General features: G+C 37.4%; 3 protein-coding genes across 4 annotated transcripts; all 3 read left to right on the top strand.

The window, feature by feature from the left end:
- The first annotated feature begins 20133 nt into the window (after positions 1-20133).
- Tlr3 (toll like receptor 3) lies at positions 20134-38506 on the top strand. Its single transcript, XM_077792593.1, has 8 exons — positions 20134-20221; positions 21787-21866; positions 21983-22048; positions 29785-29918; positions 30130-30577; positions 32298-32489; positions 34907-36759; positions 36984-38506. The coding sequence occupies exons 5-8, from the start codon at positions 30134-30136 to the stop codon at positions 37210-37212; spliced, it is 2718 nt and encodes a 905-aa protein (XP_077648719.1). The 5' UTR covers positions 20134-20221; positions 21787-21866; positions 21983-22048; positions 29785-29918; positions 30130-30133; the 3' UTR covers positions 37213-38506.
- A 17270-nt stretch (positions 38507-55776) lies between these two features.
- On the top strand, positions 55777-113319 carry Fam149a (family with sequence similarity 149 member A). Of its 2 annotated transcripts, XM_077792563.1 has the most exons (15): positions 55777-56681; positions 56718-56867; positions 84494-84604; positions 84825-84936; positions 89181-89323; positions 90971-91096; positions 92067-92237; positions 93976-94166; positions 94987-95141; positions 97149-97252; positions 97745-97954; positions 100784-100904; positions 102199-102327; positions 102441-102519; positions 110194-113319. In XM_077792563.1, exons 1-15 carry the CDS (start codon positions 56221-56223, stop codon positions 110265-110267), a joined length of 2337 nt encoding a protein of 778 aa, XP_077648689.1. In that variant the 5' UTR covers positions 55777-56220; the 3' UTR covers positions 110268-113319. The 2 variants fall into 2 exon arrangements, with proteins under 2 accessions (XP_077648689.1, XP_077648688.1); XM_077792562.1 differs by having other exon boundaries at positions 55777-56867; positions 84798-84936.
- Positions 113320-119598: 6279 nt separating this feature from the next.
- Positions 119599-139569, top strand: Cyp4v2 (cytochrome P450 family 4 subfamily V member 2). The gene is made up of 11 exons (XM_026389462.2): positions 119599-120160; positions 124132-124244; positions 124649-124734; positions 125568-125758; positions 126135-126204; positions 127578-127704; positions 129741-129914; positions 134310-134412; positions 136702-136836; positions 136933-137112; positions 138697-139569. Exons 1-11 carry the CDS (start codon positions 119947-119949, stop codon positions 138867-138869), a joined length of 1566 nt encoding a protein of 521 aa, XP_026245247.1. The 5' UTR covers positions 119599-119946; the 3' UTR covers positions 138870-139569.
- The last annotated feature ends 4610 nt before the right edge of the window (positions 139570-144179 follow it).

Below are 144179 nucleotides of genomic sequence, written 5' to 3'. Positions count from 1 at the left end.
TTTCTAGAAATTTTATAAGAATCTGAAAGAGGGACCAGAAGATGGCAGAGCAGAGGGAAGATGTATTCCAAGTTACACCAAGACTCAGGACCAAAGCAGTGAGTGTCCAACTCTCAGTAAGGTGGGTGAAAGAGGGATTTCACTAACATGCAATATTGAACATTCAAAGTGATTTAGGGACTCAGAATTTGGGGTACAATAAACAAAGAAGAAAGAATACATTGGAGCCCACCTGGTTGCCACATTGGTGCCTAAAGTGGGGGCAGTTTGGGTGCTGATTCACCATGGAGGGAGGAAAACATGGATATGGTATAGAAAAAACTGAAATTAAAAAAGGTACCTGAACTTGGCTGATCTGGAGTGTGCCATGTGCATTGGTGCTTGAAAAGCGCACACTGCTTCTCAGCTGGCTGGGGAGAGCTGAGGTGGGAGCCATCTTTGAACAGTCACACTCCAGCTGAGGCTACGAAATAGGGGAGATCAGAGCAAACACCCCCACGATGTCTTTGCAGGTGCCTATTGTGTGGCCTAGGGTGTACCTGGCAGAACATGAGTGAACCAGGTGCAGACAGAGCTGTATCCAGGGGGATTCCTCTCTGAAGGGTGAAGAGGAAGCTCACTCCATTCTCCTTTGCATCTGGTGACTCACGTGATCCACTGAAGCCAGTCTGGAGTCTGAGTAGGCAGGAGTGACTGCACTTGGGGACAGAGCCCAAGAAGGTTGTGTTTCTGGGCAGCAGAGGGTGTGGAGGAGAGGCTCCAATTAGAATTCTTAGGAAGCTTTTGAGATCCAGACTCCCATCAGAGATCAGCTACTACCCAGCTAATCTCTCCAAAGCAGACACCACCCAACAAAGCCCCGGAGGCCTGATTAGACCTAAACCCCACCCACCAGAACTCCCTTCAGAGAACTCTGCAGAAGCTTTACCCTGGTAGTGCACCAACTGGTCTGTTTGAACAAAACTCCAATTAATAGTACTTTCTAACCCATCTGACCTCATGCTGGTGAGAAGGGAAGCTGCATCTGCTATCAAAGAGTTTCAATCTTAGCCCACTCCATCTGGCAGTTCAGTGAACAACACAAAAACAGGAAGGGATTAACAACCCCCACCCCTTGCTCTCTATCAGTACATAGCTCAAGAAGAAATGGTAAAATAGACGGTTGGACCTAGATAGTGCCTACCCATTTTGGTTAACTATTTTGACCACCTCACTGGCAATATTTCTTTCATTTTTCATTAGGAATTTTTTTTCCGTGTGTGTGTGTGTGTGTGTGTGTGTGTGTAAATTCTTGCTGTGCTGATTGGTTCAGGGACATATACACATAAACTAGTTTCTTTTTCTCGCATTTTAAGGATTTTTTAAATGTAGTTTTTTTTTTCCCCTTGCACTGTCTTCTAAGGGTTAGTTTTCTTGGTTTGTATATTTTCATTGTATTTTGTATTATTTTCATGTGTTTAATTTACTTGTTTCTCTTTCTCTCTTCTCCTGCCAAATTCTATTATCTCACTTCCTATCTTCCATGACATTGCTTCTCCTATCCCCCCCTTCTCTATAAACATCACCTGCTCTACCTGTTCTGTCTTCTCTCTGTTTACTTTTTTGAAATTGTAAACTATTTTCTATCTTCCTAGCACATTGTCTTTTCTCTTAATTAGCTCCATTCTACCATCTTTTAGCCCTAAACGGATTATATAACTTCTGCCACCACCATTAATGCTGACATGATCATTACTACTGTGGATAATATGGTTGACACCTACTGTTTGTTTTAAAGCCAGATCTTGTTCATGGTTGTTGTTTTTATGGTTGACAATTGCTGATCCTACTATTCCTTGTTTTGTGTTGAAGATGTCATAGTAGGAACTGGGTATTTACTTTAATGCTGTGTGTTGTTTGCAATGGCTGTTGCTGTTGTTTACTTCATCCTGTTCTGTAAGGTGCTGGAAACATAGAGGGACACTATTAGTTTACAGGTTAGAGACTGCTGCTGAACTCAACTCAACGAAAAGACAGTGCAACTTGCTCCACACATAAATTAATGATACTCAATCTTCAGCTACACTTTAATACAAAGAATACAAGAGACAAAAACAAAAATTAGCAAATAGGCTATTTCATTCCCATCCCATTTAAGTTGGGTCACCCATTAATATGCTAGACAACATGGTAGAGACCTGCTGTCCAATTCCTGATCTGTCTAGTTTATGCTTATTTTTTTATTGTTAGTACTGTTTTCAAGGCTGACCCCACCATGCTTATATAGGTGGCAAATAGTGTTATAGACATCAAAGTAGTCATTGGACATTTATCATAAAGCTATGTATCTGAAGCGAACTTTAGTGCCACTCCTGGTCCTCTTCCTTGTAAGAGTGGCCAGAAAGAGATTGGGACATTCTAAGATCACAGATTAAAGATCCTACAGCTGAGAAATACATCTCAACAAAGCAACAGTGAATCTCACTTCACACACAATCTACTCCACCTAAGCCCTGCATTCCTCCAAGTCAAAGAAGTGAGGGGACAAAAGCCCCCAAATCAAAAACAAGGGCCCAAGAAGGAATAGTCAGAGAGGGACCTCAAGCCCAACCCCTTGGGATCTACTCACATATCAAAAACAGAAAAAGTCCCAGAATAAATAAGATAATTACACACAAAAGGTCATGTGTGGGGGGAAAAATGGGTAGGGGAACCCACCTCAATTGATGCACAAGTCCAAGACTTCTGAAAACAAAAGGAAACAGGCAAGCAAATCTCCCCCCAAAATCCACAATCCCCCAACAAAGTATCCCACTTATAGTGATGTGGAAAAATCCCAGAGAAAAATTATAAAAAGCTGATTGTTAAAACCTTCAATGAACTAAAACAAACCTAAGGAAAGAATTAACAGAGCAAAAATAGGAGATGAAATACCACTTTAATAAAGAAATAGAAACAGGGAAAAGATACCAAACAGAACACTTAGAAATGAAAGACACTATTAATCAAGTTAAAAATTCACTTGAAAGCCTCCCTAACAAATTGGACCATGTAGAAAATCAAACCTCAGCCCATGAAGATAAAATTTAAAAATGCTCAACATCTCTAGCAATTAGAGAAATGCAAATCAAAACTACTCTAATATTTCATCTCACTCCAGTCAAAATAACAGTTATTAAGAATACAAACAACAATAAGTGTAGGCGAGGATGTGGGGGGAAAGGCATACATTGCTAGTGGGACTGCAAATTGGTGCAGCCAATATGGAAAGCAGTATGGAGATTCCTTGGAAAACTGGGAATGGAACCACCTTTTGATCCAGCTATCCCACTCCTCAGTCTATACCCAAAAGACTTTAAAACAGCATACTACAGTGTCACAGTCCCATCAATGTTTATACCAGCACAATTCACAATAACTAAACTGTGGTACCAACCTAGATGCCTTTCAGTAGGTGAATGGATAAAGAAAATACGGTATATATACACAATGGAATATTGCTCAGCAATAAAACAAAAAAATCATGGCATTTGCAGGTAAATGGATAAAGCTGGAGAATATAATGCTAAGTGAAGTTAGCCAATCCCCCAAAAAACAAATGCCAAATGTTTTCTCTGATATAAGGAAACTGATAGTGGGGTTGGGAGGGGGAGCATGGGAAGATTAGACAAAATCTAGATAGGGCAAAGGAGAGGGAGCGGGAGGGATAGGGCAAAGGGATAAAAAAAGATGATAGAATGAGTTGGACATCACTTCCCTAACTACAGGTATGAAGAAGACACAAATGATATAAATATACTTTGTATACAAGCAAAGATATGAAAAATTGTGCTCTATATATGTAATATGAATTATAATGCATTCTGCTGTCATATATAACAAATTAGGATAAAAGTTTAAAAATAAAACTTCAGGCACTGAAGATAAGCTGTATGATCTTGTGCTATTTATTTATTTATTTTTATGTGGTGCTAAGGATCAAACCCAGTGCCTCACATGTGCTAGGCAAGTATTCTATCACATAGTTACCACCCCAGCCCCAGGCAATATGATCTTGAGTACACAAAATACAATAAAGAAAAAAATTATAAAACATGACTATAATATTCAAAAACTCTGGGACAATATTAAAAGACCAAACCTAAGAATCACTGGAATAAAAGAGAACATGGAGATATGAGCTAAAGACATAAAGAATATTTCAATAAGATAGTTACACAAACCTTTTTCCATACCAGAAATGAAATAGACATCCACATATAGGAGGTTTACAGAACCCCAAATAGACCTATTCAAGTTAGAAGCTCTCAAAGACGTATCATAGTCAAAATGTCTAACATAGAAAATAAGGAAAGAATAGTAAAAGCTGCACATGTCACATTTAGGGGCAAACCGATGAGGATCACTTCTGCTTTCTCAGTTCAGACCTTAAATCAGGAAGGACCTGGAATGAGTTATTTCAAGCCCTAAAAGTGACAACTGCCAGACAGGTTTATTATGCCCATCACAGCTCAGTGTCAAATTTGAGAGAGAAATAAAAACTTTTCATGACAAGAATAACCTAAGAGAATTCATGAGAACCAAGCCAGCACTACAAAGAATACTCAAAGAGAGCCTACATACGGAAGAACTAAAAGACAATTCTCAAAGCTCACAAACAGAGGAAGGTCCATAGAAGAATACCCCATCAAATGAGAATCAAGACCAGAATGAAATATAGCAAAAAATCAAAACATCAGGAAAGCACAAACACATATCCATACTAACACTGAATGTTACTGGCCTCAACTCGCCAGTTAAAAGACACAGGTTAGCAGAATAGATCAAAAACCAAGATCCAACTATATGTTATTTACAAGAGAGTCATCTTATAGGTGAAGATATTTACAGGCTGAAGGTAAATGGATAGGAAAAAAAAAAGTATTTCATGCATATGAACTCCAAAAACAAGTAGCAGTAGCTATTCTCATATCTGACAAAGTAGAAGTCAAACAAAAATTAATCAGAAGAAAAAAATGAAGGAAAGTGCATCCTATTAAAGGACTAATTCAAGAAGAAAATATGATGATAATAAATATTTATGCCCCAAGTGTCAATGCACTCAAATACATTAAAAAAAATCCTCCATAACCCTAAATCCCAGATAGATCCCAATAAATAATATTGGATGATTTCAACACACCATTATCATCAACAGACAGGTCATCAAAGCATAAAATCAATAACAATATCTCCAACATAAATAACAATATAAAACAAATGAAACTAACAGATATCCCCAGAATATTTCACTCCAAAGCAGCTGGATTTAACTTTTTCCCAGCAATTCATGGATATTTTTCCAAAATAGATCATATTCTAGGCCACAAAGTAAATCTTAGAAAATACAAAAAAAAGAAAGAAAATTATATAATCCAATGTATCCTATCAGACCATAATGCAATGAAACTAGAAATTAAAAAGGAAAAAAAGAAACAATATAAACATATGTAAACATATGGAGATTGAGCAATATTCTCTTTTTCTTAACTTGTTATAATTAGTTATACATGATGGTAGAATGCATTTTAACACATCATACACAAATGGAGCATAACTTCTCATTCTTCTCATTGTACATGTTGAAGAATCACACCAGTTGTGTAATCATATATGTACATAGGGGAATAATATCTGATTCATTCTACTATTCTTCCTACCCCCATACCCCTCCCTCCTTTACTTCCCTCTGCCTAATACAAAGTACCTCTGTTTTTCCTTAGTCACCCCGCCCCACCACACTGTGAATTATCCTCTGCATATCACAGAAAACAATCAGGCTTTGGTATTTTGGGATTGGCTTATTTTGCTTATCATGATATTCTTCAGCTCCATCCATTTACCTGCAAATGCCATAATTTAATTCTTCTTTATGGCTAAGTAATATTTCATTGTGTATATATACCACATTTTATTTATCCATTCATCTATTGAAGGGCACCTAGATTGGTTCCATAGTTTGGTTATTGTGAATTGAGATGCTATAAACATTGATGTGTCTATGTCACTATAATATGCTTATTTTTAGTCCTTTGGGTATAAATTGAGGAGTGGGATAGCTGAGTCCAGTGGTGGTTCCAGTCCAAGTTTTCTGAGGGATCTCCGTACTAATTTCCAAAATAGCTGCGCTAATTTGCTGTCCCACCAACAATGTATGAGCATACCTTATTCCCCACATCATTGTCAACAATTTTTGTTGCTTATATTGTTCATAATTGCCATTTTGACTAGAGTGAGATGAAATCTTAGTTTTGATTTGCATTTCTCTAATTGCTAAAGATGTTGAACATTTTTTCATGTATTTGTTGATTGACTGTATTTCTTCTTCTGTGAAGTGTCTGTTCAGTTCCTTAGCCCATTTATTGATTGGGTTATTTGGTTTTGGGTGTTGAGTTTTTTGAGCTCTTCATATGTCCTGAAGATTAATGCTCTATCTGAGGTGAATGTGGTAAAAATTTTCTCCAGTTCTGTAGGGCTCTCTCTTCACATTATTGTTTCCTTTGCTGATAAGAAGCTTTTTAATTTGATGCCATCCCATTTATTGATTCTTGATTTTACTTCTTATGCTTTAGGAGTCATGTTAAGAAAGTCAGTTCCTAAACAGACATAGTGAAGATCTGGACCTACTTTTTCTTCTATTTTGTGCAGGGTCTCCTCTCTAGTGTCTAAGTCTTTGATCCACTTTGAGTTGAGATTTGTGCATGGTTAAAAATAGGAATTTAATTTCATTTTGTTACATATGGATTTCCACTTTTCCCAGAATCATTTGTTGAAGTGGCTATCTTTTCTCCCATGAATGTTTTTGGCACCCTTGTCAAGTATGAGATAACTGCATTTATGTGGGTTTATCTCTGTTTCTTCTCTTCTGTACCATTGGTCTTTGTTTCTAGTTTGGTGCCAGTAACATGCCATTTTTGTTACTGTTGCTCTGTAGGATAGTTTAAAGTCTGATATTGGGTTGTTTCCTGCTTCACTTTTCTTGCTAAGGATTGCTTTGGCTATTTTGGGTCTCCTTTTTTTTTTTCCAAATGAATTTCATGATTGCTTTTTCTATTTCTATGAAGAATGCCATTGGGATTTTAATAAGAATTGCATTAAGTCTGTATAATGCTTTTGGTAGTATGGCCATTTTGACCATGGTATTTCTGCCTATCCAAAGAGCACCGGCGATCTTTCCACCCTCTAAGGTCTTCTTCAATTTCTTTCTTTCATGTTCTGTAATTTTCATTTTAGAGGTTTCTCACCTCTTTTGTTAGACTGATTTCCAAGTATTTTGATTTTGTGAGGCTATTGTGAATAAGGTAGTTTTCCTGACTGTTCTTTCAGTGGTTTCATCACTGATGTATAGGAATACATTCAACGTATGGATATTGGTTATATATCCTGCTACTTTGCTGAATTCATTTATAATAATACTCTCTTAAACAAAGAATGGAGCAAAGAAGAAATGAGAACAAATATCAAGAAATTCTTAGAGACAAATGGGAACAGATATACAGCATATCAAAATCTCTGGGACAGTATGAAAGCAGTTCTAAAAGAGAAATTTATAGCACTGGGTACTTACATTAAAATATTAGATGGATGCCAAATAAATAAGCTTATGCTCCACCTCAAGGCCTTAGAAAAAGAAGAACAAACTGACTCCCCAATCAGTAGAAGACAGGAAAAATTAAGATCAGAGCCAAATCAATGAAATTGAGCATAAGAAAACAATACACAGGATCAATGCAGTAAAGAGTGGTTCTTTAGAAAGATAAATAAGTTCGACGAACTTAGCCAAACTCACGAAAAGATAGGATGAGAAGACCCAAGTCAACAAAGTCAGAGATGAAAATGTAGATATCACTATAGACCCTTCTGAAACCCAGAGTATTATCAGAACTCTAATAAGCTGGAAAATTTGGAAGATGCTGACAAATTTCTAGATGTATATGACCTGCCCAAATTGAATCAGGAAGATGTAGAAAACTAAAAAGACCCATATCGAGTAAAGAAATTGAAACAGCAATTAAGCACCATCCAAAAAAAGAAAAACCCAAGACCAGATGGATTCTCAGCTGTGTTCTGTCAGACATTTACAGAAGAAATAGCACCTTTTTTTTCTCAAATTATTCCATGAAATTGAAAGGGAGGAGACACTCCCAAATAGATTCTAATAGAAGCCATCATAACACTGATACCAAAACCAGTCAAAGACTGGTAAGTCAAAGACTCACCAAGAAAGAAAACTACAGACTAATATTCCTGATTAACATAGATGCAAAATTCTTTAATTAATATATTAGCAAATGGCATTCAGAAATACATCAAAAAGATAACACACCATGATCAAGTGAGTTTCATTCCAGGAATGCAAATTTGGTTCAATATATACAAATCAATAAGTGGATTCACCTCTTAAACAGAATTAAGAACAAGAATTATATGATCATGGACTGGGGATGTGGCTCAAGCGGTGGCGCGCTCACCTGGCATGCATGTGGCCCGTGTTCGATCCTCAGCACCACATACCAACAAAGATGTTGTGTCCGCCAAGAACTAAAAAATAAATATTAAAAAAAAAAGAATTATATGATCATCTCAATAGATGCAAAAAAGGCCTTTGATTAAATCCAGCACCCATAATATGCTAAAAATGCTGGAGAAACTAGGGATCAAATTTTTTCTAATTCTTCACAGAATTAGAAAAAAATAATTTTTTTTGGAAGACTAAGAGACCTATAATAGCCAAAACAATACTAAGTAAGAAAAGTGAGTTTACTTCAACATCGTAAAGGACATTTGTGACAAACCAAATCCAACATCATACTGAATGGAGAGAAACTAAAAGCATTTTTTTTTTAAATCAGGAACAAGACAAAGCTGTCTACACTCTTCACTCCTATTCAATATACTTCTCAAAACAGAGTGTTCAGGCAAGAAAAGGAAATCAAAAGGATACAAATAGAAAAAGAAGAAGTCAAAATATCTATTTGCTGATGATATGGTACCCTTTATAGAAGACCCAAAAAAACTCCACCAGAAGACTTCTAGATCTTACAAATGAGTTCAACTAAGTAGCAGGATACAAGATCAACAACCATATATCAATATTTTCCAACAGTGACATTTGATGAAGAAATTAGGAAAACCATCCCATTTACAATAAACTAAAAAAAAATAATACTTGGGAATTATTCTAACCAAATAAGTAAAAGAGCTCTATAATGAAAATTATAGACCACTGAACAAAGAAATTGAAGAAGACCTTAGAAGATGGAAAGACAACCCATATTCTTGGATAGACAGAATTAATATTGTCAAAATGACCACACTACCAAAGGCAATATACAAATTCAGCACAATCGCCATCAAAAATACCAATGACATTCTTCACAGAATTAGAAAAAAATAATTCTTAAATTCATTTGGAAGAATAAGAGACCTATAATAGCCAAAGCAATACTAAGTTAGAAAAGTGAAGCAGGAGGCATCATAATACCTGATCTGAAATTGTACTTCAGAACTGTAGCAACAAAAACAGCATGGTATTGGCATCAAAGAAGGCATGAAGACTAATGGAACAGAATAGAAGACACAGAGACAAATCCATATACCCATAGCAATCTGATATTTGACAAAGATGCCAAAAATATATTTTGGAGAAAAGACAGCCTTCTTTCACAAATGGTGCTGGGAAAACTGGATAGCTACATGTAGAAAAATGAAACTAAACCCCTCTCTCTCACCCTGCACAAAACTCAAACTGAAATGAATCAAAGACTTAAGGATTACATCAGAAACCTTATAAGAGCTAGAAGAAAACACAAGGTCAACACTCCATCATATATGTATAGGCACTGACTTCCTTAACAAAATGCCTAAAGTGCAAAAAATAAAATCAAGAAGCAAGAAGTGGGACACCATCAAACTAAACAGCTTCTGCACAGTGAAGGAAACCTTAAGAGCATGAAGAGACAGACTACAGAATAGGAGAAAATCTTGGCCAGCTACTCCTCTGATATGGGATTAATACCCATAATAATACAAAACAACTCAAGAAACTTAAAACACACAAAAAAAACCCTAAAAAATAAACAAAGAAAACCCTCGAATAACCCAATTAATAAATGGACAAAATAATTAAACAGAAACTTCTCAAAAGAAGAAACACTAATGGCAACAAATATATGAAAAAATGCTCAACATCTCTAGCAATTAGGGAAATGCAAATCAAAACTACACTAAAATTCCATCTTACTCCAGTCAGAATGGAAGTGATCAAGAATAAAAACAATAATAATGACTGAGTCATGACTTATATTTAGGTTTGTTTAGCTCTGAAGTTCATGCTATTTCTATTACTTCATCTGCCTTTCTCAACAGTTAGAAATCATATTTTAGGACTTACATGTAGAAAGATTTCTACTTTTATCATTAGGACATAACAACTTTATTGTAATAAATATTGTTGAAGAAAGTTCTTCATATATTTTGGATGTGAATCTCTTATTGGATGTTTTGAAAATACTTTCCCCATACTTTGGGATGTCTTTTCTCTCTCTAGATAGAATCCTTTGATGCACCAAATCTTTAATTTTGGTGAAATCCAATATATCTATTTTTTTGGTCACTTGTGCTTTTGGTGTCATATTTAAGAAATGATTGCCAAATCCAATATCATGCAGGCTTTCTCTTGTTTTAATAGGTTTACAGTTTTACTTTTTGATGTTTAGGAGTTTGAATCACATTTTGCATATGACATAAGGTAAGTATTTGATTTTATTATTTTGCATGTGAATATCTGTTTTTTTCAACTTCATTTGCAGAAAAACTGTCCTTTCTTCATTCTATGGTCTGGACACCCGTGTCAAAACCATCTCGAAAATGTGGTAGTGATTATTTCTGGGCTTTCTATTCTATCACACATATGTCTATATGTCCATCTTGATGCCAGTCACTGTGTTCTGGTGATAGTAGCTTTGTAGTAAGCTTTGAAATTAAGAAGTGTGGATCCTTTGACTTTAATCTTTTTTGAGATCGATTGACTATTGGGATCCCTTGAAATTCCATATGAATTTTAGGATGGATTTTTCTATATGATATTTCAAAAAATGTCATTGGGATTTTGGTAGAAATTGCACTGAATCTGTAAATCACTTTGAGCAGTGTTGAGTCATCTTGACATTACTAGGTCTTCCAATCCACCAACACAGGATGTCTTTCCATTTAGTTATACCTTCTTTAATTTCAAGTAAAGTTTTCCACTTTTCAGTATGCAAGTTTTTCACCTTCTAGTTTAGGTTCATTCCTAAGTATTTTATTCTTTTGAATGTTATTGTAATGGAATTATTTGCTGAATTTTCTTTTCAGGCTGTTCATTGTTAATGTACAGAAACACAACTGGCTTTTGTGTACTGATTTATTATTTTGTAACCTTACTGAATCTGCTTATTAGCCTTACAGAGTGTTTTGGTAGATTCTGTGGGGCTTTCTACATTTAAGATTATGTCATATGCAGACAGAAATCATTTTACTTCTTCCTTTCCATTTTGGATGCTTTTAATATATTTTTCTTGCCTAATTATGCTGGCTAAAATTTCCAACATGATACTGAAGAGAAGTGGCAAAAGTGGACATAATTGTCTTGTTCCTGATTTTAGGAGAAAAGCATTCAGTCTTTCACCATTTAGTATGATGAGCTGTGGGTTTTTCATAATAATCTTCATGACATTGAGAAAACTTCCTGTGTTCCTAGTTTGTGGATATAGTACAATTTTTATTTTAATGCTTTAAATGTTTCAGTGTGGTTTTCATTTAATTTTTTATTTTTTAGTTGTAGATGGACACATACCTTTTATTTTATTTATTTATTTTTCGGTGGTGGTGAGGATCAAACCCAGGGTCTCACACATGCTAGGCGAGTGCTCTACCACTGAGCTATGACCACCAGTGAGCTACAACACCAGCCCTAGTAGATCTAGGCACTGGTGGGAGATCAGTCAGGCCCCGTTCTGGGCAGTCGATTACATCCACACCCTAATCACTTCTCTTACTGGACTTTCGCACTTCGGGCCAGTATACATCTTCCCCGATTGCCTCAGAAATAGCTACCAGACCTCTAGGGAAAGCCCCTATGCTCCACTGTATGGTGAAATAATTCAAATTAGGCAATCCATTGACTGAAACAAAATAAGTAAGTGGTAATTTCACCCACCTCTTTTCTTAATATGGATCTAAATCATTGTGAGAGCAACTTAAGACAGAACTCAGACAGTTGGCAAGCCTGCACTTCAGACTTGCTGCTCTGTTTCCCAGCAAAGGACACCCTTTCCTTATCCATGTTCCTAGATGTTAGTCCAGGTGAGGGCCACCTTAGTGCAATGGGAAATGATAGGCCACTTGAGTCACACTTTCCCACATTGGGTGTTCCCTCGTGTTTCTGGTCACAGCCTGTGTTTCCTAGAGGCCTATTCCAAGAGCCTGTCATTTCATTGACAACTGCATTTCTTTGTTATGAATTAGGGAAAGGCCTTGGTTTGCCTGTATGTTTCACACAATCCCCATAAAAGAAGCTGTTGGTTGACCTTCCTACAGTAGAAAAATGGCACCAGGTCTTATTGATGTTGTTCAGGTGGACCATGGACCCAACCTGTCCATTGCTCCTGAATAACATGTGCTCTTGACAGCAAACCTTGTATTCCCCAGGTTCTCAAGGGTAACATGAATTGCATCCTTGGAGACCAGTGGCCCAATATTTAATTCAAAAGGCACCTCTCCTGGCACCCTTCCTCCCACCCCAGAAAAGGACTCCAGAGCTATGATAAACCCTGGGCCTATGACCCTTGAGAACCTACTGCCATTGTGCCTTGGTTTGTGGAAGCAGCCCTCTAAAACCTCAGTTTGGCTACCATCTTTCTATAGGGTGGAGCCAAACCTTGTGCTCTTGGTATATGCCTTTTGAAGGAGGGGGTAGCCATACCCTGCCCTTAGTCCTTTGCCAAATGCCATGGTGATAACGAAGGTCACCCCTCTCCTAAGCTCTTTGTCTTCCTGGGGAGCTCCTTGAGATTAAATGATAAAACAACAATGAGATTCTGCAGATCTATGAAAAAGAACTGTCACTGTCACATGTGATGGGGCTCTGTGGAATGTTGCTGCTTCTCCTCTCTTAACTAGGATGACCTTGATAATGGACAAGACTCAGAGGTCACACAAATAGCTAAACTTCTCTCATGAGAACTAATCCAGTCACAGGAGACCTACCCCACTCCTACAAGAAAATGGGTTGCTGCAAAGCAAGGCCACTGGACATACTGTACCCCTCTGCATAGGGCCATTTGACTTTCCATTCCCTGTCATGTTGCAGTACAGCCATAGAGGCCCTCACCAGGACAGCAGCACCATGCTGTTGGGATCCTTCAGCCACCAGAATCAAGAGATAAATAACCTATAAATTCCCCAGCCTTGGGTATTTTGTCAGAGCAACACAAAATAGACTAAGCCATCTGAGATACAAATTAGGTGAGAGAGACACAAATCCTTTGGGCAACTCCCAGATAGTATAGGATATTGCAAATAAGGTCTGTACTACCACCTCCAGTTCAAAGTATATAATGAGGAGTTAGGCTACTGCCTCCTCTAAATGGAGACTATGCTAAGACAAGATAGAAAGCAACGGTGAATGAAAGTTCCCTACACAACATCTTTATTTTATGTGGTGCTGAGGATCGAACCCAGCCAGGCGAGTGCTTTACTGCTTGAGCCACACCCCAGCCCTAATTTGCTATCATTTTTAAGGTCAATTTTTTTTTCTTAATTAGACATTCATTTGGTTGCTGTGGACCTTTGGAAGTTTTCCAGAACAACTTCCAGGTTAATTGACAATTTTGTTTTGTTTGTTTGTGGTTTTTGTTTTGTTTTTAATGGTTTTAGGGGAGAACAAGGGCTTAAGGCCATTTTGCTGATATTCATCCTTTGAGAAACTTTTGTGTAGTTAATACACTCATTTTTTTTTTTAAAAAGCAAACAACATATTAAGAAAAATTCACAACACACTTATATAAAACTGATTTCTATACTATCCCCAAAGATGCTACAAATCCACAACAATACAAAAACCAAGTAGGAAATTGGATAAATGACAAAAATAAATGTTGTCATTACTTTTGGTGGTGTTAACTCTTGTGTGGGCATATTTCTAAATAAAGTAACAAAGTTATCATTTAATAAATGTTACATCTTATACCCTACATCAGAGTTTTATGAGTTTTGTTGAGTTTACCAATTTTATCTCCAAATCTTTGTGACAGCCAGCAACCTTCCCCTCCCCTTCTTTCTACTTTTACTTCTCACTTTTTAAAAACCAGTTCTCATATTCTTATTACAAGATCATGATGTGATACAGAAAACAGTTCCTCTTAGGTGAAAAGCAAGAGGTGTGTTCAAAAGTAACTATCCATTCCTTCCAACTCTGAGCTTTCTGTTCATTTCTCATGATGAGTCAGCACTTAACATTATAAACGGAAATCAATTTGCATAATTAACCCTCACCAATGATCAGTTCAATCTGATTATAAGTAGCTAATGATTTTATTAGACATTTATAGCTCCATTCATCAGATGCTTAGTGAATATTAGTTTATTTCAATTTAATCTGGATTTTTTAAAATGGGTGTTAAGAGTAAAATTGTGTTTAGAATTTTACGCTGATTTTAATAAATGAATACCAAATTCAGGGTATAGAATTTGCAAAGATGCTAACCATCCCTTGGAACTGTCAATAAAAGAGAGATTTCACTTATACTAACCCATTTCACAGATCTATGAAAGACAGTGAGATATAACCATTTATCTATTTTTGCCAATATTCCTGGGCTTTTGGAGTTATATCTGAGGAATTATTGCCAAGGTTAAGGTCAAGACACTTTTTCTGTTTTCTTATAAGTATTTATGGCTTTAAGTCCTATGTTTAAGTGTTTAATCCATTTTGAGATAATTTTTATGCATAGCACAAGTGTCCATTTTCTTTTTTTTGCTTGTGGCTATCTATTTTTCCAAATATCGTTTATTAAAGAAACCTTGTCCTCACTGAGTTTTCTAGATACCCTTGTCAAAAAACATTTGATCAAATATCCATGGGTTATCTCTAGGCTGTCTTCTGTTCTATTAGTCTGTGTTTAAATTACAACCTTCTGTCTTAAATCAATGTAGTTTTGGAATATATCTTGAAATCTGAAAATATGATAACTTCATCTTTGCTCTTGCTCAAGTTTTCTTGGGCTGTTTGGGATCTTTTTTGGTTCTATGTGAATTTTAGGACTTTTTTTCTATTTCTGTAAAAAAAAATGCCATTGAAATTTTGATTAGGATTGCATTGAATTGGGTAGCATGGCATTTTAAGTGTTTTAGTTCTTTCAATCTATGACCACAGGATATCTTTTTATTTATTTGTATCTGTTGTAATTTCTTCCATCAGTATTTTATAGCTTTCTATATGTAAAATTTTTGCTTTTTTCATGAAGTTTATTCCGAAGTATTTTTTTTCTTCTTTGATGCTCTTTCCTTCACAATAGCCAAGGCACGAAAGTAACCTAAATGTTCATCAATGAATGAATGGATAAAGAAAATTTAGCATACACCTATAAAGGAATATTATTCAGATTTACAAAAGAAGAAAATTCTACCACTTACAGCAACATGAAGGGAATGATGATGAGTGAAGTAAACCATTTATGGGAGTGCTAATGCAACATGACACCATCTATATGCTGATCTAGAATAGTCGCAACTCATCAAAGCAGATGGTGGAATGGTGGTTGCCAGGAACTGAAAGGAGATACACAAGTAAGTTAATTAGTCAAAGGATACAAAGTTCATGTTGTACAAGATGACTGAGCCCTATAGATCTACTGGAGAGTAAAATCCCTGTAGTTAACAATATTATAGTGTGTATTTAAAGATTTGTTGAGAGGGTCAATCTTATGATAATTGTTCTTACCACAAAAATAATAATAATAGGAGGTAGAGACAACTCTTGGAGGTGATGGGTAAGTTTATATAGATTGTGATGATGGTTTCCTTATCAAGTTGTATAAATAGGTACAGATTTGGGGATGTCAATCATATCTCAATGAAGTGCTTTAAGAAAGAAAAAAATGAAGCTGGGTATATGCCCATGAAAGAAAAAAAAAAGATGCTATCTCTTTTCAAATTGTACATAAAATTACAAAAAAAAATAAATAAAAATAAAAAAGTTCAACCATAAGCTGTGTGGCAAACATTGGTTTCTCAGAGGGGAAGTTCAAGTTCAATTGTGCTTAGTAGACATGAGTGAGAGTAGGGAAAGGGAACATAAGTCTTATTTCCTCTCTTCTTGAAACTTTTGACATTTTTTTTCTCTGGTTCAGCTTATTTAAACTAGTTGAAGTTCAATGAGCAGAAATGGAAGTGACACTGGAAAGAGGAACTACATGTGTCTTTTAGAGAAAGGGTTCAAAGAGAAAAGAAATGCCTTCCAGAATTTCAGACAATACAGAGCAAAACTACATCCTTTCTGAATGATGACTACAAAGACAGACCAGTGAGTTCACAATGACTATCTAATTCTCAGAGGGAAAAATTTTTGTGTTTAGGTTCATAATTTCTCAATCACATGAAGTGGCCGTGAGAAGTTGTAATGATGAAATGTGTAGCCTCCCTGTGGCTAACACAGAGATTAGTTAGTCCCATCTTTTTGTTTCCATTAGTAAAGGCTTGCTCCTGAGGTTCTTCAAGAACCATTCTAAATTAAACCAATGCCTGAAATGGACTCTTAAATACCCACTAGTTCTCTAGCCATTGAATTAGATATTCAGTCTGAGACAAGTTAAAGTATTCCTCAGTGATTAGTTCTCACAGAGTTGGACAAAGTGTAATTACTACTCAATATTAACGTGACTTTACAAATAGATGCATTGAGAGAAAAGTCTCCTATTTGCCCCACAATTTCAATTCTCTATACATGTGGTCAAAAGCTGAAATGATATAATTTTTTTTAATTGATGCTTTTTTTTTTTTTAAGTACTGGGGATTAAACTCAGGGGTACTTAACCACTGAACCACATCCCTAGCTCTATTTTGTATTTTATTTAGAGACAAGTACTCACTGAGTTGCTGAGCACCTCACTTTTGCTGTCGGCTTTGAAGTCGAAATCCTCCTGCCTCAACCTCCCAAGCAGCTGGGATTAGAGGCATGCACCACTGCACTTGGCTGCAATGATATAATTTTGATGTCTAATTTAATCCATATGGAAGATTGTAAAGATTGTTCCATAGAGTCTTCTGCAATGAAGTATTGCAGATGTTAATAATGACAATAATGAAAAGGGCAATCAAGTCCTCCTTTATAAAGCTCATAATTAAGAGGTTCCCACTAGATATATATTACCCTTAATTATAAAAAATTATTTGCCTATAATTAAACTGTTTTAAAATGGTATTTAAAAATAGTTACTGTTTTATAATTATTATTTAATAATTATTGTTAGTAGCAGGCAGAAGATACCAATGTCCTTGTAGTTTAACAAATATATAAATGGTAAATTATTATTTATCACTTCCTGTATCTATAAATTTCTATTTTCTCAAGCTATTTTTCCAAACTCTATGTACACATTATCTTATAAAATTCTCATATAAAAAGAATCCCATCAGTTAAAGAATGGAATTTATTGTATATTTAAAGGAATTTGGCTTCTAGAATTCAGTAGATCTGCTGCAAATACTGTAGCTTCATAATCACTTTGAGACTGGCTGATGTATAATGCTGTAAAGTGACAGTAAACACTGGATTTGTTATTTTATACTCGTGAGCATATAGCACATTTTTTATTTAATTCTCTTATAAAGGGAGAAATAAAAATTTTTACTGCAACACTTACTGCCATATTCCTAAATGAGTTAGTGCATTATTAAGAAATGTGCATTGGATAGAAAGTGACCTGTGCTGTATTTAGAAAAGAGCAAGAATTGAGTACTAAGAACACCTGGATTTTAACTAGCATTAAGTCTAAACCTGAGGTGGGGTTGTGACTCAGCAATAGCAGGCTCGCTGGCCTAGCATATGAGAGGCCCTGGGTTCGAACCTCAGCACCACATAAAAATAAATAAATAAAATAAAGGCATTATGTCCAACCACAACTAGAAAATTTTTAAAAAGTCTAAATCAATTATTGCATTATGAAACCATTAATAAAAATTATTTATTGAAAGACATTTGCTAGGCAACCAACTTTATGAAAAATCTAACCCATATAAGGAAACATAAGACATAAGAGATAGGTGTGAAAGGTTACGGAGGAAATGTGTTGGATTTATCTAATGAAACATTCTATACCAGTCCAAATTATTTTTGAGTTAAAGCAACACGATCATTCATTTGCTTTTCTGAAATTTTGGTAGGACTTATTGAGGAGTCCTGTTTCTGTTCCATTTGACATTACTGGGGTAACTCAATTGGCATCAGAAGTTCTGTTCTCAATTTGACTTGCTCATATTTCTAGCAAGCTGAAGCTAGTTGTCTTCTGGGAACTCAGTTGCAACTGTAGCTAGAGCCTCCATTCTTCCCCACATATCCTTTGCACAGGCTGAGTTCCCAAAAGGAAGCATATTAGAGAAGGTGTTCCAAGAAGATGAATTCCAATATGTAAGTGTTTATCAGGCATTGCTAATCACGGTTGGCAGTCTTACCTTCCTACTTTCTAATCCCCTATTGGCCCGAACTAGTCACATGACAAGCCCAGAGTCAGTGTAGGAGAAGACCTTATAATGGTTGAATACTGAAAAGGAGCATGGCTCATTGGAGGTGAAAGCAACAATCTACCATAGAAGGATGGCTAGAGCGTTATAATACAAAGAATGTACATGATTCTGCCTTAAAAGTCCTCACAGAGATGAAATCTTTTAAAGACTATTGGTTTTATTGAATATCCCAGTGGGTAGATGTGGGTGACAATCGTTTACTCTGGATAGCTGCTTGTGATATTATTTTATAGATGTTATAACTGAAAAATCAGAAAAGTGTGATCAAGAGCCCAGTAACTGCAGAGTGGTTGAGTGAAGACTGAGTCAGAAGAGAATAATTTACCAAGGTGAAACTTATTTCGTTTTTATCAATTCTGCAATCAATTCAGGTTATCTACATATTTCAAATTTCTGAGACTGTTTTATAAGTTGTTTGCATAAAGAACCATTGTGGTAACATGCGTTAGGTCCTTAGGCAAATCACTCACCTCTTTAGGTTTCATTTTCCTCATTTCTCATAGAAGAATGTTAAATTAGATGTCCTCTACAGTTCCTTCTGCTTGTTATATTTTACTGTATAACAACCTGGTCATAAACATCATTGTACAACAGTAATAAAAGAGTGTGAGTTCATTCCTTGGAAGCACATTCCTTTCACTAATTGGAGTCACCAAAGCTAATTGAGAATGAAAGAGTGCATCTAAACTTTCTCTGGACACACCTATTTGATCTCTAATAAGTATCAACTAGAAAAGTGGACTGGAATGAGTGAGGACTGGCTCTTGGCTTTGTGACAGCCAGCTCTTTCTCTGTTGGGAAACTTGGTTTCCTCTTTGATCAAGAGGTTAAAGTCTGCCTTGCTTATTTCACAGGTCTGCAAAAAAAGATAAAGCACGATAAGCGAAGGGAAAGTGCTTTAGATTCCCTCAGGGACTGAAGTTTCTTTTTCCATCCCTCTCACCCCACACTACTCAAATCGGACAGCGGTTGCCACAGTCTGCAAAAAGTAGAAGGATTCACTGCCAGTTTAAGACTTTATTCCTTAACTTCTGCAGTTCCAGCCCCGCCCAGAGTAAGCCCGGGTTCCCACCCTTTCAACTTTCTCCATCGTTAAGTTCGTGATCATTTCAATGAAATCCAGGAGAGGATACCAAAATATTCTCAGATGAGACGTTTTTAAGAAGCAATTTACATTGCATCGAGATTGTCCTGGTTGTCCCCGCCGCCCCCCTCCAGCCCTCCACTACCTTTGCCCTCTTTTGAATGCACCAAATACAAATGCCTTGTTGTTCTTTTTTTTTTTTTTTTTTTTTTTTTTTTTAACTTCAGTTTCACTTTCGAGATGGCAGTAAGCTCACCACGCACTTTTCCCCGATGAAAAACGTCTGGATGGGAACTCATGAAAAACAAGGAACCGGCAGCCGTCATCAAAGGGAAGGTATATATTTTAAATTCTTTTGGGGGGTCAGGATTTCTCTTGCTGAGTAAAGTCAGAACTCACTTTGATTTTAACATCCATCAGTCTTTGTTTGGTGCTGCAAATCGTGTCAGAACCATTCAACAAGGAAAATGGAAGAAATGGGATGAGACAGGTATGGACAGAACTGTGTCATAAATCAGAATACAAATAATAGCAAAAAAAATCTAAGATAATATAACATTTTATGCAGCAATTTAAAAGAATTGTTTTTAATTTCTTTCTCTGTAGAACTCTGTACCTGGAAATACACATTAAGGAAGCTATGGAAGTCATTTTGCAATAGCTTTTTTTTTTTTTAAGTCACACTTTAAAAAAAAAAATCACATTCTAGGAATTTAGAAAACTTTGTCCGTTTCTCAGTTTTGTTGACTGGAAAGGAGACAGGAGCTGGTCCTTTTCAATAATGAGCTTGAAAAAGAAAAAAAACTCTTCAGGTGTTTCTAGGAGTACATAGATGGATTTTATTTAATAATGGAAAATGAGATTTGGAAAGATGTTCAGATGTGTAGAAAGATCAGAAATTAGCATCAGCAATTGTGGGGTACATAGGTGGAAATAGAGGCAGCCTTCAGTGGTATTAAAGTTCTGGCAATTCCAACTTTACAGTTGTGACTATGTGCTAGTATGTGTCTGCATATAGGTACCTGTGTATCAACTTAGAAAAAAATATTGTAAAGTTTACAAACCAAACCATACAAACTCACCTGTAAATAGTAGTTAACTCCACATATCCTGGCTCCAGACTCCAGATCCTAACCATAATGCAATACTATCATCTATCAAAATGAAAAGTAATTTTATGCACCTTAAAAAAACTTCCCAAAATTGCAAGTCACCTTGAAATTTTTTTCTTTCTTTCCTTCATTTTTTTGTTTCTCTTGATCTCATTCAATAGCAACTAGTTATTCACTCTCATCTCATCCTTAAGCTGTTTTTTTGTCTGATTTATTAAAGTGTGTCTAGCAATAATTTTTCCTTCAGGTTGAATGGTTATAGTTCTATTTTGTTTTCTGGATGATTTTGTTTTTGTTTTTGTTTTGTTTTTTGGTACTGAGGAGTAAACTTAAGAGTATTTAACCCCTGAGGAACATCCCCAGCCCTTTTTTGAATTTTATTTAGAGACAGGGTCTCAGTTGCTTAGGGCCTCGCTAAATTGCTGAGACAGGCTTTGAATTCTTGATCCTCCTGCCTCAAGCACCCTAGCGACTGCTGGGATTACAGGCATGTGCCACCGTGCCCAGCAGGTTCATGGCAAATGTCTGTCTGTGCCCAGCAAGTTCATGGCCACTGTGCCCGGCAGATTACATGGTTATAAGCTTAGTGAATCTTTGCCAATATCAAAATACCACTTCCTTTTCTTTCATTGTTCAGCTGGTCATGAAATTTAGATTCAAGATAATTTCCCCTAACATTTTAAAAGTTTATTTGTATTGTTTTCTAGTGGTTTGTGTGACTGATGAAGAGTTTTATACCAATCAGGATCTCTTTCCTTTGGAAGTAATCTATTCTCTCTCTCCTTACAGGACTTTTTGGTGAATGGTCACAATTCTGAAATTTTGCAAGATCCTTTCCATGTATTTTCATGTATCCTGCTTATCACTTGGTAAGTGTTTCCCTTCAGATGAAGTGTGTTTTCAGATCTGGGAAGGTCTTTATCATTTAGAGACATACTTTGTAAATGCAATAGTCCTTCTAGGTAATTCTGATCTCTATCTACAGCTGGTCCAGAGGAATAAATGTCTCCTGGACAAGAAGAATACATTGCAGGACTGTACCTCTGAGTAGGTAGGTAGAAGTAGTAAGTCCTTATGGTACTAGGAGAGGAGATGTTGTGGAGAATCTCAGACAGGTGAGCTGGGGGGAGTCGGTCCCTCATTTCCAGAATGTATCCTTTCAGCCCCACATTCTTCATGCCCCTGAACAAATTGGTAACATGCATCCTTTGTACCCAAGGTCATGATGTTCTTCAAAACCTTTGGATATAAAAATTATGTGCAGCTTCAAATATTTAATGCCAGTATTATAAAGGCTTGAAAGGCTGGAATATTCATTTATAAAAGCTATTTATTTCCCCTGAGAACTATAATAAAATATCAGTAAAACTTTTTAGTGTAATTCCTAAATACTCAGACTAGTTCTATTTTTCTAGAATTAGTCACTGATTAGTATTTTATTCTCTGAAATTTACCTGGATTTATTCTTGTTTCATGAATTAGATCTTTTGGGAAATCAATTTAAATATTGTTACCATTGATTCATTTCACACTCTGAAGATGCATTCCATTTTTTAAAAAATATTCCAAAGTGAAAGTAGGTTGCTGATCATATCAGACAGTACTATGTTGGGTATACATCCCACCAAAATAAGATAAGAGTGGTTTTCTTGAGCTGATTAAATCCCCATTGGAAAGCTATTTATTTAACAGGTATTTGTTTATATATGAAACAACTATGTTCCAGGCATTCTTGTAGGAACAGGCAATACTATATGGAATAAAAGCAACCATAGCCTCTACTATATCTTTACATTCTAGTGAGGAGGAATGATTAACAAGTAAATAATATTAGATAATTCTCATCAGCCACAGGATGGAAGAAGCGATTTGATAAAAGAAGAACAAAATGAGAGGATTGAAACTTCAGATTTCAAGACTTACTATAAAATTATATGAGCCATGCACTGTGTACCCTTGTAATCCCAGCGGCTCTGAGGCTGAGGCAGGAGGATCACGAGTTCAAAGCCAGCCTCTGCAACTTAGTCACGCTAAGCAACTCAGTGAGAACCTGTCTCTAAAGTCTCTAAATAAAATACAAAAAAAGGGCTGGGACATGGCTCAGTGCTTAAGTGCCCCTGGGTTCAATTCCCAATACCAAAAAAAAAAAAAAAAAAAAGATTTTAGTCATCGAAACAGTGTGGTGCTGACATAAAAACTGACAAAGTGAAAGAGAGCCGAGAGCCCAGGAATAGACCCACACTGAGGTGTTTGGTTTTTAAGAAAGGCACAGAAGCAATGCAGGAGCAAGAAGGAAACGTCTTTTTAAAACTATCGTCTAACTGGATATACACTTGAAAAAAAATGAACCTGACATCTGCTTCACTCCATACATGAAAATTAATTTATCAGAAATCACAAATTTCACATGAAAGCTAAAATGGTAATTTTCTTTTTTTTTGGGGGGGGTGGTATCAGGGATTGAACTTAGGGACACTCAACCATTGAGCCACATCCCCAGCCCTATTTTGTATTTTATTTAGAGACAGGGTCTCACTGAGTTGCTTAGTATCTTGTTTTGCTGAGGTTGGCTTTGAACTGGAGATCCTCCTGCTTCAGCTTTCTGAGCTGCTGTAGTTATAGGCGAGTGCCACCATGCCTGGATAAAAATCATAATTTTTTAAAGAAGAATATCTTAAAAATTTGGGAGTAAGCAAAGTTGCTTAAGACCCAGAAAGCAATAAAAATAGAAGAAAAAATGTTAAATTCAACTTCATCATAATTGAGAAGACATTCACAAAATAAGGAAGCAAGCCACAAACTGGAAGAAAATGTCATGAAAATATGAATCTGACAAAGGACTGATACCCAGATATATAAAAAAGTTGATAACAATACTAAACTCAAAACAACCTAATTAATAAATGAACATAATCTTTGTGTGTACAATAGTATATATGGACAATAAGCACAAGGGGATTTTTAGATGTGATTAGTCAGCAGGAAAATGCAAATTAAAAATTATTTACCTATGGATACATACTCACAAGGAAGATAAAATGAAAGGAGTAATAGTATCAAATGTTCATACCAATTGGCCCAAACATCCAATTCTAAGTACTTATACAAAAGATACAGAACACATATGTCTATGAAGAGGTGTACAAGAATGTTTGTGACAAATTTTATTCACAATGGTGAGAAATTTCAAGCAATCCAGGCATCTTATTATATAAGCATGGATAAAGTATGCTACTCAATTAAAAAAGCGAAAGAAAAAAAATGTAGTACTTCCTCTTTATCTGCGATTTCTCTCTCTGTAGTTACCATTATCCATGGCCAACTGTAGACTGAAAACATTAAATGGAGAATTCTAGAAATAAATAATTTGAAAGTTTTAAATTCTTACCAAGTAGCATAATGAGTAGCATAATGAAATTTCATGCTATCTCACTCAGTACCATCGGGGACATGAATCATTACTTTGTCTCATGTATCCATGGTGTATAGGCTACTCACCCATTAGTCACTTAATACTTGCCTTGGTTATCAGATTTTCTGTCACAGTATCACAATGCTTATTTTTCAAGTAAACTTGATTTTACTTAATGATATCAAAATGCAAGAATAGTAATGCTGGCAATTTTATTTAAAATTTATTAAATGTCCCCAGCTTAAAGCATTTTTTACTTTATGAAGGTATGAAAGCAATGCACATTCAGTAGAAACTAATTTGCTGCAGTCCAGCTGCAGCAAAATAACTGGGGGGTGATGAAGAACTTGTGTACATTGATATAGCAGGAGTGGGGGCCGTTTATTGTAGGACAACAGAGGTATTTATACATTCCACACAGCTTATCTTAATTAACATAAACTAGATACAGTAGTCAACCAATAAGGAATCTCCACACTTAATGGCTCGCTGGTGTTACTTCACAAACCACTCCCTCTGGCATTTTGCCAGGCGACATCCTGACTTGTTTACAGACTCTAACACTAATTAATTTTGAATTTGATCTCATCTGGGTTAACATTATATAATACAATAATCTATTGAAATGCTGAGCAGTAGCAGCAAGCTGCAGCTCCCAGTCAGCCACATAATCATGTTAATAATCAATATTCTATGGTGTACTGTGTTGCTAAGCTATGATGTTCAGTAAGGTACGTGTATTTAAAAGTGCTTTTTACTTTTAGTATTTTCAACTTACAATGGGTTTATTGCAATATAATCTCATTGTAAGTTAAGGAGCATCTGTATATTGTTATAATTGTTCTATTTTATTGTTAGTTATTGTTGTTCGTCTCTCACAGTGCCTACTTTGTAAACTATGCTTTATTATAGGTTTGTATGTGTAGGAAAAAATGTGACATCCAGAGAGTTTGATATTATCTGTGGTATCAGATGACCACTGGGGTTTTTGGAATATGTTCATAGATAAAGGAAGACGACTTACAGAAATAATAAATGTGGATAAATTTGAAAACTAATATGCTGAGTGAAAGAAAATATACAAAAGAGAATGAATATGATGTGTGTAAGACGCAGAAAACGAATGGATAGTGGGAAAAAGAACAGTGCCTACCTCTAGGAAGTAAGAGTGGGAACAAAAATAAAATAAAAGGGATGAGGAAACTGTAGGGTTTGCACTGCACAGATGTATGCATTCCTCAGAACTCAGAGGATGTACACTGAATATTTGTGTATTTCATTAAATGTGAACCCTACATCTAAAGAACAACTCTATAAACAAGAAACACTGTAGTTAAGAATGTACATGTTTGTGAAGTGATGATGGATGAATGAGTAGATATATGATAACACAAGCATGGTCCCTATAATGTTATTGAATGGTGCTGTATATTTTTATTTTAAAATGTCAATATCAATACCATGGACAAAAAAATTAAACTGTGATATATCTATAGCAATGAGAATGAACAAATGCTATTATTATGGGACCTTTGTGTTCTTTTAAGAATTAATGCTGCCCATAAATATGACAAGAGTGTAGCAGAGCTTGGTAAGCTGAATGAAAAAGATGTCACCCTGTGCTCTCAGCAAGTGACTATGGAATGATCAAGGCAACGTGCTATGAGACATATGTGTGTGTGTGTGTGTGTGTGTGTGTGTGTATGTATTTCCCCCCCACTTGTAATTAATGACTTCTTCAGAATGATGTCTATATACTATAGTTTTTTCTATACATACATACCTATGATAAAATTTAATACATAACTTAGGCACAATAAGAGACTAATAAAAATAACTAATAACAAAATAGAACAATTATAACACCACTCTGTAATAAAAGTTATGTTAGTGTGCTCAATCTCTAAAATGTCTTAATTCCTCATTCCTCATTTTGATATTTTTATATCATGGTTTGCCACAAGTAACTGAAACTTCAGAGGGTGAAACTGTGGCTAAGGAAAGATGAGTATAATGCATTAAGCTCATTAACATGTACTACACAGCAGCTGAACTTTTGTATAGGAAATAACAAAGTTCTTGCTTTGGGGAAGGAGGAGGTGATGACTGGAGAGGATCATGAGGCTTCTTGGGTGTCATAATCCTTTTTTTCTTGATCCAAGTGTTGATTACATGGACATGCTTATTTTGTGAATATTCATCAGCTTTTACTTTTGTGATTTGTGAGCTGTTCTGTATATATTTAAAATACAATTGCTAAAATCTAAACAAACAAACAAACAAAAAACCCACAGTGTTAGTCTTGGTGTGCAAAAGCTGAGCTCAGGTCTAGGCACATAGAACAAAAGACAAAAAGAAAGGAAATATAAAATTTATGTATGCAGAGGATACACAGGAGGGTCATTGTCTAAGTAAATGTAGTTCCTAAGAAGAGAATATAGGAAAGTAGGAAAGGAAATGATTCAAGTAATAATAGAAAAAAGAAATTATAGAAGTTTAAGGAAAACATGAAACTTCACATTGAAATACTGTAGAGCTTATAAGCTATATTTTAAAGAAAAGACAGTTTGAAATTTTACATTACTGAAGATAAAGACAATAAAAAAAATTTTATAGTGAAAAACAGAAATGCAATAAAGATGTCCTTTATGTTAAGGAAGAAAAATCAGATGGGCATCATCAGACTTCTTACCATCCTAGACACTGGAAGGCAGTGAAATAATGCCTTTATAATTGTGCATCAAAACTTCATATAGCCTATACATCAAAATCACTGAAGACAAAAGGAACAAAAGCAAGACAGGGGTGTCAGTAGAAGAACTTCTCAAGGAGGTACTCCAGTCAGAAAAAAATATTTCAAGAGAAAATATACTTAAATCCATAAGAGAATGACATCAACCCAAGAGTGCAGTGCAATAGAGTTTGTGATGACAGCCATGAAGCAAGCTATATGTATCCATCCATCCATCAGTCCACCTCTCCACCCATCCATCCACCCACCCACCCACCCTTCCCTCCACCCATCCATCCACCCAACCAACCACCCCTCCACCCATCCATCCACCCTCCCACTCTCCCCTCCACCCATCCATCCACCCACCCAACCACCCCTCCACCCATCCATCCACACACCCATTTACCCCTCCACCCATCCACCCACCCACCCATCCATCCACCTACCCATCTACCCATCCATCCATCCATCCATTTACCCATTTATTCAAACTGGTGATTCAGCATGTGATTAAGAGGGTAGATGAGTGCTTACTTTAACAAGACTTAAACAGGGGTAATGATAGACTTTAAGGAAGTCAAGTTTCAAACAGTGAACTAAAGAAGACATTATTCTGAAGAATTGGTTAGTTAAAACGGGGAATAATCCATGTTGCCTTCATCATTATAGGGTCATCTGCTAAGAGGCATAAGGTGACATCTTTTGCACTCACTGTACACTTCTGCATTTCTGTTTTATTTATGGGCAGTATTTATTCTTTAAAAACTGTATTGAGTGCAAAGATCCCATAAATTAAAATCTTACTTCCTTTCATCTCTATGTGTAAAGCTGTGATTGGTAATTTAGGCTCCTTAAAGCACCCATTTAAAACGTCAAATGGGATTTATTCATTTATAAGAATCACCAGTAAAAATATTAAAGTAGTTATGTAATTTTTCATGAGAAATATTATTTATTCACTATATAAATGATATCATTAAAACTTCCAAAGCCCTTTGGATTTTGTTGATGTTATACTAGCAAATACCAAGTGACCCATGGATGCCTCACAATCCAGGATGTTTTTTTCATTCTTTAAAATGAAATTGAAAGCAGACCAGTTTGAAAGACATGGATCTCCTTGTAGGAAGAGTGATTGAAATTGTTCAGGGAGAACGCTGGTTGCTGCTCAACCTATGAAGGCAGCCAATGGTGTACTCTTCCCCTAATCCAAGGTCCAGTTAATAAGAAGCTTTTGGAATCCTTTTCACCATTCTTGAAGTTCTTTGAATTTCAGTGAGTTGACCATATTGGTGCTCTCTACTATTGCCTTCTTGTTTAGTGGTTAGTTGTGAAAATCTCATGTTACATATTGTCTTTTTTGTAAGCTTTCTCTATAAAGTGACAATTTTATCAAATAGAACATAGTTGTAAAGTCGTAATTATCTATATAGAGATCATGAGATTATCACACTGATGTAATAGTATTAGAAATTACTATAATTTCTGCTTTATGCCAAGTACTCTTAGGCTATACTACTTCCTTTAATCCTCATAACACCCTATGAAGGAGAAAACTAAGACCTGAGAAATGAACTAATTTACCAAAGGCTACAATAAATATATACTTATATAGTTGTAAATTACATTTGTTAACTTTAGGCTATTCAAATTAATCTAGACTAAGTATTGCATGCTTAGTCATACTTTCAGGATGAATGCTAACATTTCTTATCATGACAATATCAAGCAATGTTATAGCTGACAGTTTTAGGAAATGTAAGGATGGAAGAAATGTGGAGAAAACACAAGAGTGTGCATTTCTTGTACCACAAAATGATGTCCCAGGAGATTTTTGTATAAAGCTGGTTGCACAAGAAATATAATTCTAGGTATACTCTTTAAGATTATAAATATAACATTAAAATTTAAAACTAAAGAAAAGTTGGGAAGAGAATGGGGAAATAGTGTAATTAAATTTCTTAGTGGAAAAAAAAAGTGCATAATTAAAGTCAGTAAAACCATGGATGCCCATTATGTTCCATGAGCCTGGAGGACATTACGTTAAGTGAAATAAGTCGGACACAGAAAAACAAATGCCTTATGTTCTCACTTACACGTCAAAGTGAAAACAGTTGATTTCATGGAATTATAGACCATTGGTTGTCAGAGGCTGGAAAGGGTAGGGAGTGGAGTAGGGAGAGAGGGTGGTTAGCAAGTCCAAGGGTGGAGCTGGACAGCAGAAGTAATTTCAGACTTTCTATGTAGCTCAATAGGATAATGGTGATTGACAATAAAGTAGTTGCATATTTCAAAATGGCTTGTAAAAAGGATTTTGAATATGTTCCACACAAAGAAATAATAAATGTTTGAGGTAATGGGTATGCCAGTTACTCTGATCTGAGTATTGAAATGTCACAGTTTTACCCTATAGATAGGTACAATTATTTTGTGTCAATAAAATAATTTTTATTTCACTAAAATAAAAATTTTGACTAAAATAAAAATTTTGACTAAAGTTGGCTGATTTATCATTTTAGATATAGTCTTCAAAATTATAAATGACACAATAGATTAAATAAAGTAAACAATCTCACTGAGGATAAATGGTGAACAGAATAAGGAAGGAGTGTGATTATGTTCTCTGTTTTTATGGTGGAAGGAAAGGCTCAACGTCATCGAAGATAAAAGGATAAGTTTATGAGGGGATCATGAGAATTTAAAATAGAAACTGTCAAGAGAGCTTACTTTTGAAGATTGCAACTGGCGTGGAGGTACAGGACAAGAAAGGAGTTGGTATGTTTCTCTTTTTCATCTTTCTGTGCTATTTGAATTATTTCCGTGTGGTATACTACTTGTATAATATATAGCATAAAAGTCGTGGGTAAATAACATCATACATAGTCATGTTTTGGTTATGTATTTTACAAGGAATATACCAATGCATGTGAAAGCATGTATTAATAATGTTGTCCATTGTTTTTTTCATATTTCTTCCATTGGGCAGAATCATGAGGCTGCATTTACCTTATCATATCTACTTCTTCTGGGGACTGTGGCCCCATTGGATTCTGTGCACATCTTCCACCAACAAATGCACTGTGAGACATGAGGAAGCTGACTGCAGTCATCTAAAGTTGACTGAAATACCCAATGACCTCCCAGTAAACATAACCACATTGAACCTTTCCCATAACCAACTCAGAAGATTGCCACCTGCCAACTTTACAAGATATAGCCAACTTACCATCTTGGATGGAGGATTTAATAGCATTTCAAAATTCGAGCCAGAATTGTGCCAAAATCTCCCGTTGCTGAAAATTTTGAACCTCCAACACAATGAGCTATCTCACGTTTCTGATACAACATTTGCCTTCTGCTTGAACTTGACGGAGCTCCATCTAAGGTCCAACTCAATCCAGAAAATTCAAAACAACCCTTTTAAAAACCAGAAGGTAAAGTGGGAATGACCATTTCTATCTCAGAAATATGAAGTTACGCTGTCCAGTGTTAAATTTTCATTTATTCATGGCCTTACACTTCATGTCTAAGTATCAAGATAAGAGTAAGGAATATGGTTTACCCAGTTGGGACTGGGGGGATTCATACGCAGATTTTGCCATTGGTTTTAAAGCCGTTTTCAAAATTATAATCTTAAATCAGTTTCAACCTGAATTTTAAAGAAATCTACCTCTTTTGCTTACTCCCAAAATATGGACTGAGACAGAAAAAGTAGGAGTCATCTAATAGGAAAGAAACATCGGATAGTTTCATGAGGATCCCGGAAAATAAATTCACAAAGCTGATGATTTAGTATCTAAGGTAGTGAAAAAAAAAATGTTGGGTCCAAATTCTGACTTTAAAAAAGCTAGTGAGTTGATATAATGATAAACACAATGTTCACTAAAAATTATCTACTTGTTATTGAAGGACTCTCCTCAAAGGATCAATGTTTCCAATAGCTACTACTTCTTTCTTTTCAGCACCTTGCTTGAATTTGAAATCTGTGAACTAATGTGTGTTTTTATCTATACTTCTGAAGAATTTTTAAGTGTCTTCTTAAAACAAAGTCATTTTCTAGTCTTTTTGTTTTCTTCATATGCCTTATTAAAAAAAATGGAGCATACTACCTCCTTAGAGGCCAAGAGCAACATACAAATTTAAATATGCCGAGAAACCTTAATAAGGTGATTTGTTGACTAGCTATTCTAAATATTTTTTTGTGCCTTCTTAAATTTTCTTGTGGATGAAATGTCTTTGGAAACAAATACTTCAAAATCTGACTTAAGAAATTATTGACAAAAATGTTATTTTTCTTTTAAAAAACATAAATAAGGGCTGGGGATGTGGCTCAAGTGGTGGAGCGCTCGCCTGGCATGCGTGCGGCCCGGGTTCGATCCTCAGCACCACATACCAACAAAGATGTTGTGTCCGCCGAGAACTAAAAAATAAATATTAAAAAAAAAAATTCTCTCTCTCTCTCTCTCTCCCCTCTCTCTCTCTCTTTAAAAAAAAATAAAAAAAAATAAAAAATAAAAAACATAAATAAAAGCCTTATTCTCTTTAATGGGGATTACATTAGATTTCTTTCCCTAATGGATACTATGTATTTCTTTACCTTTTACCTGAGTTTGAAGTTAACATGTTCAAAAGTAAGACAGAATGATAAATACTCCCAATACTTAAAAAACAAATTTAATATTTCTGTGTTAGTTATGACCCCAAATTTATATAACTTCAAATATTTCTCAGCACAAAAATCTTTCTAGAATTTTATGGATGGCAAAGCTTTACACATGTTTATTAAAGTAAATGTTATTCTTTTTCTTTTATTTATTTTCAAGGTTAATGCATAAGAATGCATGTTAGATAAGCCACATGGATATTCCTTGTATCATAAATACTTATTTAAATAAATTATGATTTTTTCTATAATAAATAAATAAGCTTTTATTTTGGTAAGATAAATAAAGTGACTTTAAAGGAAGAAACAAATCCTTGCAACAATGGTGTTTTTAATCACCACCAATGTGATTTATACTCCTATTACTGGTTCTCTATAAAACAATAGGTGACATTTTGATATTGAGATATTTCTGAGATTGATTTAAATTTAGAGGAGCTATTTTTAAAAGTGAGACTCTAACATATGTATTATTTTTCTTTTGTGCTCAGAATTTGATCATATTAGACCTGTCTCATAATGGTTTATCATCTACAAAATTAGGAACTCAACTCCAACTGGAAAATCTCCAAGAGCTTATATTATCAAATAATAAAATTCGTGCTCTAAGAAGTGAAGAATTTGATTTCCTTGGCAATTCTTCTTTACAAAAATTAGAGTTGTCATCAAATCAAATTAAAGAGGTAAGAAGTAAAGTAAAGTTATTTTGTATTCTATCTTTTAATCAGTATCATCTCTCCTGTGTCACACTAGGACGCTAAAGAATTTTGGAGGAAAAAAAATTTGTAACCTTCACAATATCTTCCAGAAATGCTGCACACTTATTGCTTAGGGATGTTGGTACCATTGTCAAGACAGAGTTTTGGTAGTGGTTAGGAGATGAGGCTCTGCCACCAAACAGCACTGTGTTAAAATCCTTATGCCATTTTATTCTTTGACCTTGAGAAAATTACTGATCTTATTTTCCTTACCTTTAAAGTGGAAATAATATTCTCTATCTCACAAAATCTCTGAAAGAAATACAATAGTATAATGGCTAAGAGCACAGGTCTTAGAATTGAGCCAGCTGTTCCTCTGTGTGTACTTTAATCTTTTAGTGATGTAATGGAAGCAAGTTATTCAATTTCTCTCTGCTTCAATCTCCCAGCTTTCAAACTGGTATAAAAATAACTGTACTTCATAGAACCACATAGTAAAGAATTTAGTACAGTGCCTGTTGTATAGTAAGAGCTCAAGAAATGATAGCTTGTACTGTGTTTATAATATCCTTTAATGTAGTATTCTAGTTAACTATTTAAGTTGAACTATTTTCATACACAGCTGTGTCTGTATTTTACACATGTCTTATACTTTTACAGGCTAAGAAAGATTGGAAGTTCTTAGCTAGAACAGCTTCTCAAAAGCTATATTATTTTTCAAATGAAAAGACTGTTCAAAATTATCCTGAGATGACAAGGAAATATTTTGGAGCAAGCTACTCATTTTATTCTTTAAACAGCATTTTTTTTAAATTGAAATTTATTGTCATCATCACATAAAATATGTAAATAATAAGGGGTAAGAAAAATGAAGGCTAATAAAAATCACTCAGAAATCTATAATCAGAAACAAGCACTTAGCATTTGGGTATATTCATAATTATTATCCAAATAATTGTGAGAAAAAAAACAGCAACAACTAAAATTTACACAGTACCTAACAGAGTGCCAAGCATGTGACAAATTATTTTAAATAATTTATGTATATAATTGTTTTAATCAACTTACTCTGATGGTCGTTTTGCATAAGAGTAAACTGAGATGAAGAAAGGAAAAGTGACATATCCAGGGTCCTTCAGAACCCAGCTGATTATAGAGCTGGGTTCCTGGCAGTGTGACCAGAGCCCATGTTCTCACCAGCTGTGCTACATTGCCTCCTGAGGGTAAGAATGCTTCCTGCTCTTTAAAGTTAGTGTCATGTCATGCACATCTCCCATGCAATTAAGAATTATTCAAAAATTTAATGTTAATGGTGACAAAATAATGCTACCACGTAGATGTATCATATTGAATTTAACAATAATTTATTTAATTTAATCATTCCTGCTTTGTATTCTAATTTCTGTTATTTTCGAGGAAGCATGCTTTCTTTCACGTTTTTCTCTATCACCCAAACCTCTCACAAGTAACACATGAGCAATCAGATCGCTCTGGCTCCCCTGGTGGGTTTAACTGCCAGGGACTCCTCATACAGTCCTCTCTGGATTCCTTGTCTCCCTCCATCTCATCTCATGGCCCAGCATTGAGTCCCCAAACAGACAAGGTTTCTGATAGGGAAGTGGGAGCAGGCAGAAGGGAGTCGGAAACAGTATAGTAAAATAAAGTCAGGAGAAAACCTGGGTAGAAAACCTGAAAGGTAGCTGGAACCCAGCGGTCAGAAGGGAAAGTGTGTGTCGCTGTTTCATGATAAAAAGCTGTCCGTTATTTCCCTCCATAACGTTCACTGACAGGCTGTCACCAAGATAAAGCCAGGATCTGCCCCAGGGGTGACTTCACAGAGAATTCATTAGTTACAGTTGTATCAGTGGGATAAAGTAAAAAAAAAAAAGTACCATGAGTCTCGAATAGGAGATCTGGGACAACCCCCTGAAGAAGTGGCATCTAAACTGAGCTCTGAACACTGAAGAGAAGTGGCCAGTGGCCTGGGGAGGTGGGAGGCTGGAGCAAGTGGATGGTACAGGGACAGAGTCAGGAAAAAGTTCTGAGGAATGGAGAGAGATGCCTTGCCCAAGGGAATGTAGTGGAAGGGGAAGGGAGACCCAATAAAGAACCACATTTAAGTTTTCCAAGGGTCACACAGAGCCTTTTTTTTTTTTTTAGGGGATTGAACTCAGGGGCAATCAACCACTGAGCCACATCCTCAGCCCTATTTTGTATTTTATTTAGAGACAGAGTCTCGCTGAGTTGTTTAGTGCCTCGCTTTTGCTGAGGCTGGTTTTGAACGCATAATCCTCCTGCCTCAGCCTCCTGATCTGGGATTACAGGCGTTCACCACCTTGCCCAGCTTAGAGCCTGTTTATAGGTTGTGGTGGTTATTAACCTTTTCCCCTCTCCATCTTTAGTTCTCTCCAGGATGTTTTCATGCAATTGGAAAACTGTTTGGCCTCTACTTGAACAATGTCCAACTGGGCCCCAGTCTCACAGAGAAGCTGTGTTTGGAATTATCAAGCACGAGCATCCAGAATCTCTCTCTGAGTAACATCCAGTTGTGTAGAACCAGCAACATGACGTTCTTTGGACTCCAACAGACAAATCTCACCATGCTCAATCTTTCCCACAACAACTTAAATGTGATGGGTAACAATTCCTTTGTTTGGCTTTCGAATCTGAAATATTTCTTCCTGGAGTACAATAATATACAGCATTTGTCTTCTCACTCCTTTTATGGACTTTCCAATGTGAGATACCTGAATTTGAAGCGATCTTTTACTAAACAAGGGATTTCCCTTGCTTCGCTTCCCCAGATTGATGACTTTTCCTTTCAGTGGCTAAAATGTTTGGAGTACCTTAATATGGAAGATAATAATCTTCCTGGCATCAAAAGCAATATGTTCACTGGATTGGTAAATCTGAGATACTTAATTCTATCCAACTCTTTCACAAGTTTGCAAACTTTAACCAATGAAACATTTTCATCACTTGCTCATTCTCCTTTACTCTTGTTCAACTTAACCAAAAACAAAATCTCAAAAATAGAGAGTGGTGCTTTCTCTTGGTTGGGCCACCTAAAGGTGCTTGACCTTGGCCTTAATGAAATCGGGCAAGAACTCACAGGCCAGGAATGGAGAGGTCTAGAAAATATTTATGAAATCTACCTTTCCTACAACAAATACCTACAACTGACTAGCAACTCCTTTGCTCTTGTTCCGAGCCTTCAACGACTTATGCTCCGGAGGGTGGCCCTGAGAAATCTGGAGATCTCCCCTTCACCTTTCAGCCCTCTTCATAACTTGACCATTCTGGATCTAAGCAACAACAACATAGCCAATATAAATGATGAACTACTGAAGGGTCTTGAGAAGCTAGAAATTCTGGATTTGCAGCATAACAATTTAGCACGGCTGTGGAAACATGCAAACCCTGGTGGTCCTGTTCATTTTCTGAAGGGTCTTTCTCACCTCCACATCCTGAATTTAGAGTCTAATGGCTTTGATGAAATCCCAGTCAAGGTGTTCAAGGACTTATTTGAACTCAAAAGCATCAATTTGGGACTGAATAATTTAAATGTACTTCCACCGTCTGTCTTTGATGACCAGGTGTCTCTAAAGTTCCTGAACTTTCAGAAGAACCTCATAACATCAGTTGAAAAGAATGTGTTTGGGCCAGTTTTTAAGAACCTGAGTGATTTAGATATGAGCTTTAACCCATTTGATTGTACCTGTGAAAGTATTGCCTGGTTTGTTAACTGGATTAATCAGACCCATACTAACATCTCTGAGCTATCAAGGCATTACCTTTGCAACACTCCACCTCAATATCATGGATTCCCAGTGATGCTTTTTGATACATCATCCTGCAAAGACAGTGCCCCCTTTGAACTCCTGTTCATGATCAGTACCAGCATGATATTGATTTTTATCATTGTTGTACTACTTATCCACCTGGAGGGTTGGAGGATATCGTTTTATTGGAATGTTTCAGTACACCGAGTTCTTGGTTTCAAGGAAATAGATGGACAATCAGAGAAGTTTGAATATACAGCGTATATAATTCATGCCCATAAAGATAGAGATTGGGTCTGGGAACACTTCTCCTCAATGGAAGAAAAAGACCAGTCTCTCAAATTTTGTCTGGAAGAAAGGGACTTTGAGGCAGGTGTCCTTGGACTTGAAGCAATTGTTAATAGCATTAAAAGGAGCAGAAAAATTATTTTTGTTATTACACAGCATCTATTAAAAGATCCATTATGCAAAAGGTAGGTAAACATTGTGAAATTTTAAATAGGCACTTGTTTTTCAATTAAACTTTCTAGTATTACTACTTAACAGCTCAAAGAATTTTGAAAATAAAACTTTTAAGAATCCTGATTTTTAGTGGCAGATGGAAGCAGATTCCAGAAACAATCTCCAATTGTTGAACTTTTGGCTGTTCGAAACTGTATATTGATTATTTAACTTATTTGTTTATTATTTTGCTTAGATTCAAGGTACACCATGCAGTTCAGCAAGCAATTGAACAAAATCTGGATTCCATTATTTTGATTTTTCTTGAGGAGATTCCGGATTATAAACTAAACCACGCACTCTGTTTGCGAAGAGGAATGTTTAAATCTCACTGCATCTTGAACTGGCCAGTTCAGAGAGAACGGATAAATGCCTTTCATCATAAATTGCAAGTAGCGCTTGGATCCCGAAATTTAGTGCATTAAGTTTATTTAGAGATTAAATTATCTAAAGGGTAGTTTTTCAATTTAAAAAGTCCCATGGTAAATTTAAGTTTTACTAGAAAGTAATCTGGTACAGGTGATGGTGTTACATCACAGTTCTAGCTCTTCCATGGAAATGTATTTCCCTGTTTCAGGCCTCATGTGGAGAGCTACTTGATCTAACCCAAATAAACCCCTAATAAGCACCTTCCCTACAAATGAAGGCACAGTCGGTCATTGAGACCCATCACAATTTGAAATCATTTAAAAATAGTCCTCACTTTTAAGAAAGTTAAAGTTTTGTGTGGTTTTGAAATAGTTAATGTTGGATACACTTTGAAAGATATTTGTTTTAATGAGCTTAAGGCTATTTCAATTGCAAAAGAGTAAAAGTTTAGAAAAGCTTAGTTACATTAATTTTTCAGTTGAAAAACTTTGTATTTGAGTATACCACTATTAATTTTATTCAATGTGAAAAACCCCTTTAAATTTGCATAGCCAAGGGGAAGAAATCTCTTACAATTGAGTTTGGGAAAATTCATGAAATAAATATTGCAAGAAATAGTTACTTGTATTTTTCCAATGCATGGGTTTCTGCTCCAGGAGAGTAGAAACAATACTATTACTTAAAAATAGCATAGAAAGGCTTACTCCCTGTTAGTCAGTAAGTAGATGGGCTTTGTGGAAACAAAGAATTTTCTTCCCTAGTTACTGGGATTCTTTGATTCCCAATCTTGAAAATGATGATGACAAATAAGAAGTTACTGATGATGAGTATGGTATATATATTTACATGGAATGTACTATTGCACCATAAGATAATATGCTGTATGTGAGTTAGTCCCTAACTATCTAGAAAGAGTATTATTTTAAGTTTTATTTTTGTTTTACAATAAAACAAAAAAAAGCCTAATCTTGTTTTATAATGAAAGAGTCTAGTTATTAGAAATAGGTGTGACAAGCTTTTTGGAATATTCATAGTTCTGGTATTCAAATGTAGGAAAGAATCAAAGTTATAATGCTAATTTCTGCACTTGAAATGCTCTTTTGTCTGTGGAAGTTAGGAAGCATCTAAGCTGTCCCATTTTGATTTAAATACATTAGTATTCTCAGGACTAAATTCACATGAACTTGGAATAAATAACACAGCACTGCTGGTTCTGAGAGTGTAGAATTTAAGTGTATGAAGGAATGGTTTTACTTTCACATTATTTGCCAGCCTAACACCTCAGACACTTGTTTTATAGCATTTTAGATAAGATTTGTTTTTAACCGATATAATCCTGTTTTATTTTTACATCATAAGATTAAAAATCACAAATCCTTGTTTTCTTAATACACTTTGTATGTTTTGTATCAAAATTCATAGTTCTTCATTAAAATATTTCTAAATAAATTATTTTTATAAATTATTTGTTGATTTGTGAAAAGCAGGGGAGGAAATAATTTTGCTCTGATCAAATGGCACAATTTAAATTGACTTCAAATGCAATTTTTTTTATCAAGTTGCTTTAATATTTAAGAGGTTAAGATACCCAAAGAATAACTTGTTTAAATGGATACAGAGGAAACAAAAGGTGTAAACCTAACTTGTATTTGACCCACACAGGAAGCAACATTCTCAACTTCTGTAGGACGCCTTTAATTGTTCTCAGGGGGAGTCCTTGTCCCTTGGGTTCAAGAAAAGGGAATTGCAGAAAAGGATGTTTGTCTGACCTCCTGTTTACTTGCCACAGTGACTTGCCTTGTTTGAATAGTCTCTGGTGCCACCATGTAATCTGATCACTCCAAGGCCTTCCTGTTTTTCATTTTGCAAAAGGAAACCCAATCTGAGTCAACCTGGAGTTTAAAATAAATCTCAGTATCCAAGTTTTACCTGAAAATTATACCTTTCAGATTGTGATAGATTGTTTGTAAAGGGGACACCCTAATAAATGATAGTGACCATTAGAATATAAAGATACTTCAAACCAAGGTGTATTTCTTGCAATCTATAGAAACAAAACACATTGATGATTGAGTGGGCCTAGGGACAGGTTGATGAGTTACTGTAACAGGCTCAAGAGATCTTTTTAGGGTAATGAAAATGTTCTAAAATTGGAATGACTGTGCAACTATGTAAGTTTCCTGAAAATCATTGAATTGTATAGTGCAAATAGGTGGCTGATGCCTTGTGAATTATGTATTTATAAAGAAACTTTAAGAAAGTTTTAACTTTAAGAACACTAACTTAGAAATAGTGTTCACTGAGAAGCTGCATATGCCTATCCCTTTTGTACAAAAGGATGAGATAAGTTACAGAAAATGGGACAGAGGAGTGAGGGTAGGAAGTGATCCTCCTTGGTGAATGTAGACAGCACAATGTTCCATAGAATAGAGTCAGATACTTCAAAGGTGGGTGGGATTTTGAGGAAAGAGAAAGAGGGCACAATGAGTAGTAAGAGGGACAGTAGGCAGGGAGATGTGAACTGGTTATTGGGAGTTACAAGGAATGCTGAAGAGGATGGAGCCATGCTATGGAAGGAATGGCAGAGGCATTTAAATTGAATGAATTGAGGTGTTCTGGAGTTGTGAGTTGCAATTGGTAAAACCAGGCATTATAATCATATTCTCTCCTGGAACTTATGACTTAGATTTAGCTAAGTGATAACGAGTTGTATAGAGGAATATAGCTTATCATTTCATATCCAACCCACCAGGTTGACTCTCATATAACAAAGAGGTTTTGAAGCACTTGACTTTTTTCAATAAACATAGACACTCCTGACCCACACAACATTTTAGTCGATGATGAACTATGTATATACAACAATAGTTCCATCATATTATATTGCCTAGTGATGTCATAGCCATCTCAGCTTGCATAAATATACTCTATGAGGTTTATAAGACAATATTTCCTGAGGACAGATTTCTGAGAACAACCCCATGACACTGTATCCATGGCTGTACATCTATGCTAAGGTAATAAAGCATGCCAATCAACTGATCATTAGCTACTGGGTACAGTAGGTCGTATATAAGCCACTCTCAGCTCTTATAATTCCTCTAACCTTGATCCATCTTCCTGTTTAAGGAAGACACTGGTTCTGTTTTCTGACTTCTCCCTACCAGTGTAGCAAACCATCCTATGTGTGCATTGGACAGAAATCTTCAAACTTTTCTTTCTTTCTTTCTTTCTTTCTTTCTTTCTTTCTTTCTTTCAACCAGGGATTAAACCCAGGGGCACTTAACCACTGAACCATATCCCCAGCCCTTTCTTGTATTTTATTTTGAGACAGGGTCTCCCTAAATTGCTGCCTTTGGCTTTGAACTTGTGATCCTCCTGCCTCAGCCTTGCAAGTTGCTGGGATTACAGGCATGCGATATTGCACCCATCTCAAGCTTTTCAATAAGGGACCTTTTCCAGTTTTGAATGAGAATTTCTGGAGAGTCAATGTCAACTGTCTTTGGTCCCAACACAGGACTAAACCAGTCGGGGTCACTCCAGGTGAACTGGGCTGGCACAAAATCATCACACAGAGACAGAGAAATATCTTTTTCTTTGGGTTCTGTGGTGGTTTCTCTGACCCAAGCCAGGCAAGAAAGTGAAAGGAGCACATGCTGAACCCTTTTACTGGGGAGAAGCCATTCAAAGGAGGCAAGGGGTCAGGTTTCAGGGGACTGAGTCTAGCTTCCTGATGTCTTGCGGTCAGCAGATTGACTGACATTTTGGAAGGCCACGCCCATCCCAGGTGTTGTGTGGGGATCAGAGGCAGAGCCAGCAAAAAGGACACATAATATCACCAGCCCAAACAGAGGGGCCATGTCAGTCCAGTCCACTTTTGTGCTCATAGTGCATACACACCCAGCCCATGGCTGGCTTGCCACATACACAGCTCCTGTCCAGAGCAGCTCCTGACCTGCTTTTATCTTAGGTAAGTGCCCCAGAAAATAGACTCTGGGATGGAGATTTGCCTACAGCAGATTTGAGAGAAATGATCTAATTTATAGGGAGTAAAATAAACTGTGTCATGATAAGGATGAACCGTGTGCAAGTGCAGTTTGCAGGGGAGGCCTCAGCCCACCCTTTAGGGAGCGCAGGACCTGGAGGAGCCCAGAGTTGGTGCAAGCCTAGGCAAAAGAGCTGGACTGCTCTCTCTCCCATCACTGATGCAGGTGGCCCCAGAGAGGAAGTGTGACTGTGTGTGACCAAGACTGTGGTCAGAAGAAATTCTGAAGGAGGAACCCAGCTGTGAACCCTCAGATGCTAACACTATGAGAAACAGGTGCCTGGATCCTGAGATCCTGAGGGGGGGATGTCCATGTTTCTCTCCAAACCACTACACCTTCTAAGTCATTTAAGAATTAAAATATGCAGCACTCAGATGGCTTCTTTTGGCACTTCTGCAAGCTTCCAACCTTTTGAATATTTTTTTTAAGTGAAGTCTTTTCCGGAATTTTGGGGGAAGAAATGACTTCACAAGAGCATGAACACTCTCTCTCTCTCTCTCTCTCTCTCTCAGGTTATTCTAACAGAGTTAATGGCCCTTAGACATAGACAACTAAGGAGCACACCTGTAATTCAACCAATTTTGATTTCACTCATTGTACTGAGCAGGGAGACACATTATGGGGTATCTTAGTAAGAAGTTTCTTGAAAAAACCTAGTTGGGCTACAGATGGGTAATTGCAGGGAGAGAAATTAGAACATGGATAAAGTTGTAATTTCTTGAGAAATTACAATCTCTTAGCCAAGAGAAGAGCACTTATGGTTTTGGAAGGTGGTACAGTGACCTTCAAAATCATGAAGTGATCATGCTTTAATTTTACATGATAGGGTAATCTTGTCTGGGATTGGTATTCTGTGAGGTTGTTTATGCCCAGTAGAATAACATAACCTACCCACAGGCTAGCTTCTGATGGTCAAGGTGTTTCTTATAGAAATATCTTTTTGATCTAGTGAATATTTGATTTCAAGTGACAGAAACATAAGATCATTTAGGCAAAAAGGGAGAATATTTGTTATATAACCTCACTGGGAAAAGATCAGGGGTTTATTCAGCTCTCAGGAGGAGCTAGAATAAGGGGCTTAAATATTACCACTCCTCTGTATGTGTTGGCATCTATAGTTTGTACTGCTGGAAACATGGTTGCCCATGGTTATAGTACATTTTATGTTGCTATCACAAAATACCAGATGCTGGGTAATTTTAAGGAAAAGAGGTTATTTATCTTTCAATTCGAGTTGTTGAGAAGTTCAAACAGTATGGCACCAGTACCTGACCAGAGCTCCCCTGTGTCACAACATGGTGGAAGAGTGAAAGGGGAGCTAAAAGCATGCATAATGAGCTAAGCATCTGGAGTGGCCTTGCTTTACAACAACCCAGTTTCAAGAGAATCAATTCAGTTACACAAAAACTGATTCACTCCCATGAGAAGGCATGAACCCATTCATGGTGGTGGAGCTCCCATGACCTTCACTGGGCCTCATCTTTTAAAGGTCTGCCGTCTTCACACCATTACCTTGGGGACCAAGCTTCTAATACATGAAGCTTTGGGAAACTAAACCACATTGAAACCATAGTACACAGGATCTATGAGGCTACCACCTTACATCAACAAGGGACTCTCTCTCTTTCCTCGTCCCAATTTCTAGAACCTCAAGAAAGGCCTCTGATTGGCTCAGCCTTGGATATGTGTCCATGTTTGTCTCCTGTGGTTGGTAGTACTCACTAGAACCCCATGGCTAGAATGACAGAAGGAACAGACCTCCTAAGAGAATTAGTCCTATGTCTCAAGGGGTGGGGGGCAACCACGAAAGCACAAAGCAATTTACATATACCACATGAGACGCAGCATACGACTGGTTTGCTGGATAACCTGGACTTGGCAAGGTATTAACATAAGAAACCTGACTGATGGTATTCTTTCTTTTTTCTCTCAATGCTCTTTTTTCCTTTTTAAAATCCTACCATTTGGATGAAACTTTATATTCATGACAGAGCTTTCCAGACACTTTTAGTACAAAGAGTGGCCTGGCTTCATGGTCACAGAACTCCAGTTTGGTATTTGTCACAAGCCCTAACTCTCGCCAGGCAAAGTTCGCCACCTCCCCAGCTGGGGCCCCATCAGCCTCTGGAAACTCTCCTGATGGAGGCAGCTGTGTTGGCTCTTTTCCTGGAGCCTCACTCCACCTGTGCTTCCACATGCCACCTGATGCTCTGAGCACCTCCAGGATCTCGAGGGTTCAGAGCACAACAGGAAAGAGATACCAAGCACAGAGAAGGCTTTTCTTGGACGGCACAGGTATGAACTGGTGTCAGGGCTTCAGCAGCACCATGTTGAGTTGCTGGCTCACCTTCTCCTGAGACCTTCCATCACTTCTTCAGAAACCCAGGACCTTCTTTCACAGTCTGGTTCATAGGCTGGATAAACTTCTAGTCAGCCACTCCCAATACAGATGCTACCAGGATCTGGCTAGAATAAAACGTGTTCAAAGCTTTCCATCACCCTGTCTCAATCCAGTTTTCCAAACTGGTCTCCCACCGTTGTTCTATACATCTCAGACATCAAGTCCTGTTCCTCAGGAGTCTTGCAACACCAGTCTTATAAACTAGCATCCTGCAAAAGGGCTCCCTGCCAAATAAGATGGGAAATACTGTATACTATCCTCCACTCTCAGAAATACACAATACATATCTGGATATTGGAAAGCTAAGATGCCTGGCAATAAAGAAATTTACTTAGCTTTTTCTTATTGAGACATTTCCTATACCAATTTGATTATAGAATCCTTCTAATCATATAACTACTAACATTCTGCAGGTTTTGCATAACACACTTTTGAAAAAAATCTAAATAAACTAAATTATTCTAGTTCTCTTTACACTCCTTAAGAAACCTCTCTCCTTCATACCTTTGCCCACCTTAGGCTCCATATCTTATTCCTCACTGTCTTCTCTTCTACCTTTACACATATTTCTTAAAGTTCCAACTAAACACCATTCCTATTGGTAAATTGCTCTAGCCAGCATTGCAGCCTCTCCCTTCAGGCACTAGATACAGATGCCCTTTTCTTTAGAATGGATGAAAGCATGTGGTTGGAAAGCCTAAATATATCACCAAAGAAATTAGTCAGTGGGGCAGGCACAGTGGCACATGCCTGTAATCCCAGCAGCTCAGGAGGCTAAGGGAGAAGGATTGTGAGTTCAAAACCAGCCTCAGCAAAAACGAGGCACTAAGCTACTCAGTGAGACCCTTTCTCTAAATAAAATACAAAAAAGGGGTGGGGATGTGGCTCACTGGAGTGCAAAATAGGGCTGGGGATGTGGCCAAGTCCCCTAAATTTAATCCCCGGTACCCTGGCCCACCCCCAAAAAAGAAATGAGTCAGTGGGAAAATGAGGAGTTAGAAAGAACTTTTTTAAAATAGTAGAGGCATATAATCAAAGATGGGTTTTAATAAGGGCAAGGGGGTGAAACTATAGACCAAAGATTGAGGTTCTGGAGATGCCCCTATTAGAAGGAAGTTCAAATTAACATGACTTTCAGAATGCGTCGCAACTAGGTGAAGTTTCTCTCTGTAGCTTGATTTTTTACCACTTCTCCCATGCTTCATACTAGCCTGCTGAGCCACTCGGTGCCCAAGCACTGTCACTCTCACAACTTTGTGCATTGGCTTATGAGCCTCCTTCTGCACGCACAGTGCCCTTTCCTCACCTCTCCACGTGGGAGTCCTCTTTACCCTACAGAATGAATCGTGTCATTATTTATGGACCATTAGGACTTGACTCACCCTCAGTCTCACAGAACACCGTTCTCAGGACACTGCTTATATCTGACTATCCTGAAACCTCAGAATCTGATCACATGAGGGAGCCCCACCACATTCATCTTGGAATTTTCCGTGTCCAGAAGAATGACTGGATTATATGAATTTTCAAACAAGAAGCTGTTGAAAAAGTAAATAAAGAGATGGAGTTGTACATACAGAATAGAAAGGAAATCGGCACCTTGGATTTTGTGGGAAAATATTTTTACTATCAGCAAATTTCACTCCAGAAGTTTTGTTTCTGGGAGAGAAGACAAACAAATAAATGAGAATCAAGATGCTTCAGAATTCCCTAGAACCTCCTACAACCCTGCCATTCCCACTCCAAAGATATTCCAGGTGTCTGAGTAGCAATGGTCCAGAGTTCCAGGCCCCCACTAAAATTTTTGATTAAATTCCAATCTCACTCTCTTTTTTTCTCTTGCTTCATATCCATTCATTCTCTCATACTTCTCTAGTGCCTAACACTCAGTAAGCATTCACAAAATATTTGCAGATTAAATGGTTAAAAGATTAACTGAATGAATACAGCCATCCAGAATTACTTGCAGTTTCCCAAATTGTCCTTGCCCTTTCAAATTTTTAATCCATGTGTTCATCCAGCATGGTTCTATTTTCACTGCTATCCTATCTCCCTCTTCTCTTGGTCCAATTTTGCAGTTGCAAGGGTTAGTGCAGGTGTCAGCTTCTCTAAGCCTACTGAAGCACAGATGCTCCTTAGGACGATGGGTTAATTAGAGTCTAACCCTGAGCCAAGTACTCTTGAATAGGAAGGACTCAGAAGGAGTATAAAGAGCCTAACCTTGAGATCTCCTGTGACTGGTGAAAGAATCTGCACAGACCCTGGGTGGGGAGGGACTTTATATTGGGCATATAACTTTGGATGAGATCCTCAGGTCCAAGCCTTTCCTGCACTCCACTTCTTTGCTGAAGATAACACTTCTTGAGTGCAAAGCAGGGGATGGGGTGTTGGCAATCAAAGAGCCATTCTCCTACTCAGATGGATTTGGAGGGAGCAGTCTCAACTGGGACAAGCACTGGGTTAAAGGAGATCCACCCTCCTTGGAGATTCCTTGTTACCTAGGCAGTCACTGGATACAGAGTCTCTCTAGACTTCTTTGATAACGGTTCAACCTCCTGACCTGGCAGCTTAGTGACTCTGCAGAATCTTCTGTTGTCATCCATCTCTGGTGACTCCTGAGGCACTGTCTGACCTTAAAATGTGTGTTCTGAATATCCCGTTCCAGCCCAGAAAAAAGTGAGGCAGCAGACCTGCCCCTTGCCACACCTTCACTGCTAAGGGAGCCCCTGGTGACTTCTGAACTTAATAGTGGAATACATAAAAGGGGAGAAGGAGTTTAAGGGGTGCTCTAGGATAGGGCCAAGAAACTGGATTTCCTGTTAATCTTGGCACAGCAGATTTTGAGTGAATTTTATTGCACCTACAAATAAATTTCCAGAAGTGTCACAGGAGAACTTTCAAACTTTTAGAATCACTAATTCCATACTATATTGTCGATCTTCCTTCTATCTGCTTTCTTTCTCTTTTATGTATCTTCTTTCTTTCCTCTTCTGTTCTCCCTGAATTATATTCCAGACTAGAGGCATGCTGCTATGGCTTGGATATTGTTTGGGTGTCCCCCAAGTGTCCTTGTGATTGAAGACTTGGTCCCCAGGAGATGCTGTGGAACCCTTCAGGGGCCTAATAGGAGGTCCTGAGGTCATTGGAAATGTGCTCTCAAATGTGCTCTCAAAGGGATTAAATTAGTTCTCATGTGACCCATTGGTAGTTCTCTTATAACCAGGGAGGTGGTTATAAGAGAAGCAAGGCTGACCCCTCACACTCTGCTTCCTGGCTGGAGATGTGATTCTTACTCCACATATTGTTATAGTTAACGTTTTGTCGCTGTGATTAAAATACCTGACAAGAACAAATTAGAGGAGGGAAAGTTTATTTGGGGCTCATGTGGTCAGAGGTCTCAGTCCATAGGTGGCCACACCATTACTCTGGGCCCAAAGTAAGGGAGAATATCCTGGGGGAAGGACCCAGTGGAAGGAAGGTGCTCAGCTCTTGGCATGGTCAGGAAGCAGAAAGAGATTGGGAGAGAAATGGGTCACAGGGAATATGCACCCTCCCAAGGCATATCCCCAGTGACCCACCTTCTCCAGCCACACCCCCAACTGCCTATGATTACCACTCAGTCAGTCCATTCAAACTAGGGTGCACTGAGTTCAAAGCTCTCATCATTTACCACTGAATATTCTTGCATTAATAGGAGTTTTGGGGGGACACCTCATATACAAACCATAACAACCATCTACAATCTTCCATGGAATCAGAGCCTGTACCATTACCATTTGGATCTTGAGCCTCCAGCACTGTGAGCTAAATAAATAACTTTCTTTAAAAATCAACCCATCTCAGGTATTTTATTATGGTAACAAAAAGCTGACTCATGTATGTGCTTAGAAGAAAAGCACAAACACTGAGGAGTAAACCCCTACTATAGGTGGTTGTTACTATTTTGTTTTATAAGCCTGTTGCCAAAATTCTGTATGATATGACATGGACAGTGTCATCCATACATATGGTGATTGAGTTTGAGGTGGTCTATCACTACTTTGCCAATGAAAGCATTTGAAATGGTAAAGGAAGTCTTTCTTCGGTTATATTTACAGAGCATGATGAGAACTATAAGTGGGTCATTGCCCTTTTAACATGATAATAATGGATAATCAAACTATCCATTGTTGCTCTCTACTACAGCAGATGCTGCCAATTACCTACCCAACAAACACACCACCTCTCACTCTTTTTTTTTTTTTTGGATGCCTGATTTTGTTCAAGTAACAACAGAACCAGAAGGGAAGCCCTTCTCTAACACTGGAGTAAGAATAATAATTATGAGGCATGACAGTACTATTTCCCTTTGCTGATGATTACTGTGTTTACTCTCATTATATTGTTCTTGAAATAATGATAGGAGCAAAGATGGACTTTTGGATCTATCTCTGGAAGTCAGTTTGAGAAGCTTTTGGAAAGAATTTTGTTCTTTAATAAGAAGAGAGAGTGAACTGAAATTTCTTCTTGCCCTTCAATGTAGTAAGAAAAGATGGCTGGTGCCCCAACACCCCAAAAAAGTGTGTGAGCAAAAAAAGAAAAGATCTTGAGTCTCTGACAACATTGGTAACTTGTTGAACAAATTCTAGAACCAGTGAATTGCAAGCTTCCTGCTCCATGAGCTACAGAAGCATCTTTCCTGCTAGAGCTTGAGTTAGTGAAGAGTTTCTCTGTTACATGCAGCTGAATGCACCTTGGCCGCTCATTGTTGGGATCTTCTGCCCTTTCTTTCCTCTGCACTGAATCTTCTATGACACCCAGTGGATATAATCATAGTCTATTAATAATCTCTGTGATCCATACTGCTTTGTGATGAGCTTCAAATTGTTCTTCTTGTTATTAATATTTTAATACTTTTCCTCTAATAGAATCCAGAGCCTTTAATCAAACATCAAGCAAATTTATCTAAGTCCTTATAGAGGTTTTCGATTTTTTTTTCCTGTTTCTCATGGAAAAGAAGTAGTAAGATACACTTATTGAAAACATTCAAACTATATAAAAATTATTTATTTATTTGGTGTTTTATTTATAAATAAAAAATTATTTCTAAATTATTGAACCCAGGGGCGTTCAAACCCTGAGCCATATCCCCAGCCCATTTTATTTTCTATTTTGAGCCAAGTCTCCCAAAGTTTCTTAGGGCCTCATGAGGTTGCTGAGGCTAGCTTTGAAATTGTCATCCTCCTGCCTCAGTCTTAGGAGCTGCTGGGCGTGTACCATTGCACCCTACATAAAGTGAATAAATTTAGAAGTAAGTGTAGTTATAATTTCTTTCCTTCGAGATCCTTCTCTGGTTAGTTAATGTAATTTGGTGTCACATAAAATAAAAATTAACTTATATTATGAGCTACTATGTTCTAGGTGCTAGGCTCCTGTGCTAAGCTCTGCTCCAGGGAGCTCACATGTTTAAGTAACATAATTCTTACATGGTGTCATTATTTGTGTTAGGTCCCATTATTATCCCCGAATTAAGTAGAGAAAACTAAAGAACATAGAGAAGTGTTGGGAGCTGCCACATAGGAACCAAGCACCCCTTAGCCTTGAGCCATGAGAATGTGGAGGAGTGGCAAGCCAGCCATGGGCTGTGTGTGTGTGAACTATGAGCATTGAGCTCAGAGGGTGGACAGAACCTATGCTACCCCTCCGTTTGGGAGAGCAACATAAGGGTCATTTTTAAAATTTATTCTAATTTGTTATACATGATGGCAGAATGCAATTCATTTCATATTACACATATAGAGCATAATTTTTCAAGACACTGATTGTACAGCAAAATACTTTCACACCATTCATTTCTTATACATGGATTTAGGGTAATGATGTCTAACTCATTCCACTCCATACTCCCTTACCCCCTCCTTTGCCTATCTAAAGTTCTTCCATTCCTCCCATGAGCTCCCCCACCCCGCCCCCTGCATTGCCATTGTGTGTCAGCATCCTCATGTCAAAGAAAACATTTGGCCTTTAGTTTTTTGAGATTGGCTTGCTTCACTTAGCATTATATTCTCCAACTTCGTCTATTTACCTGCATATGCCATGATTTTTTCTTTCTTTCTTTTTTTTTTGTGAGAGAGAGAGAGAGAGAGAATTTTTTTAATATTTATTTTTTAGTTTTCAGCGGACACAACATCTTTGTTGGTATGTGGTGCTGAGGATCAAACCCGGGCCGCACTCATGCCAGGCAAGCACGCTACCGCTTGAGCCACAACCCCAGCGCAATTTTATTCTCTTTTAATGCTGAGTAATATTTTATTGTGTATATTACTAAACTTTCCCTATCCACTCATCTACTGAAGGGCATCTAGGTTGGTCCAACAGTTTAGCTATTGTGAATTGTGCTGCTATAAAAATTGATGTGGCTATGTCCCTGTAGTATGCTATTTTTAAGTCCTTGAGAGGGACAGCTGGGTCAAATGGTGGTTCCATCCAAGTTTCCCAAGGAATTTCCATACTGCTTTCCATATTGGGTGCACCAATTTGCAGTCCCACTAGCAATGTACAAGTGTGCCTTTTCCCCCACATCCTCACCAACACTTATTATTGTTTGTCTTCATCATAGCTGCCACTCTGACTGGAGAGAGATGAAATCTTAGAGTAGTTTTGATTTGCATTTCTCTAATTCCTAGAGATGTTGAAAATTTTTTCATATGTTTGTTGATTGATTGTATATCCTCTTCTGAGTAGTGTCTATTCACTTCATTAGCCCATTTATTGATTGGGTTATTTGGTTATTTTTTTTTTTTTGGTATTAAGGTTTTTGAGTGTTTTATATATCCTAGGGATTAGTGCTCTATCTGATGTGCTTGTGGTAAAGATTTGCTCCCATTCTGTAGGCTCTCTATTCACCTCACTGATTGTTTCTTTTGCTGAGAAGGAGCTTTTTTTAGTTTGAATCCATCCCACTTATTGATTATTGGCTTTAATTATTGTGCTATTAAGAAAGTTGGAGCCTAAACCGACATGATAGAGATTGGGGCCTACTTTTTCTTCCATTAGGTGTTGGTCTTTGGTTTAATTCCTAGGTCCTTGGTCCATTTTGAGTTGAGTTTTGTGTATGGTGAGAGATAGAGGTTTAATTTCATTTTGTTACATGTGGATTTCAAGTTTTCCCAGCACTATTTGTTGAAAAGGCTATCTTATCTCCAATGTACGTTTTTGGCATCTTTGTCTAATATAAGATAACTGAGGTTATGTGGGTTAGATTCTGTGTCCTCTATTCTGTACCATTGGTCTACAGGTCTATTTTGGTGCCAATACCATGCTGTTTATGTTACTATTGCCCATAGTATAGTTTTAGGTCTGAAATAGTGATGCCACCAGCTTCACTCTTCTTGCTAAGGATTGCTTTGGCTATTCTGGGTCTCTTATTTTTCCAGATGAGTTTCATAATTGCTTTTTCTATTTCTATAAGGAATGCTATTGGGATTTGGATTGGGATTGCATTGAATCTGTATAGTGCTTTTGGTAGTAAGGTCATTTTGACAATTAATTCTGTCTATCCAAGAAGATCTCTAGATCTCTCCATATTCTAAGGTCTTCTTTAATTTCTTTCTTTAGCGTGTAGTAGTTTTCATTGTAGAGGTCTTTCACCTCTTTTGTTAAATTTATTCCCAAGTATTTTATTTTATTTATTAATTTTTTTAGGCTATTGTAAATGGGGTGGTTTTTCTAGTTTCACTTTCAGTGGATTTGTCACTGATGTACAGAAATGCCTTTGATTTATGGGTGTTGATTTTATATCAACGTAAAGATCTTTTTGCTCATTCTGCCTATGATCTCCACACAGCACATGAGATGGGTGTGGCCTTCCTAGATGTCAGTCAAACTGCTGACAACAAGACTTCAGGAAGCTAGATTCAACCCCCTGAAACCTGACCCCTTGCCTCCTTTGAATGGCTTCTCCCCCAAAAAAGGGTTCATCATGTGCTCCTCTCTCTTTCTTACCTGCCTTGCCTCTTTTGTGGGAGCTGGGTCAGAGGAGCTGTCACAGAACCCAAAGAAAAAGGCATTTCTCTGTTTCTGTGTGATTATTTCGTGCCAGCACAGCTCACCTGGAGTGACCCTGACTAGTTTAGTCATGTGTCACAACAGAGAAGCTTTATTGTTGGTAAATGGCAGAGACAGAATATGAACTTAGACATTCTAGCCCCAGAGTCTATCATACTGTGATGCCTCTCTGTGGTGCTTAGTAAATATTTATAAAATCAAAAAATATCTCTTATTGTTCAGAAATTTTGAAAGTTTTATCATCAAATTTGACAGTATTTTTCTTTAAAGTTTCTGGTCTTAGTGTCATACTAAGTAAGGCAATTTCACTTCATAAAAATTCAATTAATTATTCTGGTTATCTGTTTTAACTTTCATGTTTCCAAAATACAACATTTCTTCATAGCAGTATGGTCATAGCTCCTAATACTTTCTCAATCATATAGTGAAGCATTGTCATGCACATCAGAAAAATAATCAAATTCTTAACTAACCAAGATAAGCAGAAGAATTTTATCACATAAAACATTACTTTGACATTTCTAATTGTCTAAAATAAACACTGTTATAGGTAGATATAATGATTTATTGTATTTTGGTTCATTTTCTTATTCTTGAAATAATGACTTGAGCCAGACCATTATGTCACATCACTTAAGACTCACCACTAATAGAATGGCATGCTGTGGTAATTAATGGAGAAGCCCGGAGCATCTAATGTCTGGCTGAAAGACTGTTGATGGATGAACAATGGTCATGAAAGACCTAGCATCTTGCTAAGAATCATTTAGCATGTTTGCAATTGTAGGTCGTTTTCAAAGGAAGGACCTTCAAGCAAAAGGATCAATCATTCCTTCATGTCCCTTTTCACCAGCTGGCTGTTCAGAAGGCTACAACCACTACCTTACCCAACAATGGCACTCCCGCCCCCTCCCCTGCCAACTCCTGTTTACAATTTCTGTCATTCTCCCTATAGATTTGACCTGTAAAATTATGACTATCATTTTAATTTGTAGCCAACTTTTTAGAGCAAATACACCCACTGAAGACTTTCATAGAAATATCAGAAAAATACTATGATTCTAAAGTGCCCTCCAAATTAACTAAATATTCACTAGTCTGGTTCCTAGGGTTGTCATAACAAATTTCCACAAACTGGACCCTCCTAACAACCTCAACTTAACTTGATTACACTAGCCACCCTCAATCCAGCTTTATTTTCTAGATTTCAATTGCCTGGTGTTGACCACAATCCAAAAATATTAGTATAGTGCAATTAGGAATTAAGATATTTCTAGAAGGCTGGACACAGTGGCATATGCCTGTAATTTCAGCAGCTTGGATGGCTCAGGCAGGAGGATCTCACGTTCAAAGCCAGCCTCAGCAAAAGCAAGGTGCTATGCAACTCAATGAGACCCTGTCTCTAAATAAAATACAAAAAATAGGGCTGGGGATGTGGCTCAGTGGTTGAGTGTCTCTGAGTTCAATCCCCAGTACCAAAAAATTCAATTAAATAAAAAATATATTTCTAGAGAGAAAACAAAAAATCAATCATTCACATAACACTTATTATAGTATATTGTTATAATTACTCTAGTCTATTACCAACTATTGTTTCTACTCTCTTTCTGTGCCTGTTACAATTTTCATTGGTATGTCTGTATGTAGAAACATATATTGATATGTACATGTAAGGGTTGGTACTATGCTCAGTTTTATACATTCACTGGAGGTATTGGAATGTATTCCCCACGAATAAGGGAAATCTACTGTGCATCTATACAGACTCCAAATAAGGTCACATTTACATGAATTGGGAGTGAGGACTTCAACATATCCCTTTGGAGGATACAATTCAACTCATAACATATACGTGCAAACATCCCTTAGAGGATACTTTCAAGGATGGAATCTGGAAGAGCTAATAGCTTTTTGTGTTGCTTTATTAATAGTATTCATATCCGCAGAAGGGAAGTGATTAGTAATAAAGGATAGAAATATCTACCATCAGACAGGTGGTTAATGTACCACTTTTCAGGTACAGTTGCTCTTCCTTTTGGACGGAGCATGATTGGCTCTTAAGGCTAATGCCCCTCACGTGTAAACCATATGACATCCTCTGCCCGTCCTTGCATGGATCCCAGGCTCACCTAAAATTACTCCAACTAATTTGGTCTTAACAGGAATTCCCCTACTAGAGAAAGAGCAGAAGATGCGACACTCTGAATCAGTGTTTTATGAATCAGGTTAGTGGAGCTTCATTTATCCTAAGAAGCTCGTCAGCTATGCTCAGGAGGGGCCAGATTGCTGAGCCTGAAAAATCGAGAATCCTGAGATGTCCCAGTAAACAGTGCTGCCTCCAAGACAAATGGAATGAGTTTAATCAGGCTTTACTCACTATGGCCCTCCCTCGCTGCCTATTCCTTCAAATTACATTACATATGTTCAGAATCAATCAGGCTAAGATTAGTAGATTAGACTCTGAAAACCCTACTTCAGAAATGATCTCCACTTGCATAAAGAGTGACCTAATACTAAGGATTTAACTGCCCTATGAATCAGAATCAAAATTAGAAACTACTTTTCAATACTGAAGTGGTGTTTGAAAAAGGTCCAATGGTCCGATGGACATTCCACACTTTGGACACTCCTTGGTGAGTTGCTACAGAAGAACTGTGAGAACATGGAAAATGGTGGTGGGTCAGCCTGGCATTGTCACTCACAGAGGTGGCACAGCTCCCTGACACTTCTATCTCTGGTTTCTGTTGCTGCTCTTGGATGTGTCTGTGTTTCTCTTTCTCTCATTTTGATTCTTTATCGTGTGCCTTACATGCTGACAACTGCATACCCTTGCCTTGTCCAATTCTAATTATGATCTGACCTCCTTGCTACATCTCTTATTACTCTCTTACACACAAACTCTCTGCTTTCTCCAAGTTAATGGTGACTGTGGTGATTGCCACCAACTGTATTTGTTTTCTGGGATGCTCCCCTGACACCTAGCATATGACATGAAGCTGATTATCCCATGCTCTGGGAAGAGCACAGATTCTTTGCCTCTCAGAGCTGAATGCAATCTCAAAGAAGAAAAGTGCCTAGAACGTGTTTGTTGTGGATGGTTGGATGCAAAAAAGTGATTACAACAGGTTGTCAGTGTCATAAGCGGGAAGTAGCTAGCTGTCTACAAAAGAACGCAAAGCTTGACATTGCCATGGAAATGTACCATGGCTCAGAATCCAGTTTGATAACTTTTTTAAAGATTAAAGCATATAGTTGCAAATGCCAGTTTATTTTATTCACTATAAAATTTACTCTCTTTTCCTTGCCTCAGGCCAGAAAATACATCTTCTGAGATAAAAACAGAAACCCCTGAAATCAATGGATAAACCCTGTCAATATCTTTTTTAAACCTTGCTCAGTACTATCCCTGCCGTGCTGTTGATGTTCACACTCATATACCATGCTACTGTTCACAAACTTTCCCTCAAATTAAGCAAAATGCAGTTTATTCCCTTTAAGAGCCCACCCCTTTCCTCTTTGAATCTGTAGTTTGTATTTAGTCAGCATGATTAGTTACAGTTCTGAAACATCTAAGCTATACACTTTCTTGGTCTACTCTAATAGGTGTTTGAACATAGGCACTATCTATGGATTTTACTAATTCAACTCTTTTATGTCCGATTTTATCTCCAAGTTCTTGGATAAAGCACCTCACTGTTGTTCCCATGTATCATCAACCCACTATGAAAGGGATGGGGACCGTGGGCACTGCCATTTCAAGTGTACTCCCCTGAATACATATTTTTACCCACCTTCCCCACATCAGAGACCTGACTGACTCTGACCATATCACCTTTGGCCTGGTCAAACTGAATGAATTCCAGAACCTTTTGGAACCAGGATTGTGTTTCCCAGGGCTGTGTGCAGCTTTCTCTCTCTCACCCTGAGCCTGCTGAATCTGGTGAAGCCAAGAGTGATGGAGAAATTTGAGACTGTTTCTTTAAGGCATGAACCAAGGAGGGAAGCCAGTGTTTCCGTTGCAGACACAGCCCAGCTACAATCCTGGGGCCCAATTAGCGGTGAGCTAAGCCAGGTTCTGTTTAGCTTAGCAACCGCCTGCCGGTCCCTGGGGCCTGTCGTGGTATCTCCAAGCAAGTCAAAGCCCCATCTACACCCTAAGCCCTCGGTGCTGCTGGCAGCAGCAACAGTAGGTCCGGACTCCTTGGGTTCCCGGACCCCTGACCCTCAGAGGTGTCCCGGCACAGGGACACAGAACGACGCATTGCTCCTCGCGGAGGGTGGCCGACTTCCCACTGCCGATCCCCACAGCTCAGCCCCCTGTGGGTGGGTCAGTCTGTACTCCGAAGGTCTATCCCAACTCCAACCATGCGGAGCTGAGCCTCCGAAGAAGGTTTCTTAGGGGTGGAGAGAGAGCCAGAGGCCACCAGGACTGCACCGTGTCCCAGATCCTCGCTGGCACCCGGGATCGCCTCGTCCAGATCCCTGCGGGCGGCCGTGGATGGAGCCCTGCCGCACGGCTCCTGGTGTTCTTGGGCTTCTGGCAGCAGCGAGGACCTTTCCAAGGTCAAGTCATGAAGGTGGCTGTGTTGGACCTTGGGTCTCTCTTTGCCAAAATCTTCAAGACTTCGACGACGGCGTCCCCCGAGGTTCCCTCTCTGGTCGCCTCCTCCGGACACTCGGGAGGTGCTGCTGCCTCGGGATCAGCGGGCTCTGGCGGGGGCACTTCGCTTAGCACGACCCCGACCCTGACCCTCTTACCCTCGCTAGCTCCGGACTCCTCCTCCGCCTCCCGTGGCCCCGCCACGTCGTGGCACCCGCTGCTCACCGCCTCCTACCCCAGGGTCTCTGCCGCTAGTCGCACGGCAGAAGCCTTAAGGTCCCCCTTTTCATTACCGGGTAGCCCAAGAACACCGAAAGTCCAGCCTCTGCCCCTGCCTCCCCCCTGCGGCGGCTACAGGGCCACCAGCTCCCCCGCCCACCTGGGGGCCCTGGCACGGCCACCCCCTGGCCTTGGAGGAGTCTGGGCTGCTCTGCCCTCTGTTGCGGGGGACAACAGTATAGTCGCGAGCCCTCGGAACCCTCGCCAGCCTGGCCCTGGAGAGCGAGAGCCCAGTTCCTGGATCCCTTCTGAGCCTGGCCCCAAAACACTGGTCTTCACCTTGCCGGACATCGGTGAGGAGTGGGCCTCAGACAGCGACTCGGAGGACAGCGGAGAAGGGTGAGTAGCTTCAAAATGCAGGCGTGCCTTTCTTTGGTTGAGACCACTCCTCCCCACCCCCCACCCCCACCCCCACCTGCCAGACCTACCATCCTAGGTGCACTCCAGAAAATGCGCTTTTTGCGATAACTTCCGCGAACTCCCCTGGGTGTCCTCCTTGCTATTGAGCAACTTTCTTAAGAGTGAATCCTCTGCTGTTTACCAATGGAGAGGAAGACTGAAGGAAAGGACAAAAATTTGTTTCTTTTCTGCCCAAAGCGTGGAAGCGTGCAGAATTCAATTATTTGATTTACCCAAGAGCTTTCAAGGAGCCTTAAAGTCTCTTTCTTTGCCACAGAATATAGCAGATATGCAAATAGCTCAATGAAACCCTGGCAACAAGGATTTGATTTCAAGAAACAGTGAAACACTCTCTGCGCCTCTACTTTCTAAGGATCAGCCCCAACCCTAATCCCTGGTGGGACGGGTTTCCTTCTTGTGACATCTAGTTAATTAACATATGTATCATAGCATCTGACATAAGCAGGATATTTCCCCTAAAGGTCTTTAGTTCTTGCCATTGTGTTAAGTTACTGCAAAAAGTTGACTACCTCTATGGGAAAGGTTTCGCTGTGAAAACACACACACACACACACACACACACACACACACACACCCCTTTCCCTACCAAGATCAGTCATGAATATGTTACTCTAACATCATGTGTGTTCAGAATGAAGGCGAATTTTAATTTTTAATGAGCAGAACATGTAGCTAGCTATCCTTAAATGCGTACACATTTTTCATCCTTTTGAACGCTACAAAATAATAGTGAAATAGTCCTAAGAAAGATCAGAGGAGCCCATTCACAGTTGGAGGTTTCTGCATTGTAATCTCCTGAGGGAAGAAAGGCAATTTTATATCAGGCTATTTCCTAACTTACCTGCTGCACCCCCACCCCCCACCCCACCCCTCACCAAAACTCAAAATAACCCCAAACCAAAAAAACATGTTCTGACTGGAGGACTTTCGTTTTAAGACTGACTCTTATTTTATTCACAATGTAAATAATTACAATTTTACAAAACAACATGACATTCCTTACAAAGCTAAAACAGGCAGCTAAATATTATGAAGTTATCTCCTTTCATTTAAAATGTTGTATTATGAAATGTGTTTATCAACTTCTGTTTTCCCTGAGGAAAATTAATTGCACTTGGAAGTGGCTAGGGTACTACGCCTTTGTTATCAGCAGCTGGTCCTTAACATTTATGCAATTAATGATTCATAAGTAAACAGATCTACACCCTGACCTTATACTCTGGTCTCAGTGCTTTTAACAAATAGGCCCAGGAATATGCAGCCTGCTTAGCACAAGAAGTGGAAATGGTTTCAATTCTTGAGCATATTAGCCCACATTTATATTGTCCAATACTTTATAATAGATACATCCTGAACAGAACTGTATTTGGCATTATTTACAGAAGGACAATTCTGTATAAACAAACCCATCCACTTTCACTAAAAGTTAATAAATTGAATTTTGGATAATTGCCTTGAGAAACACGCACATGTATTTTCAAGACTCTTCTTGATGAAGCATGTTTTCATGTAGTATTGTCTGTAATAGCAGATGAAGGCATGAAGGCATGGACAGAGCAGAAGAGCAGACAAAACTCCCACATGCACACACAGTTTTCTTTTTAAAAACATAGCTGCTCCATATATTTATATGTATGTCTTGTGCATGGTAGGCAAGGGCTCTACCACTGAGCTACATCTCCAGCCCACACTGCATTTTTTTTTCTTAATCACTAAAATGCAGAAAGGGATAGAAGGAAAGGAAAAAAAGTATTGAGGCAATTGTTCCTTATTATAGACCTTTTAAATTTGAGAGATTATTGTTCCCTCTTGGATTTGTTTGTTGTTGTTTTTTTTTGTAACAATGAATAAGTTAACATCATAAGACAACAAATATAAATTCTCTCCCTGCCAGCTCATATGTCAATTAGCAGATAAGTGCTGCTGTTAGCCTGCTTTGTTAATATTAAATTCAGTATTTGATGTTCAAAACCCTGAAGACATGAAAAAAGAAAGATGGTTAATGTAGAAGTAAGAAGGAAAAAAAGGATAGCTTGACCAGAGAAGATGTGAATACACATAAAAGCAATGGAAACATATCCACCAGGAATACAGATCTAATTTTAAAATGATTGCACTGTTATTAAATAAAATCCTAATTCACAGTTTTATATATATATAAAACTAAACATAGCAAAAGTAATTTAAGTACAAACATAAACAAACTCTCTTGCACTTCAGAGCCCCCACCCTCACCCCCACCACCGTGATGTTGATTAGCAGCTTGGGCTTTGAACTTTGACCCAGAAATTCAACAAATGAATGGTCTGTGGAATAGATGCTTACCTTGTTCCTTCACAGACATACTGACTGCTATTATGAACCAGGGGAGAGACTACTGAGTTCTCTTTCTTTACCCCAATGTCTTGCACCCCTAGATAGGTTATCCACTTCTTTCTATCCTGACCGTTTTTGCCTCCAAATACATTTCATTTATACATTATTCTGCATTTACCCTGCTTTTCAGTGTTCCTCATTCCCTCTTCACTGCCTCAGTTTTGTACTTCTGGTTTGAACCACACAATTGCCACCTTGTAAAGCTCTTATTCATTTGTTTTGCAAATAAAAGAATCCTAGCAGTTGATAAGAAAGTAGATGTATTGAGGTATGGAAGTAGGTGGGCAGTAGGAAAGGAGGTGGGCAGATCAATAATTGACATATATGAATGTTGGTAGGTTGTAAACTTCATGTAGTCACAAAGTATTTCTGTCATTTGTAAGTCATTGTCACTAGCATGTACTAATTTCTGAATGATTTGTCGTCTATTGTTGAAGTCATGTTAGTGTGGAAATATTGCAGTAGCTGTAAGAAAGGTTTATCAAATTAGCTGGCAATAAAATCACCAGAGTGACTCATACCTCAATCATCCATCACTGAAGCAGGCTAACAACTGAATTAAGCCTACAAACCTAGAAATTGGTCAAATTGGATTCCAATATCAAATCATTTACTATCTAGTAATTCTGGACCAGTTATGCATTCCAAGCGGTAGTTTTGCTTCCTTGATAAAATGGCAGTGATAATAATACTTGCTGCAAAGTATTCAATTGAAGTAATATATTATTATTAATTGAAGCACTAATTGAAATAATATATTAATTGCCTAACACATGGAGAAGTATTTTTTTTCAAAAAAAACTTATCTACGATGACTATCTGCTTTTTGGTACCAAAATTAACTTTGAACACATTTTATTAAATAAAATGATTCAGGTAAAAAGAAGAATAAGATATAATATGATTTATTTATATTATCATGTGAATATAATAAATGACATCTTTTAGTTCAATAATTTTGGAGAACAAATTACATGATAATTTTTCTTTGTTATTTTCTCTGCAAGTCTTGTAAAAGATAAAGGTTAATTTCATTAACATGTTACCACTGATTCTTGTGCTGTGTAATACCAAGAAGAAAATGTATTTACTACATGGGGATCAAAATTTTAATTTTTAGGGACAATGCAGAATAATTAGTAGCATCATAAGTTACACATGGCTGATTCTTTGTATATCAGTTGTTCATTCTTACCTGTAATCTGTGATTTACATTTATATCTCATGTCCTTCATTACACTATAATCACTTTGTCTTATGATGCTTATAGCAATATAAGCCCACAACATTTTCTTCCTCATATAATCCTCTTTCATAAATTCCTAGTCTCAAACATCTAAAAGCAATTTAAATATTCTTCTTTTAGAATAATTATTGTCTTGGGTTGTTTTGTTTTGCTGTCCTGGAGTTTTCCCAGAGATAGTGATGCTTTCTGTTGGGACTTTGCATTTCCACAGACATGAATGGTGAGCTCAGTGTATGATTGTCATGTGACTATTACTTTCTATAATAGTCACATGACCATGACTTTCATTAAAAATAGTAATGAACTTGATATGGTCTTCCACATCTAGCATTTGCTTAAACCCAAGAAAACAATTTTGCTCTGTTATGTATTTCAAGAACAGGTTTTTAGTTTTTTCTAATATAAAAATTAACATGTATAACATTTGATGTCCCAAGTTCATAAAAACAATAATTATGATATGCAATGAGAACCATTTAGACTTGTATAATAGTAACAATTCTTTTAAATTAATATAATTTTTAGAGCATGGATTGAAGTCATATTGAGGTTGATTTAAATTCCACTTTTTTATTTTTCTTAGACTCCTAATTAAGTATTCAAATTAAGCACCTTACTTAACCTCTTTAAATCTCACTTCCTCATCTGTAAAATGGAAATTAACAGTACCTATTCAAATAGATATTGTAAAGACTAAAAGAGATTATATATATATATATATCATTCTCTGTGGTGGCTAGTACATAAGCACTCACTAAAAATTTATTGCTATTATTTTATAATGTTCATTGTTATAAATATATTTTTATCTATCACCCACTTTGTACAAAGTACAGTTTATGCTATGATCTGCAGTTGTTAATGTGTTATTTTTCAAATACTAATGGTCAACTTGTATTTAACAGTTATCTCATCCATCTAATATTCATACAGAGCTTTACTTTTTGAGTAACCACAGAAAAACTGGAAATGCATCTTACTATCAAAAGGTAGGAAAGAGTTGATGAGTGAACCAGGAGAGGTTTCAGAACACAGAGCTAGGAGAGAAGATGCTCACAGTTTGAGCTATAGGAAAAGGAAAGTTGTCAGAGACTGGAGTTCTAAAGAATGGGTAGCACTGGGGAACCTACATTTGGGGTTCGGGAGGACATTCTAGGAGACTAGAACTGTGAAAGAAAGCAAGGAGGTATAAAACTAATTTGTTAGGATATAACTTTTAGAACGCCACGGAAGGCTTGGATACCAGGCTCTGTTTAGTTGACACTGGAATAGCTAGCTACTGCATATGTTTAGGCAGGAAGTGGCCTCAGCAAGTCTGAGCTTTGAAAGGATTAAGTTCATGCATAGGGAGATACTAGAGTCTCTCTCAATAAACTGTGTGAGAGGTGAGAGTGAGACATAGAGGTGCTTGGGGATGAAGTAATCAAAAGAAAGATACTAGGATGACAAGTATTGTACCTTAGCAACACATTGGAAAGGATGAAGAAAGCAAGGCAAAGAGCTTTTGTGTGTCTGGGAGGAAACTGTCATCAAGGTGAGAATCCCAGAAGTGGGTTTGTCAGGTAGATGAGGAATTCACTCTGGTGTATTCCTGAGTTGCAGTCTTAGGAAAACATCTAAGATAGACATAGAAAACATCTTAGGACAGAAATGGACAAGCATGATGGATCTTAGAGAAAGGTGAGGACTGCAAATATCCATAGCTCTCCCTCTGTGAGTAGTGAATGCACACAGCAAGTTTAAATTATTTAACAAATTACATCATATACTGTGCAAGGTACTTAGTGTTCCCTATTTTTGTCGCTAAATATTTTAAGACCTTTTCAAATAAGAGATGTATCCCCTCTCGATCGACCAGTTTTTCTCCAGGTGGGCTCCATTAAGTTACCTGTGAACAATTACCTGTTGTTACCGTCTCCCTTTCCATGAAAAGGACAGCAAGTAAGGATAAGCATTTAGAAACTTCTACAGAGTAATTTTATGTCTATTCGACTCTAATAATGAAATGTTGATTTTTCTATTTTTGCATCTTTTTAAATCTTATTCATTAATTATTAATTTATTTATCAATGGTAAATTTATTTACTATTAATTTATTTTTATTATGTTTCTCTGATGGCCAGAATGAATTGGAAATTTAAAAAAAATGGTTGGATACTGCAGATGATTTGAAAAGCACTGAGTAGATTTTCCTAGATACTTTTTGATCAAATTGATCAAGAGATTTCTATAAGTGAGAATTAAAAAAAACCCACATTATTGTTATATTTTATTCTCCTTATAATGTAGGGCTAAATATCATTAAAATAGTCTCCTATGATGAAAGATGAGATTTTTCTAAGTTGTTCTGTTATGCCAGATTTGTGGGACCCCAGTAGACCTCCAGGAGCCGAATCCGATGCAATCACACAAGAGTCTTTATTGCAAGCTCGAGCCTGGACTCAAAACCGTTCCCACCGCAGAGGTCCCAGGGAGTGAGTCCTGGTCCTTTGTTCAGTGAGATTTTATCGGTTTTGGGGGGATACTCTATGCTTCACAACATCACACAGCAAATCATTCCACACCGAGGGAAAACCAAACAACAACTCTTAACATTGATGAGCACATTCAAGTTGGGCAGGGGTGATTGGTTAGTACAAGAGGGGGATTCGTTTGAACTGATTGGTTTAGGCCACGAGGGGTGTACGTGCTAAACTACATGGTTTCCCAACATGTTATCAACCACCATAAACTACTGGGGGGTCATCTGGCATCCCAGGTATTTTCCCTGTCTCATGCTGATTGGAGGTTGCTGGGGGGGTTGCTATGGGTCCTCACCTAGCCTAACTGAGTCAGGGACACCTGGCGCCACAGACCTCTCCTGTTATTTACAAACAACTCAGCAGGGTGGGTATGAGCTTAGGAGTGCTCTGAGGTAGAGCACTTTGCTCTGAGGTAGATAGAGGCTGGTTTCTCAAAAATGAAGTCACATTAGTTTCTCAGTTCAAATGATGCAGAGTTGATGCTCAGTTCACAATGGCTTTGAGAACTAGGGCTGTGGGAATACAGCCTGTGGTCAAGGATCCACTGTTAGGAAGGAGGGACTTTCTGATACTTATTATTGCTTTTATCAAAGTTGACATGGTAAGTCAGCAGCAGTGGCTGTGTCATGTCCTGTCACAATTGCCTCAATTCATTATCAGTCTCAATGACAGTTTTTCTCAGAAATTGTAACCTATAGACAGAGGACCTTTGACAAGGAAATTTATACGTATGGCAAGCTCTCTTCTGTGGTTGTCAATCTATAGTCCATTATTGAGAAGAGTTCCTTGCTTAAAGCTAACAGATGGTTGCCATTTATTAATCCCTTTGCATTCTATGGGAACAATCATGTTACAGTGAGGTCAGTGATCTCATGCCACATGGGGGATTTTCCCATAGTTTAATTTCTATTTGAAGATTAGATTCTGCCAAAGTAGCAGGAATTAAACTCAGTTAACATAGGTTTGAGCCTCCTTCTGATGGTTATGTGTATCTATAACATTCAGTGAGAGTGAAGAAGCCCACTTGTTCTCTGATGGCCTGTCCTTTCTGGTCTTTCTTCTTTTTGGCCCAGGTCTCCTGCACACACCTATGAATGCCCTTCATGTTAGTGACCTCTATCCCTTACTTCTGTGATATTCCTGGGAGCGCCTGGAGTCAGCCTGCTGCTGTCTCTATTTTCTGAAGCAAACATTACAAAAAGAAAATGAAAACGCTAGAGAAAAAATTATATCAGTTTTCCTGATTCATGAATGGTTTACCACATATCCTTCACATACAGAGAACACTGAATTCCCTCCTGGGTGCAGTGCAAATATTTGCTTCATTTAACAACAGCCCAACCACATAGACATTTGTGAGTATGCATAATTTTACAATCCATAGGCAATAGCTTTTATTCGTTATCTGAACATTTTATGATCTTACAAATAGTATTATAGATCACATATATAATAGCACATGATTCATTAAATAGTATGTACTATTCATGAAGTAAAAGAATAAACACTATTCATTAAAGGAACAATGAAAATGCCATCTTTTATGAAGCACAGAAAGTATATAAAGGCTTTGCAATGATTAAATATCTCTGAACTTGGAAAAAAAGTTGATGATCTTTGGAAATGATAAAAAAAACTCATAAAAACTATTTTTTGTTTAGTAAATTGATTATTGCAGCTACATTGAACTAAATAAAATGTTCTTTTCATATGTACATTCCTTCTTAGAATAATTGTCTTCTTACATTTATAACCATCAATTTCGAAATTATATTTAAATAGTGTAGCTTTACGTAGTGTCAAGAATAAAAATGAGGACAGACTCCACCTTGGTTACTCATGACTTCCATCAGGCTTTTAATACGAATGATTATACTTCAGAGAATGTCACTTGTCATAAAATGGTAAAAGAATGATTTTTTAGGATGAAATATTTAATTTCATTTAAATTCCTAATATCAAATAGTGCAAAGTCTTAGAAATTATCTATGTATCTGCACGACTCTTCATAATCTAGGTGAAGTAAGAGTCTATACTGAATAAAAATCTCTCACTGTGAACAAACACAAGAATTTCATTGCTAGATTAATGAATGTAAAATAAATCCTAGTAAATTTTAATTTTAATATATGAAGTAATATTTTAGAGAAGCAAGTGATATGTTCTCAAGAAAAGCTCTACTTCAGTTAGAACTTTATTTATGTATTAGTGTTAACATTTTTGTAAGCCTGTTAACTAATATGAACATTGCTCAAATAAGTACTATTCTACAAGCATTTGAAATACATAGTTTATTTTCTAATAAAGTACCAAACACTGCACACATGTTTTATAGACATTATAACAAATTTCTAAAACATATGCACAGGATAGGAACTTTATTTTCCATTTTACAGGTGAAGAAGCTGAGGCTCAGAAAAGATAATAAATTATCTGATTCTACATAGTTACTAATGAAAAACATAAGATATTAATTCCAGACAGTCACTCTATATTATTTGCACATATGTGATCTCAAGGGTTTTTCATGGATTATCTAAGATAATAACTAGGATTAAAATCTGCTTCTAAACTAATGTGCAATATTTTTCCTGAAAAAGATAAAAACAAACTGACTCTAAGGAATTCTACTCTTTCCAATTGAAAAATTTTGAAAAATAAAAAAAATCATGTTATTAAGTAATCTAAAAATATCTTCCTCAAAATAATGTTCCTATTAGTACTAATAAGGAAACAGATGCCTATTAAAAAGTCATTTTAAAAATGACATTTTAAGAATAAAACATTCATTTTGTCAATTCACTTTAATTCATTGTGTAATCATGCTTGTTATTAATTGTTGTGTGTGTATTTAATGCCAAATCAAATATTTTATTCATTCTAGTAAAACAGATAATGAGAAACATTGTCTTACTCGGGGAAAAAAAATGGAGAAGCAATTAGATATGGCACTTGCTAGGGAAGGCTGTCTCTGTGCATTAGCATTTTCTTAATTAGAGGTTTCACTTAAAGATTTAGAAAAAGCCTTATAATTAAATATTGACAACTATAATCCTTGCCAGGCCCTAATACTCATGTTTACTAATGAGTGTTTCTTCCACATAATATTTATCATTTTAGATCTTGTTTGACTGCTGATTTCTAAACTCAATGATGTATTTTTGAAGATCTGGAAAATAAGTTTTTTTAATTTTAAAATTTATTGCAGTGATGATTTTAAAATTAGCCATTAACTAAAAAAAAAAAAATCACAGGACTCTACAAAGATGTAAAAGAAGTATTGATTGCCTTTGTCTTATTTTTGAAAGGATACACAAGGCTTATTTTTGGCAAAACATGGTTGTTGGTTTGCACAGTTTGCTCTCATACTTGCAAATCTTGCCTGTATCTTTACGAGATGGATTAATGAAAAGAGACAAATGCTAATTAATGTTGGGACACCAGTTATCCACAGACTTTTTTCATTCCTGCACATTCTTGGGGATATGCCCCAAATGCCAGGCTCTTGATGGCTCTTTATTGGGACTATTTCTCACGGTTGCATTTAAAATGATCACCCTTCACAGATGAGGGACATATTGCAGGCTGGCCACTAGTTGCTGCAAAAGAATTATTGCCATGGTCAGTGTTGTAACATAGTCAGCTGTTCATGCTGGTGTTTTCTAGAACCAAATGGTCACCCCTGTAGGAACAGGATTTAGAGAATGAACACAAATTCTGACACTCTGGCTACTGCTTTCCCTCTAAGTAATAAAAGTCTTTTATCTCTGATTCAGGACTCTACTGCTTCTCAAGCCATCTACAAAATCATGACACAGCATTTTAGTCAGCTTTTATGTTTGTGACCAAAATATCACACAAGATGAACCTAGAGGAGAGAAAGTTTATTTGGGACTCATGGTTTCAGAGGTCTTAGTTTATTGATGGTCAACTCCATTGCTCTGGGCCTCAGGTGAGGCAGCACATGGTGGAAGAAGGGCCCAGTACAGGCAAGCTGCTCTCCCCCCATGGCAGCAAGGAAGAAGAGAAAGGGGAAGGGGAGAGAAAGAGAAGAAAAGGAAGAACAACCCTTCCAGAGCACACACCCAGGGATCCATCTCCTCTAGCAATGCCCCACCTGCCTAAGGTTACCACCAGTCGGTCCGTTTAAACTGGGGTGGACTGATTAGTTCACAGCTCTCATAATCCAATCATTTGCTTCCGAATATCCCTGCACTGACAGATACTTTTAGGGAACATCTCCTATCCAGTTGATAACATTCACCCTTGACCCACCAAAGCAAATGTCCCTCTTATAATGAAAAATGCAGTTAGTCCATCTGCAAGAATTCCATAGTCTTAACAGTCTCAGCATTACCCAAAAATCCAAGTTCAAAGTCTCCCCTGACACTCCAGCAAACTCTTAGCTGTGAGCCCCTGCAAAAAATCAAAAGCAAGTTACATATATCGAGTATATAGTGGCTCACAGCAACTATTCCCATTCCAAAAGGGAAGTTTACGGGCAAAAAAAGAAGGAATGAGACCAAACAAGATTGAAACCCAGTTGAGCAAAAGATCCCCTAACTCCACATGACTAGCATATCTACGACATATGATTGTGATATGTTCTCACTGAAGGGCTTGGGAAGCCCCCGAGCCTTTGGCAGTATTGGTTGAAGTGCACTTGAGCTTTCTGTTAACCTGGCTCTCTCCACAGCCAACGGCTTTTCTCAGAAGACTATCCATATTAGTAGCATCTGCTAACTCCTAGGGTCTCCATTCCAGCTTTGGCTTCCCCTTCACAGCTTCCCACATTATCTTCTCTGGGGCAGCCTGCAGGGATACCAACCTGGCTTGCTACACTGTGCCTGGCCTCCCAGGCCTTCCTTTGGAATTTCAGTGGAAGACTCCATGACCCTTTAACTCCAGTATCCTGCATTCCTGCAGAACCAGCACCACAAGGATGGTGTCAAGATCTGCCACCAGCTTAAGCAGAACCTGGGGCCCCTGGAATCATGGCTGCAGTGGCCTCTGAGTGCCTGTGTGGGCTCAACATGGTAAAACAACTTTCTAGACCTCCCTGTGTGAGCAGAGCACCCCAGTGATCTCAAAAGAATTTTCCCTTCTATATCCTTGAGACTGCAATGGGTGTGGTCTTGCAAATTCTCAACATGCTCTCAAGCCATCTCTCCTGTTGTAATGTACAAAGTACTTAGCATCTTTTAAGGGCTATAATTTCTTTAACAAGCACAACTTTCTTGGCTACAAACTGCAAGTTTTAAAAACTCCTTTAGCTCTGTTTTCTGCTCCCAGTTCTCGAGGTAAACCTGGCTAAAAGCTGATAGCAATATCCATGCCATTGACTGACTGAATGCTGTGCTGTCTTGATATTTCCTCTGCCAGATTAATGCATCCATCACTTTTAAATTCAGCCTCACATGAAGTCTCAGGACTGTGGGCAAAATATATACAAGTTCTTTGCCTTATTTCCCCTTGAGCACAATCCACATTCCTATCATCACTCTGGTCTTCTGAGCTTCTACCAGAATCACTGTTTAAGCTCCACTACAACATTCTAAGGCTTTTCCAACTTGTATTCCCAAACTTTTCCAAAAGCTTCTGAACCACATAGTCAGGTTAGACATAGCAGTGACCCTACTTCTTGGTACCAATTTCTTATTTAGTTAGTTTTTGCATCACTGTGACCAAAATACCAGACAAAAGCAACTTAGAGGAGGCAAAAAAAATGTTTTGGGGGGTGTTGGGGGCAGCTCATGATCTTAGTCCATAGAAGGGAATACTCTGCATCCAAACCGTAACACACACTAAAATGCTAGTTGAGACTCAGTTTAATGAAATCTCAGATCCTTCACATTTCCTTGACAGCCAACATTATGGTTTTATGTAATTTTGTGATAGCAAATTTAACTGGTATACTATTTTATTTATAAAACCATCTTTTTATGCTACAACTGCAAGACAGAAATTCTACTCTTAAAATCTGCAATCTTCTACACTCCATAAAATTTGAACTATCCAAAATTTTGTGGCATATAGGAGAAGGAGATACACACTGACACAGTGAGAAATTTGGTAGTGGCTAGTCACTTTGTTATCTGCATCCTCCACCCCCAAACATGTACATCCATAGTCGGAAAAGGACAGAATTATGATAAAATTCCTAGATGCATTTAAATCATGATTTTGTGAGTAGGAAATTTAACTATCATATATTCGTCCATACTAGAGACAAAGGGTGTTTAGTTTTCAACATTTTAGCATTTCCATAGAACACAGAACAGTGATGGGTTCATGACAACAATTATCAGTCTCTGTGGTAGCATCTCACTATCTTTCAGTACTTTTTTCTGTAAATAACAATGGCATTTTGGACTTGCTGCTTTGTGACATGAGTCTGTCACTCCCATTTTGGACCAATCTCTCTCTCTGAAAGAGTACAATGCTAAGTAAAATACCTGCATCCACATGTGAGGCTGTCTTGACCGTGACCCTTGCAGAGAGAAGGAGCCTAAGCAGTTTCTCAAACACAGAGCAATGATGCTCCTTTTCTATAGCTGATCAGAGCCAGCTTGGAAACCTGAGGAAGACACTCAATTCATCAGCTGGCCAGCAAGTAGAAAGCTCTGCCCAAGAAAGAATATAAGTGTAATGATATATGTTTCTATGAGGATTTCGCATGGGAGGTGAAAGGCCATCAGTGGGGTGAGATGTTGTCCTGTTGCCTGGAAGGCTGAATGACTGTCATGCTATAAAAATTCCCGGTCCTCAGGGGTCTGTCATTGATGTTTTTGTCTTATATTTCTATTTGGGTGGCTTTTCCTTGTGGATCTGGACTCTTGTTTTTAATATTCCCATTTTAATAATTCCCATGAAACAAAATCTTTCCATTATTATCACCTCACTTTCCTAGTTTATATTATTCATTATGAAGGGTAAAGTGAGAAGGCTCAGTTCTTGTAATCAAAAAGGATAAATTAATCCACTTTCCCTTCAAAACTTTTATCTTCACAAGTTCCCCTTCCCTTGCTGGATGGGTAGAATCTATCCACTCTCCAAGGTTCTCTGCCATATAGGAGCATTATGGTTAATTTTACGTGTTAACTTGACTGGGCTAAGGAATACCCAGATAGCCAGTGAAACATTATTTTGGGGTGTGCCTGTAAGACTCTTTGCAGAAGATATTAGTACTTGAATCAGTGAACTGAGTAAGAAGATCTGCCCTCACCAGTCTATGAAGGCATCATTCAGTCCATTGAGGTCCTGAACAGAAGATAAAGGCAGAAGGGACAATTCTCTTACTTCTGAGGCTCAGCTGTTGTTCTCTCCTGCCCCGAGACTGTGGAACTCCTGGTTCTTTGTCTTCAGCTTCTGGGACTTAACATCAGCAGCACTCTGCACTTCACTTCTGAATTCTCAGGCTTTTGACTTTGGACTGGGATTTACACCATAAACTCCCCTACTTCTGGGTCCTAAAAACTCAAACTGAATTACACCATGGCTTTCCTGGTGTAATTCAGTTTGAGTTATTTTGTTTTTTGTTTTTTGTTTTTTTTTTCTTTTTTTGGCAAACAGTTTATCCATACATTGATTTTTAAAACCTGGTTTCTCAGCTTGCAGACGGCAGATCGTGGGGCTTCTCAGCCTCCATAACCACATGAGTGGATTCCCCTGATAGATGTCTTCTTATTTATATCTGTGTATCTCCTATGGGTTCCATTTCTCAGAGGAACCTCAATTAATGCCAAAGGGATTGAGAGAGGCTTGCTCTTTACAAAGGTGCAATAGATCTCACAATTCTGTAGTGATTTTGAGCTAACTTTCCACTTTAGAACCACCGAAGAGGCTTACTGAGGAATAGAGTGGAATTTTATTATGGCAAAGTTGTTAGATATGTCAACTACAAAAGCTGATTACAATTGTTACTGTAATTGTTAGGACAGTTATTTCAGAGGCAAAACTTGTAGTCTGAGAATCTTCCTTTCCTAAGGCAGAAGTGTATTGCTGTTGATTGTACTATCCGACAGGAGCCAATGCTACGGTCTCTTTCCAGTCTGCACTTATTGGCATCTCTTGGGTAGGTTGAAATCAGCCATGGAGGGAGTACTGACACCCTGTAAGTCCGCAAACACCTTAAGTCAGGGCTTTTCTTTTTTTTTTTCCAGTGAATTGGTTTACCAGCTCACTGTTGCTAATGAGTTTTATAAAACATGTTTACTTTCAAAGTCATCCTGGATATGACGGGTAGATTGAAATTAAGAGATTGTTTTTACAAAAGCCTTTGAGGTTACTGAAAATGATTCCGTTGTATGAACATTCAAAAGAGAAGTTTGAGAGTTTGCACCCAGAAGTCTCACAGCTGGAGCATAGGTACCAAGTGACTTTTAATGTTTGTTTGTTTGTTTGTTACTCTCTCCTACAACATCTATCAGAAAATGGCATTTGCATTCAGTGTAAGGTTTCACGAGCAATTGTTTGCTGCAGTTATATCACTGAATCTCAATGCGGACAAGAATAAGCAACTGTATATGAAAAGGATAGTCTGAAAATAGTCAATTTCCTAATGCAAATCATTGACAAACTTACTGCTACTTTTTTTTATGCTGGTGAGTGTCACACCTTACAATTAATGTGAAAGTTAAGAACCATGATTTTAGATAATATAGGCATGAGAAGAAATTGTGCTCTGCAGAAGGAATCATTGCAATTTTTAAACCTTCTCAATTCATGATAAAAGAGCTGATTTTTATAGCCAAATGCTGTAAAAAAAAGTAAACCAAACAAAATAACAGAAGCTTCTGTAAAATACCTTAGTGTGCAATATGTTTTTTCCTTCTTATAATCAGGAACTCATATTTTTATCTTTATTAAGATCAAGGACTTAGCTGTACATGTACAAACCGTTTACTCATACATTGATTTTTAAAACCTTTGTATATTTCAACATGGTCCTTGGTAAATACTAGATAATCATTCATTACAGATTAAATTCAGAAAGGATTACATTTATTTCCTATGGCAGACTGTGTTAAGGACCCTAGCAATCTCAGGTCATCTTAATCCAATCAAGTATTGAGAAGATTTAAAATTGGGTTTCAGGTCCTGTGAGGTTGGTCTATTTCCAATTCACCTGAACTCCTGGGTGTGTTTCTAAATTTATTGTTTAGCTTTTCTAGTTGCCCTCAGCTTGTGATTGGTCTGAAACAATCTATTCTATCTTTGCTGAAAGTAGAATTGAGGGAATTTTTATACTGAGATAATGCACAGTGTGGGATGGAAATCACCATTCATCTTCCAAGGAAATCTTCTTGAAACAGTTTTTCCTAACGATTTAATGTCAGAATATATATATATATTTTATGTAGAGTTTCATCCTGCTTATGGTCCATGTGGGGCAAAAATACGGGCTTCCAACAGGGACAGTAATTATGTAAATTAGAAGTGTATTTGGAACACACACACACACACACAGAACTAAGCTCAACATGTATTAACCAAATGAGCAATTGAAGCACATTAAATAATGATACATTAAATAATATATCCTTCAAGAATTAAAAGAAACATGAAAAGATCACCTGTTTTACATCACACAAATACATAAATTTCAAGTGGATTATATTTCTAAATAGTAAAGGTAAAACAATGAAACTTCAAGAAGAAAACTTAGGTAGATGATGATGACTTGGATAGGTAACAAGACATTACAATCAGTAACCCCCAAATGAAAGATTTTTAAATTACACTATATTAAAATTAAGAACTTCTGCTTATCAAAATAGACAAATGACAGAAAGTATTTAATTATCCCCAGTAAGATTTGCAAGCCTGGCTGGCCGTGTAATTATAATTCATGGCTGGAAATAAAATTCTTTAGAATTTGATTTTGAGTTGAATTTAGCTTCGGTTCTGGCTTTATTTAGTTTATCTGTGAAAGGTTGGAAGACAAAAACAGTGGCAGATTAAGACTTAGAAAACCAGAAAAATTCTTCATCTATCAGAATCTTATTAACCTTAATTATTTGAAAAATACCTTGATACAATAGTATATTCCAATTTATGCTGTTTTTAATACAAGGTAAATCTTTAAAGATGTATCATCTATTTTTACAAATGAAGCCATCTGTGTTGAAAAACACTTGTTCAAATTAGAAATTCCTGAATTTCATTGAATTGAAGCTGCTATTGAATAAAAGACTCACTATTATTTTACATTCCACTGCAAAAGAAATGTGCAAATTATTATAAAATACTTTCATCGTTACGAATTTTAATTTTATTCATATTATGAACGCTCTTTTAAGACTTAAAAGACTTTTACAAATCATAAATTATTCTTATGCCAATGTAAAGGAGAAACTATAGGCTAGATAAATTCAAAGACTCCTGCATGACGTTGTTGAGGCCTTTGTCTTTCCAGACAATACTTTCCAAGCTATGAAGACACAGGTGAGGCAGCATTTTCATAAGAACAAAGAGCTCTTGATGCTGTGCTCCTAAGTTGGCTTTGCAGTTATGTGGAGCCCAGCTATATTTGACAGAGCCTGGGGAATGTGAATGAAGACATCTGCTTTGACATCTCCTACCCTCCCTAGAGCAGAATGGGTAAAGGCTAGACAAGTGCTCAGGTGGTGTCCCTACACTTCCTTCTGAGCAACTGATACTCACCTGCAAGCTGGGAGGTAAATTTCTGAAGTTGCAATACATACACATAAAATTTACCCTTTAGCCACTGATAAGCACATAATTCAGTGGCATTAGGCATATTCACAATGTGGTGAAATCATCACTACTCTATAGCTCCAGAACTTTTTTGTCATCCCAAACAGAAACTCTATACCCATTCCCAATAACTTCCCATTCCCCCCTCTCCCCAGTGCCTGGCATTCACTATTCTGCTCTCTGTGTCTGAGTTTTACTTCTGTAAGTATCTCAGATAAGTGGAATCATAGAATACTTGTCGGTTTGTGTCTGGCTTATTTCACTTAGCTATGTTTTTAAGGGTCATTCTATTTTAGCATAAGTAGGATTTTCATTCTTCCTAAAATCTGAACAATATCCTATTGCATATAGTTATTTCATGTTGTCTATTCGTTCATCTGTTGATGGACATTTAGATTATTTCTCTTTTTTAGCTGTTGTGAATAATGCTGCTTTGAATACTGGTATACAACCATCTCTTTAAGTCCCTGCTTTCAATATTTTTGAATATATAGTCAGAAAAGATACTGCTGGATCATACAGTAATCCTATGTTTCAGTATTTGAGGAGCTGCCAAACTGTTTTTTTCCATAATCGCTGCATCATTTGACATTCACACCAGGAACGTACAAGTGTTCAATTTCTCTACAATCTTGCCCACACTTGTTATTTTCTTTCTTTTGGAATAGTCACTCTAATGAGTGGGAAGCAGGGGGATGATCTTTATGGTTTCATACAAATACTCCATGATTGCTGCTTAGCTGACCCCTGCTGTTAGCAGCTAGGCAGGTACTTTGGAGGACAACCACCTATGCTTGCTGGGGGGTTGGGAGCAATTGCTGCCTCTTTATGGTTGGGTTTTTATTGTTGTTTAAGATAAGGGCCTGTAAGATAAGAAACTTAAAAGGACCCAAACTATAAAATCATGGAGTCACTCTGACTCACTTATTTTAGGTGATCTGAAGTCAACTTTACTCATTATAACACTAAATTCTCCACCCAGAACCATTCGTGTCCACCATTTTTTTGTTTTTGAACATGTGATATATGAACTGTTTAAGAATGTGCTGGTCTCTTACATGTATTGATAAGTTTTTCCTATATGAATATGCAGAGGTTTCCTTGATGAAAGTCCCTTGCTTTCTCTGTTCAGGGCAACACTGATCTGAGAATTATCCCTAATGCCCTCCTAACTTGCTTCAAGTAATAAAGCTTTCCTCCCTATTTTATGTCTTGGTAGTGCTTATGGGCTTTGCATTCAACAAGAGGCAATCCCATAGTCCCATGTTATGTTGTGAGATTCTGTTGATGATAGACACGTCTCAAACTCAAAGATCAGGATGTAAAAACTCATGGTCTTTATTTTCTATTTTTGTAAGTTCTTAGGCTGACATCTCCCTGAACCTAAAATAGTAATCAAGTTGTATGTAAAGCATCTTCATGCGTGGCCCTGTGCTAAGTAGAGGAAGAATAGACTCTCGCTTTCATGGCGGGCATGAGCCAAACAGCTAGAATGTAGTCATCCTGAGACTGTTTGGCAATCTGAGTTCTTCTTTCAGCTTTGGTCAGCTGAGCCTCCTGGAGCATGAAGAAGAGGAACCCTGGGATCTCCTGAGTCTCTCCTTTTCCTTGGTCCCATGTTTTTTCCTAGGTACCCAGCATTGCTGCAGAATTGGACAATCTTTTGTGTTTGGAAAGAATGTTCTTTGGCTGGTGTTCCCACCCAAAAGATAGACTGGATTTTACTCATGAGGACTGTAGCACATTGTAAGAGAAAGCCTGCCTGATAGCTTCATGTGCTGGCAATTTGGGGGAGTTCTGGGGTTCTTGCCCCTGGTATGCATTGAATTAGCTGAGGGCCTCCCTTTCCTCCTCTGTCTGATGAAGGCTTTGATCTCTACTCCTTCGCATTGATTAAAGGTTCACCAGGTGCTGAGGCTGGAGTACAAGGCTCCATATGACACAATACCTGAGCTCAAGTGCTTTGGGGGTTGGGAACAAGGTGTGAGTGGGAGCAGGGTATAAAGAATGGTAAAGCAAATAAATTCAAACTGTGGTTCCCAGGGTTCCATCCTGGGCCAGCAATAGCAGCAGCCCTTGGGACTGTGAGAAATTCAAATTCTCACCCCAGACTTGCAGAAAAAGAAACTCTGGGGTTAGACTCAGCAATTTATATTTTAATGAGCACACAGCAAGTTGGGGTGCATGTTAAAATTTGAGAATCGCTGAATTCAATTGTGATACAACAAGCAAAATGCAGAGTGAACAGAAGACAGTGATCACTGGCCCTTCTCTTTCTGAACATAGATTTCTTTTTTTTTTAAACTCTAGACTTAGCGCTAATTATAAAACTTCCATCACCTAGTTCTTGTATTCTGAAATTGTTTGTGTGTTCGTGATATCCTAATAAGGTTTTGAAGTTAAATAATTAAAATTTATGAAGACATTGTAAAGCAGTGTTTCATAAATGTGAACAGGTAACACAGTTGATTTTCATTATTCTCAATAGTCGGGTTTTTATAAAGTAGCTGCAAACACAGAAATGGTGAGTTACTGTACCATTGCTACCAGTCAAAATACAGAGTTACATTCCTGTGAGCCTCTAGTATCAACATTTTTGTCAACTAAACAATACATAATCTTGTCTACTGTGTGTTTGTGTCTAAAGATATATTATTTAATGTATATGGTTGATTTACTGCAATATTTAATAGCACTATAGTTCATGACTGAATGAAACCCATCTGACATGTATGTTTCCTCAAACAAGACACATCATGGTCTTCCTCAGGAACACTAGACCGCACTTAAGCACAGCTAGTAGGGACCAACTTAAGCAATGATTTCTCCAACAAAATATCTCATTGAATAGACCCCTCGGAGTGCCTACTTATTTGCAGAATGAGAGCTGAAACAAGAATGCAGGGTCACTTTCTTCCACCTCAGCTGGGAGCACATGTTTCAGGTAATTCAAACTTTTCATCATTCTGCACATATCTGCGAATGAGCATGAAAGCACTCAAGTACTGATTTGGTGGTTACAAGTAAATTTTAGCAAGCAGGAAAATTCACAAATAGTGAAGCAGAGGATAATAAGATGAACTATATTTTAATATTTCAATTACACAAAAGGAAACTGTAATTTGCAATAGTGTTCCAGCAATTACCACAAAGTCTTTGTTTTCTATTCTACTATTTAAAAGAAGAAATTAAACAACAAAAAAACATTTTAGTAAAATATGTCCATATTGATGCTATAGTTTGGGAAATTGAATTCTTTACAGAATATATGTGGATAGTTGTTTTCATTTTGAAACATGGATGAATCCTTTATAAAAATATAAATTGATTTTGTATTCTTTCTTTTTTACTTTTAATTGATAAAAGTATAGCAAAATAAATTCTGAAAAGTAAGAAAAAAATATTGGATATTAAGGAATGTTATCAAACCCATTTAGTCAATGTATTATGTTGAAGCAGGAAATTTCTGTTTCTTTAGTCCAAAACAGTATAACACTGACAATTGCATATGGTTCTGCCTAATTATTATTGTCCTTATTTCAGCATTCATTTTTAAAACCTGGGGTTCCAAAAGTTAGGCATGTTATATTAAATAATAATTCTCTTTCCATGATTTTAGATAAGCTTGTAAACCTCATGGGTTACTCAAGACTATGTTCTATGTTTTTTCTATATTCTTCATAATAAAAAAGTCTTTCAATTTTTCATGTGCTGTCTCTTTTCAAAGACAACTTTCTTATCAATTTAAAAACCTTATATTCATTGCTAAATATAGTGCATGTTAAAATTTAGTGAGTCCATTTCAGTTATAGAAGACTTTTGAGATATGTCTCACAAAGACTGAGGTATGTGTTGAATAAATTATGTTATCAACAGCTTAATTTAGAGCATAGGCCCTGCCTGTCTGGTATCTTCTCTATACCTCAGTTTTCTAATCTGCAGAATAGCACTAACAGTAGTGCCTCCTGTGAGCAACTGTCAAATTAATATACTAATTTTTCTCAAGTGCGTCAAATAGAGCCTAGCATGTGGCACGTATCAAGAAAATATTAGTAAATATTATAATAGAATATTTTATAGATTTAAAATACAAAGAAAATATAATGAAAGGAGGTTTAACAGAAATCAGTGAATTAGATTTGAGATTGGATTTCATAAGGTAAACTTTTGAAGTCAGACGGGATCCATCTGAATAAAACTGCTTGTCTTTGGTAATTTACCTGATGTTTTGGACCTGATTTTCTGTACAGAAAAGTGATCACCTTTCAGGATAGCTGACTTAGAAGAAAGGTATGAGACCTCTAGTTTTTTGTCTGCCAAAGCAAAAGCACTCTATCACCTATGGTAGACTCTATTATCATGACACTTTCCATGAGCTGCTCCTGCAAGATCTCTCCACTGCAATAGTGATTTATGATCTAAATAAGATTCTCCATCTATTCTGGGCTGAAAATTCAGGGAATCCTATCTTGCCAAAAAGATACATGCATGATATTAAAATCTGGGCACAGTTCTTAAAGGGACAAAAGAAGGAAAATTGTGACATCTAGTGGCTTTTGGGCAATACTGCAGCAAACATTTCAATCCCAAAGTCAATATACATGCATCTTGTGTTACATAAACTATTCCTAGAAACATTTCATTTAAAAAAACCTATTTAGTATCAGATATAAATTTTTGCAATTTCCTGGATTCATTTTAAAATAATGTCCTTATAAATTTCAGCACTGAGGTTAACTTTTTTTTTTTTTTTTTTTAAGTTTCTCTGTACCTGATGAAACATAGATGACCTTGGATCTTACAGGGAAACAGGACAGGTTAGGGCTGGGAAACATACTAACATCCACTTTATTCATCGTAATTATTAAAAATTCTATAGTGGAACCAGACATAGGTAGTACTTAGACTTGAATACTTGGCCTTGAAAATGTATTTTACCCCAGTTAATTCACTCCATTTCCTATAGCTTATGAAAATGAGCTAGAGGAATTTCATTTCTAAGGCTAGAGTGTAGTAACTGGTCCTGATATAGTTGTGTCCCTCCAAAATTTTGAAACAAGTACATATTAATAAACTAAACTGCAAGAATGGAGCCTGATTTGTAGAAAACTTACTGGGTTATGTGACATAGAGCATCTATCTGCAGATGGAGAGGCAGGACTTAAAACGACATAAATCTTTAGTGAGGATTATCAGGCCTAGAGTTCCTGTAATAAATCTTGCATTTACCAGCTATAGGGCTTCATTCTTTTAAACCTGACTTGCCCACCCACCTCAACCTATACTTCCTCTGGTGGGGAGGCAGAGTAGGTGAAATCTTTCTATAGTTCTCTTTCTCTTGTGAGTTAAAATTCTATTTCGAAGAAGCAAGGCTGGAAACACCCATCTGGACAGACCTTCAGGCTGAGAAAGACCCCGGGAAGGGATGGTAGGGCCAGAAACCTGCGCGCTGGAGGTCCGGAGAGGGCGAAGTGGCGGGTTTCCAAAGGTCAAAGCGCTGATCGGTGGGTCATGAAATCCGGCCTGTGTCGGGGAGAAGGGGCTTTTCCTGAGGTCCCTGGGAAAGCCACAGGCCGGCAGAGGGCCGGATTCGGCGACTGGGGACAGGGAGTGCCGACCAGGATTAGGAAGAGGGGGAGAAGTGGACCCCAGTCCAGCCTGGCCCGGCCCCACCCAGCGAGAGCGCAGCTGCAGAGGAGAGAGGAGGACTTGCGCGGAGAGCTCCGGAGGCGTCTCCCCGCCGCAGCGGAATCTGGCCGGCGCAGGTCCCAGGGATCTGGAGAGGGCAGGAGTGCTCGGCGCCCGCCCCCCAGCAGCCGCGCCCATGGGCCGCGCAGATTGGGTCTCAAACGCCGGGAACTGCGCTGCTGAAGGCCGGCGCTCCGCGAGTGTGGCCCGGCTGCACGTGCAGGGCTAAGTCGGCCGAGGGGGCGCAGGGCTGGGCCGGCGGGGAGCCGAGGCCCCGCGGGTGCGGGGGCGCGCGGCCGCCTTCTGGCAGCCCGGGGCGCGAGGAGGGAGCCAAGGCGCAGGGACGCGCAGGCCTCAGGGCGCAGGGCCCGGCCGGGGGGACACGAGCCAAGGTCTTGGGCTGATTGTAATTGGGTAAGTGTTCGTGGGCGAGAGGAGGTGTAAGGAATTCTTTCTGGTGTCCTCTTTTTATGCGAAGGGCCGTGATTTTTTTTTTTTTCCCTGCCTGCAAAACCGGAGTCTATCCTGGTCTGTATTTTCCTGCATCCATTCGTGAAAGCTTGACGCTCTGACATCATCAGGCCTTCCCAAGTGAAGTTGCTCACTTGGTCTGAGAAGCCTTCCTCGCGTCTGATGGGACTTCTCCATCAGGTCCCCAGAGCCCTGAACTTGTCTTAGGACGTATGAGAGTGCGTGATGCAGGAGCAGCTTCGTGATAATAACCCTGAGTGACCTCATCTGTGTTTGCCAGAAATAGACCAGAAAAGCAGCCTGCGGTTTAACCCAGCAACAATGCTTATTTCGGATAATCCTTTCACATGGAAGCGCGACTTTCCGAAAACTGAGATTGATCCTGCGGGTCTACTGTGAGGAGTTGTGCTCTCTCACAGGTCCGAGGATAACATTAGAGAAGCACGCGGAGGCAAGCAGGGTTTATTTAAAAAGGGGTGGGATAGACTTCTCCTGGCAGGGTGAAGGGGGCTATGGCTGGTATCCTGGTATCCCAAGAAGCAGCGGTGTTCTTTTTTATTAGCCATAGGCTTCCTTTGTTCTCCTGGCCCCTTTCGCTAATCTCTCTCCTTCCTGCATACTTCTGTGACTAGGCCCAGGGGATCCTCAGTGGGTTGGCCAAAAGGAGAAAAGCAGACATGCTGGAGGGGCCAAGTTGGAAAGATCTGGACGGGAAGGGGGCTTAATTAACAACTCTCTGGTAGGGAGGGACAATCCCTGGGACAGGTTACCTTAGCAACTGGTTGGAGCCAGGGCAGGTTATCTTCATAAGGGTGGAGGAAGGGCTCTGGGGGCATTAGCATCTCCAACTTCCAGGACTCACTCAAATTGGCTTCCTTGATCTGATCTGACTTGATTTACTTATCTATACCGACTGCCTGTCTAATTCTGGCTTCAAGATCACTGCCTAACATTTTAATTTCTACAGGACAATGTGGCAGAGGTTTGTGGGCCATCGAGAAGCAAACTAAAAAGTAAAAATAGATGATTAATCATTTACCTGATAGCTGGAATGGAGTGACTCCTGGAGATTGGTTCTCAGTCTTCACTTTGCAATACAGTTCAGTGACTGCACTTCAGTCTACACTGAGGGAACTTAGGTCTTGCACCCAAATAAATGCACTGACAAGCAATAGTTCATTATCTCTAAAATTTAAGCAATAGAGAAAGGAACTAGCATAAAATTGTCACATTTCTATGCACAATGTAATATAAATTTATTAGATATTCCACATTTAAGTTTTAAAAATATTTACCAGTTAGAATGCATCCTGTAAGTTTGTATACTTTCTAAGACTGTATAGAATGTAGAGGTTGAAATTGCAAGGGATTAAAAAAGTGTTGAATGTTATGCATGGAGTAGCAGTTCAATGCTTGGTTAGCGCATAGAGAAACCTCATGGCCAAAACAGAACCCAAAAGAGGCAAGAAATATTATGAGTTCGTTTTGAATTCACAATATTAGTAATTTGTGGTTCCTGGAGAGATATATGCATGTCAGTATCCTTATCCTTGTCCCAACTGCTTTCCTGTCTTCTTGGTGACCTTTGGCAGTCCTTGAGTTGTGGGCTCAAATAAATTCCTCAAATAACATCCAGTTTCTTCCGCAATTTGTGGTCAAAATGTGTAGGTTATCACCCTCAACCCTGAAGTTCAAGAATTTGCACAGAAAGACATGAGGAGGGGAAGAGGAAGAAAAGGTTGCAGAAATGGAGTGGAATTAGTGTTTTAAAGTATCCATTGGATAGAAACCCCTGTGCTCACTGCAGAGCTTCCCATTCCTGCCCTGCTTGCTCCACACCTCAGACCCTCAGCTACTTTCATATGAGCAGGACTGATGGTTTTAGAAAGGATTTGCTGTCACATGCAGTGAGACATTAACATGTCCATTTTGAAATCAATTTTCTTCTTAGTTTGAAAAGACTCCCCCCCACCCACAAAAAAGAATGAATTTTATAGAGGAAGAAATTATTCTTCATTGAAAACAAAACAAACTGGGCATGCTTCCAATAAGTGAATTTTTGCTTCCAGTTTGCACAAAAGGCAGATGTGCTATGAGCAAGAAGAATGGTGATAAAGAAGACTAATGGAGCAGAGGCTTCATTTAGTCATGAAAGTCATTTGGGAGGTAGATAGAAGCTATTCAGAGAAGAGCTGTGACTTTCTATCCTCTCTAGAAAACTTTAAAATTCTCTAGAAATGTCCTGAATTTGGAGAATGGTTTTTATTTATTTATTTATTTATTGTTTTTTTTTTTAAATGTGTGGTCCCAACATGATCTTTTGTGGTAAATAAGAACATTCAGAGTAATTATAGAGTAAAAGGTGTTCTGTGTTTGAGTGACTCATTGAATCTTTGCTTATTGATTCTTTCAATAAATGTAGAAAGTATTTCTTGTGTGACAAGCATTATTTAAGATGCTACAGACAAAAAGATTAATAATGTGTCAAGTTCAAAATTTTAAAATGCCCAAAGAGATCTATTTAATCAGAATGCTAAGGAAGGTACAAGGAAACAACAAGAACTATTATAGGTGCATGTGTAGTGTAGCAAAGAATATGGTATCAATAGGGGTAAGTGCTATCCACAGTTTCAGACAACCACAAGGAGTCTTGGCCCTTTATCCTAGAATGAGGGAAGAACTTCTGTATTATTTTATAGATGTGGATAGTATCCAGGAGAAGGCAAGTGTCTTGCTTAAAGTATCAGGAGAGAACAAATTCTAATCCATTGTTATAAAGATATCATGAAGGAACAGTATTTTAGTTAATTAATCACACTGGATTTTAAAATTATTTCTCAGTAACATATTAGCTCATATATGAATGCATACTTCTTAAGTTCAAAACATGTCTATTTGATGTATGTTAGTTAGTTGATTTTTGGTCAGCTATTTTGTAGGATGTTTTATGTTTAACTAAAAAAGTTATTGAGTCACAATGTAAATGATAAGTAACTGATGGTTTAAAAACAACTGAACAGAGCTAAAGGAAAAGCAGTTTATTAAAGCATGAAAGTTATATTTTTTCTCTGGTATCCTTATTTTAACATCTTTTTTTTTTTTTTTTTTTTTTTTTTTTTTTTGTACCGGGCATTGAACTCAGGGGCACTTGACAACTCGGCCACATCCTCAGCCCTATTTTGCATTTTATTTAGAGACAGGGTCTTACAGAGTTGCTTAGCACCTCTCTGGGTTGCTGGCTTTGAACTCCTGAGCCACTGGGATTACAGGCATGTGCCACCTATCTTCATACTGTATTTACAATATGTAAGTAGTAGGGAGAAAGGAAAAAAATCATATAATTTTGTTCTTTTGTATAAAACACATTTATGAAAGGTAGGGGTTCTTGCTAATCTCTATAGTTTTAATATAGTTTTACAATTCCCTTTTGTGTAGATTATGATAGATACATAAGTAAGTGTAATATTTATTCCAAGTATTTAAAATAAAAATATTGAAAATTAGTACCATTTTATTTGTTTGTTTATTTGTTTGTTTATTTTATGGTGCCAGAGATCAAACCTAGAGCCTTGTGCATGTTAGACCCCTGAATTACCTCCAGCCCCTAAATTAGGTACCATTTAAATTGAAAACAAAAACAAACTTAAAAAAAAAAAGTACACATTGAGTGGTATTTTTGTTGAGAATGTTGAAAGTGGAAGTTATTCTTCTAATTTATTATCACATCTTAAGTTAATGTACGTTTTATTCGTATGAGAGGATATGATATCTACTTTAAGAATAAAAGTAGTTTACTATTAAACATCAGGAAGATATTTTGACTAGAGGCAAGTAAATGTTTTAAGAGGTTCATTGAAAGGACATTTTAATGATTAACACAAACTGTGCTACAGTTAGGTTTAACAGCTTACTTGAAATTTAGATTTTCTTTTGTTACAGTTCTCCATTAAATTTTAATATTTTCAAACTCTGTAAAACTCAGAATATACACCAAGAAACAATGCTAAAGTAAAATAGGTTAGATGTTTGTGTGGCTTCTAGTGATTCAAAAGAATCTGATCTATTTCAGAATATATGGGATTCATGATTTTTACTGGAGTCCCAGTTGGGGTTTTCAAGGATAAGGGAACCTGGTCAAGGGCAACTTGAAATCCAGCCCATGTTTTACCTCTTGCCAAGTCTTACACCTTGGAGTAAAGCCATGTCTAAAATATTGACCTGTTTGGGGTAACTTACTTCTCTGGCTACGTCTCCAAAAGTTGTTATTATTATCTCACTTCACATAAAGATGCATGCAGATTATTGGCCACCTTGATTCTAAGAAACATTAAAAAGACAAGGTCTGAGGCTTTAGTTTCTTAAGGGGGTGTGTTACGTGTATACACACACACCTGTGTTTGGGGGACACAGAAGGAGAAGAGGAGCAACCTTATACAAAAGGAATTTTACAAGTTTTAACAAATATTATTTAATGAATATAGCATGACATTGTTGGGGCTTTTCATGTTTCTTTTGTTTTTCAGAAGAGGACTTTCCGAAGGTTCTAGAAAGCACAGTGTTGCTGTGAAAAGCAAAGATCCTTTACCAACACATTTTACAAGAAATGTTCAGAAAGCCATTGATAAATATACCTGGTAAGAATTCACCTGTTAAATGCTGCTGCTTACAAAAATCAAAAAAAAAAAATTCCAATAACAAATCAGTGATGGTCCATCACGAACCTTTTAAATTAAAAGGCAGTTTTATTTTTAACCTAATGCAAAAATATTCTTAAATTAGTGCACTCTGTGTAAATGTTATGTCTGTTGCTTATGTTCATTCCAGTAGTGAATCCCCATCATCGTTTTCATCTAGTGGAAGCTGCACACCCACGAGAGCCCACGATTCATGGTCAAGGTCTTCAACACAGAGTTCTACCACTGGCTTGTCCACAGAGAGGAGCTCAGTTTATTCCTGGAGAGATGATGTATGTCTCGGAATTTTTTTGATGATACCACGATTATAAATTATGTGAAGAATTGCTTTCTTAGGTTCAAAACAAAAATTTTTTTCACCACTTACAGAAGCACTACCAATTATATCCATCTATATGCATACCTATGTATATATAAAAGTATTTACAGGTTACCGTGTAAAAATTTTGAAGGACCAAAATATAGGAAAAAAAAATTGCTCGTAATTGTATAGCCCAGAGTCTTAGCTGTGGATAATTTTATTTTTCCCACCCTCTCACCCTCTTCCCATTATGTTATTTATGACTCCTTGTACAGTATCTATGGCAATTAGGAACTCAAATAAGAAAAGAATTTTGGAAAAATAAAAATTGTGAAGCGTCTCCATGACTAGGGGATTTCTCCACAATATTCTAAACCAGGTGTTTTACTTTTATTTTCTAACCCTAGAGGGAGTCATTCATTTTAACCCTTCTTGGTTCTTTGTGAGAGTGGGACTCTTAGCCAGGTGAGCTTTAGCTACAACTCCAGCTTTGCTAAGGACTTTGCAGGCTCCACAGTCTCCTTCCTCCTTATCCCTGCAGTGTCCCAAAACAACTCTCTAAAACCCATGTGATTAAGGCAGAGCCTCTGGATGGCACCTGGGTGTTCTGTTTCTATCTCCTTGTTTGCTGTGTTTTTGTTTTTGTTTTTAAGAACCCTTCTCCACTCCTCATGGTGCATCTGAATCTACTTACTCATGTAGTTAGATAGCAGTGAGCCTCAAAGAAGTGGGCAGTCACAAGGCATGGGAAGGATCTGGAAGGGAGTCATCTCATCACTCAGAGGACTTTTTCAGATGTGACTCCCTCACTTAAGGTTACCTCTTCAGCATCTGCCTGCCCATGCACTGCAAACCCTTTCACGCCCTTTTTCCTTGTGGGCATTTCCCTGAAAAGACTGAGAGCCATTAATTCATCATGTCCCTATTCTGGAATCCATTTATTTATTTATTTATTTATTTATGACAGTGGAATGCATTACAATTCTTATTACACATATGGAGCACAACTTTTCATATCTCTAGTTGTATACACAGTATATTCACACCAATTTGTGTCTTCATACTTGTACTTTGGATAGTAATGATCATCATATTCCACCATCATTAATTATCGCATGCCCCCTCCTTTCTCGTCCCCCCCCCATCTATTCCTCCCATGCTCCCTCTCCCTATCCCACAATGAATCAGCCTCCTTATATCAAAGAAACCATTCAGCATTTGTTTTTTGGGGGATTGGCTAACTTCACTTAGCATTGTCTTCTCTCACTCCATCCATTTACCTGGAAATGCCATGATTTTATTCTCTTTTAATTCTGAGTAATATTCCATTGTGTATATATGACACATTTTTTTTATCTGTTCATCTATTGAAGAGCATCTAGGTTGGTTCCACAGTTTAGCTATTGTGAATTGTGCTGCTGTAAACATTGATGTGGCTATGTCCCTGTAGTATGCTGTTTTTTGTAATATTTATTTTTTGTAGTTGTAGTTGACACAATACCTTTATTTTATTTATTTATTTTTATGTGGTGCTGAGACCCAGGGCCTTGCATGTGCAAGGCAAGCACTCTTTCACTGAACCACAACCCCAGCATAGTAGTATGCTGTTTTTAAGTCCTTTGGGTATAGACCGAGGAGAGGGATAGCTAGGTCAAATGGTGGTTTCATTCCCAATTTTCCAAGGAATCTCCATACTGCTTTCCATATTGGCTACACAAACTTGCAGTCCCACCAGCAGTGTATGAGTGTACCTTTTTTCCCATATTGTCACCAACACTTATTGTATCATAATAGCTGCCATTCTGACTGGAGTGATATGAAATCTTAGAGTGGTCTTGATTTGCATTTCTCTATTTGCTAGTGCTAATGAACATTTTTTCATGTATTTGTTGATTGATTGTACATCATCTTCTGAAAAGTGTCTGTTCAGGTCCTTGGCCCATTTATTGATTGGGTTATTTGGTTTTTTTGGTGTTTAGCTTTTTGAGTTCTTTATATACCCTGGAGATTAGTGCTTTATCTGATGTGTGAGGGGTAACAAAACTACAATTATCTTATATTAGACAAAAGTGCCAAGAGCAAGGCATTGGAGAAAAGATAGCCTCTTCAACAAATGGTGCTGGGAAAACTAGAAATCCATATACAACAAAATGAAATTAAACCCCTATCTCTCACCATGCACAAAATGCAACTCAAAGTGGATCCAGGACTTAGGAATACAACCAGAGACCTTGTGTCTAATAGAAGAAAAAAATAGACCTTAATCTCCATTGTGTGGGACTAGGCCCCAACTTCCTTAATAAGACTCCTGTGGTGCAAGAATTAAAATCAAGAATCAATAAATGGGATGGACTCAAACTAAAAAGTTTCTTCTCAGCAAAAGAAACAATCTGTGAGGTGAATAAAGAGCCTACGTCTTGGGAGCAAATCTTTACCCCCTCACACATCAGATAGAGCACTGGGATTCTTTCAGTACAAATTTTCAGGAAATTATCCAGGGAAAGTCTTATGAATTCTATTTGTAGAATTTAAAGTATTCTAGCTGGGTGAGGTAGCTCACATCTGTAATCCCAGCATCAGAAGGCTGAGGCAGAAGGATCATGGGTGGCTAAGGCAGAAGGATCATGAGTTCAAAGCCAGCTTTAGCAACTTAGCCAGGTGCTAAGTAACTCAGTGAGAACCTGTCTCTAAATTTAAACATAAAATATATAGGCTGGGGCTGGGGATGTGGCTCAAGCAGTAACGAGCTCGCCTGGCATGCGGGGGGCTCTGGGTTCCATCCTCAGCACCACATAAAATAAAATAAAAGATGTTGTGTCCACCGAAAACTGAAAAAAAAGTATTAAAAAATTCTCTCTCTCTCTCTTAAAAAAAAAAAAATATATATATATATATATATATATAGGCTGGAGATGTGGCTCATTGGTTAAGCACCCCTGCGTTCAATCTCTGGTACCAAACAAACAAACAAACAAACAAAACCTCTACATCTTACAATGACTTTTTCATTTCCTTTTAAAAATTTTGGTTACTTTTTTTTTTGATAGAAAATATTTGCAAAAGCAACAAAATGAAAAAAAGAGAGAAACAAAAGTGAGCCTTCTCCCATGCCCCAGCCACCCAGTCCTCTCCTAGGAAACAAATTATTATTAGTTTTTCTCTTATTTTCACTTTAAAAGCAATAATTTGGTTCCCCTACGATCTGGGAATATAGTTTGTTTTCAATTTGAGAGAATCAGATTTAACACATAAATCAAGATGGCTATTTTGGGTCAAGTGTGTCTAGCTGAATGTGCATTTTATTGCTTTCAATTGCAGATTAGATTTCAGATTCACGTACTCCTAGAAGAAAACATGGCTAGGTCTCTGTGATTATAAGTTATGTGAAGAATTGCTTTCTTAGGTTCAAAAAAATATTTTTACCATTTATAAAAGCATTCCAATTATATCCATCTATATACACAAGCCTGTGCAGGTTTGTTTCTCCCAATCACAGTAGTGTTTATGTTAGTAATATAATGTTCCACTTCTTGGCTGATAGGACTGTTAGCTTCCAACAGAGACCATCTAGGGTTGCTGAGAGGCTTTCTCAAGTAAGTTCACTACAGCTGAAACTGTTCAAGCCATCAGGAAAAATTAATATACTGATCTCACCCTAATAACCACACCTCCTAGGACAACTAGGATTTTTTTTTTCTACTTCATTGATGAAAAGAAGGTTAATGACTCTTTCTTCAAAAGTAATTTCTTTTTCCCAGGTATAATTAGGAGAAAAACATAGCCTATACTTTGCAGGTGTGCTTAAGCACAACAGGCTCAACTATGTGAGGGATCTAGGTCTGTGTACGTAGGTGTGTTTGTGTATGTGTGTGCACATGTGCATGCAGATATCAGGGTAAGTGGGGGTCTGTGCATCCATCTGATGTCTTTGTTCATATGTGTACCTGCACCTCTTTGTCTTTGTAAAATTTCAAATAAGGCTCATAAGTCATGAAAGAAGTGATCTCTTTCATAGTTAAGGAATCTGAGGCTTGAAATGAGATGCAATTAATTCATTAGAAAAGTCAGAGTTGGAGCACCGACTACAAAGCCCACATTCTTTTTACCTTATAATACTTCCTGCTATATCATAGATTTGAAAATGCTTTAAATATCATTGATTGTGAAAGCTATGTTTCTATGGCTCTTAGGGTTCAATGCACATTTCTGTTTCAGGAGTTTGACAAAGCCAATGCACAGAAAGTGCAGCAGTTGTTTTGGGAGGTCGAGGAATTGCTATTTGAGGGGAAAGTAAGCCCTCAGACTCAGAATCTAGTGGCCGAATGTGGTGAATGGGCAAGAAGATCCCTCCATCTGAGGTAGGCATATCCTCCATAGAAATTCTCTGGAATATGTTTTTAAACTAACCACCTCTGATCTGGGTCTGTACAATCAATACATTTTGTTGGAAGCCATATGTAAATTATGGGTTTGTTCGAACCAACATAGGAGCTGCTTTTCTGGGAACTCCTGGAATGAAATTCCCCAGTTTGAGAAAGCCCAGATCATGCTGTTTCCCTGTCTTAGCTCACAGCTTTAATATCAACCCCTCTCCCACTGAAACCTATCCCTGCTTTTGATGTACTCCCCTTAAATAAAGAATTGGAGCCTTTTTCAGTCCAGTTCCTATCAGAACTGGAAGACCCGTCAGGCGCCGCTCTTCTTAAATCTAATCTCTGGCTTTGTCTTTATTTCTTACTAATTATTTCAGATTGTTTATCTTCCCAGTGGCTCACCCCCCCCCCAGCAGGAACCTACTCTGCTGGGGTGCTGGTCACCTTGAAAGCACTTGCTCAATCAAAATACCTATCCAGAGCACAGTCTTTTACTGATAGGTGCATCTTTTGTCTTAGTGCCTGAGGAGATACAGACACCTGACAGTATTCAGGTGCTTCTTAATTTGTAAGAAGTAAATCTAGCTCATTCAGAGAAAGGTACTATATATGCAACAAGTACAAGAATATTAGATGTGATCTTTGACCTTCACATTTACTCTTTATGAGCAGCAGGTGATTGTCAGCACTGAGAACAACCTGAGGGGCTCCTGTGGGCAGAGTATTTACAGAATGACTGGATAGGTGAACTTTTCTATGTCATCATTGCTCCTGGTGTAAAGAGGGTCATTTACTATTTTTTAAATACCAAAGGTAGAGAATATAGATTGGGTCTGATGGGAAGCTTTGCTTCCTGTCATTCAGCCAACCTACTTAGGGGAAAGTCCATTTCAGTTATCCCAAGTTCCTCCACATTATATCTGGGAAGAATGAATTAGAACATTCAAATAAGTGCTCATGAATTTTCTAGTTAGCTTGACTAGGAAACTTTAGAAAAAACCCTAAGCAATGTATTTTTTTCTTTCTTTTCAATCCTTCCTTAATCCCTACCTTAAAGTATATAATGTGTCCGTAGATGTTAATTATACATGTGTGCTTTTCTGGGAGTGGCTTACCTTCCAAAAAAATTCAGGAACTCCAACTTGATTATCTTACTGTTCTTTTACATTGTTAAGATAAAAACGAAGGAGGGAAAATGGAAAAAGAAAAGACTGCTAGGTGTATAAGCTTAGTGCAGATATTTATATGTTTTTATTCATTAGGTAAATGTTAGTTAACACATAGAGGGGGTTTCATTGTACTCTTCCTTGCCCTAGGCACCAAGTCTGATATGCTTTATCTCCAAGCCCCTCATCAGTCCTGCAAAGTAAATAAACAGGCAAATGACATCGGTGGCCTAGAGAGCCAGCGCACTGTGCCTCAGAATCTAAGTCTCTGGCCAGAATAGACTGTCTCGGCTTCCCAAAGCTCAGGCTTTTTCTCTGACACCATGATGCTTCTCATGTGCCAATACACACTACATCATGTCATATCCATGCCTTCAAAAACATTATTGCATCCTACCTTTGCAATCACATAGCATTTTTTCCTTGTCTACTCCATTACTAACTCTTTACTGTCTTTCCATTACAGAGTATTAGGAAGACAGCTTATCCTGCCAACTGATGAAGGGTTCCAACACTTGCAGGGCAATGTGCCTAGTTCTGCTGGCCATAAACCCTTACCTGATGCCCCAGAATGCAGCAGCAACATCCAACAGTATGTTGATATATGTTACTTCCAAAAACTATCTGTTACTGTGTTTTAGTTATCCTTTTATATGTTTAACTCATCCATGGGTTTTGGTTCCACCAAATATTCAAATTTAGATTTCAATGCAGGACAAGTGCAGAGAATATTTTCACAAGATGCTTCTGATCCTAAATTAATTATGCTTGAATATATGCATACATGTAAAATATTTATGAAATACAAACACATGCACATAGAAGTTAACTTCAACTTTTATTCCAAAGACACTGTGAAAGCCAGGCTAAATGCAAAATCAAAAACTGCTTCATTGTGATAGAAGAGATAGCCTCAAGAAAATAGCAGAAGTAAAGCTTTATCCTATTTTTTGGCTTACCAAAAAGTTTTGTTTGGTTGGTTTTTGTAGTGTTTGGGTTTGAGTTTTGTTTGTTTGTTTTGTTTTATTTGTTTTTTTTTTAATTATTGTTTTTTGCTGGGGATTGAACCCAGGGTCTCATGTATTCTAGGATATTGCTCTAACAGTGAGTTAAACCCCCACCCTTTTCATTTTTATTTTGATACAAGGTATCTGTAATTTGCTGCAGCTAGCACCAAGCTTGCTATCCCCCAGCCTCAGCCTCCTCAATAGCTAGGATTACAGGTACGCACCACCACTCCTGGTTTACAGATTTCAATAAATATCTTTATTCCATTTACACCTATTTGGCATTGAGCTGTGGTGGCATCCTTTCAGTACTAGCAAAGAGGATATAGACATATAAAATAATTTAGCCTTTTAAGAAGCCTTTAAGTTTTTTTTTTTTTAATGATGCTGGTGTTAAAATGCTTTTAGGGATCAGTTTTTGCAAATGTAATAGTTAATGATTTTTAAATTTGAGGTTCTGTGCTTTATGGCCGCTTTAAAGATCTGCCACGTTGGTGCACGTGTTACGTTCTTGTTGTTCTACAGAATCCCATATAGGATGTTCTTTTCCCATAGGTTGTGCATCTCTGGTTCTCAAATAATCCCAGCCACACTCTCAGCCTCTGCCCTGCCAGGCCCTGTAGGCACAGGGACTGCCCACCTCACAGCATGTTCATCCCTGGAAGAAGAGGTTTACGATATGGATGGAAAGGTGGAAGAATATTTTGCTTTTGACAAAAAAGAGGAGTAAGTAGAATTTTGTTTGACATCCACTTCATAGTATAATAGTTTGACATTTATTTTTATTACATGCTCATTTTGTGTTTTGTGTATTTTTAATTTTATCTAAAAGATTTCTATTCTTTTGAGAATACTGTACTCCCCAAAGAGTTCAGATTCCTAACAGGAAGTATATGTGCTAGAGCGGTGTTTCCCTGCCTTCTTGATAGGATGGCACAGAGAGGAAACAAGAGCATGCTAGTGAAAACAGACAAGGCCACCAGGCCCTCATGCCCAGGGACTGTAGGTTCCTTACCAAGGGCAAAGGGAAACTTCTAGTCTCTGTACTAAATGCATATGTTGTTCTTAAAGCTACAAGTGTTGTAGGATAGCAGTTTGCCTCAATTGAAAATTGTTACATTAAAAAAACAACTAGTTGCTAAAATAAGTCTTAACAAATTTAAAAAGGATGAAATATCAAGCATCAGTAACAGGAGGAAAACTGGAAAATTCACCAATATGTAGAAATTAAACTTTTGAATAGCTGAGGGGTCAAAGAAGAAATCAAAAGGGAAAAAAGAAAATTATCTTGAGACAAATGAAAATAGATATATACCTTACCAAACCTTATGTGATAACAAAAACAGTTCTGAGGAAAGTGTATAGCAATAGATGCTGACATTTAAAAAAAAAAAAAAGAAGAAGAGAGATCTCAAGTCGGCAAATGAACTTTATACCAGAAGGAACCAGAGAAAGAAGAACAGAGTAGAGGAAGGAAATAACCGAAATCAGAGTAGAAATAAATAAATCCGAGACCAGAAAAAAACAACAGAACAAATTCATGTAACTAAGAGTTGTTTTTTTTTTTTTTATTGTTGGTTGTTCAAAACATTACATAGTTCTTGATATATCATATTTCACACTTTGATTCAAATGGGTTACGAATTCCCATTTTTACCCTGTATACAGATTGCAGAATCACATCAGTTACACTTCCATTGATTTACATATTGCCATACTAGTGTCTGTTGTATTCTGCTGCCTTTCCTATCCTCTACTATCCCCCCTCCCCTCCCCTCCTCTCCCCTCTTCTCTCTCTACCCCCTCTACTGTAATTCGTTTCTCCCCCTTGTATTATTTTTCCCTTTCCCCTCACTTCCTCTTGTATGTAATTTTGTATAACCCTGAGGGTCTCCTTCCATTTCCATGCAATTTCCCTTCTCTCTCCCTTTCCCTCCCACCTCTCATCCCTCTTTAATGTTAATCTTCTTCTCATGCTCTTCGTCCCTACTCTGTTCTTAGTTGCTCTCCTTAAATCAAAGAAGACATTTGGCATTTGTTTTTTAGGGATTGGCTGGCTTCACTTAGCATAATCTGCTCTAATGCCATCCATTTCCCTCCAAATTCTATGATTTTGTCATTTTTTAATGCAGAGTAATACTCCATTGTGTATAAATGCCACATTTTTTTTATCCATTCACCTATTGAAGGGCATAAGAGTTGTTTTTTTATTGTTTCTTTTGGTTTTTATCCTCTAGCTTTATTGAGGTATAATTGATAAAGATTGTGTATATTTTTTAAAAAGTGTGCTATTTAAAAAGAATTTTACATTTATTTATATATGTATAAATATGCATATGCATGCATGTCAGATGATAGAATAACTTTAGAATGGATAGATAGAGAGATTGGGAGAGAGAGAGAGTGAGTTACTTTAACTTAAACATGGATACCTCTAGTAATTACACTGGGTTTTCATTCTTAGTGGCGATGAACGTCTTGAACGGAAACCAGCTCACCGTGGCAGGAAGTGGCATAAACATGGACTTCCTCCTATTTCCCCTCATGACTGTATCAAAGATGCTGTGGCAGCAGAAGTGTTTGATCATGTCTGGAAAAATGTGGTAGAAATATTAGAAGGACTGATTAGGAAAAACTGGGAAACTACACTTAAAGGTACTTATTTGCAGAATTTGGCCACCTGAAAAGATAAAAAAAAAAATGGGTTTTGTGCTCCCCGCCACTCCCCCCTTGGCCTCACCTAGAACAGGACTGGGGTGGGAAGACAAGTGGTTTTCTACCTTTACTCTCAGGTGATCTTTAATCATTTCCAAAAGGACATTGTTGTTTTTTTGAGTTACAAAAATAATACCTTTGCACTCTGAAAAAAACAAAAGCAAAACTCAGAAATGCACAGAAAGAAACTGGAAGTCACATTATCTTGTTGTGGTTAGACCAAAACAAAACTTCACCTAACTACTCTCTAATAAGGAGGAAATTTGTTTTTAATTATTGATGACATTATTTATAGAGTAAAATATGAACATAGCTAACCTAATAATCACTTCGTTTATCTTCACTTAAACACATAAAATGTTCTCTAAAGCGTCTAAAATGGAGCAGAAACAAATCATAGTAATATTGATGGTGGACTTTAATGACTAGTTTTAGGTATTTGATACAATAGGGCAATAAACATGATCATTCTAATGCTGTTCTTTTTCCAGCCAAAAGGATTAGTCAGGCTTTTATAAAACTCTTGAGAATCTATTTTTGCTCCATTATATAATCTCTGTTTTGCTACTAACCACTGGAATGATGGTATGGTAACCAGTTGGTTCATGGGGTCTCTGCTCTCTAGTGTATTGCTCTTTAATTGATGGGCTATAACTTAGATTTTTGGTGACTCAAGAACAGATGTTTTCTTTGCAGAGTGAATTTATTTGTCTTAGGTAATCTGATGTTTCTCATAATATTGATTTTTCTGTTGACACAGAAGGGAAAAAACAGAAAGAAAAGTTGAAAGTCGCTGAAAATCGACCCCCACAGGTACTCCTCTCCCGGCTGAGCACGGATGTGGCCAGCGTCCCCCCATCCAGGAGTTCTGAAGCTCGCAGCTTGCCCATGGCTTCTCATCTTAATCTACCCCAGGTAGATGCATTTACATCCTGTTTCCCTTTTGTTTCTTCAGTTTTTACCTTAGTTTTTCAAGAACACCATTCTATTGAATTCAATTATCAAAATATTTAATAGTGTTTGTCAACAAGATTAAAATATAATGTGGTTATTTCATGGTGTTTATTTAATAGCACCACATGTGCTTTATGAGATACTAGTTTGAGATGTGAAATTATTTTCGAAATTTTGTGAGAGGGGGGAAAAAATGCTGTCCCCTAAGTTTGTAGACGTTTTGAAAGTTATAAATGGCCTCCTTGCCTTTCACCAAAATAACAAAAGAATTAATGAGTGTTCATTAATGAGAATTACTTGGGTTCCTTAAAGAGTTAGTGCTTGTATTAATTGCACCATGTTAGTTGTTTTGAGGAGATATGGAGATGAATAAAACTGGGTCCCTGACCTAGTGAAACAAAAATTATAACATAAGGTCAGATGCATTACGTTTTGTGAGGAATGAGCAAAAATAGGCATGGTAGGAGAATCCAGGAGAGATTGATTCATCCTGATTAAAGGATGGGGTTTATGTTGGACACCAGGGGTGAAATCGGAACAGAAACATGAACAAATGAGTAGAACTTTTGTGGCTAAGAATTTGGGGTGGGCCACTTCAGGCCAGGCAAAGGCATGGATGCATGAAAGATAGATAGTTTAGGCCAGTGATTGGACTGCGTATTTAGAGGACAGCAGATGGGAACAGCAGGGCATGGTGGGGGAAAAAATGGGGCTTGGGAATCAGGAGGTCTGGGCTGAGTATTATTTTGGGCATGTTAACTTCCTGAGCTTTAAACTACTTATCTGTGTAACAAGGAGAATAATGCGTTGACTAAGATACGGTTGCGAGGATCAAATTCTAGAAAGATGTGAGAAGTTTGAATTAAGATTTATAACCATATATAACCACCTGATACACTGTTCTTGAATTACATCCTCATTCATAGATCTAGTAGCAGGTGAGGCTGGAAAGGATGGGCCTGTTCATGGGAGATCTTGGATATGCTAGGGAGTTTGGACTTCATGTTCCACACAGACCTTCTTATGTGGGAGACCAGAGAAAAGGAATCAGACAAGATTCCTGGTCTTGAGCTATGTGCCATTTACAGACCAGTTGGAAGGAGTCAAGCCATACCGAATGCACGTACACGCACACACACGCGGGCGCGTGCACAGTCAATATTATTGATAGTAATGAGAGTGAGAGTTCGAGCTTTGCTTATTAGAATCCAACTTTGAAACTTGATGATACCATTCATTAGCATTATGATCTCAAATCAGTCATTTTCTCTCAAAACCTCAACTTTAATATGTTACCTATGCAGTAGGAAGCTGTGAGAAGTAAAGGAGATATGACACTTATTATAGTGTGTAGCATGGAATAGGCACTCCATAACTCTTAGCTTTTATTATAATCAGATGCTAATTACCTATAATGTATTCTATTTTATAATAGATATGCTTTAGCTCATAAGTGCTGTAGGGTTCAGAGGAAAAATATACCTTTCACAAATTAGAATAAGACATACACTAAGTCCTAAATGATAGTAAGATTTGTTAAACTGAAAAAATAGAAAAAGAGGCACACTTAACATTCTGCAAATAAGCAGAATGCCTGTGTAAGACTGGCAAAACTCATCCCTGAACAGGGCTTGTGGTTTGGGGAGCAGTGAGTTAAACAGTATCTAAGCCTAACAGCCTTATTTTGCTTTCTGGAGTAAGGGCTTTACAATAAGCTTCTTTGCTTTTTACTGTTGGAGAGAGACATTTGGAGTTTCTGCCTGGTTCTTGTAGTTTTGGGTCTCTTTAAACTGCTCTGATATGTTCAATACAGTATTTCCCACTTTGTTTAGTATGCAGTATAAAATATGGTCCCTTGCTTAATTTTTTTTTTCAAATTTAGCCAGTTTGTACCATTTGTTTTCTGAAGATTTGACGGGCATCTATTATTGGAATATTGTTTTACTCTTTTTTTTTAACTTTTCTCAGATTCATCGCTTCTCCAATAATTTCTATAGCGATTTGAATGGTGTGATGACAATTCAAGCAAAACCACTCCAGCAGAGACCTATGTATTTTGTGGATAGAACACAGTACGTATGAGGAAGAACCCAACCACTTCCCTATGCTGGAAATGCTGGAACAGGAAGTGTGTATGTATATACACTGCAGGAACATGGGACAGTGAAAATCCCATTTAATTCCATGCTCCAGATGTGCCTGAGCATACCCCAGAGGAAGTACAGCCAGAGTAAAAGCAGGTTCTTCTGATATCAACCACAACATAATTCCTGTTGCATTAGGAAGAGATGAGAAAAGCTCAATGCAGTTAAGAATTCCTAAGCTTGTGGGCTTTGCTACCATTTGATTACAGACAATGAAAAAGTGACATTTTTGTTCACCTATGAATTTATTAGTATAGAAATGGAAACAAGAGTCCGTACATTCATTTAACAAGTACCTCCAGGAGTATGTTCTGGGTACCAGGCACTATTGTGCGTGGCACAGAGGAAGGTACCAAGAGTTGTGTTCAGTCTTCTTGTAGCACTCACATCTGAGCAACTAACTGGATTTTCCTCCTCTAGGTATGAACAAGAGGACAAATCATCTAGTGTGGGCGCCAGTGCTCCGTCCTCTACACGGCTCCGCCTGGCTAGAATCTCAGATACTCACAGATTACAGACTTCTGCCAGGAAAATACCAGCGCACCGGAGGCTGCCTTCTCTTACTTCAGATTCACAGAGAATAAAAACCCCCAATGTGTACAGTGATGAAATTCTTAGGGGAACAAAACTGTAAGTCTTGTTTCTTTATCATGGTAAACAAAAGGTCATAGGGCAGAGACATTGTCAATTAGGATTGATGGATTATTCTGAACAAAGTATCTTCCATCAGATTTTATTTAGATGCTTTTCTTTTCTTACAAGTTCATTTGAGTATTCAACACTAACTTTGTTCCAATAGTTGTACGTAACTGTGTACATACATTTATTTATTTTATTAATGGAATTTCATGTATTTCCATTATTATCTTAGTTATTCCTCACTGCAAACCAGTGGTATTCATATTATCTCAAATCTAAGATGAAGAAACAGGCTGAAAGAAGTTGAATACTTGCCTAGGATCATCATCACAGCAGGAAGGCAGAGCCGGGTACAGCCACAGTGCTCTTGGCTTTGGAGTCCAACCCCTGGGCCCTAGGCCATAGACTTTCTACTGTAAGGGACTGAGCTTTAGAGGAGTTGAACTGAAATCCCCTTCAGGAGCTGGTGGGTTGAGCAGCTTCCAACTATTAATCACTGGACTCTCAAAAGATGCATTTAGAGCATCATTTGCAACTTTTTGTTAGACCACCTTTCTTTTACAACTGATATACATCAGGCACTAGGACAGATATTCCTGGTGGTATTTGGATCTGTTCTGTTCGTGCTTTCAAGTCATCTCTCCCACCTTCAGTCTCAGCGTGGCTGCCCCCCACACCTGATTCAGCTTATGCCCGTGTCAATAGCACGGACCGCTCTCTCCTCTCTTCCAGTCTTCCACTATCAAACTTTCATCAGAAACCATTCCTATTTCCTACTGAAACAAATCTAGATACCTCCAATTGTACGTTCCTTCCATGTTTTGGCCCCTCTTTCCATAGACGAGAATTTTTAAAGTTTTTTTCTCCCACTATTAACAATGCTAGGGACCTCTTTTAGACTATTTTCCCTAATTGTGCTCCAATCCTGGGAATTCAAATATCACAGATAGACTGTCTATCTGTATGTATAGCAATGCTTGCTTTATGCAGAAGAGTAAAAATTTTTGCCTTCTTTGAGGGGATCCCTCTCACCCTCTTTGACTATGCATAACTATTTCCTATTAGTTCCCTTCTCCTCTTTAATTCTGGGCAACCTTATCTTCCTTTGCCTCACAAACACACCAGCCATGCATGGTTTGATATGTTTATGATCTGTCCTCTGCATTTTTGTGTGTGTGTGTGTGTGTGTGTGTGTGTGTATGTGTGTATGTGTGGTGGTCCTGAGATTCAAACTGAGGGCGAATTTGTGCCACTTGGGCACTCTACCACTGAGTTACAACCCCTGCCCTTGACTTCAATTTTATGAAATAAATTTTTCTCTAATTATCAAAGTACCAAACACCCTGGGACATGTTGAAAATATAAAAAGTGTGAATAGAAACCAAAGATCACTTGTATGTTTCTCACACAGAAATATAGACATGACAACGGTTGGTAAAATTTCTATCAGCTTTGTCTAGGATTATATTTTTTCTTTCCTTCCCATGGTCTTTTTCCTAACACTATCTTACTGTTGTGTAATATAGTGCTTTTTTGTATACTTTTTTCACTTAACATTATATCATTTATATTTCAGTTCTCAAATATTTTTAAAAGCATGATTTTAATGACTACTCATCATGTGGGTATATCATAATTTATTAAGTATTTCCCTATCTATGAAATTTCATTCTTTTCTATATTTTCATTTTGATGATGTGCAGTGGAAATAATTTGATATCAGTCTCCAAAAAGATATCCTTAAATTCTTTCCTAATGATACAATCCTAGAAGGAAAATGAACAGGTCAAAGGTTATGGATATTTTTTAGGTTCTTGAAATATTTTGCCAAAATATTTCCTGCAACAGTTGTACAAATTTATAGTCCCACTGGCAATATAGGTCTCCTTCCCCTCGGTCTCTAAAGTTGAGGTCCTGCATATACTTTTTAAAAACTTTATAGGTTAAAAAGTCTCCTACTATAACTTTCATGACTTTGTTATTAATGAATAAATAATTTTGAATCTGTTTCTAGAATGTCTTATCTATTCCTGTGCAAAAACCAATTTAATTTTTGAATGTTATTATCTGATAGGGACAGTCTCCTGTCATTACTCTTCTTTTATTAGAATTTAGTCAGTGGCTGATTGACAGCCCCTGCTAAATAGGGGCAATGTGATTTGACCCACTGATTTGGTACAAATTTAAAACAAATAATCTTTACAATCGAAGTGTCAAATTTAAACAGAGCATACACATTGGGCATCATAGTGTTAAATCTATAAAGAATGTTGGAAAACTGAAATCTTCGTGATATTTAGTTTTCCTACCAGAGAATGTCTTTTTGCCTCTAATTTCATATCACCTTTTTATGACTTCACATAAAATTCTGTATTCTTCTTCATGTAAGCCCTGTGCATTGATAATTAATTGTGCCTCTTATGGATTATGACTTTTCTTAAATATATATAAGTCATAATATATATATATATATATATATATATATATATATATATACTATTTCATTGATCTCTAATTACTTGTGTTTTCAATAGCTGGTCATAGGGAGGAGCTAGATCTTCAGTTTCTTCTTCGATCTGTACAGTTCCCAGTGTGGCTGAGCACTTGGGCAATCCAGATGGACAGCCACTGCTAAATAGGGGCAGTGTGACTGGAGCTGCTGGTCCCTGTCTCATCTCCCATCTCTCTGAAGCATGGCTTGTTTTCCTTGAACATTGCTTTTGGAAGGCAGATCGTGATTGGCAGCTCAGATTGGAATTGCCTGCTAGGGGCTGACCCCTCCGCACTTGGGTACTCAGTTGCATGTTGTTGTGTTCACAGGCAAACTGGCCTAGACCACGTGTCTTCCCCACCGGTTCAAACCTCCTGGAACAGGTTGCCCCCGATAGGCTCAGAGGCTGGGGAGCAGATCACAGCTGTTTCCGGATCCCGCTCCGTTTCCGTAAGACAGATTTCATTATAAGTGCAACCGTTTTCGTTAATCTGTGGGAAAACAAGTAAACCAGAACAATCCTGGCACTTCCAAGAGAAGTCAGAACATAAGAGAATGCTCTACTTGGCTGCATCCAAAATGTCTTCATAATCCACTTCTAGAATATAAATGGCTCATGAGACTTTAGAGGGGGATGATATAAAAATTGGTCTTGAGCTAAAACAGAAAGTTCAGGTGTCAAGGAGATAGACAATGAAGAAAAGAGCATGGAGGTTAGGTCAAGAGACAGGCAGAGCCATGTCTCCATCCTGCCGTGCAGACCCACTGATTTGGTACAAGTTTGCTTTCATCTCCCTGAACCTTAGTTTTTTCATCTATAAAAGGGTAATAACAATTCCTGTAATAACAATTGTTAGAAGGATTAGATGGACCCATACATTTTAAATGTATGATATAATGAAGTAAACTAGGAGCTCAGTAAATTATTATCCCTGTCAGTTTTTTTAAACCTTTATTTTTTATTTATTTATTGTATGTGGTGCTGAGGATTGAACCCAGTGCCTCACACAATAGGATTGAACCCAGTGCCTCTGCCACTGAGCCACAACCTCAGCCCTACCTTTATCATTTTTATCAGCTCTCATTTTTGCAGCTGATTTTTGCCGTATTTATTGCAGTAAGAGGCAGTGTCTTTCTCACTCAAGCTCAGTGCACCCATGCTCTTGGTAGTAGGGGTAACCAGGTTTCTCACAGATTTACAGTGACTCACAGGCCTCACTCCCAAACAAGTAATTTGTGTCTTTTGTAGGAAACATGAAAGGATGACCTATTAGAGGAACATAGGACAGAAAGAGAGAGAAAAAAAAAAAAAAAAAACACTAAGTTAGGGTTTTCTCTCACATTCTTTTCTGCCACCTTAAGCACAGCAATAGAACCTGTCCCCAGAAGGCCAGAGTGGCAAAGCTTGAATGTGTAACCTGAGGATGAAATAATAAAACAAGGCAAATGCTTCCCAAGCCCAGAATTACATTTCTAATATAATTTACTGTTAAGAATTTTGTGTGGTTAAGGTTTTTGATACCTATTTACCTATTATGGCATTACCTTTTGGGAGGACTGAATAATGTCATGATGTAATTAAAACATGTCGATATTTAGAAGTCCTGTATTTGGCAAATTGAAATAAGTATTTGAAAGTAACTCAGTGAATAAATAAGTGAATGATTGAAGCATCCAGAGATGTTGTTATGTCTTTCTAAGGAATGTATTTCTTTTAAACAAGAGTGTATTATTCTTCATTCAGTACAGGGGAAGGTATCCCCAAAACCAGGTGTCAAGTGCAATGCCTGATGGCATAGAAAGATCCCCTCTTCGAGAAAAAACCATTACCCTGGAACAACTTTCAAGGCCCAACACAACCCATACATTCCGGGTAGGTCTGCTGTTAACCATAACTTTGATTAAAACAAAACAAAACACAACAAAAAAGATATATTTTTTTTTTTAAAATAAAGCTCATCCCTCATTTTATTTTCCTCCCAACAGTCGGATACACCTCGAAAAGGTTCACTGACACCAATGGAATTTGCTGGTCACACATGGACAGGTCAAAATATTTTGATAGGTCAGTATTTTCTTGTTTCTTTTTTTTTTTAAACCTAAAACTATTTATTTATTTATATATGACAGCAGAATGCATTACAATTCTTATTACACATATAGAGCACAATTTTTCATATCACTGGTTGTATACAATGTATATTCACATCAATTCATGCCTTCATACATGTACTTTGGATAATAATGTCCATCACATTCCACCATTATTTCTAATCCCATGTCCCCTCCCTTCCCTTCCAACCCCTCTGCCCTATCTAGAGTTTATCTATTCCTCCCATGCTCCCTCTCCCTATCCCACTATGAATCAGCCTCCTTGTATCAGAGAAAACATTCGGCATTTGGTTTATTGGTATTGGCTAATTTCATTTAGCATTATCTTCTCTCCATCTATTTACCTGTAAACACCATGATTTTATTCTCTTTTATTGCTGAGTAATATTCCATTGTGTATATATGCCAGTTTTTTTTTATCCATTCATCTATTGAAGGGCATCTAGGTTGGTTCCACAGTTTAGCTATTGTGAATTGTGCTGCTATAAACATTGATGTGGCTGTGTCCCTGTAGTATGCTGTTTTGAAGTCCTTTGGGTATAGACCGAGGAGAGGGATAGCTAGGTAAAATGGTGGTTGCATTCCCAATTTTTCAAGAAATCTCCATACTGCTTTCCATATTGACTGCACCAACTTGCAGTCCCACCAGCAATGTATGAGTGTACCTTTTTCCCCACATTCTCACCAACACTTATTGTGTTTGTCTTCATAATAAATAGCTGACATTCTGACTGGAGTGAGATGAAATCTTAGAGTGGTTTTGATTTGTATTTCTCTAAATTTTTTCATATATTTGTTGATTAATTGTATATCATCTTCTGAGAAGTGTCTGTTCATGTCCTTGGCCCATTTATTGATTAGGTTATTTTTTTTTTTTTGGTGTTTAGCTTTTTGAGTTCTTTATATACTAGAGATTAGTGCTCTATCTGATGTGTAAGGGGTAAAGATTTGCTCCCAAGATGTAGGTTCTCTGTTCACCTCACAGATTGTTTCTTTTGCTGAGAAGAAACTTTTTAGTTTGAGTATATCCCATTTATTGATACTTGATTTTAATTATTGTGCCCTAGGAGTCTTATAAGTTGGGGCCTAATCCCACATGATGGAGATTAGGGCCTACTTTTTCTTCTATTAGATACAGGGTCCCTGGTTTTATTCCTAAGTCCTTGATCCATTTTCAGTTGAGTTTTGTGCATAGTGAGAGATAGGGGTTTAATTTCAATTTGTTGCATATGGATTCCCTGTTTCCCAGCACCATTTGTTGAAGAGGCTATCTTTTCTCCAGTGCATGTTTTTGGCACCTTTGTCTAATACAAGATAATTGTAATTTTGTGGGTTAGTCTCTGTGTCCTCTATTCTGTACCATTGGTCTACCAATCTGTTTTGGTGCCAATACCATGCTGTTTTTGTTACTATTGCTCTGTAGTATAGTTTAAGGTCTGGCATAGGGATGCCGTCTTCTTCACTCTTCCTTCTAAGGATTACTTTATCTGTTCTGGGTCTCTTATTTTTCCAGATGAATTTCATGATTTCTTTTTATTTCTATAAGGAATGTCATTGGGATTTTGATCAGAATTGCATTAAATCTGTATAGTGCTTTTGGAAGTATGGTCCTTTTGATAATATATCCAAGAACAAGGTAGATCTTTCCATCTTCTAAAGTCTTCTTTGACTTCTTTCTTTAGGGTTCTGTAATTTTCATTGTATAGATCTTTCGCTCTTTCATGAAGTTGATTCCCAAGTTTTTTTTTGTTTTTTTTTTTTTTGAGGCTATTGTAAATGGGGTAGTTTTCCTCATTTCCCTTTCAGAGGATTTGTCTCTAATATACAGAAATGCCTTTGATTTATGAGTGTTGATTTTGTATCCTGCTACTTTGCTGAATTCATTTAATAGTTCTAGAAGTTTTCTGGTGGAACTTTTAGGGTCTTCTAGATATAGAATCATATCATCAGCAAATAGTGCCAATTTGAGTTCTTTTTTTCCAATGTGTATCCCTTTAATTTCTTTCTTCTCTCTAATTGCTCTGGCTAGTGTTACAAGAAGTATGTTAAATAGAAGTCCTGAAAGAGGGTATCCCTGTCTTGTTCCAGGTTTTTAAGAGGGAATGCCTTCAATTTTTCTCCATTTAGAATGATGTTGTCCTGGGACTTAGCATAGATAGCCTTTATGATGTTGAAATATGTTCCTGTTATCCCTAATTTTTCTAATGTTTTGAACATAAAGGGGTGCTGTATTTTGTCAAATGTTTTCTCTGTGTCTATTTAGTTGATCATATGATTCTTATCTTTAAGTCTGTTGATGTGATGAATTACATTTATTGATTTCCGTATGTTGAACCAACTTTGCATCCCTGGGATGAATCCCACTTGATCAATGGTGTATGATCTTTTTGATATGTTTTTGTATTCGATTTTCCAGAATCTTATTGAGAATTTTTGCATCTATGTTCATCAGAGATATTGGTCTGAAGCTTTCTTTTTTTGTTTTGTTTTTTTGAGGATGGAAACCCCTGCTTGCTTCCGTGGTTCATGTGAGTGGTATGATTTTTCCCAACCTCTTTGCCTGGTTTTGGAATCAGAGTAATATTAGCCTCACAGGATGAGTTTGGAAGTGCTGTCTCTTTTTCTATTCCTGAAATAAATTGAAGAGTATTGGTATTAATTCTTCTTTAAAGGTCTTGTAGAACATGGCTGTGTATCTGTCCAGTCCTGGGCTTTTCTTGGTTGGTAGACTTTTGATGGTGTCTGCTATTTCATCATGAAACTGATCTGTTTGAATTGTATATATTATCCTGATTCAATTTGGGCAAATTATATGACTCTAGAAAATTGTCAAGGCCTTCAATATTTTCTATTTTACTGGAGTACAAGTTTTCAAAATAATTCTAATTATCTTCTGTATTTCTGTAGTGTCTGTTGTGATATTTCCTTTTTCATCACCTACATTAGTGATTTGAGTTATCTCTCTTATCCTCTTCATTAGCACGGCAAGGGTATGTCAATTTTATTTATTTTTTTTCAAAGAACCAACTTTTTATTCTGTCAATTTTTTCAGTTGTTTCTTTTGTCTAAATTTCATTGATTTCAGCTCTTATTTTAATTATTTCCTGTCTTCTGCTTCTTTTGGGTGTTGATTTGTTCCTCTTTTTCTAGGGCTTTGAGATGTAATGTTAAGTCATTTATTTGTTGACTTTTTCTTCTTTTAAAGAATGAACTCTGGGCTGAGGATGTGGCTCAAGCGGTAGGGCGCTCACCTGGCATGCGTGCGGCCTGGGTTCGATCCTCAGCACCACATACAAACAAAAGATGTTGTGTCCGCCAATAACTAAAAAATAAATACTAAAATTCTCCCTCTCTCACTCTCTCTTTAAAAAAAGAAAGAATGAACTCCATGCAAAGAACTTTCCTCTTAGAACTGCTTTCATAGTGTCCCAGAGATTTTGATATATTGTATCTATATTCTCATTCACCTCTAAAAATTTTTTAATCTCCTCCTTGATGTCTTCTGTAATCCATTGTTCATTCAGTAGCATATAGTTTAGTCTCCAGGTATTGGAGTGGATTTCATTTTTTATTTTATCATTGATTTCTGATTTCATTCCATTATGATCTGATAGAATGCAGGGTAGTATCTCTACTTTTTTATATTTGCTAAGAGTTGCTTTGTGGCATAGTATATGGTCTATTTTAGAGAAGGATCCATGTGCTGCTGAGAAGAAAGTGTAGTCTCTCGTTGAAGGATGAATTATTCTATATATGTCAGTTAAGTCTAAATTATTGATTTATTATTGGATTTTATGGTTTCTTTGTTCAGCTTTTGTTTGGAAGATCTATCTAGTGATGAAAGCGGTGTATTAAAATCACCCAAAATTATCATGTTGTGGTCTATTTGACTCTTGAACTTGGGAAGAGTTTGTTTAATGAACGTAGATGCTTTATTGTTTGGGGCACATATATTTAAAATTGTTAAGTCTTGTTGGTGTATGGTTCCCTTGAGCAGTATGTAGTGTCCTTCTTCATTCTTTTTGATTGAATTTAGTTTGAAGTCTGCTTTATTTGATATGAGGATGGAAACCCCTGCTTGCTTCCGTGGTTCATGTGAGTGGTATGATTTTTCCCAACCCTTCACCTTCAGTCTGTAGATGTCTTTTTCTATGAGATGAGTCTCTTGGAGACAGCATATTGTTGATTCTTTCTTTCTTTCTTTCTTTCTTTTTTTTTTTTGATCCAATCTGCTAGTCTATGTCTTTTGATTGGTGAGTTTAAGCCATTAACATTCAGGGTTATTATTGAGACGTGATTTGTATTCTTAGCCATTTTCGTTTATTTTTGGTATTTAATATGTCTTAGTTTCTCCTCTGATTAGTTTTTTCTGATGTTTCTATAGTGTAATCACTCCCTCTGTTGATTTTCATCATTGTTTTTTCATTTCCTCTTCTTGGAATATTTTGCTGAGGATGTTCTGTAGTGCAGGCTTTCTAGTTGTAATTTTTTTAACTTCTGTTTATCATGAAAGGTTTTTATTTCATCATCAGATCTAAAGCTTAATTTTTCTGGATATAAGATTCTTGGTTGGCATCTATTTTCTTTCAGAGCTTTTTAAATGAACTCCTTCTCTAACATTTCATCAACTTCGCTGTTCATGGGTTCTGTAATTATAGTGTCCTGGCATCCTGGATCTGGGTCCTGCCCAAGTTGGAGTGGATGGATCTGGGTCGCTGGGCTTGACCTTCCTAGGTAGTCTATTGGTCCAAAGTGAGGATGGAAACCCCTGCTTGCTTCCGTGGTTCATGTGAGTGGTATGATTTTTCCCAACCCTTCACCTTTGGTCTGTGGATGTATTTTTCTATGAGATGAGTCTCTTGGAGACAGCATATTGTTGGCTCTTTTTTTAATCCAATCTGCTAGTCTATGTCTTTTGATTGGTGAGTCCTGCACCAGAGGCTAGGCTCTGGAGGGTGTCTGCCCTGCCGGGGGATGGGTGGACCGTGCCTGCTGTACCTGGGACCCACATAGGCCAATGTGGGTGGATCTAGGCTGCTGGGCTTGACCTCGACAGGTCAGCAGTTTTTACATATAAAGATAATGATGAATTTGCAAAACTTTTTCATAAAATGAAATTGAAGGTTATCTACCTGATAGGCCTATTTTGACCATGTAGAAGAAAATAGCAAGTGTCCATGATCTGTGGCTCTACCTTCAGAAATTCTATCAAGAGAAAACCTGCACATACCAGCAGGGGCCACAGCAGCTGCAGGGTGGAAAGGAGAAAATGGATCAGTGCTGTTAATGAACTGGGGTCTCATTTTCATTAAAAAAAAAAAAGGAAAATCCTTTCTGCAATCAAGTTTTCATGCTTTTCTTCTAAATGAAACCCTTATCCTATATTATCTTTGAAAATCTAATGATAACAGTGCTTGAGAAAATGAACACAGATTTGCTAATTATTTTCTATCCTAATACTTTCCAGATATATTTTCAGCCTATTATGTTTTTGATTAATAAAATTATAGTTGGAATGCAGGCCGGGGATAATTTGATGTTCAAACTAATACCAACATTTTTTTTTTTCCCATGGAGGCAGTACTGATCATGTGAGGTGTGCTGTTCTGAAATCTGCTGGGTTCCCACCCTGGCTCTACACTGACAAGATGTGCAGTCCTAAGAAAGTCCTAACCTCTCTGAACATCAGTTTCTTATTTTATAACAGATTATATGGATAAAATAGTTGTTGGAAAATCTATGAAAAGGACATAGCTAGATGCCAGGCATGTACTACTTGCTCAGAATTATAAGCCATTCGTATCATAAATAATCTTAAATGTCAAGGATAATGTATGGTGTTAAGGGAAATTTTAAATATCATTCTAAAAGTAAAATAGGTAAATTTTAAGCATTATATAACAGATTTATCACTGTTAAGATTAGCCTTTCGGTGGGGGCTGTGGTTGTGGCTCAGTGGTAGAAAGCATGGGTGAGGCACTGGGTTCCAACCTCCACACCATATAAAAATGAAATAACGATATTGTGTCCACCTACAACTAAAAAACCTCAAATATTAAAAAAAATCAGCCTTTCTGTAAAATCAGTTTTATAGCATAGTGATGTCAGGGATTCTTTAGCCCTTTGAAGTTTTTCTCTTATACTAATAGCTCTAGGCTGCTGTGGCTTTTGTTGCTTTTTATGTTCCTTAGCAGTGTTACCCATCATTTTTAGTGACAATAAGATTCCTGTAAATGGCCACTGTGCTGCATTATAACGTATTACTTTTAACATAGTTGTAGATGGTGGGGGGGGGGAGTAAGCACTGATTTGTTTATTATTCAGTAACAATGTACCAGGGAAGTCTCACCCTGTGCTAGGTTCTGATATAAGGGCCAAGATTCAAAATATCAAGGATGGGTCTGGGACTGTGGCTCAGTGGCAGAGTACTTGCCTACCATGTTTAAGGCCCTTAGTTTGATCTTCAACACCTCCCCCCTCCCCCTCCCTCCCTCTCTCTCTCTCTCTCTCTCTCTCTCTCTCTCACACACACACACACACACACACACACACACAGACACACACACACAGCAAACAAACACAAAAACATCAGAATGCTTTGGTTTGTGCTTCAAGGATCTTTCGATCTTATGGGGAAGATGATGGAAATGGTCATGAGAGGTGATCAGCATCACCTAGCTCAATCTTCAGGCAGTAACGGGTGCAGAGGGGCTTCCCAGAGGAGATGAACACCACATAAGGTGTGAGAAAGGAATGAAGGCTGTCAACTGAGATTCTGTGGACGACCAGTAGCATTGGTATCAAAAGAAGGAACTGAAGGAATTTTGATGAACTCGGTTTTGGAGATGTTTACTGCAGCACAAGTGGACATGTCTAATAGGTTTTTTGGATGCACAAAAAATGAGAGGAGGTAAGAGAGCTGGGCTCTGAATCAGTTTTAAATCTGCACTCCTAATCTTTTCCTACCAAATATTTAGTGTCTTCTCTTATCAATAACTAAAGTGTTATCATTGATGGTCAGAGATCGTTCTCATTTCTGTAGAAGCAACTAGGGGTACATAAGGGTTTCTAAGGCTTATTTTCTTTTTCTCTGACAAGCAGGCACTTGGCCTCCTTGTTCTCTTTGCTTCCAAGTCAAGAAGCACCAGGAGTTATTAACTTAGCTTTCCATTTATACTTGGGCAGGAAAATAATAATAATAATAATGACCCTTTCTTTTTCTTGGGACTCCAAATGACAGTCTTCGTATATAAGAATTGCCTCGTTGGTGGAAGAGGAAACATTAAAATATTTTTTGGTGGGGCTGGGGATATAGCTCAGTTGGTATAGTGCTTGTGTCACATGCACAGGGCCTGGATTCAATCCCCAGCACCAAAAAAAAAAAAAAAAAAGTATCATCTTGGGCTGGGTTTGTGGCTCAGTGGTAGAGTGCTTCCCCAGTATGTGTGAGGCACTGGGGTTCGATTCTCAGCACCACATACCCATAGATAAATATTTATAAATTCATCAACAACTAATAATAATATTTTTTAAAAAGTATCATCTACATGGAATGTACTAAACAATCCTCTTGAGAGGTTGAACTTGTAATAGTCTAATGAGAATTACTTTCTGGTTTGTGTTTCAGGTTCACAATATTTGCCTAAATCTTTTCAGAGGACAACTGTGACTTCAAGAAAGAGGTTCCAAGTGGCATCTTGATGTTAATTTACCAGAACCATGGACTCAATTCACTGGAGCATCCAAAGTATCAGCATGCCATTCTTCACTTGAAAAGTGGAAGAACAAGTATTATACTATTTATCTGTTTATCTGACAGTCTGCAATGTTAGGCTACCTGAGTTAAATGCAAATAAAATAAGTAATTTCATTTGAATACCTCACATTCTAAAGAGCATGAAAGTCAAAGTCACTAATCTTCTTTACTGGGAGCATTCCTGAGGTTCTTCAGGCTTTGCTCAGAAGATCTAATATGTGTTTCAATTCCATCATTCTATCAGTTACGCACACAGAGTGTGTGCCAATATGCACACTCGAATAATATATATGATATATATTATCTAGGTCTATGCCATTTTGTAACTTTGTACCTTAATTTTTAAATCTCATTCTCTTAATAATTCCATCGAAATCCTAATCACTAATAGATATAACTTCCTTCTTTGAAAACTAGTAAAGTTGTGTTTGAGATAATCTGTCCCATTTGGAAAAGATTCTGATTATTCTAGTCATGGTGCTGACTTTGTTATATCTGTTTAAAAGTGCTTTAATCATGAGCTTCTTTGTGCATCGTCAGTGACTAATTAATTTTAAGCCAACTGTGTGTTACTAGTTTTTATTTCAAAGCCAAGCCTTGCATTTGAAAGTCCCCACATTTATACATTTTTAAAGCTGAATACAAAACATAATTAAAACTGGTTCCATATGGCTTCATCCTCATTATTTCAATTGAGTGTCCATGCACTGGAGAGAAGGCTTTGCAGCAGCATTGTCCTTATATTGTCACCATCTCATCTGTGCTCTAATGTCACCTCTGCAGTAAAGTCCCAGCCCATTTGCTTAAAGCAGCAGCTCCATGCCCTCTCCCCACCCCTCGCCCGTCTTCCTGCCCTGCTCTATCTTCCTCAGTGCATGTCTCCCTATCTGACAGTACTGTAGAAAATGGAGTGGGAATGGAAAGGAGAAATGTCAATTGGAGGCAAAGCTGATTTATAGTGGCTTAAGTCCTTGTATTCATCTCAGATCAGCATAATTTTTTCTTTGCTACCAGGTAATTGTACCTTATCAATCTGATTTTCACTAATCCAAGTTAAACTTTATACACAAATCTGGACCACATCCAGTGTGATAGAGGGAATGGGTAAAGGTCAGGGGGATGGGCTGGCTGTGAAACAAAAGCTACGAAAGTAGTATATTAAGAAATAAGACAAAAAGGCAAGAATTATATATTTTCACAAAGCAGGGGCGTGTCGGGTTGAGCAGACATGATGGGTCTGGCTCCTAACAGTGAGATAAAAGCCAGCGCTTGCTTTATTTATAGTGATACAGACCAAAGGGGATCCATAGGGATCTCCTTCCTTGGGGACAGGATAAGAGTGGAGATAAACAGGTTGTGCTAGGCAGATTATGCCCATCTCTGGGTGGTGTTGTTTGATCCTAAGGCTGTGAGGTAAGGCGGGGTGCTAGCATGATCTGGGATTTCTTGAACCCCGGGATTTCACCCAGGAGTTTCCAGAAAAGCAACTTCCCTGCCTTAATGGCTCAAACAAACCCATAATTTATATATTGCTCGCAACACATAAAAACATGTGTATCACATAAATGTGTGACAAATTATTTTCAGACATTTCTGCCTATGAGGGGTCGGGATCATTTTCTATTAGAGATGTTTGGAAATTAAAAAGTATGCTGATGGGTTGGGGTAGAGCACTTGCCTTGCACGTATGAGGCACTGGGTTCAATCCTCAGCACCACATAAAAATAAACAAATCAAATAAAGATATTGTGTCTATTTTTTAAAAAAAAGCATGCTGAGACTAGTATTAGTGTTTTTGGTTTTGTTTTTCTAAATCACAGAATAACAAATAAAAATGGGCCTAGAGTCTTGCCTCCATTTGATGATTTCTCCATTATATGCTCCACTCCATCTTCATAGCCAGAGAACATGTTAGGGAGTGGAAATGAGAAGGACCAGTATCGTTTTACCTCTTTTGGGGTGGCTAGTCTACGGAGCTCAACTCTCTAACTCCAGTGAATATTGCTAATGCTTAGTTTCTCACACCAAGAAGACCAAAGCATTTTGAAAATTTTCTAAATTACTCAAAATTAGCTATGGAAACATTTAAGAGAAAACACCAGTCTTGGTTCATCAGTTGTCCAGCCTGAGTAATTTCTAGATGGGTGAGTGGTCTGGAACCTCTGTTTGCAGAATCCCTTATAAGTTGCTCTCCGGTCCCCCAGAGCTGCTAGAAGAGCTGTCCATTCTGCTCTCTCACAGCCATTCAAGCAACTTTATATTAATCTCTAGACACCATCCAACTACTTCCCTGTTCAGCCCAAATATCTCACAAGGGAGATGGCAGACAAGCAGCCTACCTAACAAAGAGATTGGGCATCCAAGATAAATTCTTTTTTCCTAGAAAATCACTGAATCTCTTTATTATTTTTATAATGGTAAAAAGTACTTTGAAAAATAGAACCAAATACAATGATAGTGAACTTTATCTTCTAAACATTTAGATTAGAAGATCAAGTGCTGTTAGAGATTGCATAAGGACTTGGTTCTCTTATTGATTCTAAAAGTGCTATCTCATAGCAATTTTTTTCCACTTGTGTAAAAGACATTTTATTTATAGGCTAAATGAGATTGAAAGGTTAGTACATAATCCTTATATCAAGGATGGTGCTTTTAAACTAATAAAGTAAAAATTAGAGCAGGATTTCCACAACTACCTATTTTGATAAAAGAATCTTAGAATTTTTCTGCTAAAAAATTGAAAAGAGGCAAATTTAATTATTTCTGAGATCACCCAAAACCAAAGAAGGAATGGAGAAAATTTAAAATAATCTAGGAAAGTCTAAAATATCACAGAAAACTGTTAGATTTTATAAATTTAATATAAAAGGAAGTATTCATATATATTGTTCTGACCTAGAGTGGAATTTCTATACCATATTGAGATGAACATTTCTATATATAAATCATTTCAGTATATTTTTTATTTTCATTGTTTTCTTATGACTATAGATCATTGTGCAGGATTTTTAATTCCTTAACTTTTAATAAAATATCAAAGTGTTGAAAGTTTTTAAAAATTCATTGCATTTGTAAAAGCACCTTTACACTCTCAATTTTTATATAATTTATACACCTATCTACTTTGCAATTTCTAATACACAGGCATTCATTCAATCATTTCTAACTACATAACAAGCCTTGCCCAGTGAATTCAAAATATATAAACATACATATCTGTGAAAGTTTACTTCATTTATAAATATTCCACTATATTTCTGTTTCAGAAGATGACATCTCTACTTAAAATCATCATGAACTTATTGTTTCATAAAATATTAATTCCATGTTTGTGTAAAGTGTTCTCAGCATTGGACTGAATAAAAGTTTTGCTATAAAAGAATTTAGATTTTAGTAAAGGAGATATGCTATAAACAAACATATACAAAAATACTATAAGGTCAGCTAGCAATAAATGCTATGGAGAAACAAAACAAGGCAATGTGACCGAGTACCACTGTAGCTGACATCTTCAGATATCTGTAGCTGGGGTTTGGAGAGGAGGTGTAGACTGGAGATATAATTTGGGAATTGTTGCTTGTACTCCTAAACTTACAATGGGCTTACATCCTGATAAAACTATCATAAATCCAAAATATCATAAGTCAAAAATGCATTTAATATACCTAACCTACCAAACAACATAGCTTATCCCAGCCTGTCCTAAATGTTCTCACAGTAGTTACATTAGCAATGAGTTGGGAAAAAATCATCTAACACAAAGCCTCATTCATAATAACATATCGACCATCTCATGTACTTTTTTTTTTTAATGCTTGCATCCAAATAAAACCTGGTAATGTGTGCACTACACATTAGGGTTATTGACTCTCATGGTTGTGTGACTGGCTGGGTACAGTAGCTTGCCACTCCCAGCATCACATGAATATTCTGTAGCATATTGCAAGTCCAAGAAATATTCAAGATTTAAAGTTCAAATTCTGTTTTCTTTGGAATCAGTGTTGCTTTTGTATCATTATATAGTTGAAAAATTCTGTGCAGCCATCATAAGTCAGGAACTGTCTATACAGTCCATAGGTATGAAATGGATGAGATGCATTGTCAGTGTAGATAAGACAGTGAGTGTAGAAAAGTAGGGAAGGAGAACAGATTAATAAACTGTTCTGAGATTTGAGCATGTCAAGTCTGCAGGTCTAGGATATGAAGAAAAACCAGCATAGTACACTGAGAATGAACGACTGGTGAAGGGAAGTCGAAATCAAGATAATGTGGAATCCTCAAAGTTAAATGGAGAGAAAAGTGTTTCAAAGAAGGGACAAGACCTGGAATGCTGTTGATAAGTCAATTTATATAAAATGAAGAATTGACCAAAAGATTTAGCCAGATGGAAAAAATCGGTAATCGCAAGGTTTGAGTATGTCCCCCAAATTGATTGTATTGGAAACCTTATCCCTAAAGTCATGTGTTAGTGGTATTTGGAATTGGAACCTTTGGGATGTAATTAGGATTAGATGAGGTCATGATGGCAGGGCCCCTATGGTGCAATTAGTGGCTTTTTTTAGAAGAGTCTTGAGCTAGCACACTTACCCTATCTTGCCATGTGATGCCCTGTGCTACCTCAGGATTCTACAGAGTCCCTGCCATCAAGTAGATCCTCAAACTTGAACTTCCCAATACCCCAAACCATGAGTCAAATAAACCTTTATTATTTTTTAAAACATCTAATTGAATACTTTATTGATTTTAATGTGGTGTTGATGACCAAACCCAGTGCCTCACAGGTACTAGGCAAATGCTCTACTACTGAGCCACAACTCAAGGCCAAAACTTTATTCTTTATAAATTACCCAGTCTATAGTATTTGGTTATAGCAAGAGAAAATGGGCTAAGACAATGACCTTTAAAGAAAACCTCTCTTCCTACTGAGGATCATAAAAATTGTAATGGCCAAGGAACAGATATTTGGAGGTACACACAAAGGCAATATGAGAAAGAAAGTTGGTAAACAGGAAAACTATGTTGAGGTTAATGTTTTTTTTTTCCTTTGTGATGCTGAGGATTGAACCCAGAGCCTCACTCATGCTAGGCAAGTACTATATACACTTTGACCAAATGGCTGGGCACCATAACCAAGTCGACATCTAAGAATTTGCTATTACAAGACCTCCTCAAAGAAAGCTACAAAACATTTATGGAAGAAACTAAAGAAGAGCCAAATAAATTAAGTGATGTATCACACTCATGAATTGGAAGACTCAGTATTATAAAGTGTCAATTCTCTTCATATTGATTTTTATGTTAAATTCAATTGGATATTCATTATTTAAAAAAAAATAGATATGTCATTACCCCCTCGTGCGCACGTGCGCGAACGCGCACACACGCGCACACACACACACACACACACACACACACACATATTACAGATGGCTCTCATACCTAAATGCCAAATGCCAATGTCTCGGCTTGGCACAGAATCACGAGCCACCACACAGCTTTGTAGGTTCAAACAGCAATTCTTTATTCCCGATCTCACACCAGCCTCCACACACGTTCAGGAACAAATCTCAATATGCCCGTCCCCAAATCCTACTCCACGAGGCTTTTTCCAAATCCCATTTTAAACTCACGGAGAACTCAACGGGAACAAGCAGCAGGAACACCCTAATCCCAGCAGCAATAATCTTCAACCTCAACTTCCCTAAAACTCCTATTGTCACGCCCTAAACCCAAGGACGGAGATATTTCCTGCAGGAATACACCCTAATCCTGGATCCACCCTGGTGATTGAGCAGGGTCACCTTTCTCAAACACACAAGCAAGGTCGCAGCAAATTTCCAAGGCAAGTCCATTTAACATGGGGTACACTGGCAAGGATATGATGAGTCATACCTACTTGGTAATGGCCCTCAGCACCTAATTGCAAACGGTAAAATTACAAAGTTTCTAGAAATTAACAATGAGAGATTTTCTTTTTTACCTTGTGGTAGGCAAAGGTTTTCTAAACAGGATAAAAAGTATTAACTACAATGGAAAGATTAATAAACTGTACTTCATTAAAATTTTAAAACATTCTACTCATCTAATGACATAGAAAAGATACTTGTAGTATATATCTGGCAAAGGTCTTGTAATCAAAGGACTTGTAAAATACAAAGTCCTTATATTTTATATAGACATATATTATAACAATTGTTAATTAATTATACAAATGCATATATATATATATATATATATATATATATATATATATATAAAACTCTTTCAAATCACCAAAATTTTGTACAATTCCATTGTTAAACATGGGCAAATGACTTAACAGGCACTTTTGAAAATGGTCAATAACCTCATGAAAAGATGCTCTACATTACAAGTTGTCAAGACAATGCATGTTAAAATCTCATTGTCATACCACTATGCCACCTAATGGAATAACTTCTTTTAAAAAAGATACTATCAAAAGTTAGCAAGTATATGAAATATCTGGAATGAATCATAGACTGCTAATGTAAATTGTTACATTGGAAAATTGGCAGTTAATATTAAGGCTAAATATGACATATACCCTATACCCACTAAGTTTACTCCTAGACATATATATATATATATATATATATATATATATATATATATATATTCAATAGAAATATGTACATATGTGAATCAAAAACATCTAAGAGAGTGATCATACATAATTATTTATAACATAAGAGACTTGGAAACAACTGAAACATTCATTGGCAGTAAAATGACTAATAAATTATGATATATTCAAACAATGGAATAATACATAGCTGTGAAAATAAGGTAAAAATATTGTGCTCAGTACTACAGATTCATCTCATAATGTTGAGTTTAAGAAACTAGATACAAAAATCATTATTGATTGTATGTTCTATGGTACAATTTGGGTGATGGCTAGATTTCTGTCCATAAAATTGTACATTTAGGTATCATTCACTCTATTGATCTATTTGATCTTGGTATCTATGATTCAAACATGGGTGACAAAGTTCCCTGCTACCTTTATGATGGATGTGTATAAGTATCCAGCCAGGAATTTATTTTATAATCTAAATTAAATATCTTTTTCATATCAGAAATCATTCCAAGTGACAAAAAATTTAGGAAACAAAAGTATTAACATTTACAAAGACTTTCTGTAGTTTATAATGTCTCTGGCCCATGACTTTAACCTTCAAAGGTACTGACTGTAAGCAGGGGAGACTGTCAAAGTCCTGGACCTAAGATCTTCCAAGTGGCATGGGCATCCTTTAATATGGAATGAATTTTCACAAGAGGTAACAAGGAGACAGTTTCCTGACAATCTGTTCATGGTGAGCCTTCTTAGTTGCAACACTATGTACTCTGTTGTCACAAGGCTGTCCTGTGAGGAGGTTATTTCCATGCATTTCTTTCTGGCTGTCTAGTTTGGTTTGAAATTTTACTATTCCAAAGCAGGATGAGAACAGTCCTTATCTGCCAAAAAGGGAAATACAGAAAGATGACTAAGGGACAAAGGTCTTATTTTATTGCCCCTTCTCCCCCAAATCTCCGGTACCCCTCTTTCTCTCCTCTACAAATTGACTTTAAAATAAAGATGAAAGTTCTAAGCCTGGCAGTTCAGGTCTCTCTGGTTTTGCTCCCCCCTATCTATGCACATTATCTCCCACTACTCACTATGAATGACCAAGAAGGGACTTTGATGGCTTGAGACTCTTCACGCCCTTCCTTGCTTTGGAGCCTTTCTTTGCCCATGTTCTTATGTGCTGCTGCCTGTTGTGCCCCCCCCCTACTCTCCCTTTACTAAGGGAGAGGTTATATGGTGTAGCCTTGTTATGTCCATAGAGATGATCAGTGAGTCAAATATAGATATATTTTCTACTTTTATAGCTCCACCTCAATCTTTTATGGAGAAAGAAGCTAAAGCCCAAGAGATATATTTAAAGACATTAAATATAAATGATTTTTTTCAGTGCCAGGGATCTGATCTAGGGCCTTGCACATGCTAAACCAATAGTCTACCACTGAGCTGTGCCTCAGTTCAATGCATTTAGTTTTTAAAGAAGTCTTGAAGCAATTAGACAGTGTAGAAGTGAATACACTAAAAGTGTAAGTTCCTTTTCTCCATTTTCACTCCAAGGAGTTGATCAGTGCTTTCCTTAATCATCAGTCTAGCTGTAAGAAAAAACAAAACAAGACCAAAAAAAACCCTACTTTTTCTCCCAGAGAAGTCTTACATCATATATTCTGTTCTTTTTTTTTGGTCTTTGTTCTGTTTTTTCCCCCTTAATATTTTATAAACCACTTTCTATATGTCAGCACACACAGAGGAGCTTTAAAAAAAGAAAAGAAAAGATAACAGGACAGAAGCCTTTTCCCTCTCATATCAGAGACCCTTAGGAGGCTATGGATAACCTCGACAATAGCTATAAGAAAACTAATATAATTAAGCAAAGGAGTCCAGGACAGTCTCACAATTTCATCTTCCTTTGCACTTGGTGCTTAGAGATTTGTTACTAGGATTTGTCTTACTTAGCCCCTTGGTACCGGGCCTAGGAAAAGTCATCCTTCAGGACAGGGCATTTCTGCAAGCAGGAGAGAGAGAAACTGGAGTCCGTGGTCACAGCCTCAATAGAATTAGAATCTCCTTGTACTGTCTTTTTCCTGCCTCGGGCTTGGTCTTAGATCCATTTTGAGCATGCTCCATAGCAGCCGCTCCTTTCCCTGAGTCCTTCCCCAAACTTTGGAGGGTCATCCTATCTTTCCCCCCTCCCTTAGGCTCTGGCTTATCCTTGCTCTGGAGGATATTTTGGCAAATATCTGGATCACCACCTCATTTAGCTTTTCCAATCAGCTGATACAAACTGACATGCCGTTCCCCTAAGGCTGTGTCCCTAAAGCTCTGTAGATCAAAATTAAGTTAGCTGCTCCGAATGACCCCGTGCAGACGCCAGGGTTGCACCCTCCTCCCGCGGCAGCCAGTCCGGCAGGAGCACAGCAGCGCTGCGCCTTGCGCAAGACGAGAGTTTCAACCCCGATGCATCTTTATTCCAGTTTTGAAATAGACTGCTAGAAAGAACGGAAAACCCTCCTACACCCAGCAGCCTCGTCCCATCCTCCCAAACTCAGCCCTCGCTGGTTGGCTCTGGGGCGCCTGGGTGGGGCGACGTGAGTTCTGATCTCCTGTCCGTCCAGGGGGCTGTCCTAAATGTTCTTCTCATTCGGCCCTAAGAGCCTTCACCTACCTTCAAAACACCCCAGAGTCAGCTTGCACCTGTGCGTTACGTAGGTTCCTGCAGTTCTCAGTGACAACCCTTGCGGCGCTTTCTCTTTCCTCCTGGGAGGCTGGAAACCCTGTCCCCAGGGCCCGGGGTGGCCGCTGCTGTGCTTCCGGGAGGCTGGGCCTGATCAGCCTCCGGCGATAGAAGAAGGAAGCCAGCCCGCGGGGCACTACTCTGCCCTCTGCGCTGAGCACCGCATCCCACCGTCCGGGAACTCCTCCTCCTCCTCCCCGCACCCTGCGCTTGAACTCTAGACTGGACCTCGCCGGCCGCCGACGGCCCACCCGCGCGGACTCTCCATCCCCATCGCTAACCCCGAGCGAAAAGGGACGCTGCAGAGATGGTCGGGCTCTGGCTGGGGCTCATCGGGCAGAAGTTGCTGTTCTGGGGCGCGGCCAGCGCCGTCTCTCTGGCCGGCGCCACCCTCATCCTCAACCTCCTTCAGATGGTGGCGAGCTACGCGAGGAAATGGCAGCAGATGAGGCCCATCCCGACCATCGCCCGCGCCTACCCCTTGGTGGGACACGCGCTGTTGATGAAGCCGGACGGGAAAGGTAAGTAAAGGATGGAGCCCTGGAGACCCGCACCTTCCTCCACCTGAAGCCCTGCCTAGCAGGAACCCCAGCTGGATCCAGATGCCCGGACCGCGCATCTGCTCAACCCAGCCTTCTACCTGTGGCGCTGGCAGGTAGGAGAAAGAAGAATCACCCTCTGGAGAATGAATTCCCAATTCTATCCAGACTTTGACACCTGCCAAAATTGTTTATGCCCCCGCTCCCATCCCATAATGAACCTTTTACATATAGCCCAGAATGCACTATTTCCGATCTCATGTTCTTCTGCTTTTCTCTTCTCTTCTCCCCACATCAGCTACTCAGATCTCAAAACCCTATATTTTCTTCTGTCTTGGCTTGTTAAAGCTTTAAGGGTGGAAACTCCCCTGGAACATGGCAAATACTTAAGCCACTCTCCCTTTTCTCCCACTTTGGAAAACAATGGACTGGAGTTTCATTTGAGACTTACCCCCCTACTCTCGCCCAGACGTCACATGACTTGACCACTACATACTTTCGTTCCTTCTTGACCTTCACATTTAATAAGATTTCATAATAGCAGTTAATAAGCTCTGCTGGTGGGGCCTTCAGGCATATTTATAAGGCAAGCTGTATTTATTAAAGAGCGAATTTTTTAATTGAAATCATCCTTTTAAAAATGAAACTTTATGTTTTGTTAATAGGAAAAGAAATCACTTTAAGTTAGAAAGCTCTCAAAAGTACCTGATATTTGCAATCTCCCATAGAGACTCATGGGTATACAATTGAGGATACCCAGAGCTGAAAAGATTGATCCAAAATGATGTAATTTTAAATGGATCCCATCCAGAATCCAGCACTTCTTCAGATTAATTATTAATTGTTTTACAGGCTGAGCACTGACTTCAAAGCTTGAAGGATTACTTAATTTTCACTTGTGATTCCTCAAATAAAAATAATGATGTCATTTCAACTTAACAGAGATAAGATAAGGCCTTATGGGAGAGTGCTTTCCAAAATATTTTCTGGCAGAAGAAATAAAAAAAAAAAACCTATACTAACCAAATATCAAAGTGAGTAATATTACAAGTAATTCAACAACATGTTTAGATATATGAAAATCACATTGATAGAAATCATCTGGATTAATACTAAAGGCAGAGCCAACTTCCCCCTCTATTCTGAGACGTTACAGTATTTTATATAATTGCATAGAAATACAGATGCCCCAGATGCCAACCATAATTGCCAAGTCACAATCTAAATATTGAAATCTCAAAAGATTAAAATCCCCTAAAGCCTAAAATTCCCCAAATCACAATCTAGAAATAGTAAAATCCCAAATGTTGAAATTCTGAAAGTCAAAACTAAAAACCAAAATTCTCATTGAAAAATGGTCTACTTAAGAGGGGTAGGAAGTCAAATCCCAGAAAAGGTTGTACACAGGATAGTAGCATCATGTTAGTCAAATGCATGCCTGAATATCTGGTGAAGCATTAGTGTGTGTGTGTGTGTGTGTGTGTGTGTGTGTGTGTGTGTGTGTGTGTATGTTTACGGGGATGTAGTCAGAGAAGATTGAAGTTAAGTCTGAGGGGACTAGATGGGGAAGATTCACTCAACGGGGTCAGGCACCATCCAATCCATCATGACCTCAGAGAGAACAAATATGGAAGGCAAACTGTGTATCCCTCTGAGAGCTAGGACCAAATTTTCTTCTTCTGCCTTGGATGTCAGAACTCCAGGCTCCCCAGCCTTTGGACTCCATGACATAGGGCAGCATCTATTTCTCCACCCACACTGCCCCCACCCCCTCCACACACGCTAATTTGCTGTGTATGCTATGTATTCCACCTTCACGTCATTTCTAATACTGGAGGTATAAAATGCACAGACTCTCACAGTTCTATATCATGTTATGCATTTTTATTGCACATTTGACAGTGACTTAGTACAATATTGTCATTGTGTGTAAGCATCGTGTATCACTGAAGCATTCTCAATAAATGAGAGATGTCTTTTTTATACATCTACATTGGTAAAAGAAAAAATTTCTCAAGCTCTCAACTCTTTGGTCACTGTATATGTATGTGGTGACCCATCATCATTGTGATTTTTGATCCCTCTCATCACAAAACTTAGGTGGTCTACCTTGGTATTTTAGATATCAGCACTTGGGGCTGGAGATGTATCAGAGTTAGAGAGCTTGCCTTGCATGGGCCTGGCTTAGATCCCCAGCATACACAACACAAAAACAAAACTGTAGATAAAAAAGTTATAAAACTGAGTGTACACAGTTATAAATCATAGTGATATGTGTTTATGGGTTTCATTTTTTGACCTATTTCTTTATGATTACAATTCATTTGCTTATAATTGTTAATATATCCATGTGAGTAATGTTAATATATTTTCATGTTTCTGATTATGAAACTGTTTTTTTTTGCTTATTTTATTGTGAAAAGTGACCTATGAATAATTCTGTCTTGTTATATATTTCTAAAATAAAAATCCCCCTTTAAAATGTAAATAAATGTTTTAAAAATAATTTATAACATGTTTTTTCCTGAATTATATTTTTAGGATTTTAGACACCAGGGATTTCAGATTTCAGGCATTTTGATCTTTGGGGATTTCAGTTTTTGGCATTATGGAATTCTTGTCTTGATTGAATTTAAAATCAAATATTTTTCTCTCAGTATTATGTCTTTGGGGCTTATGACCCAAACCTAGACTATCCTTTCCAACTTTACATGGGAAAGTGATACATTTAAGAGGTCTCATCATATTTGGGGGAGGATTCTAACAATTAAAGGAATAAGAATAGTTTTAAAATAAAACATGAACTGATTATATACTATTTGAAGTAATTGTCCTTGGAGTGACTTTCTGGGTGAAGAGACTAACAATATACTGCGATTCACAAAAGGGACTTTTTATATCATCAAGTGTTAGATTTTTGGCATCAAGAAAACTGTTGCTCAATTTCCAACTTTGTAACCAAGTTACTTTAAGAAGTTGTTTAAAACTTTCTAATAGAGGAGTTGTGTTTATTTATTTATCTATTTATTTAATTTTACCTGTAAAAGTAACTGCATTTGAAAGTTGTTTTAAGGATTAAAATTTCTAGGTCACCACCTAGAACTTGTTTAGAGCAAATTATTTACTTACTAAACATTTACTGAGGCCCTGCTCTACACCCAGTATCGAGATCAGCAAAGTGGGGGATGTGAGAATATTCTAAGATATAGTCTCTGTTCAAAAGAACACTGTCTCTTATACAAGAGGTTATGCCTTTCATTCTGTAGCTAATGTGGGAATTCTGATCTCAGTAACCTCACCTTGAAGAACGAATGTCTTCTAGTTGATCTCTAAACTCTCATTTCATGCTTTCCCAATCCCTTATGTCAATGCCTGGAGGTGGGTGTGTGGAGCTGCACCTGGCTGTTGAACTTGACACCTTTAAGCCACAAACTTCAAGCCTCAAACTTCCCTGACCCTTCTGTCAGATCAGATGAAGACAGGCAGTATAATAGCATGAAGCAGGATGTTTTGACACTGGTGATTTGACCCAGCCCTTTTCACAGCAACTTTAACAACTATATTATCCACGAGGCATTTCAAAGCAGTGTGGTATAATGGTTAAGATCTCAAGTTCTGAAGTCATGGTACAAAGCCAGGTTCCACCAGTTACTAGCTCTGTGACCCTGAGCAGTGATTTTTAGAAAGTGCACATTTTGGCACATCACTAATAATTATCCTATAAGAGCTAACATCATTATATTATTTGCAGTGGCAAATATTGTTTCAAGATAATTTTAGACCTTCAGAAAGTTGTGAAAATAGTAAAGAACATTCATGTCTGCCCTCTTTTCAGCTTCCTTTAATGGTATCAAATTACATAACTAGTGCATTTATCAAAATTACCAACATTTGTACAATACTATGAAAATTCTTGTCTTGATTGAATTTAAAATCAAATATTTTTCTCTCAGAATTTTTTCAGCAGTTAGCTCAGTACACTGAAGAATACCGTCACCTGCCACTACTGAAGTTGTGGATAGGCCCAGTGCCAATGGTGGCCATTTATAATGCAGAAAATGTGGAGGTGGGTGTGTGGTAAATGAAACAGACATTTCTCTGCATATTTGATAGTGTGGAAATACCATCAGAATAAATGTAATAAAGGTATCCTTAAATTTCATTTAACTGAGTATAAAGAGCAATGTATCTGTGCATATTTGTTATCAGGTCTCAATATATTTGATCTTCTTTTTTTGGAAAGTGTACAGAAGGCTAGAGTTTTTAAGAACTATTATTAAGTCTGAATGATAGTTACATGTTCAAAACTCTAACAGATTTCTTAGAGGCACAGAAATGAAAATGAAGATAAGAAAAGATAAAGATTATTAATATTGCCTTAAAAAGTAGTTGTGTTCAAGCCGGATATTTCTATAATTGCAGTTATTTTGATGCCAATATATCTCTCAAATATTTTTTTCTCTTCCTAAGGTAATTTTAACATGTTCAAAGCAAATTGACAAATCCTATGTGTACAAGTTCCTAGAGCCATGGCTTGGCCTTGGACTTCTTACAAGGTAAGTCAGTATAAATTTGTAAAGTTGTGTGGTAGAAACAGTTACTTCTATGTATAAGTTGTTATTTTAGTAATTGACTAAATTTCTAAAGTAATTTAGTTATATTTTGGTTTTTTTGTTTTTGTCTTGTTTGTTTTTCTGTAGCAAGACTGTTCTCAGAAAGGGAGAGAATCTGGAAGGAAAGACCCAGCTAACAGTGGGCCCTTAACTGGCACAAGTTTATGGTGTATGGTGATCTCAGTCATGGTATTCCATGGTGGGTATCACCAGTAGAAGAATTATTAGGAGTTCCTAATATTATAGTGGAGCACAAAGAGGAGTGTCTGGAATAGGGAAATCTTGAAAAGCCAGTGGAAAAGGCAAGCAGCCCCAGAAAAGTACCTTGAGCACAGTGACCTTGAAATTGATGTGGCATCCAGAGTCTTATTTCTGACTCCATCCTCTGCGGGCTGGCCTAGCAAGAGAATTCAAACACAGTAGAAATCAAGGTACAGCCATGGAGCATGTGAACAATAGAAAACTAAGATATTGAAGGAGGAAGAAAAAAATTCTTAATCTTAGAATCTCAGAACTTAAAAATGGAGGAAAATTATTAAATTTTTCTATTTTATGAATAATAATTTAACTATTAGTATAATAGGACAATGACCAACATATCTATATTTTGTAACTACGTGATTATTATATGTGTTTGTCTTTATCATTCTGACCAAAGCATTTGAGAATCTGTAGATGAAGCTGTTTCGGAATTTTGTTGACTTGGTTATATTCATGCTCTATTGGTTTTGGATATTACTCCTCTCTTATTTGTTAATCATGTATTGTATTTCTAGTACTGGAAACAAATGGCGCTCCAGGAGAAAAATGTTAACACCCACCTTCCATTTCACAATTCTGGATGAATTCTTAGATATCATGAATGAGCAAGCAAATATATTGGTTAATAAACTTGAAAAACACGTTAACCAAGAAGCATTTAACTGCTTTTTTTACATCACTCTCTGTGCCTTAGATATAATCTGTGGTAAGTCTGATTGATTTGTATTTAAAGTTATAATGTAAAGATGAAACTGATCAAATAGAAAATAACACTCTTTTGGGAAGATAAATGAGGGGATTGGAAAGGACAGGGATTCTTCAGGGTAGTGCTACTGATAAATCAGCTGCCTAACAGAGAACAATCACTCCTATGGCAGTGGGCACAGCAGTCACAGAGCAAATTGCCAGGAAGGCCAAAAGTAGAAAGTAGAAGAAGCAATGATACAGGAAGAGCAAGCAAAGAAGATCGATATTGAAATGTAGACGAACAGGATTTTTGTTCTTTTTAGTGTCTGCCATTGCAAAATAAACACAAGATGTATATATGAGCTGAATGTTTGCTTCTCATCCATATTTTATAGAAACAGCTATGGGGAAGAATATCGGTGCTCAAAGCAATGAGGATTCTGAGTATGTCCGTGCAGTCTATAGGTAAATGCAATTCTTTCAATTATCTTTTAAATTATTATTGATTTGGGACTCAAAATTATTGCTAGTGATTTCTGTCTTGCATCTTTTTGTTGTTTTACAATGAGATGTTAAGCTAAAATTTAAGCATGTATTTTAGCTTAAAGGAATGTTATGTAAACTTTGGAATATCTAGATTATGCAATAATTTTAAATGACTGCTTCCTAATATACTGGTATTGTGGTATACATTATAATTTACATTACAATAGTTACACTATGATGCTAAGTGATAAAAGACAGATCTAAACAATTTGTGTACTATGACAACCACGACCACAAGATAATTATAAGAAAAAAAAAAATGAGAAGAACCTATACCAATGTGCCAGCCATGGTTACCCTTATTCTGTGTATGGGCTTCTCAGTCTATTGCATTTGGGTTTTGGTGTTATTTTCCTTTCCCCTATTTTCTTTCCTGAGTAGTAACTGCTTTTATAATTGTAACCAACTGTTTTACTTTAAAATTGCTTGCAATATTTCAGTTACTAAGAGGCAGAATCAGAAACGATTTGGTGTATCCTGTCTTGAAGTCAACTGCTCATTTCCCTTCATTCTACCAAATATCTACTGAACATCTAAAGTCTGCCAGTCAATGCACAAAGTTCTAACTGGTTTTATAAGGGTACACAGAACAGCATAGCATCAGAGACAGACATTGAACCACTATAAACTAACAGACTATACTATTGCTTAGGAAGAAAAGATCAAGCTGATATTTGAAAGGAAAAATCAATGTGTCCTACACATTGGCCTTGGAAGGCCTCTCTGAAGGAATGGTATCTAAGCCCATCCTGAAGGACAGAGCATGGAGGGGGCTTCTTGTGCTTTATCCCTGGAAAGGAGAGAGCTGCTTGGGACCACCATGTGACAGTTATTTAATGAGCACTTTCTTATAGAAGAGGCAGTCATTTTCTTTTTCTTTCTTTCTTATCTTTCTTTTTTTTTTTTTTTTTGTCAGGAGGACTGATTAAATGAATAGGTGGACCTTAAATAGAAGCAGATTTCATCTCAACCTTTAGTACCAAAGCCCCCGCTGGCCTTGGCAAGTTGAGAACTTACCCTGGAGAAACAAAAGCGGAGACCACAGACTATCCACAAGGGTGTTTTGTAGTGGGTTCTTCATTCCTCTTTAAATCTAATTTTTTTAAAGCCTCATCATATGTGTAATAGCCCCATTCCTTCATTGTTTAGCATGGCGCTAAACATGACTAATGAGCATCAATGATTAATCAGCATCACTCCCAGGTACTACCTTTACCAAAATCAGGCACCAAGTTGGTGCTCAAGAAACAGACATTTCTGGTATAAGAGATATGTTTTCATCCTATTTATAGGATGAGTGATATGGTACATCGGAGAATGAAGATGCCGTGGCTTTGGCTTGATCTTTGGTACTTTTTGTTTAGAGAAGGATGGGAACACAAAAGGGGCCTTAAGATCCTACACACCTTTACCAACAATGTAAGTCATTTGTTTTATTGTGGTAAAATACACATAACATAAAATTCACCATTATAACCCTTATAAGTGTGTAATTCGGTGGCAATTAAGGGCATCCACAGTGTCACTCAGCCATCACCATTATCCATTTCCAGAACTTTTTAAGACCATGATTTTTATCTTTTGTTAGTGTAACAAAAGATAGATGTAGGACCATGGAACCTAAGTCTCATAAAATAAAAGTCAAATTGAACAATAATGGAAAGAAGTGGTCAGTATGATTACATTTAAATTATATAAATATAATTCTAGTTAAATTAAGTTTAAATTATGTGAATACTAATACTAATTAGTACTTACTAAGTTTCAAACACTATTCCAAAGGTGGGAAACAGACTGATGAATAAGACATGTATGTCCTCTACCATAACATAGATTATCCAGTAGGGTAGAAAACAGTATAACAAATAATTACAAAACATGAATATGGACAATAACAAACAGAATATTTTGTAAAAACATAAAGAGGCAAAGATCTTTATACAAGAGTCTTCTTGGAAATGTTTGGTGGTAGTTTTCAAAGATAAAGGGCATTCAAAGCATCGCATACTTTAATTTTGTGAAAAAAATAAAATTAACCATTTTCTACTATTTTATTTTCAATTAAAAAAAAGGCAGAAGAAAGGGATTTTGTTTTGAATGTAGGATATCAGTCTTTGAAAATCAAGATTTATTTGAAAATATATGTTCAAATTTGAATATACTGAACAAAGTACTAATTTTAATATTTTCTTCCTTTGCAGTAAATTTTGGTTAAATTATATTAGATTTGCTTCCTTATGTAACTGAGGAAAGCCCTGCCACCAATTGATCAAATTATTAATAATAAATCAATAGATGGATGTTAAATGATTGTTGCTGTTGCTCTCAGTTGGCCACAGTATAGTATAATAGTAAATAGGTTATATTTTATAATTATACTTTTCTTTAAATTTCATTCATTAATACCAATATCAATAATTCATGAATTCTAGACTGGATGGACAATATCATATATATATATATATATATATATATATATATATATATATATATATATAATTGCATACTGAGATCTAGGCTATGAGTTTCACAATAAATATTTTGTGATATTTTGCCCTTAAGAAACTTAGAATGTACTCATTCAAGCCATTTAGGAGCAGGTTTGTTCAATTGCCTGATTGGGAAGGAAAGTTCAAATGTGTAATGAAAGTCAGTGTGTGAATTTTAATTCTTTTATTCATTCAACAAACATTCTAATGAACATTCTTCAAATGCCAGCAATTGTTCTAGAGTTTGGAAATCTACCAATGAACAAAGACAAATTCGATACCCCATGAACAGTGGTGTTTAAGTTGGAGGAGAAGGAATCTGAACAGTTAGTATGTTATGATGTTAGGTGGTAAGTGAATTGGAGAAAAATTTAAAAAAGGTTAGGAAAACAGAGCGGTAGGAATGGGGTAGCAGTGAAGGGGAAATATCTCTCTGATATGACAGTGAGCAGAGACTGGAGAGAAGAGAAAGAGCTAGCCATGTGGGCATACAAAGAAAGAACATTCTAGGCATAAGTAGTAGCGAACTTGCAGGGTGAATTGCCTAATCAGCCCGCTGTTACTTTTCTCCCAACATATGTAATTGAGGGTGATCTATAATATAATGATTGCGTGTTCTCTGCTACTTAAACTTTTTCTCATTAGCTTATTCAAGTTCTCGGGTACTATTTAGTAGAATATGATTATTCCCATGATAGACAGATTATAAAAACAGCACTTGAAAATTATGAATTTGTCTGACATTAAATTTGTTCTTAATAGTTTTACTCAACAATGCCCAAATGTTAGCAAGGGGCTTTAATGTATTTTAATGAAGGCCTAAGTTTTCATAGAAATGGGGAAAAAAACAGGAAAGGTTTTTAAAAATTAATTTAGAGAGGCTAGCATCTTTTCATAGAAAAAATGTGTCATGAGACCTTATCAAAGTCTAAACTAAAGCCTGTGATTGATGTTTAAATTACATAGGTCATTGCTGAACGGACCAAGAAAATGAAGGAAGTTGGAGAATGTAGAGATGCTGTTCCCTCCAAAAATAAACGCAAGGCTTTTCTTGACTTGCTTTTAAGTGTGACTGATGACGAAGGGAACAAGCTAAGTCAGGAAGATATTCGAGAAGAAGTTGACACCTTCATGTTCGAGGTACTTTATATCCTCAGGTTATTTTCAGGTATCATTAACATTCCAGAGCTCAGGGTATAGTTCAGGGGCAGAGCACTTGGCCTAAACCTGCGCTAGGCCCTAGGTTCCGTCCCTCGTAAGACAAAAACAAAAAACAAATAAATTCCAGTTATTTTTCAGAGTCTTTAGAATAATTTTTAAGAAAGGAATCAATGTTAAAATAATTCTATATAACCAAAAAGAGATTATATTATCATCAGAAATGACAGAATTGAAGAACCTGATTGAGTACCAGGCCAACTTCCTTGCTCAGAACAAGTTTTTAATGTCATGGTAGGTACCACAGTAGAGACATTCTTTTCTTAAGAAAACCTAAGGTCTGTCAGACTTTCCCAAGAAGAAGAGCCACCAGAAATTTAGTTCTCAGTTCTCTATATTACTTCATGCTTCCAAATCCACAAGTTCACTTCCTCAGTACCTCCTTTTAAAGTTCTAACAAATGAGCACTTAGCTACCACAATGGCTACTTAACCAGAGAGTAGAAAGAGTCCTTCCTTGGAGATCTGCACCAATTTGCAATGCTAAAGGGGTTTCTGTTCTTCATATATTTTTAAACAGTACTTTTTACAAAATAGTTTAAAATATTATATTAAATTTACAAAGAGTAAAACTCTCTATATGTACATTGCAATAAAGATAAGCAAAATTTATTTTAAAAATGATAACACTCTTCAAAGGGAGGACAGTAGAATGCATCCAAGGTTTTGGTGACTCACAGCTAAGCATTGTACTGGCTGCTCTGCTACAGCCATCTGAATATAATGCCAATGCTTGTGCATTCTATTCATTGAAGTAGGGGCAGGGTACCAGGGTTTGAATTCAGGGGCACTCAACCACTGAGCCACATCCCCAGCCCCTTTTTGTATTTTATTTGGAGAAAGCACCTTGCCATTGCTGAGGCTGGCTTTGAACTTGTCATCCTCCTGCCTCAGCCTCCTGAGCCGCTGGGATTACAGACACTCACCAATGCACTTGGCTTGTGCATTCTTTTTAAAAATTTAATTTTATTTTTAATTGACAAATAATAATTGTGTATATTTATTGGGTACAATGTGGTGATGTTTGGATACATGTTTACATTGTGGCATGATCAAACCAGGTTAAAGGATCCATTACCTCACTTTCTTATCATTCCTTTGTGGTTAGAGCAATTAAAATTCACTCTTTTGGCAATTTTGAACTATACAATCCATTGTTATTAACTGTGGTCACCAAGCTGTACAACAGATCACCAGAAGCTGTTCCTCCTGACTAGCTGAGACTTTATATCCTTTGACCAAAATCTCTCCTTTCCCCTTTCACTTCCCAGGCAGCCTTGAGCCACCACCCTTCTAGTCTTTATCTCCATGAGTTCAACTGGTTGAGGTCCCAGATATTAACGAGATCATGCAATATTTGTCATTCTGTCCTGGCCCATTTAACTTAGCCTAATATTTTCTAGATTTATCCATATTGCCACAAATGGCAGAATTTTCTAAAAACTGAAGAGTATTCTAGTTGATGGACACTTCAGTTGTACAGCCTATAGATTCAATGTGATTCCTGTAAACATGCCAGTGACATTTTCCAAATAAATAAAATACTAAGCTCTAAAATTCTCATGGAATCCCAAAAGACCCTAATATACTAAAGGGATCTTGAGCAAAAAGAACAAAGCTGGAAACATCATACCCTGATTTCAAAATATACCACGATATCAATACAGCATGATACTGGCATAAAAACAGACATTAAGACCAATGGAATAGAATGGAGAACCCAGAAATAAATCCATGTATTTATAACCAACTGATTTTTGACCAAGTGCCAAGAATTCACAGTGGGGAGAGTTTCAATAAATGGTGATGGGAAAACTAGAGATCCACATTCAGAAGAGTTAAAATGGACCCTTATGTCACCCCTTATATAAGAATTAACTCAAAATGATAAAGGATGTAAATGTAGTATGTGAAATTAAAATTACTAGAAGAAAAAAACAGTAGGAAAGCTAGTAATTTCTTTGGAGATGATTCCCTACAATAAGAAAAGCAAAAATAGACAAATAGGATGGTGTCGTGCAATCTTTTTGTAAAGTTCTGCAACACAATAGAAGAAAGTGATGTTCAGGATCAGAGAATTGAGTTCTAGTTCTACCACTACGCTGATTAGCAAGTGAAATGGTTTCAATGCTTCCTGATCTCAATCACAATTTCTGTATGTGCTAAAGAGAGATGACCTGAATCAGTGGTTTTAAACTTTTTTTTTTTTTTAAGAGTGCACTTTAGGGCTAGGGTTGTGGCTCAGTGGTAGAGTGCTCACCTAGCATGCATGAGGTATTAGGTTCAATCTTCAGAACCACATAAATGTAAAATAAAGACATTGTGTTCACCTAAAACTAAAAAATAAATATTTTTTTTTTAAAAAGAGTGCACTTTATTGAAAAGAAATCTAAAGCAGAAGGTGGACATCTAAATTAACTGAAAAGGAGAGACAGAGAAAGAGATTAGGTGTGTGGACTCTGGGGCCATATCCCAGTTTTTACTTGTATTAGTGTGGCCTTGTCACCTGGCCTAGCCCTTCTGTGCCTTGGCCCCATGGAAGAGTTATGATGATTAGATTTTTGAACGTGTTCCAAGGAGCCATGCTTGGCACATAGGAAGCATGCAGCAGATACTGGCTGTTATTATCTGATGTTGAAGTGGAGGCACCTTACATCTCCATCCTGCCCATGTGCACATGTGCGCACGCACACACACAGACACACACACACACACATCCATGCACACAGCCACTCATTCACACACACGTACACAAATGAAAATAACCAGCCTAATGATCTCTTTTAGCTCAAACATTCTTCAAAATTCTTATTCTTTTTTTCTTTGCTTTGAGTCAGAGGCACACCATGTGGAATATTGTGACTCCCTCCATGAGGGGAATGCAGATAATAAACACCATGCCTTTTATGCCCCAGGTTCTAACTATTAGTTATTAAGGTGCCAGCCCCTCCCCTCTTTCACTAATGTGCTTCAATAAACTCTTGCCTCATCCTGCACTAGGAATCTCAGCAGACTTCTCCTACACATTCAGACCAGGTTTCTACTCACAAATCCCAGAAAAGCTATTAAAAACTATTTAGCAAGACTACTTCTCTATGTGACTCAGTAGCCAACTGAATGAAATGATCTCTGTGGTTCAGGGTAGGTTCTGTAAAGGAACTATAAGTTTAAGAAAATGCAATTAGGCATTAATGTCAGAAACTTGTAGACTGTATATTTTAAGACTTGCAGAATAAGCCTCAAACAATTAAATGTGGGAGCTGTTTTATAAAACAAGTATTCGAGGGTTTATTTATTTATTTATTTATTTTTGCCCAGAGAAGGAAACAATACAATGAGCACTGTGTATTATAGGAAAAATGAAAAAGTAAGATCATACATGAAGGAACATTTCTCTTTTTGTCCTAAAAGTTTTGCTCCTAGAGTTATATTACCGTTTCTGATTTTTTAGTACATTTTTTGATGAGCTTATTGATTTTGCACATAAAAATGTCCGAGTGAGATAAGGATCAGAGCCGCATGCCTAAAACACTGAGTGGACAGAAAATGAGGCTATCTATGATGGTGACTTCTCCTGATCACAAGCCACTCCAGGCCATTTAGCACTTGTAGAGGAGGATAATGTGGCCTCTCCTTTGTCATCAGGCATTCTGGGAGTGGGGATCAGTTCCTACTTCTACCTTCTACCAAGCTATCTGGACCTGGAGAAATTATTTGACTTTTTTTTTTTTGGTCAGTTTTTAATCTCTAAAATCTGAATAGTAGTAATAAGTATCTCCTGAAGTTTTTGTGAAGATTAATTAGTTTCTGCAAAGTATTAATATTTTGCCTAGATCCCAGCTAGCATTAAATGAGGCTATCTGTCACCTCCTTGAGGTGGAGACTTTTACCCAGAACCACACACATACCCACTGGTACTACTGGAAGGTAAAGCCACCCTCACAATGGGGGAAGGTAAAGAAGTACAGATCTGGTAAGTTGGCTCAGTGAGGTCAAACTTCTTTTCCCCTTTAAAAGGACGAGCTTTCTCGAATGGCTCCATCTGGTCCCCTTAATAGCACAGGACAGCCACTTCCCACAAAGTATGCAACACCTTGAGGCATAAATGTGCCATCTCTAAGCTTGAACCTCTACTTTTAAGGTATGGTTTTATTTGTTTCTCAGTGAGGTGAGATATTGTACAGAAACAATTTATATTCCATAGTGGCATGACAGCTTTCAAATGTAGAGACAATTCAAAAGAGCTAGTATAGACACTCCTGATCTTCTCAACATAACTCTGCTTTCTTAGCCTTTTTTTATTTATTTACATTTATAGGGCCATGATACAACTGCAGCTGCAATAAACTTGTCCTTGTACCTATTGGGTTGTTATCCAGAAGTCCAGAAAAAAGTGGACAAGGAACTGGATGAAGTGTTTGGTATGTTTGGCCCCTTCACTAGTTCTATGGTGGGTCCTAAGTCCACTGAAGCAAATGTCATTCTTGCTCATTAAGGGATGTGCCTACTCTAAGGACATTGGCATAAGCAGGAAGGCTCCTGTATAGGATCATTTCAGAATCTTCCTTCTTGGCAAGCTTCATCCATTCCCTTGTAGGCATTTGTCAACCTCTTAGCAGGTGACTATACTGGGCTTAAGTCTGAGGATGCATAGATTGAGTGATTGTCCTCCTGGGTCTAACTGCTTAATATGTCAGACACATGTACACAGAGCTTTGAGCCAGGGGCTGTGCCCTTGAGCAATGGGCAGAGGTGATGTTTGGAAGCACAGAGGAGCAGGTGAAGTTGTTATAAAGGTAGAAGAAAGCTGTTGCCTAGGACTGTATCTGATGACAGATGAGAGAAGAGCTGGGTGAAGCTGAGAGGAGGTAAATTTCTGTTATACAGCAAGCAATCTGGAGATAGAGTCCCAGGATGATGCCAAGAGAGATGTTCCAGGTTCTCAGACTTCCTCTTTTCTCTTTTTTATCCTTACCATCTTGGCTTTTGTCTCCTGATTGTTTTTCTAGGCACCATTACCATCTTCAGAGCAAGAAGAAAGGGGAGGTGGGGATGAAGGATGTATTTATTTCCTGCTGCTACTGTTAAAAAAAAATCCACAAACTGGAAGGCACAACACAACAGAAATTTATTCTCTCATAGCTCTGGACACCAGAAGTTCAAAATTAGTATCACTGAGCTTATTATCACTGAGTTGGTAGAACTGAACTCCTTTTGGAAAAATCAATTTCTTGACTCTTAAACTTGTGGCATCTGCCAGCATTCCTTGACTTATGGGCTCATCACTCGAACCTCTTCCTCTGTCTTCACATAGCCCCTCCATCTCTCTCTCTCTCTCTCTCTCTCTCTCTCTCTCTCTCTCTCTCTCTCAGTGTATGTGTGTATCTTTTAAGAAAATTTGTGATGGCATTCAGGGCCCTCCTGGATAATCCAAGACAACCTTTGCATTTTAAGATCCTAGATTTAATCATATCTGCAAAGACCCATTTTTTCAAATATGGTAACATTTATTGGTTTCAGTGATCAGGACCTACCTAATATTTTGGGGAGCCATTGTTGGTCTGCTGCAAGGGGCTACCATCATTCTTATTTAAATCATGTATCACATGGTTCTCCATAGCTAGAAGGTGAAAAGGAAAAAAGTTGGATTAGCCAACCAACCACATGGTCTGACACATTTTTCTATAGAACAGAATTGAGGATGAAAAAATAAAGAGGGAAGGTTGGAAAAGAAGAGCATTCTAGAAAGGGAGGAACTAGATGAACAGTAGCACAGAAGTGGAAAGGACTGTGGCTTGGAGGACCATAGCCAATAATGATGGACAACTAGAGTTTCAGGATATTGGTATAATGGAGAATTGAGAGATGAGGTTGGGAAACAAGGTTTGTGTTCAGATTGTACAAAGACTGGAATGTACAAAGCCATCAAGGGATGGCTTCATCTTGTAGAATGGAGACAATCTAAACTTTTTTAGCTGCGTTTCTGCAGTCATTTTTTTCCACACTGACTTAATTTTAGAGTGCCTCAGGGGAGAAAATATGATCTTCTAAAAGCTCACAAGTTCTTTTGAAGGAGTTTCAGTGTTTATATCCTCCACAATTTCTAGCTCGTTGCTAGTTTTGCAAATGCTTTTTAATCTCATATAACAATAACAATTGTTGTCACTAGAATGTTCTGCTGTTTGTCATGTGTTCTGCATATTATGACTTCCTTCTAAAATATTGTAATATTTTTGAGCAAATAATCTTTGGTTACTGTGCTGCAAGTACCAACTCCATTTCTCATATTTTTAAGAAAGGCAATGTTACATAACATAGAATGAATAATTTTAAAATGTAAAATTTAGTGGCATTTAATATATTCACAATGCTTTGTGACTGTCACCTCTAATTCTAAAATATTTTAGCACCCCAAAACGAAACCCTATACCATTTAAGCAGACCCTCCTCATTCCCCTGACCCTCAGCCCCTGACAACCACTAATTCACTGTGACTCTGTAAACGGAACTATGCAGTAAGTGACCTTTAGTGTCTGGTTTCTTTGACTTAGCATGTCATCTGATTGTATTTTGATTTTGTATAATATTAGAAATTCTACTTCAGGGTATTTAACCTTTGGTGTTTGATTCATGTGTTCTACGATGCTCTCACCTCTGCCCCAAGCCCAGACAGTTCTTTCATTGGCGTTTTATACACTTACTTCGATCAGGGAAGTCTGATCATCCTGCTACCTTGGAAGACCTGAAGAGACTTAAGTATCTGGAATGTGTTATTAAGGAGACTCTTCGCCTTTTCCCCTCCGTCCCTTTGTTTGCCCGGAGACTTAATGAAGATTGTGAAGTGGGTAAGTGTCCTAGAACTGAACCGGTAGGGAGAGCGGGTTTCATATCTCACGTCTGTCTTGCTCCAGTGTCATGATGGGTTGCTTACTTCTTGACAGCCGGTTACAAGATTTCCAAAGGCACCGAGGCGGTCATCATCCCCTACGCATTGCACAGAGACCCCAAATACTTCCCAGATCCTGAGGAATTCCAGCCAGAACGGTTCTTTCCTGAGAATGCACAAGGACGCCATCCATACTCCTATGTCCCCTTCTCTGCTGGACCCAGAAACTGCATAGGTTTGTAGCCATACAATTGGGTGTGACTTTTCAGGCCCACATGATAAGCAGGTTTCTCACCAGGATTACTTTGAATTGTGATGAGCCATTACCCATATGCAAAGCAAAACAAAACAAAACAAAACAAAAACTGGTTTATTTTTTTCCTCCATTTTACATTATAGCTTTCAAGTATTCCAAAAGCATATTTGCAAAGCATATAACAAATATGCTATCATAAAGTATATTTGTTTTCTAGGGATGCCATAACAAATTAGCGCAGGTTGGCTTAAGCAACGGGTATATGTTTTCCCACAGTTCTGGAGGCTAAGGTGTCAGTGAGGTTGGTTTCTTCCCAGGCCTCTCTCTGGCTTGTAGATGGTGGCTTTCTCCCTATGTCTCCATGGGTTTTTGGGTTTTGTGGGCCAATGTTCTCATCCTTCTGAAGTCAGATTGTAATACAGCCCACTCTAATGACCACATTTTAACTTTAAATTAACCTGATTAAGGTTCACACTTAACATTAATTATCTCTTTACAAGAACCTATTTCCAAATACAGTCACCGTCTGAAATACTGGGATTAGGACTTCTAAAAGAGAGCACAATTTAGCACATAACATAAAGCATAAACGTCTCACTCAAGGTAGGGTCTTAAAATGTTATAGATGTGGGATTAAAGTTAAATATAATTCATAGCAGTAGAAAAACTACATGATTGGTTATGTGTAACCTTGTTTTTGTGTTTGTTGCTTTTAAGAATTTTATTTTGCAAAACCAAAACAAAAGATACTTGTCATGTGACTAGTTGAAGTACTTCAGAAATGAGTATCTATCACTATGTATTATGAATACTCTTGGCTTTAGTATTATCTTTAAAGCATTTTATCATTTATATAAATGCAGACATTAGTAAAATGAGGCCGGATTTAAATGAGTGACTCTGAAGCATATTTGGTGTCTCTATAGTAAACTAAAGGACCAATAAAAGCCAGTTCAGAGTAGTAATTCTTAAGCTTGAATGAGTTCAGGATTCATCTGGGATGTAGTCATCCCTAGATTTTCTTAAAGAATTAGTTCCAGGACTTCCGACAGATACCAAAACCACAAGTGTACAAGTGCCTTGTGCAAAATGGTGTAGTATTTTCCTATAACTGATATACATCATCGTGTATACTTTAGAACATTGTGTATACTTTAGTTACTTGAATACCTAATACAATGTAACTGCTGTGTAAGCAGTTTAGATACTGTATGGTTTAGGGAATAGTTACAGGAAAAGCAATACACTTCCAGTGGAGATGGAATTATTTTTCAAATATTTTCAATTCACCATTGGGTGCATCTGTGGATGTGGAATGTGTGGATACAGAGGGTCCTCTGTACTGCTAAAATTCAGATTCTCTGGGCTGCCACTGATAACACTGGGTGAGAACAGAAAGGGGTACTTGAAAATCTTCATTTTTTTAACAAGCATCTCAAGTGAGTCTGATTCTTTTAAGACCTATGTGAAAACATTAAGTTGGTTATTTCTCTAACAGGGCTTCTTATTTCTCACATTAGAGTTGTATATCATTAAAATGATGGTATTTATATTAATTTAAAGGTCAAAAGTTTGCTGTGATGGAAGAAAAGACCATTCTTTCCTGTATCCTGAGGCAGTTTTGGGTAGAATCCACCCAGAAAAGAGAAGAACTTGGCTTGTCAGGAGAATTGATTCTCCGGCCAAATAATGGCATCTGGATCAAGTTGAAGAGGAGAGACACAGATGCATCCTAACTATGTTCTTGGGCCGTAGCCTTATTATGAAAAAGATGTTTGTATATAAGAAACTTGGCGTTTATAACTTAAGTGCACTTTTAGCCTTCCTTTCTTCTTCTTCTTCTTTTTTTTTTTTTAGATCCTAATTACCTATATTTCATGAATTATTAGAATAGAGTCCTCTTGGTAATCTAGTGCCTTATAGGGTTAGCTAATGGCTTTCAGATAAACTGGGAGTTTATAGTTTACCTGCTGTACTCTCTTATGTAAAGGAATAGAATCAACAAGAAGGTAAATTTCTGCCCAAAGTCATGCTAGTTGGGATAGGGCTAGAAACAGATAGAGGTCTACACTCTCAATCTTCCCCCTTCATTCTATGACATTATCTATTGCAGTATGCTCTGTGGACCTTAGGTTTGTGCCTAGATGTGTTTTAAGAACTCAGGACTCTGCCTCTGGTTTAAACCCTCTACCCCCCTGCTGTTTTTTTTTTTTTTAATTCCTTCACTCTTAAGGGAACAAAGAAGCCATTCATCTTTAGTAAACAACCCAATAATATCTCAATTAGAGATTAGGCCTTTAGTGAATTCATTTCTGCACAGCATACTTGTCAATCTGATAATCTGATCCACATTCCTTGAAATGTTTTGATACACAGTACTTCTAATACTCAGTGATTTTTTCCAAAACTTTCAATAAATAATTGTAACAAAATTGGTTTATTGGTTTGTTTCAATTTTCAAAAGGCACCAATAGATAGAAGCAAGGAATGGATATCAAATGAAGAAGTTACAAAACCACAGCCATTTTCAAAGCACTGTTGTCTGGGGCATTTACAGGTAGAGTCAGTAACAGTGCCCACATAAGTATCCTAAAGAGGATAGAACCCAGTCCCTAACTTGATGAAAAAAGCCAAGGAAGTAGATGAGAAATTTGGAAACATTTCCTATACAATATTTAATATTATTTTCTAGGAAATTCATATATGTTGAATACTCTTTCTCAGATGTTTTTTGTGCAGTAAAACTTTCTTTGTGGAAATTGGCATTGCCTCTCAAGTGATGCACTTACATTTAACCTAGCTTTTATATTTTTATTGAACCTACACTAGGCATTAAGTTAAATTTCAAGCAAAACATGACTTGATATTACCTCTTGGTATCATATCTTTATTTATACTGAAATACTTTGTATTCATATTTTAATTCATTTGACACATGTCAGAGTTGGAACTGAGAAATTACATCATTTCTATAGTATTGAAAATATAGATGCTGATTTTTTTTAAAATAAGAAGATAACCAAATATGTATGTCCCCATTATCTGTCTTCTTGAAAGAGTTACCTCTAGAAAAATAAATTGTATTTTAAACTTGGTTGCTATATTTTATTTAAAGAATTGATGTTGGTATGAAATATAGATAACTTTAAAAGATAAATCAGTGGCTGCTGATTCACAGTGGGCAATAAAAAAAATAGCACTTTTGAAAGTCAAAGTCCTCAGTGACACTTGGACTTTCTAATAATTGTTCCTTCTGATTGTGAATCTCTGTGACTCAAGAAAGAGGAGAAGTAGAACTCCAGAGCATTCTGCTCAGCTAATAGCAGAAAGTGGAGTCTCCTAGGGCTGCAGGAAATCTCCTGGGAATCAGCAAAAACCACGCTATCATTGGGCCCCAGGGATTTAGAGTCTAAAACTTCTAATGAAGGACTGTGGAGTAGGAGCATATTTTTGTCACGGGTAAGAAAGTCAATTCCTGAACCAACTGACCTGTCTTATGATGGTGGTCATAAAATAAATAAATAAGTAAATGTTCACCCTAAATGTTTCTAGAATTACAAAAATATCTTTCTGTCCAGCATCTAATGAAGTGCCTTATAGGTACATTTGATTTTTTTTAGTCTGCCTATAAACCTCCCTTTTCTAGGAATAGCATACTTGAATTTTTAGGGTAACCCTATGATAAACCCCACCCCATTTCCACTGTTCTCATCCTTTTGCTTCCCCAACATACACATGCTGTACCAATGTGGTTTACTTGTCGATCTCCGGTCCCTGAGGTGATCCCACTTTCCCAGCTTAATCTGATTAACCCAATAAAGTTCAAACTTGCATTGTACCAGCTGGGACTGGGACCGTTGGTGGAAACTTTAGGTCATGAGGCTTGGGATGAATCAGCAATTGAACCTCTGGAGCAGCTACTAGGAGGAGATGAGGCAGGTGAGGAGGAGAGAAGACATAAAGAAAAGAAATGGAGAGAATCCTGCAAGAGTTTTGAGTCCTGGGTTCCAGCCAATGATAAGGTTCAGCTGCTATTTCAACAGAGGATTAATATGCAGAATATATAAAGAACCAAAAAAAAAACCCACTTATCACAAAAAAACTCATAAATAACCCAACCAAGAACTGGACAAATACATTAGATACCTCTCAAATTAAAAAAAAATTACAAATGTCCAACAAATATATGAAAAAAATGCACATTTTTAGTAATTAGAGAAATGCAAATCATAACTACATTGAGAGTTCATCAGTTAGAAAGGCAGAGTCATCAGGAATAAAAATAAGATCTGCTAATGAGAATTTTGGGAAAAAGAAACACATATACACTGTTAGTGGGATTGTAAATTAGTACAACCATTATGGAAATCAATATGGATTTTCCTCAAAAGACTGGGAATGAAACCACCATATGACTCAGCTATACCATTCTTCAATATTTATTCAAAGAAATTAAAATTAGCATACTATAGTGATTTATGTATATCCCACAATTATAGCAAGATAATTCACAATGGACAAATTATGAAGCCAGCTTAGGTGTCCATCAGCAAATAAATTGATAAAGAAAAGTACACACACACACACACAACACACACACACACATAATGCAGTGGAATTTTATTGAGCAAAAACAAAGTTATGTCACTTTTAGGGAAATGGATGAACTTGAGAGCATTATATTAAATGAAGTAAACCAGACTTAGAAAGTCAAAGGTTGTATTTTTTTTCTCATATTTGCTCTAGAAAGAAAAAAATGGGAAGGGGAAAAGAGGGAATCTCATGACTATAAAGAGAGACCAGTATAGTAGAGTAAGGGAAAGAGGAGGGAAGGAAATTGGAGGTCCTGGGGAAACTGATCAAATTATGTTACGTGCATGTACAAATACAGAACAAAAAATCCCATTATTATGTATTATTACATGCATCAATAGAAAATAAATCTAAAACTTCAGAGTTATGTCATTCTTTGAGTAGGGCATAGAAAGACAAAGACTTTTTTTGTTAAAATATACCTCTAGGGAGAACAATCTGTACCCATCCCTGATTCAGGTGTGCTTTTAGGAGACTCACATGGGAAGAAATAAAAATATTAGATGAGATTTTAACTGCATGTCCTCAAAAAATTGAGAATGCTACAAATGATTTTAAAAAAAGGAAACCTCTGCATGAGTTCTGTGCCTGTAAGATGAAATACATTTTTCTGGAAGTCATCTATGAACTGTGGGTAAACTGAGCAATGTTGGTGCCATTAGGCAGGGAAGCCTGGAATCGGGAACTCCCAGTAGCAATCACTGGTTCAAGAATGCCTGATTCACGAGACCCCCTGCCTTGGTCACTGCTCAAGTTCTAACAGCACCAGAGATGGGAGTGACCCACTGGAGCCAGATACCTCCTGTAGATGAGTGTCATTTGCCAAAAGTCAATCAACCTGTTTACTGCAAGACGCCTGCCACACCCAGAAGCAGCACTGAAACAAGACTCCTCCCATTGAAGCCTTATTCCTGCCTTTAATGTACTCCCCATTATATAAAGAATCTAGGCCTTTTTCAGTTGTTGAGAGGAATTGGAAGACCCACCAGATGCTCTGCTTTTTATATATCTAATTTCTGGGTCTGTTTTTATTTCTTATTGATTATTTCAGACTTTTTATTTTCCCAGGCAGCTCACACCTGGACAGGGAACTCTTCTGTCAGGGTGCTCGTCACTCTGATACATTTGTTTTCTAAACGCATTTCAATGCATTTTCCCTTTTTTTTTTTTTTTTTTTTTTGGTATCAGGGGTTGAACCCAGGGGTGCTTAATCACCGAACCACATCCCCAGCCCTTTTATTTGGGTAGGGGGATTGCAAGTGTGCTTCACCATTCTAAGCTTTCCCACCTTTTCAATAAATGCATAATTTATTTACAAATACATATATGTTTATAGTAGACAATATAGTAGACAATGCTTTGATATGCATATGTGTTGTGAAATGATTACCACAACCAAGCTAATTAAATAACTACCATCTCACACCATTATCATTTGAGTGTAGGGATTGGTAAGATCTACTGGCTAGCCAATTTTATATGTACAATGAAGTACTATTAATTATAATCCCAATTTATTCATCCTACAAATTGAAACTTTGTAACCCTTGACCCACATCTCCTATTCCCCCCACTTCCCAGACCCTGGAAACCACCATTCTACTCATTGCTAAATTGACTTCTATTTTTTTAATATTCCATACAGAAGATAATTATATAATTCAAATAATCATATTATTTATTTATTTATTTTATTGATTATTTAAAAAATGAATGACAGTGGAATGCATCACAATTTTTATTACACACATACAGCAAAATTTTTCTTATCTCTGGTTGTATATAAAGTATGCTGACACCAATTCGTGTCTTCATACATGTGCTTTGGATAATGTCTATCACATTCCACCATCCATGCTAATCCCCTGCCCCTTCCCTTTCCCTCCCACCCCTCTGCCCTATCTAGAATTCATCTATTCCTCCCATGCTCCCACTCCCTACCCCATTATGAATCAGCCTCCTTATATCAGAGAAAACATTCAGCATTTGTTTCTTGGGGGATTGACTAACTTCACTTAGCATTATCTTCTCCAGCTGCATCCATTTTCCTGCAAATGCCATGATTTTACTCTCTTTTATTGCTGGGTAAAATTCCATTGTGTATATATGCCACATTTTTTTTTTTTTTATCCATTCATCCACTGAAGGGCATCTAGGTTGGCTCCACAGTTTAGCTATTGTGAATTGTGCTGCTATAAACATTGATATGGCTGTGTCCCTGTAGTTTGCTGTTTTTAAGTCTTTGGGGTATAAACCCAGGAGAGTGACAACTAGGTCAAATGGTGGTTCCATTCCCAGATTTCCAAGGAATCTCCATACTGCTTTCCATATCGGCTGCACCCATTTGCAGTCCCACCAGCAATGTATGAGTGTGCCTTTTTAATCATATAATTGTTGTACTTCATTCTATTAATGCATTGTGCCTCAGTGTATTTTGCATTCTATAACAAAAT

The sequence above is a fragment of the Urocitellus parryii genome, chromosome 14 (genome assembly GCF_045843805.1).
Source record: "Urocitellus parryii isolate mUroPar1 chromosome 14, mUroPar1.hap1, whole genome shotgun sequence".
NCBI classification, from domain to species: Eukaryota; Metazoa; Chordata; class Mammalia; order Rodentia; family Sciuridae; genus Urocitellus; species Urocitellus parryii.
This window is presented reverse-complemented; position numbering and strand designations above follow the sequence as displayed.

Coding starts and splice junctions, on each gene's coding strand:
- Tlr3 (XM_077792593.1), top strand. CDS start 30,134: ATGAGGCTGCATTTACCTTATCATATCTACTTCTTCTGGGGACTGTGG. Junction 32,490..34,906: donor CATCAAATCAAATTAAAGAG/GTAAGAAGTAAA, acceptor CTCCATCTTTAG/TTCTCTCCAGGATGTTTTCA. Junction 36,760..36,983: donor AAAGATCCATTATGCAAAAG/GTAGGTAAACAT, acceptor TATTTTGCTTAG/ATTCAAGGTACACCATGCAG.
- Fam149a (XM_077792562.1), top strand. CDS start 56,221: ATGAAGGTGGCTGTGTTGGACCTTGGGTCTCTCTTTGCCAAAATCTTC. Junction 84,605..84,797: donor GCCATTGATAAATATACCTG/GTAAGAATTCAC, acceptor TCATTCCAGTAG/TGAATCCCCATCATCGTTTT. Junction 94,167..94,986: donor CTGGGAAACTACACTTAAAG/GTACTTATTTGC, acceptor CTGTTGACACAG/AAGGGAAAAAACAGAAAGAA.
- Cyp4v2 (XM_026389462.2), top strand. CDS start 119,947: ATGGTCGGGCTCTGGCTGGGGCTCATCGGGCAGAAGTTGCTGTTCTGG. Junction 127,705..129,740: donor TACACACCTTTACCAACAAT/GTAAGTCATTTG, acceptor TAAATTACATAG/GTCATTGCTGAACGGACCAA. Junction 136,837..136,932: donor TAATGAAGATTGTGAAGTGG/GTAAGTGTCCTA, acceptor ACTTCTTGACAG/CCGGTTACAAGATTTCCAAA.